This window comes from Pongo pygmaeus, chromosome X (genome assembly GCF_028885625.2).
Source record: "Pongo pygmaeus isolate AG05252 chromosome X, NHGRI_mPonPyg2-v2.0_pri, whole genome shotgun sequence".
In the NCBI taxonomy this organism is placed as follows: domain Eukaryota; kingdom Metazoa; phylum Chordata; class Mammalia; order Primates; family Hominidae; genus Pongo; species Pongo pygmaeus.
In genome coordinates this window covers 71,772,513-71,915,875 of record NC_072396.2, presented here as the reverse complement: position 1 = coordinate 71,915,875, position 143,363 = coordinate 71,772,513, and the positions used below count along the sequence as shown (strand labels likewise).

Sequence of the window (143,363 nt, the reverse complement as noted above, 5' to 3'; positions counted from 1 at the left end):
GTAGCGGTTGTTCCTTTCCATGTTTAGTGCTTCCTTCAGGAGCTCTTGTAAGGTAGGCCTGGTGGTGACAAAATCTCTCAGCATTTGCTTGTCTGTAAAGGATTTTATTTGTCCTTCACTTATGAAGCTTAGTTTGCCTGGATATGAGATTTTTGGTTGAAAATTCTTTTCTTTAAGAATGTTGAATATTGGTCCCCACTCTCTTCTGGCTTGTAGGGTTTCTGCCAAGAGATCCTCTGTTCGTCTGATGGGCTTCCCTTTGAGGGTAACCCGACCTTTCTCACTGGCTGGCCTTAATGTTTTTTCCTTCATTTCAAACTTGGTGAATGTGACAATTATGTGTCTTGGGGTTGCTCTTCTCGAGGAGTATCTTTGTGGTGTTCTCTGTATTTCCTAAATTTGAATGTTGGCTTGCCTTGGTAGCTTAAGGAAGTTCTCCTGGATAGTATCCTGAAGAGCGTTTTCTAAGTTGGTTCCATTCTCCCCATCACTTTCCGGTACGTCAATCAATTGTGTATTTGGTCTTTTCACACAGTCTCATATTTCTTGGAGGCTTTGTTTGTTTCTTTTCACTCTTTTTTCTCTAGTCTTGTCTTCTTGCTTTATTTCATTAATTTGATCTTCAATCACTGATATTCTTTCTTCCACTTGATTGAATCGGCTATTGAAGCTTGTGCATGTGTCATGATGTTCTTGTGTTGTGGTTCTCAGCTCCGTCAGGTCATTTAAAGTCTTCTCTACACTGTTTATTCAAGTTAGCCATTCGTCTAACCTTTTTTCAAGGTTTTTAGCTTCCTTGTGATGGGTTAGAACATGCTCCTTTAGCTCAGAGATATTTGTTATTATTGACCTTCTGAAGCCTACTTCTGTCAACTTGTCAAACTCACTCTCCAGCCAGTTTTGTTCCCTTGCTGGCGAGGAGCTCTGATCCTTTGGAGGAGAAGAGGTTCTCTGGTTTTTGGAATTTTCTGCTTTTCTGCTCTGGTTTCTCCCCATCTTTTTGGTTTTATCTACCTTTGTTCTTTGTTGTTGGTGACATACAGATGGGGTTTTGGTGTGGATGTCCTTTTCGTTGATGTTGATGCTATTCCTTTCTGTTTGTTAGTTTTCCTTCTAACAATCAGGCCCTTCAGCTGCAGGTCTGTTGGAGTTTGCTGGAGGTCCACTCCAGACCCTCTTTGCCTGGGTATCACCATCGGAGGCTGCAGAACAGCAAATATTGCTGCCTGATCCTTCCTCTGGAAGCTTCGTCCCAGAGGGGCACCCACCTGTCTGAGGTGTCTATCGGCCCCTACTGGGAGGTGTCTCCCAGGCAGGCTACACGGGGCTCAGGGACCTGCTTGAGGAGGCAGTCTGTCCTTTCTCGAAGCTTGAATGCCATGCTGAGAGAATCACTGCTCTCTTCGGAGCTCAGTTGGAAATGCAGAAATCACCCATCTTCTGCATCGATATCATTAGGAGCTGCAGACCGGAGCTGTTCCTATTTGGCCATCTTGGAAGTGACCTCCTGTTTTTTTTTTTTCAGGGTTTTTCTCTATTTTCTAGGCTGGAGTGTAGTGGCATGATTATGGCTCACTGCAACTTCCACCTCCCGGGCTCAGGTGATCTTCCCACCTCAGCCTCTCAGGCAGCTGGAACTACAGGCACATACCACCACACCTTGCTAATTTTTTGTAGAGACAGGATCTCACTATGTTGCCCAGGCTGGTCTCAAACTCCTGGGCTCAAGCAATCTGCCTGCTTCGACCTCCCAAAGTGCTGGGAATACAAGCATGAGCTACCGCACCTGGCCCCGTGAGTTTTTAGTGAACTTTCTGAGGGCAAAGGGGACAAGCCTTCCTACATGGGCATACAGCATTTTAGAGAAAGAGGAGATGCTGCCAGCATCAAGGGAAACCAGGAGTTTAACGCACCTTCATATGAACAGAGGGCGCAGTCAATGCCTGATGTATGTGCTTTAGAAGTAATCATTGTGAACAGCCTTCTACACAACACACCCTTCCCTTTCAGAGGGTTGAGGGACCAATGAGGCCTTCTCTGAAGTGGGTTTGGGGAGGAGCACAGGGAGCAGAGTGCAGGCATGAGTCCCAGGCCATCTGAGCCAGTAGCTCCATCTGAGGGCACTGGTGGTGTGCAGCTCCTTGATCTGGGCTGCAGTAAGGTAGGAACTGAGATTTTGTCCATACTGAAGATGGGGAGACTGAGACACAGCAAGGTGAAGAAACTTGCCAGAGGCCCATCAGCTGCTAGGCAATGGAAGTGGAACCAGAACCCAGGCGGTGTGGTTCCAGAGCTCATGTGCTTGCTGCTGTACCTTTTAATGTCACACTCCCAGAATGCAATACAGCGTGGTGGGGGCTCCTCAACCAAGAAGGAGCAAGCTCTTACCATGTGCTAGGTAGAGTTCCTGCCCTGGTGGGCTTAGAGTCTAGCGCAGGGAGACAGAAGATAAACCAATAAATAAATAAACAGTACATTAGGTTGCAAGAAGCAGTTGGGCACAGTAGCTCCTGCCTATAATCCCAGCTACTCAGGAGGCTGAGGCAGGAAGATTGTTTGAGTCAAAAAGGTCGAGATCAATCTGGGGAACAAAGTGAGCTCCCCCCATCTCTAAAAAACTTTTTTTTTAGGTTGCAATAAATGCTTTGAAGAAAAACAAAGCAGGGTAGTGTGCTGAGAGTGGTAAGGGTTTATTTATTTATTTTGCATTTATTTATTTGTACTTAATTTGCATCTATTTATTTTGCTTTTATTAATTGCATTTATTTATTTTAAAAATTGGGCTGGGCCGGGTAGCTGATGCCTGTAATCTCAGTACTTTCAAAGGCTGAGGCAAGAGGATCACTTGAGTCCAAGAGTTGAGGACCAGCCTCTGCAACATAGTGAGATCCCATTTCTACAGAAAATACAAAAATTAGGCTGAGGCAAGAGAATGGATTGAGACTGGGAGGTCAAGGCTGCAGTGAGCCATGATCATGCCACTGCACTCCAGCCTGGGCAACAGAGCAAGACTTTGTCTCTATACATTTTTATTGTATATATTTATATATTTATGGTGTACAGCATGATGTTTAGATTGGGCTGCTATTTTTAACAGAATGGTCAGAGACAGCCTCATGAAGAGCTGCTTTTTTTTTTTTTCCAGACAGGTCTTGCTCTGTCTCCCTGGCTGGAGTGAAGTGGCGTGATCACGGCTCATTGCAGCCTGGACTTCCTGGACTCAGATGATCCTCCTGCCTCAGCCTTCTGAGTAGCAGGGACTACAGGCATGTACTACTACTCCCAGCTATTTTGTTTTATTTTTATTTTTGTAGAGACAAGGTCTTGCTATGTTGCTTGTGCTGGTCTTGAACTCCTGGGGCACAAGCAATCCTCCTGCCTCAGCCTCCCGAAGTGCTGTGATTACAGGTGTAAGCCACTGTGCCTAGTCTATCCTTTTTATTTTTGAGGTATGATTTACATACAATAAAGTACACTAATATGAAGAGTACAGCTCAATTACTTGTTACATTTATAGACAGCATATAAGCACCAGCCAAATTACAATTTAGAACATTTTCAGCACCAGGAAATTTCCTCTTTCCCAGTCTCTACCCGAGAGGTCACCACTATACTTATTGCTCCACCCTCAATTAGTTTTGCCATTATCTGGCTTTTTTTTCACTAAACAGAATGTCAGTGAGATTCAAACATGTGGTTGTGCATGTCAGTTCATTATTATTGCTGTGTATTTCTACATGGATATTGCATGTTTGTTTATTCATTCTCCTTTTGATGGATATGAGGGTCATTACCATTTTTGGCTATTATGAATAAAGCTGCTGTAAACATTGATTTGTAGGAGTTCTTTATCTATACTGGATATGAGTTCCTTTTTCAGTTTTAATTTATTTTTATCACTCTTTCTTCATGATCCAGATATTTTAAAATGCAAAGAAAATCAACTTTCAGGCCGGGTGTAGTGGCTCACACCTGTAATCCCAGCACTTTGGGAGGCCAAGACGGGCGGATCACTTGAGGTCAGCAGTTCAAGACCAGCCTGGCCAACATGGAGAAACCTCGTCTCTACTAAAAATACAAAAATTAGCCAGGCATAGGTGGCGGATGCCTGTAATCTCAGCTACTTGAGAGGCTGAGGCAGGAGAGCCACTTGAACCCACGAGGCGGAGGCTGTGATTTTAAAGAACTATTGCAGAGGTCTGAAAAAAATAGATTTATTAGTTAACTTATAAGGAGATTAAAGAGCTTGAAACAAGCATTAAAAAGAAATTTGTGCCTTTATTAGAATGTTGTTAGGCTTTAAATATGCCAATTTTGGTAATCAAATTATTGTTGTTGTTGTTGTTTTATAAGAAATGACACTACAGAACTGCAATACTGGTCCAACACTCTTGTCTTTACTGTTTTTTTAAAAGCAAGAAACAGAATGTGAGTAATCAGAAAGCAGCAGCAGGCATCAGTTAATCCAAGATATCAGCTCTTAGTTTCAAAAGCACTTGCAAAGAAAACCTTTTGGGGAGAAGGAGTGGAGGGGTATGGAAGCACTCCATAATAACTGGAATCCCATTAGTGTGTATGCCAAGTCTCATGGGGCTATTTGTTAAATTTATCCTTTACTTGTTCATGATTTTTCTCTCAAACACAATTTTTTTTGACTTTTTAATCCTCAAAGTATAAAAAGTGTGAAATATAAACAAGCTCTTGCATTGCATACTTGGAAGTGTACAATTAAATAATTATAGAGCTATCTACACACTGATAAATCCATCAAATCTTAGATAATTCGTTAACATACAAAATACCAGGGCACAGAAGGAACTAAAACCCACTTCTTTTGTTACACATACGATTCAAATATTCAATCTAAAAATAATACAATCACTTTCTTTCTCTTCTACATTTGCATGTTGATACACTTATTAAAATATTCCTGTATAATCATGTTTGGTCTTACTATTTCAAGTCAGGTTTAAAACCTCAAAACCAGCCATCCAGACAAAACATAATGAAAAAGATTATCTCTTCTCCACCTCCCTAAACCCAATAACTATGAAGTCATTTTTATGACGTGACTCCAAACACCGGATTGTGACGGCAAATGCTAGGTCCAATTTCTTCATAATCATTTTTAGTGTGGCATACTTGGTAGAACTCTGGCATGGAAGCTAGCATTGATCCTCCAAACCAAACTGCATATGGCTGCATATGGTGTGTAATGACATGTACATCAATAGATTTTGGCTTCAATCTACTGCCACTCAATTCCTTACTTAATTTCAGCCAGGCATCTACATACAGTTATTTTCAAATCTCTTTGCAAGTGATATCCAAAGTCACTGAACGTGGTTGAACCTACAGAGAGGACCGTATTCTTATAGAGAGGCCATCTGACATCAATAGGACAATTCTGAATTACTTCATCTACAGTTTCTGAGATAGGTTATGTAAAGTCTGGATTGGCAAACTCTAGATGAAAAATAAGATTCCAAATCCCAAAAATCTCTCAGAAATAACACCAATGGAAAATTCTTTCTTTGAGATAGCATTGATTCTGGTATACTGCTTAATCCATTTTGACCCATCTGCGTCATACTTGTTAAATTCTTTTACTAAATCTGGGAAGACATAACTATAGTGCTCCTTTATTGTCTTAGCAGTTTCCAGGGATTGTTTTCGAGGGATTCCTATTTCTCAGTCTCTCAGCAGTTGCGGAATAAAATATGTTATATCTCATCCTGGGATTGGAATGTGTTTAATACAGTTGCCAATCAAATACCCTTCAGCCATAACAATGACATGAGTGACACCATCTCCACTGTCTATTACTGTACCTGTAAACGTCCGTCCTCCTACTTGTCTGGAGGTCCAAGATGCAGCTAAGGCAAGAACAGGCTGCACAGCAATGTACAAGCCTGGAACACTGAGGGACTCAAACATTACTTCAGCAGTATATTCCCTGTTTTCTGGAGTATTAAGTCGAGGTTCAGACAAAATAAAATAATGGTCTTCAGTTTCTGCCCTTAAATATTTAGGATGACTTGCTCCATAAACCCTTTTGTCAGGTCCAACTTCAACTATACCATGGTGGATTGGCCACTTTGTTGCATATGTAGGTTTTTTCTACTGCTTCATCACCAGTGAAGAAGTCTCGGTCATCAATACCTTTCATCACCCTCTTTTGAGATTGATCACCCACTTTTGGTGACTCCTTAGTAGCAATACGGGAAAGGATGATCAAATGTGGTTCTATATTTCTGGCATATCCTAGTTTTGTATACCCCATGCTACAGTCCACCACACAGGCCTGCAGCCCTCCCACCATTTCCCTCCTTGCCTGCTTCTGTTGCCGCCGCCGTCTGCTCCATGCTGCTGGGGGACAGAGATTGGTGGTGGGAGACAGGGGCTATCTGACTGACCATACACAGCCTGGCCGCCCTCACCATTCGATAGGCAGCCAGGAAGCCTAAGCAGTAGCAAGAAAGCAGCAAGCTCAGTCGGCAGCCATCACTTCTGCAACCCAGGCAGGCAGGTAGTCCTTTTATTTGGGTATCTATATCTCAAATATTTTTTCTCTGAATGCAGTTGCCTTTTTTATTCTCTTAACTCATTTTGATAAGGAGAAATTCTTAAATTTAATGGAGTCTAATTTATCAATCTTTTCCTTTATGGTTAGTGCTTTTTATATCCTGTTTAAAAAATCTTTGCTCACCTCAAGGTCATGAATGCATCCTCCTGGCTTTTCATTTCCTAGAAGGTGCTTTACCTTTCATATTTAGGTCTATGATCCAACTGAAATTAATGTTTGTATGTGATGCAAGGCAGGAGATAAGAGTCATTGTTTTTCCCATGCAGGCAGCCAATTGCTCCTACCACTTGCTGAAAAGATCGCCCTTTTCTCTACTAAATCACAGCAGCAGCCTTTGCTGTAGTTAGCTGACCTGTGAGTCTGTTTCTGGGTTGCAGTGATGTTTGAGCTGAAACGTGAATGAAGTAAGTGAAGGAGGCAGCCATGGTGCTAAGGGAGACAGAATATTACAGGGCCTAGACTAGGGTGAGGCCTTTTCCTTGGGCAAAAATTTAAGGGGGCACCAAAAACCTCAGGAATTAAGGTAAAGAATATTTTAATGCAATATTAAAACTTCAGAATAAATGTAGAAAATCCATTATAAACAATATATCAAAATTGTACATAAAGGCAGGATGGGTATTACTGAGTTTTCCTTTTGTCTTGGGGAGGTCCCATATGGCTTCACAAGGCACTGATGCATAGAGTGCTGAAGGTGGGATTGGGGAAGCAGCCAGGAAGAAGTGCCTAATCAGCTCTGCCTGAAGTAAGGGAGGTGGACATCAGAAAAAGCTGCCCAGAGGAGGTGACATTTGTCCTGGTCTCAAAAGAAGAGTAGGTGATTTCCAGGCAGTGCCTGGGTTAGGAGGGCATCCCAGGCAGAATACACTGTGAGCTTTGCCAACAGTGGGGAGGGAGAGATGGTGAGAGAAGAGGCTGGAAAGATGAGCAGAAACCAGATGACGAAGGGCCTGTCATTCCAGCCTGAGAAGTACAGGCTTTGTTTTGAAGGTGAAGGGAAGCTATGGATGCTTTTGGTAGTGGAATTAGTACATGTGGTGTTTAGGAAGAGGTTAACCTCAGCAGGCCTCCTCCCTCTGCCGTATCCCTGTCTGCTTGAGAAGTGGAATGGGAATTATTGTCAGAGTGCGACTTCCATGAAGGGGTGAGAGCTCCAGGGGAAGGAGCCCAGAGCCAAGGACCGTGAGGTTTCTACACCAGCCTTTAGTTCCCATGGGGACCTTATCCAGGTCATTGGCTCCTTTAGCTCTTGGCTTTCCAGCTGGATGTGGGACTTCTTCTCCATCCTCTTGGCAGGTGGGCAAACACTTCCATGCTTTCTCTACTTCCATGCCACCTTCCCTGAGAAGTGGGCTCTTCTCACCCCCTGTTGTCCTCTCCCTGCCTACGTGCCGCCTTAGCAGTCATAGTCTTTATGCCATGGAAATTTAAGGCTGAAAGGAGGTTTGTTCACAGACCATCTACGGTAGTGACTCTCAACTCTGCCTATCGATTAGAATCAGTTGGAAAACTTTATAAGTACTGATGCCTGGGTCCCACACCCTGAGACTCTGATGTCTGAGGGATCTGGGCTGCGGCCTGGACATCTGGGGATTTCAAAGCTCCCCAGGAGATTCTAATGTGCAACCAAGGTCAAGGGCCTCTGATCCAGTGTTTCCCAAACATCACCAATAATGCCAATCCCCTGGGATACGTGTTAAACCTACCCATTTTTGGACTCCACCTCAGAAGGGCCAGGAACAGGCTTCTTTCTGACTGGACTTAGGAGTAGAGTTCACAGCAGCTGGGTAACTCCCTTTTCCTTTTCTTCCTCTTCCTCCTCCTCCTTCTCCCACTCCTCTTACTCCCAGCCATGAGCCTCTGAACAAGTTTTGTGTGTTTGTGTGTGTGTGTGGTGCATGCTATGGGTGGAGGAGGTATGGCTAGAGGCCCCTCACAGAGCAGTTTGCCCTGGATTCCATGCTGGCAAGTTTATTGGGCAACAGGCAGATACTCAAAGCTTCAACAAACAAGTGTAGATTAAGCCTCAGCCCTGGGTGACACTGTCCCTTCCCCCTTTTTTAGCAACTGAAACCCTCCCCCCCATGACCTGAGCCAAAACGTAGGAGAAGAGGGTTGAGATAGGGGTTTGCCCCCTCCCGCAATCTAGCTTTTTCCTTCCTGCCTTGGAAAAGACAGTATTGGGCAGATAAGCAAAAGATTGGGTGTGGAGGTGGGTTGGGAATCAGGGACAAGGATGAAGGAAGAGAAGGGGGCCAGGCTAAAGGTGCTGGGTGGGTACTGGGGTGTGGCCCCATAGGGAGACATCAGAGACACAGAGCCAGAGGTACAAGTCCCAGTGACTGAAGCTATAACACATCCCTTTAATATCCTCTGCCACAGAGAACTGCCAAGCATCAACTTGAAGGCTAGCCATAGAAGTCTTTCAAAAATTTTTTGAGTAAATGAATATGTGGAGCTCCAGGGTTAGAAGGACATACTTCAGGGGCAGCTGTTGAGGGGCAGGCTGGTAGAGCTGACACCCCACCCTTTCACCAGAGCTGGTCTGCTTTTTGTTTCGGATATTTTTTTCTGTTAGCTTTCAGTTGAACGTAGGATTTTTATTATTTTTTTTTAGGTATAGAAACCACAGATGTGTTCCAATGTTTTCATGTTACAGATGAAAGGAAACTGAGGCTCAGAAGAGAGAAGAGACTTGCCTTGGTCTCACACAGTCAGTGACAGAACAGGAGCTGGGGCTATGTTTGTCTGAGGCCTAGAATTCAGGCTTCCTGAAACTAAGCATCATTTTCACCAGATCGGGCCTCTCTCACCCAAAACTTCTACTTCTCTATTTCCAGTCTACTTAGATGGCCTGGAGGGGTGGGAAGAAAAAAGGAAGGAGGGAAGAGAAGGAGGGAAGGAGAAGAAAGAAAGGAAAGAAGGAGGGAGGAAGAGAAAAGATGAAAGAAAGAGTTCACTGCTGTGAGGAGAAATAAGCCATTTGTATGTCCTGAAGAAGGGGGAATTTGGTGAGGGTATTAGAGAACCAGGATTTCCTTGAAGACCAGTGTTTCTCTGGGAGAAACTTGGCTAGACTAGAGACCGAAGCAAGGCAAGAGTTAGGGAAAAAATCAAACTTTGTCCTGAAGCACCCCAGGCTGAACTCCATAAGGATTCAGGGTGCGTGGAGATGCCTCTCCTGTGATGTGTTGCAGTCAAGTTCTGACTCTGGCTACAGTATTCACTGGGCATCTGTGAACAAATTGCTAAGCTTCCAGAGCCTCAGTTGTCAAGTGGAGCTGGTACACTGTTCCCTGTTCCCTCCCAGGGCTATTGTGAAACTGACAGAAAATGCAGATTAGGAAAGCCCTTTGATTCTCAAACATCTCTGAGGGTGCTGTGAAATGCACAGCATCCCAGGCCTGTCCCTGGAGCTTCTGAAATGGAATCCAGAAGCAGGTATGTTTAACAGGTATCTCAGGGGATCCATATCATCAGCAATGTTTGGGAAATGCTGGATCAAAAGTCCACAACCCTAGCTGCATATTAGAATTACCTGTGGAGCTTTGAAATCCCTAGAAGCCCAGGCCACAGCCCAGACCAATGACATCAGAGTCTCTGGGGGTGGGACCCAGACATCGGCATTTTTAAAGTTTTCCAGGTGATTCCAATGCATAGGCAGAGTTGGGAGCCACTACCCTAGATGGTCTGTGAACAAACCCCCTTTCAGCCCTAAATTCCATGGCATAGGGACTGTGGCTGCTAAGCCTATGAGTAGGCAGGAGAGGACCCTGGGGCAGGGAGAGGATCTGGCTTCTTTTTGAAGTGCAGAGAGCACTAGGCTTGGAGTCAAGAGGTCCTCAGTCTTATTCCCCCACTTACTAGCACTGTGAGCTTGGGTAAGACACTTCCCTTTTCCAGAGCCGTGGAGTCTTGAGCAGTCAGATTGTGTGTGGTTGAAGGGAGGGGAATTGCCCTATAGAGCTCCAAAGCTTATTATGAGAAACACCTGAGATAAGTCTTAGCAAAGTACTTTACAAAAGTCCAAGAGAAACACTCAAACGTTACTTAGCCCAAAGAAAAGAAGAAAAGAGTAGGGGAGAGAAAAGAGGAAAGAAAGCAAGAGCTCATTGCTCTGTGTGGGCCAATGGAGTTGCTTGTGTGTCCTAAAAGATGGAGAATTTGGGGGCTTTGGGGGCAGGGAGTATTAGAGAAGCAGGGTTTCTTAGACCAACCGTAAGGGCTTATCTTTATCAGGATGCAATTAATTATCTCCATTATTAATAATTCCTCCAACATGGTGGGGGGCGGGGAGCAGGTGGCCTTTTAGATCAATGCATCTAATTTGCCTCCCTAACTCCAGGAAGGAGTGAGACATAAACAGAATACAAAAAATGACCATGATAATGTTCCCTTAAGTTTGTTTTTGGGCTTTGCATAAGCTAAGAGGAGATACTACTTGTGGCTAACTGAAAAGAGGGAAGACAACCCTTCTGTGTCCAGCTAGCCCCCCATAATCCTCACAACAACCCTGCCAGATACACTGTTATCTCCATCTTGCAGATGAGGCAACTGCGACTCAAAGAGGTAAAGGGCTTTATCTGAGATCACACAGCTAAAACGTGAGCAGCACAGAAAATCAGACCAAGACCAATGAGTCTCTAAACCATCAAAACAAATCATAGGAATCTCTTCAACAAATGGTACCAGGAAAACTGGATAACCACATGCAAAACATAAACTTGGCCTCCTACTTCACTGCAGATGCAAATATTAACTCAAAATGGTTCAACGGCCCAAATATAAGATCTATATTGCTTGGTGGCTCACACCTGTAATCCCAACATTTTGGAAGGCCAAGGCAGGAGGAACACTTGAGGCCAGCAGTTTGAGGCCAGCCTGGGCAACATAGTGAGACCCCATCTCTAAAAAAAACCCAGAAACATTACCAGGCATGGTGGCACGCACCTGTAGTCCCAGCTACTCAGGAGGCTGAGCCCAGGAGGTCGAGGCTGTAGTGAGCTGAAATTGCACCACTGCACTCCAGCCTGGGTGACAGAGCAAGACTCTGTTTCAATTAAAAAAAAAAAAAAGAGCTAAAACTATTAGGCGAACACATAGGAGCATATTTTCATGAGCTCAGATTTGGCAAACAATTCTTAGATTTGGCACAAGAAAGCATGAGCAACAAAAGAAAACTATAGGCCAGGCACAGTGGCTCATGCCTGTAATCCCAGCACTTTGAGAGGCTGAGGCAGGCGGATCACAAAGTCAAGAGTTCAAGATCAGCCTGACCAACATAGTGAAACTCCATCTCTAGTAAAAATACAAAAATTAGCCAGGCGTGGTGGCGCACTCCTGTAATCCCAGCTACTCAGGAGGCTGAGGCAGGAGAATCCCTTGAACCTCGGAGGCAGAGGTTGCTGTGAGCCAAGATCACGCCACTGCACTCCAGCCTGGGGGACAGAGCAAGACTCCATCTCAAAAAGAAAAATATATAAATTGCACTTCATCAAAATTAACTTTTGTACATCAAAGGGCACCATTGTGTAAGTGAACAGACAACCTACAGAATGAGAAAATATTTGTGAGTCATACATCTGATAAACATTTAGTATCCAGAACATATATAAAGAACTCTTAAAATTCAACAACAAAAAGTCAAACCAATTCAAAACTACGCAAAGGACTTCAATAGACATTTCTCTAAAGAAGCTATACAAATTCCCAATAAGCACATGAAAAGATGTTCAACATAATAGATCATTAAGGAAATGCAATTCAAAGCCACAGTGAGAGATACAACTCCACACCCACTAGGATGGCTATAATAATAAAAAAGGAAAATAACAAGTGTTGACAAGAGGGAGGAGCCAAGATGGCTGAATAGGAAGAGCTCCGGTCTACAGCTCCCAGCGTGAGCGACGCAGAAAACGGGTGATTTCTGCATTTCCATCTGAGGTACTGGGTTCATCTCACTAGGGAGTGCCAGACAGTGGGCGCAGGTCAGTGGGTGCGCGGCGCACACAATGCACTAGCTGAAGAAGGGCGAGGCATTGCCTCACTCGGGAAGCACAAGGGGTCAGGGAGTTCCCTTTCCTGGTCAAAGAAAGGGGTGACAGATGGCACCTGGAAAATCGGGTCACTCCCACCTGAATACTGCGCTTTTCCGACGGGCTTAAAAAACGGCGCACCAGGAGATTATATCCCGCACCTGGCTCAGAGGGTCCTATGCCCACGGAGTCTCGCTGATTGCTAGCACGGCAGTCTGAGATCAAACCGCAAGGCGGCAGCGAGGCTGGGGGAGGGGCGCCCGCCATTGCCCAGGCTTGCTTAGGTAAACAAAGCAGACAGGAAGCTCGAACTGGGTGGAGCCCACCACAGCTCAAGGGCCTGCCTTCCTCTGTAGGCTCCACCTCTGTGGGCAGGGCACAGACAAGCAAAAATACAGCAGTAACCTCTGCAGACTTAAATGTCCCTGTCTGACAGCTTTGAAGAGAGAAGTGGTTCTCCCAGCACACAGCTGGAGATCTGAGAACGGGCAGACTGCTTCCTCAAGTGGGTCCCTGACCCCTGACCCCCGAGCAGCCTAACTGGGAGGCACCCCCAAGCAGGGGCAGACTGACACCTCACACGGCCAGGTACTCCAACAGACCTGCAGCTGAGGGTCCTGTCTGTTAGAAGGAAAACTAACAAACAGAAAGGACATCCACACCAAAAACCCATCTGTACATCACTATCATCAAAGACGAAAAGTAGATAAAACCACAAAGATGGGGAAAAAACAGAGCAGAAAAACTGGAAACTCTGAAAAGCAGAGCACCTCTCCTCCTCCAAAGGAACACAGTTCCTCACCAGCAACAGAGCAAAGCTGGATGGAGAATGACTTTGACGAGCTGAGAGAAGAAGGCTTCAGATGATCAAATTACTCCGAGCTATGGGAGGATATTCAAACCAAAGGCAAAGAAGTTGAAAACTTTGAAAAAAATTTAGAAGAATGTATAACTAGAATAACCAATACAGAGGAGTGCTTAAAGGAGCTGATGGAGCTGAAAACCAAGGCTCAAGAACTACGTGAAGAATGCAGAAGCCTCAGAAGCCAATGCGATCAACTGGAAGAAAGGGTATCAGTGATGGAAGATGAAATGAATGAAATGAAGCAAGAAGGGAAGTTTAGAGAAAAAAGAATAAAAAGAAATGAGCAAAGCCTCCAAGAAATATGGGACTATGTGAAAAGACCAAATCTACGTCTAATTGGTGTACCTGAAAGTGACGGGGAGAATGGAACCAAGTTGGAAAACACTCTGCAGGATATTATCCAGGAGAACTTCCCCAATCTAGCAAGGCAGGCCAACATTCAGATTCAGGAAACACAGAGAACGCCACAAAGATACTCCTCGAGAAGAGCAACTCCAAGACACATAATTGTCAGATTCACCAAAGTTGAAATGAAGGAAAAAATGTTAAGGGCAGCCAGAGAGGAAGGTCGGGTTACCCTCAAAAGGAAGCCCATCAGACTAACAGCAGATCTCTCGGCAGAAACTCTACAAGCCAGAAGAGAGTGGGGGCCAATATTCAACATTCTTAAAGAAAAGAATTTTCAACCCAGAATTTCATATCCAGCCAAACTAAGCTTCATAAGTGAAGGAGAAATAAAATCCTTTACAGACAAGCAAATGCTGAGAGATTTTGTCACCACCAAGCCTGCCCTAAAAGAGCTCCTGAAGGAAGCACTAAACATGGAAAGGCACAACCGGTATCAGCCACTGCAAAATCACGCCAAAATGTAAAGACCATCGAGACTAGGAAGAAACTGCATCAACTAACGAGCAAGATAACCAGCTAACATCATAATGACAGGATCAAATTCACACATAACAATATTAACTTTAAATGTAAATGGACTAAATGCTCCAATTAAAAGACACAGACTGGCAAATTGGATAAAGAGTCATGACCTATCAGTGTGCTGTATTCAGGAAACCCATCTCACGTGCAGAGACACACATAGGCTCAAAATAAAAGGATGGAGGAAGATCTAGCAAGCAAATGGAAAGCAAAAAAAAGGCAGGGGTTGCAATCCTAGTCTCTGATAAAATAGACTTTAAACCAACAAAGATCAAAAGAGACAAAGAAGGCCATTAAATAATGGTAAAGGGATCAATTCAACAAGAAGAGCTAACTATCTAAATATATATGCACCCAATACAGGAACACCCAGATTCGTAAAGCAAGTCCTGAGTGACCTACACAGAGACTTAGACTCCCACACAATAATAATGGGAGACTTTAACACCCCACTGTCAACATTAGACAGATCAACAAGACAGAAAGTCAACAAGGATACCCAGGAATTGAACTCAGCTCTGCACCAAGCGGACCTAATAGACATCTACAGAACTCTCCACCCCAAATCAACAGAATATACATTTTTTTCAGCACCACACCACACCTATTCCAAAATTGACCACATACTTGGAAGTAAAGCTCTCCTCAGCAAATGTAAAAGAACAGAAATTATAACAAACTATCTCTCAGATCACAGGGCAATCAAGATAGAACTCAGGATTAAGAATCTCACTTAAAACCGCTCAACTACATGGAAACTGAACAACCTGCTCCTGAATAACCACTGGGTACAAATGAAATGAAGGCAGAAATAAAGATGTTCTTTGAAACCAACGAGAACCAAGACACAACATACCAGAATCTCTGGGATGCATTCAAAGCAGTGTGTAGAGGGAAATTTATAGCACTAAATGCCCACAAGAGAAAGCAGGAAAGATCCAAAATTGACACCCTAACATCACAATTAAAAGAACTAGAAAAGCAAGAGCAAACACATTTAAAAGCTAGCAGAAGGCAAGAAATAACTAAAATCAGAGCAGAACTGAAGGAAATAAAGACACAAAAAACCCTTCAAAAAATTAATGAATCCAGGAGCTGGTTTTTTGAAAGGATCAACAAAATTGATAGACCGCTAGCAAGAATAATAAAGAAAAAAAGAGAGAATAATCAAATAGATTCAATAAAAAATGATAAAGGGGATATCACCACTGATCCCACAGAAATACAAACTACCATCAGAGAATATTACAAACACCTCTATGCAAATAAACTAGAAAATCTAGAAGAAATGGATAAATTCCTCGACACATACACTCTCCCAAGACTAAACCAGGAAGAAGTTGAATCTCTGAATAGACCAATAAAAGGAGCTGAAATTGTGGCAATAATCAATAGCTTACCAACCAAAAAGAGTCCAGGACCAGATGGATTCACAGCCGAATTCTACCAGAAGTACAAGGAGGAACTGGTACCATTCCTTCTGAAACTATTCCAATCAATAGAAAAAGAGGGTATCCTCCCTAACTTATTTTATGAGGCCAGCATCATCCTGATACCAAAGCCGGGCAGAGACACAACCAAAAAAGAGAATTTTAGACCAATATCCTTGATGAACATTGATGCAAAAATCCTCAATAAAATACTGGCAAACCGAATCCAGCAGCACATCAAAAAGCTTATCCACCATGATCAAGTGGGCTTCATCCCTGGGATGCAAGGCTGGTTCAATATACGCAAATCAATGAATGTAATCCAGCATATAAACAGAACCAAAGACAAAAACCACATGATTATCTCAATAGATGCAGAAAAGACCTTTGACAAAATTCAACAACCTTCATGCTAAAAACTCTCAATAAATTAGGTATTGATGGGACATATCTCCAAATAATAAGAGCTATCTATGACAAACCCACAGCCAATATCATACTGAATGGGCAAAAACTGGAAGCATTCCCTTTGAAAACTGGCACAAGACAGGGATGCCCTCTCTCACCACTCCTATTCAACATAGTGTTGGAAGTTCTGGCCAGGGCAATTAGGCAGGAGAAGGAAATAATGGGTATTCAATTAGGAAAAGAGGAAGTCAAATTGTCCCTGTTTTCAGATGACATGATTGTATATCTAGAAAACCCCATTGTCTCAGCCCAAAATCTCCTTAAGCTGATAAGCAACTTCAGCAAAGTCTCAGGATACAAAATCAATGTACAAAAATCACAAGCATTCTTATACACCAATAACAGACAAACAGAGAGCCAAATCATGAGTGAACTCCCATTCACAATTGCTTCAAAGAGAATAAAATACCTAGGAATCCAACTTACAAGGGATGTGAAGGACCTCTTCAAGGAGAACTACAAACCACTGCTCAAGGAAATAAAAGAGGATACAAACAAATGGAAGAACATTCCATGCTCATGGGTAGGAAGAATCAATATCGTGAAAATGGCCATACTGCCCAAGGAAATTTACAGATTCAATGCCATCCCCATCAAGCTACCAATGACTTTCTTCACAGAATTGGAAAAAACTACTTTAAAGTTCATATGGAACCAAAAAAGAGCCCACATCGCCAAGTCAATCCTAAGCCAAAAGAACAAAGCTGGAGTTATCACACTACCTGACTTCAAACTATACTACAAGGCTACAATAACCAAAACAGCATGGTACTGGTACCAAAACAGAGATATAGATCAATGGAACAGAACAGAGCCCTCAGAAACAACGCTGCATATCTACAACTATCTGATCTTTGACAAACCTGACAAAAACAAGCAATGGGGAAAGGATTCCCTATTTAATAAATGGTGCTGGGAAAACTGGCTAGCCATATGGAGAAAGCTGAAACTGGATCCCTTCCTTACACCTTATACAAAAATCAGTTCAAGATGGATTAAAGACTTACATGTTAGACCTAAAACCATAAAAACCTTAGAAGAAAACCTAGGCATTGCCATTCAGGACATAGGCATGGGCAAGGAGTTCATGTCTAAAACACCAAAAGCAATGGCAACAAAAGCCAAAATTGACAAATGGGATCTAATTAAACTCAAGAGCTTCTGCACAGCAAAAGAAACTACCATCAGAGTGAACAGGCAACCTACAAAATGGGAGAAAATTTTTGCAACCTACTCATCTGACAAAGGGCTAATATCCAGAATCTACAATGAACTCCAACAAATTTACAAGAAAAAAACAAACAACCCCATCAAAAAGTGGGCAAAGGACGTGAACAGACACTTCTCAAAAGAAGACATTTATGCAGCCAGAAAACACATGAAAAAATGCTCACCATCACTGGCCATCCGAGAAATGCAAATCAAAACCACAATGAGATACTATCTCACACCAGTTAGAATGGCAATCATTAAAAAATCAGGAAACAACAGGTGCTGGAGAGGATGTGGAGAAATAGGAACACTTTTACACTGTTGGTGGGACTGTAAACTAGTTCAACCATTGTGGAAGTCAGTGTGGCGATTCCTCAGGGATCTAGAACTAGAAATACCATTTGACCCAGCCATCCCATTACTGGGTATATACCCAAAGGAGTGTAAATCATGCTGCTATAAAGATACATGCACATGTATGTTTATTGTGGCACTATTCACAATAGCAAAGACTTGGAACCAACCCAAATGTCCAACAATGATAGACTGGATTAAGAAAATGTGGCACATATACACCATGGAATACTATGCAGCCATAAAAAATGATGAGTTCATGTCCTTTGTAGGGACATGGATGAAATTGGAAATCATCATTCTCAGTAAACTATCGCAAGAACAAAAAACCAAACACCGCATGTTCTCACTCATAGGTGGGAAGTGAACAATGAGAACACATGGACACAGGAAGGGGAACATCACACTCTGGGGACTGTTGTGGGGTGGGGGGAGGGGGGAGGGATAGCATTGGGAGATACACCTAAAGTATAATAATAATAAATAAATAAAAATAAATAAATAAAAAATAAAGACAAAAACAAAACAAAAACAAAACAAACCAAAAAAAAAAACAAGTGTTGACAAGGATGTGGAGAAACAGGAACGCTTATACGTGGCTTGTGGGAATGTAAAATGGTACAGCCACTGTGGAAAACACTTCGGTGGGTCCTCAAAAAGTTAAACAAGGCCAGGTGAGGTGGCTCAGACCTGTAAACCCACCACTTTGGGAGGCCAAGGCAGGGAGATCACCTGAGGTCAGGAGTTTGAGACCAGCCTGGCCAACATGGTGAAACTCCATCTCTATTAAAAATACAAAAATTATCCAGGCATGGTGGCGGGTGCCTGTAATCCCAGCTAGTCGGGAGGCTGAGGCAGTAAAATTGCTTGAACCTGGGAGGCAGAGGTTGCAGTGAGCTGAGATCATGCCAATGCACTCCAGCTTGGGTGACAGAGTGAGATTCTGTCTCAAAAAAAAAAAAAAAGTTAAACATAGAATTAGCATATAAGCCAGCAATTTTATTCCTAGGTATACGCACTAAAGAATTAAAACAGGTACTCAAACAAGTACTTGTTCACAAATCTTCATAGCAGCACCATTTACAATAACCAAAAGGTAGAAACAACTCAAATGTCTATCAATGGATGAATGAATAAACTAGTTGTGGTATAACCATACAATGAAATATTATTGAATCATAAAATGGACATGAAGTATTGATACACACTAGAACCTGAATGAACCTCAAAAACATTAAGTGAAAGTAACCAAACACAAAGAGCCATATATTATATGATTCCGTTTATATAAAATATTCAGAAAAGGCAAATCCTAGGGACAGAAAACAGATCAGTGTTTTCCAGGGAACTGGGGGAGAAGGGAATGGGGAATGACTGCTTAATGGACCTAGAGTGTTCTTCTGGGGTGATGGAAAAATTTTGAAACTGGAGAAAGGTGGTGGTTGTACAACATTGTGAATGCACTAAATGCCACTCAATTATACACTTGAAAATGGTTAATTGTATGTTATGTGAATTTCACCTTTAAAAAAATCATGAGAGATCACAGCTGCCCATCTCTACACGAGACATGCCACCTGAGTAGCCAACTGCTAGATCTAGTATCATGTGACCTCTGCTGCATGAGAACACATTTTCTATACATTCAGAGCTTAGCTTGATAACCAATAGCAGCACAAAGTGCAAATAGTGTCCTTTAGTTAATCAACTGGCTTATATTCAATTCACAGTAGGAAAACTAGGGAATCCCTCACTTCATGACTTTCACTTTCCTATTGAACCCCAATTTTGTTGAGGTACCCACCCTCCTCTGTGTGGTCATGTGTTTCAAAGGTAGGTTCTGATTGTTCTAAGCCTACTGCAGAGGAGTAGGCTTAGAACAACCCCTGGCCTGTGATTGGCTTCAGATTGGGCATGCGACACATTTTAGGCTAATGAGCCAACAAAATGCTGATCCTTCTGCAGTAACAGCAGCCAGTCTTGAGTGGTGACAATATTATTCTGCTTTGGGACTTGAACAGAAACCTCAGCTCTTCTCGGGTCTCGTGTCTACTGGCTTTTAGACTGGAGCTTACACCATGGGCTCTTCTATTTCTCAGGCCTTTGTGCTTGGACTAGAACTACATATTAGCTCTCCTGGGCCTCCAGCTTGCTAACTGCAGATCTTGAGACTTCTCAGCCTCCATAATCATATGAACCAATTTCTTATAATAAATCTCTTTCTTTCCATATGTACATCCTGTTGGTTCAGTTTTTCTGAAGAATCCTGACTAATACACTTGGAGGACACTTATTTCCTCCAAGACATAGAGTTCCTTTCACCTTCGCAGTCTCAGAATTTAGAATTAGGAGACTTGGATTCAGATCCTGGCTCTGCCACCCTTCTGAGGTCTGGGCAAGTCATTTACCGTACACACGAGCTTCAGTAGTTTGGTCCGTCCGTAAAGAAATAAATAACAATACCTGCCCTGAAATCTTGCTGGGTTGTCAATGCAGCCAACCGTAAGATAATGGTAGACTCATAATAAAGGAAAGTTTCCACCTCTCTATACCCACCTTTTAATCAAGGGAGAAATTGTTTTTTCCTAGTAGAACAAAAAAAGCCTTGAAGCCTTGAAGCCAGATGCTGGAATCTGGCTCTTCCTCTATTACTACCTCAGTGGGTGGCCTTGGGCTGGGACATTCCCCACTCAGGGGTTGTCTTGTGGATATAGTTAAGAGGGCGATCAAGAAGAATTGGACCATTCTGGGAACCTAAGAGACATTGAATCACAGAAAGGGCAGAGCCATTTCCACAGTAGATTCCAAGATTCCTTTCATAGAACCATCTCCCAGGGACTTGGGCCCAGAACTCTTTAAGCTTCAGCTGCCAGAAGATTGTTTAGCTTTGGGTTTGGCAAGCAAGCAGCTCTGATCCTGTTTTCCACATCTCTCTCTCTCTCTCTCTTCAGAGAGCACATTTGCTCAGCCCTGCTATTCAGAATGAGCCAGGCAGTCCCGTCTTTTGACTTGCAAACCTGTGAATGCAGAATATTTCAGGCAGCCTATTTGTTAATAGTCCTTTGTGCAAGGTTGTTCTTAGCTTCTAATTGCCAAGATTTCTTATCTGGCTATTTCTTATTAAAGAGACAGGTTGTTTGACACCCAGCAAGATCTGGCTCCCATGAGCCTTGAAGGTATTTCTAACACTCTGTTCTTCTCCTTCTCTTCCCTTCTATCTCTCTCCCTTTTTCTCTTCTTTCCTGGATCCTCTCTTCTATCCCTTGTAAAAGATGTCCTTGGCATCCTTAAAACAAGAAAGTCAAGCTGCCCCAGAGTAGCAAGTGGAAGGAGACTCCCCACATGAAGAGAAGTGGCCACATCTTCTTTGCTGAGACTCACTTTCTCCTTGGGGACCTCTCACTAATTTCTGTTGCCTCCACTCTCCCCAGACTCCATATCACATTGGCACTACCCATTTAATGCTTTGGACTATCAGGGGGACCTAGGGCCTTTTGCTTAATTTTCTGCCCTTCATTTGGAATGTATAACTAAGATGTTCCTATGGGCACATGAATAAATCAAAGGGAAACAAACACAGAATAACATGAAATTACATCTTCTGGCTTACAAAAGAAAACATCCTCAAGGTCCATGTCAGTCCTATCCCAGCTTCTAGCCTACCTCCACCGTGCAGTTGCCACCCAGAAATCCATGTCTACATATCTGGCCTTTGCCAAGTCTAGACCCCAAGAGCCCAGGGCTCCAACAGAGATAAAGAGGTTATTTCCTACCAAAGGGCAACCTCTCTCAGTTTATGTTTCTGTGTGAGGTCCTGCCTCTTCCCTAGGGAAGGGCACACCCACACGCAGAGTGCCTGAATGCAACTCAATAATCCCACCACTCATACCCACAGTGTATGTATTCAGTAGCAGAGAGAGATGTCCTTGCATTTCTTTCCTTTCTTTCTCTCCTCTGTCCCTCTCTTCCCTGCCACCTCTTTCCCCAATCTTCATTCTTCTTTCCTTTCACAGCACAAGATCTTTTCTGCTTCTGGTTTCTGATGGCCTTCCCAATGCCAGGGTGCCAAAGTCTTCCCTAATGTTCTCTTCTGCCCTCAGTGGATGGCCCAGGTGGGATGGTTGCGTGCACCCCTTTTTCCAGGGCCACATTTCTGCCCTGCTTAGCTGATATTCCCAGTCATTCACTCAACAAGCATGGGCTGAACCCCTCTCGGGCCAGCCCCTGGCTAAATACTGGAGACTCTGGGAGAAAGAAGTTGTGGTTCCTACCTCCCAATGATACATAGTTAGTTGAGAAGACAGCCACAAAAGTCAGTGATGAAAATGCAGTGGTGTCAGTGCTATGTGAGGAAAGCACAGGGGCACCGACCACAGACTGAGATTGAGGAGGAAGATCAAGGAAAGTTTCCTGGAGGAATTGAGGTCTGACTTGAGATCTGAAGGAGGATAAGAGCTAACCAACCAAAAAGGAAAGGGAAAGACATTCCGGGCAGAGGGACCTGCACATTCAGAGTCTAGGAAGACAATGACATCATGGCACATTCCAGGAACTGCAAGAAATCAAATCTGGCTGCAACAAATGATGTAAGGGAGTGTAGTGATAGACAATGCAGCACAGGGGCAGGGGCAGGTGAATGTGAGATTTTATTCCTAAGGCCTGAGGCAGCCTTTGAAGGGCCAACTTTGACCTTGGTCCCAAGACAGAGAGAGGAAATGGCCCTTGAGAGTTGCACAGCCATCTCACATGGCAGCATGACCTAGAGATTAAATATTGGGGCTCTGCAGCCAGACTGCCTGCACCTGAAACCCTGTTCTGCCAGTTCGTACATGAGTGATCTTGGACAAATTCTTGAACCTCTCTAGGCCTCAGCTCCTTTGTCTATAAAATAGGGATAAGTATAGTACCAACCTCAGAGGGCAGTTATATTAAATGAAATAATATATGCAAAGCACCAGGTGCCTAGTAAATACTTGATACAAAATAGCTATTCTTTTTTATTTATTAAACACAGAAAGTGGGCCAGGTGCAGTAGCTCACGCCTATAATCCCAGCACTTTGGGACACCAAGGCAAGGAGGATCACTTGAGGTCAGAGGTTCAAGACCAACCTGGGCCAGAGAGCAAGACTTTGTCTCTACAAAAAAGTTTTTTTTAAAACTTAGCCAAGCATAGTGGCCTACTTGTAGTCCTAGCTACTTGGGAGGCTGAGGTGGAAGGATGGCTTGAGCCCACGAGCTCAAGGCTACAGGGAACTATGATGGCACCACTGCACTCCAGCCTGGTCAATAGAGCTTAGACCCAGCCTGAAAAAAAAAAAGAACACAATAAAACCAACACACACACACACACACACACACACAGAGAGAGGGAGAGAGAGAGAGAGAAAGCTCTCACTATGTGCCAGGCAGTGTTCTAGTTGTTAACTAAATATTAACTCATTTAATCATCACAATTTCCCTATGATATGGATGTTATTATTGCCATCCCCATTTTACAGATGAGGAAATCGAGGCATGAGAGGTTAGGTAATTTGCCCCAAATCATGCACTAAGTGACAGAGACAGGATTAAAACCCAAAGAACTGGCCTCTAGAGGCTGAACCCGTATCTACTAGATGATACAACCTGGTGTCATTATAATCATTATTATTTTTCTCCCTTGCTGCATCTTACTTTAAAGCCGTTCTCAGTGCCATCTAGGGAGCTCCATAGAGATATTCACTTTTAGTTCTGTGTTTACCTAGCAGCCTGAAATACCATCTCCCTTCAGGAAGCAGAGCCTCCCAAGAAGAGCTAGACTTAGTTTGCACTGGAGTATGGGTGAAGGCAGATCCAGTGCTGAGCAATACTTCATAAATGTTCAATTGATAACATGAGCAATCTGGGTAAGACATCAGGAAGAACTTCCTGACAGAGTTTGTGAAAGACAAATGACAGAAGCTCATCTGCCTGGAGACAGAAGGAGGTTTGGGGTTTTTTTTTGAGCCCAACCATCGGCGGAGACACTAAATGGCCCCCAGAGGTAGCTTACTGGTCATTGGCAGTCGGGGGGCAGAATCTGGGAGCCTTCCTCTCTGACCTTAGGGTCTGTGCTCTCCTGCAACCTCTCAGGGCTGCATCTCTCCCACCCCAGCAGCAGCACTGGGGAGATCCTCTTGGCTGCTCTGCCCAGAGCCTCAGAAAGGTCCCTTGGGTCTCAGGCAGCGTGACAGTTCTGAGAGTACCCGGACCCTGCAGAAGCTCCTGGGAAGTGGCAGATGGCTGGGTAGAAAAAGCTACCAAAGCCTCTGAGAAAAGAGGACTGCGAAGCACAGTGGTCAGCCTCCCTCAGCAGAGCTCCCACAGGCATGGGAGGCTGAGGGTAGTGACACACTCCCTTGAGAATAGGAGAAGGTTCTGGTTGAATCAGTGGTGTGCGTGTGTGTGTGTGTGTGTGTGTGTGTGTGTGTGTGTGTGTGTTGGGGGAAATGGGGTGTAAATGAGAGACAGTGTCCTGTGCCAGGCCAATCCTCTCCAGCTGCAGAGCCATCCTGGCTTGTGGGAGCCCATGACCCAGGAAAAATGAGAGGAGCTGTGGAAGGGTCTTGTGTGAAGACTTTTGAGCTCTGGCAAGAAGTCCCCTCTACACATAAACTGGCAGGGCCTGGCCTGAATGAGGGGGGAATGTGCACCCCTAGCCCCGTCCCCTTTCAAAGGGGTTGGTTAAGAAGGCCCAGCCTGGGGAGCTGTCTGGGCCAACACCTCATTTCAGCCTGGAAACCACTGCCCTCCCATCTCCTTCTCCTCTACAGCTGCCAGCAGATGGCATCTTCAGGGTAGGCTGACCACAGAACTGAGCTGGAGGACCAGGCTCCATCCCTTCCCCTCCCAGTCAGGCTGCCTTCTTCCCTTACATGGCAAGTTTCTGAGGACAATGACACTCCCAGGGCCATGCAGAGGACACATAGAGCAGTGCCAGCCTACCATCTAACGCCACATATGCCCGGTTGCCCCTGCCTGTGGGGCTGACTGCCACGTGTGACTCAGCCCTGGGTGGTCAGTGGCTGGGCGCAGGCCCAGGTCTCCAGTACTCTTTCCCGCCCAACTCTAGGAACCTCCTGCATGATCAGCACCCCCAACTCCCAGACAAGCAGTTCATCCCATCTCTTGATTTTGTCTGTTTGTTTGTTTTTGAGATAGGGTCTCACACTGTCACCCAGGCTGGAATGCAGTGGCATGATCACGGCTCACTGCAGCCTCAACCTCCTGGTCTCAAGTGATCTTCTGGGCTTAAGTGATCCTCCCACCTTAGCCTCCCAAGTAGCTGGGATCACATGTGTGTGCCACTGTGCCCAGCTAATTTTTATTTATTTATCTTTTTGTAGAGACAAGGTCTTGCTTTGCTGCCTAGGCTGGTCTTGAACTCCTGGACTCAAGCGATCCTCCCACTTCAGTCTCCCAAAGTGTTGGGATTACAGGATTGAATCTACGCACCCAACCTCATCCTGAATTTTGCAGGGCTGTAAATGCCTGCAGGCCTTTGCTCTTGCTCTGTGACTGGTGGGCCTCCTACATAGCCAGATTCCAGCAGAGGCTGGGTCACCAGGATACCCCAACAGCCAAGGTTACACAGCCACTAAATGAGACAGGGAAGGGATGTATGCTAGAGACTCCTGCATGGCTGTACACGTGCACCTGTGTGTCTTTGTGCCATGGTCTGGATACATGCCTTTATGCCCTGGGTCTCCATGCACAACAGTGAGAACATTTTCAGGACCATTCTGCTGGAGCCATTGCACAAACTATGCCCAGATGGCTGTGCTCCAGTGTAAAATCATCATGTTCTTATTATCAGATGATGGGCTCCTATGACAGCCCTGAACAGCCCCCCTCACTCCTAAACTCCTCCATCAATCTCCATCACATCCAGGGTCACCAATAGAGTGAGGTTAAGTGGGGAAGTGAAGCTGTCCTTTTCAAATAGCCCTAGATAGTAATACTCATTTTTTTCAAAGCTGAAAGTTTAATGGTTTAATTTTAGGCCAATAAAAATTTCTTTGTGTCAAAACCACCCCATTAAAGCAATCAGAACAAAATGTTCCTGGTGTCCAAATGGATGCATCAAAGTTGCCAGGTCAAAATGTCATGTACTTGTGTGTGTGAGCACACCTCTAATTGAATATACAAGGGCCACTAGCTACATGTTCCCTTTTATGAGCATTTTGGCCAGCCCAGGTCTCTGTAGGCCTGTGGCCTTTGTTCAGTCTACATTGTATGTGCCTACATGAGAAAAGGTGCCCACCAGCATTGCCCACAGAAATGGCTTGGCAGGGGGGTTCCACCTGTGACCTTGACCCCACACTTTACCTGGGTGAGGAAATGAGGCTGATACATGGGAGAAGAGCTGCTGTTTGCACCTTCCTCTAGCCCAGACGTCTCTCTATTCCATTTCACTGCTTCCATCAGTCTAGCTAGCTTTTCCAATGAAGTCTCTCTAGTGAGAAATCATAAAATGCTTCATAAAAGAAGAGGAAACCTGGGGGCAGGCCCGCCCAGGCTGTACATCCATTAGGGAGAAATGAATTGAGGACTGTGGGCTTCATGGAACCCCAGCCCTTCCAGATTTCAGGGTGGAGAGAGGGCAGGAACCCAGCCTCCTCAAGTGCCAGTACTGGCATCACGGTCAGGTTGGAGAAGCAGGGACCAGGAGGCTGGAACAGATCTGGGCTGGGAGAGTGCAGGGACCAACCTAGGGTGAAATTGGCCTGATCAAGGGGGCTCAGTTCTTGAATATGGGCAGGCTTCAGGGTGCATCGACTGAGCCCAATTCAAAGACGAGACAGGCTCCAATGCCATGGCCACCCATGCTGCACCCTTGCTATGGGCAGGACTCTCATTTCTCCTGCCTGGACAATGGCAGTAATCTCTTTCCCCATCTCCCTTCTGCTTCTCTCTCCCTCTCCAGTCCACAACCCACACAGCATCCAGAGGGAGCCTTCCGAAACAGGCCCAATTGCATCAGTCCCTGCCTAAATCCTTCTGCTGGGTCCCTAGTGTTTATAGCAACATTTCTCAAACTATGTGGCCTGGAATGATCACTGGGATCCGGCGACAAAGAGTTCCCAGGGCAAATAAGTTAGGGTAATGCTGGGCTCAACAAAGTAAAACAGGTGTCTTGATTGTAGGACATATTAGCATCTTTACTATGCTAATGTGCACTGGGGTTCACCAAGAAGAAGGTCAATCGTAAGCCTGTTGCCCCACTTCTTTGACACTAGACCCTCCTGCATCCTGTCTTTCTCTTAGAACATTAGCCTTCAGCAAGACCCTGTTTGGGAAACCCTGGCTTGATATGCCATATGCGACTCTTTAGGACCTGGTACCTCCATATAGCTCCAGTTCTTCATCTTCCCTCATGCTGTCCCTTCAACAGGAATGCCTGCCTTGCTTCTCCCCATTGCCTGGCTCATTACTACTGACCTTTCAATACTTTTTTTAAAACTTACATTTCTTTTTTGAGACATAGTCTAACTCTGTTGCCCAGGCTGGAGTGCTGTGGTACGATCATAGCTCACTGCAGCCTTGAACTCCAGGCTCAATTGATCCTTCTACCTCAGTGTCCCTAGTAGCGGGGACCACAGGCATATGCCACCATGCCTGGCTGATTTTTGTATTTTTTGGTAGAGACAGGGTATTGCTCTGTTGCCCACGCTGGTCTCAAAGTCCTGGTCTCAAGCAGTCCTCCTCCCTCAGTCTCCCAAACTGCTGGGATTACAGACATGAGCCACTACCCCCAGCCCCTTTCAGGACTTTTAGACTGTGCCTCCTCCAGGAAGCCTAGCCTGGCTTCCCCCACTCACTATCAATCCCTTACTTTCCAGGGTGGACTCAGGTGTGTGTTCCTCTCACACTCTGTGCCTATCTCTGACTTGTTAGTTAACACCGTGTATTGAAACTATTTCAATATTTGTCTTCTACGTGAGATTTTGGGCTCCTTATAAGCAAAGTTTGGATTTTATTCAGCTTTGGGCCCAGAGCCCAGGACTGGGCCTGTCAGTTCTTAGTGAATGCTAGATGGAGAGATGGAAAAGAGAGGAGTAGGAAAGAAAGAAGGAGAAAAAGAGCTTAAGAAAGAGAGGGATATAGAAAGAAGGAATGAAAGAGAAAAGCAAGTATATGGAGGCTTTTGTCAGGTATCTCTTAGAATGGCCTAGGTTCTAGGTGTCAAGCTATGGACTTGAAATTGAACAGCTGTATATTATGCAAGATACTCTATATAGCTTCAGTAGGAATGGCTGAGCTCTTGGATTATGGCATACAGGCTGTAGCCCACACACAACAGTGAGGCAGGCACACTGGGCCAGGCCAGCCTCCAATTCAGAAGTGCTCCTTAATTTGATAGAAACAATGTGCTAAAAAGCTCAGATGGCCCAACCTGTAAGCCAGGTGGCCCTCCTGTAGCCCTCAGCAGCATGTGAAGTGTCAGGGTTCTATTATACTCCACTGAGCCCTGCCCATGGGGTCAAACTGGGAGGTAAAGGCCTGGGGACTCACCCATGTTCACAAGAGGGTGCTGGGGTGTCCTAGCCCTGGTCGGCCTCCACCTGGATGATGCACCTCTTGTTTCCCTTAGTCTGTTTTCTTCTTCCCTCTGATGCTCAGAGTTTGGAAATCAAGAAAAGAAAGAAGCTAGAGAGAAAGGCCAGGGTTAAGGTTTGGATGGGCTTCCTTGAGGGCAAAATCCTGGCACTCAGCATTGAACCTGGCATATAATAAGTGCTCAATAAATATTTGTTGAATAAAGGAACTTGGGGTAGGGAGGGTGAGCTTGGGGGCTGGAGTGTGACTCAAGTGGTCCCTAAAGCCCTACTTGTTCCGAAAGAGTAGCTCTCGGAGCCTGCTGAACACCCTGAATTTTCATCAACACAGTTTCATCCTTGGGGTTGAAGCCCTGCGTCTTCAGGGGACTCCTTTGAAATGCAAACATTGGACCACTAAGGAGAAATCAGTATTTGGTCAACTTATATGTGTCCACCACCTCGCCCTAGTGTCTGTTCAACAAACACTGACAACTATGAATTGCCAGACCCTGCCTCAGTTGGGGACAGCCCTTGCCCTGTTGGACTCATGGAGTATGTTGGAGATTCTCCCACCTCGGCACCAGCCTAACTGAAGAGGTGGTAGAGTTTCCCAGAATGATTGAAAGGATTTCCCGGCTGACTCATTCAACGTTTATTCACTGAGTGTGTACTAGGTATCACCCACTGTGTTTTAGATGCTGGAGATATGGCAGAGACCAAACTTGTCATGAATCCCTACCCTCGTGGGGCTTCTACTCTAATGCAGGAGATGCAGATAATGATCATAAATACATACATTACATAGTAGGTGAGAGGGTGATAAAGTAGGAAGATGGCATAGGGAATGCAGGGCTAGGGATGGCGGTATATGCTGCCATTCTAAATGGGTGGTCAGGGAAAAAGCCTCACTGACTTTTGAGTAAGAACCTTAAAGAGGTTAGGGAGCAAGCTGTGCAACTATGTGAGGAGACGAGCAGTGCAAAGACCCTGAGTCAGGAGTATGCGTGGCATGTCCCAAGAACAACTAGTGTGGCCAAAGCAGACAGTATGAGGGAGGAGTGTGGTAGGAGATGTAGTCAAAGAGGTGGCAAGGGGCGAAGTTGGGTAGAGCCTTGGAGACAGTCATAAGAACTTAAGTGAAATCAGAAGCTATTGGAAAGTTTTGAGCTGGGGATTTTTCTGCCTCCTATTTTCAGCGTGGATTGCGAGAGGCCAGAATTGGAAGCAGGGAGGTCAGTCAAGAGGCCGCTGCAATCATCCAGGTGAGAGATGATATTAGCAAGGACTAAGATAGGAGCAGTGGAAGTGGAAGGAGTGGTAAGGTTCTGGGTGTATTTTGAAGGGTGAACAGAACCTGGGCAGGATGTGTGGTATGAGGGAAAAATAGAAGTCAAGGATGGCTCCAAGGCTTTTGGCTTGTGCAACTGGAAGGATGGAGTTGCCACTTACTATTAGACACCACAGATGATCAGACCCAAGCTTCACAGCAAGGAAAAAGCTGACCAAGTTCCTTCAAAATTAGTTGACTGCCCCCCTCCTCCTTGCAGGCCCCCAGTGCAGGTCCCACTTAACTTGGAGAAGCCCCATGTGTTTTGCTGGAAAGAAGGAAATGAGGTCTCTGGCGGACCCAGATAGAAAGTCTGGAACTTGGGAGAGTCAGTGGGGCCTAGGACAGCTTTGGGAGACCTGGTTCCTTCCTTGGGTCCTGGGCTTCTCTGGGGCCAGAGAGTATGGGACACTATGAGGTGCCTCAGCACCCTTCTGTGTTCATAGCTTCCTTTAGACAATTCAATCCACTCCATCACTTCCAAGGCTTTAGAGGGCTTGTGGGAACTGAGAAAGCCGTGAGGGCTAGGTTTTCTGGAAGGAGCCTGGGGCTGGTGGTTGGGGCGTAGGGATGAGGCTGAGGGTTTGGAGGATAGATAAACTTGGAAGTGCTCAGCTTTTTGGCTGGGGAGTGGGACAGATGGGGGCCATTTACTAAACCAATAGCCATTGATAGAATGAGCACCCAGCCCAGAAAGAACTAGAGTTTGAGGTGACCTTGGTATTTTCTTTGGAACCCATGCCTGTTTGGCCACTGGGTATAAGCTCTGGTTGGGGGTTGTTCAGCTCCCAGTTGTAAATGACCCTATATCCAAGAGTTACACTTGTGTCCAGTCCCTGAGGTCACTGGTCAGGCCTGGAGTGACGTCTATCACCTCTCTCTACCCCAGATCCTACCAAGTCCTCCCTTAACAAACATGACGAAGGCATTAGTCCCCACTCTTGCTCTAAGGACCATGATTGTGGGTTGTGTCTCCAGCAAGAGAATATGCTGCCAGAACTATCTCCACCCTCTCACCTGCTGGCCTGGCAATCCTGGGCACCAGTGAGTTGGCTGGCCCCTTTGGGGGAGTTGTTCTTGTGAGAAGGCAATAGGACACTGTAGAGGCTAAAGCAACTCCATCTAGGAGTCTCATCCACCATGCTGACTTCTCATTAACCCCAGTTCCAGGAATGCCTCCGATATTTCTATTTTATCTTCTGTTCCTGATGTAAGAGAATGTACTTACCAAATATTCACTTAAGTCAAAACAACCCTGATGTTATTGTACTTACCATAAATCCTGCCCTGAAGCAATTGTCATACATATACATTTGAAGCACGCTTACCATGTAACAGTAACAACATGGAATGTGTGTGGGCGGGGCATCTAGCATCTCAACTCACTGCTGTCTGAGACATGGCTTCTGTTCCTAAGTCCCTATTAAATATTTATTTCTGAAAAACTGGATTTGTCAGCCTCTTTCTTCTGCCTCTTAGCTTCCTTGGCCTTTGGGCTTAGGTTTGCATAGACCTGCTCACCAAGCAGCAGACACTTTAAGGCAAAGGGAACTTTTACAAAAACAAATGTTTCACAGAAGGACTCACCAGAGAAAGAGGTCTGTGCATTTCATGACTAACTGGGAATTTACCGTGTGTTTCTCTCTTAAGTTAAATTCACTCTTCAGAGGTTGCTTTTCCACTCAAGCCAGCCCTCCTGGAGTCTCCAGAACACCCACTGCCCGGGTAAACCCCAGGCCCAGCCCTGTCCATGCCCCTAACTCTGCTCTGTCCTTTGGGCCTTTCTGCTCCCACAGCTTCCACAACTCCATCTGCTCACTGACTTCGCAGCTCTTTCAAGACCTTTCCTGCATGGAGTGGCTGTGAGTGGCTTCTTTCCCTCTGGGTGTGCAGTGGAGACAAAGGGGAGTAAAGAAAGGGACTCTGAGCATCTTAGTCCATTTGTGTTGCCATAACAAAATACTACAGCCTGGGAAATGTATAAATAATAAAAATCTATTTCTCAGTTTTGGAGGCTGAGCAATACAAGATCAAGTGCCAGCAAGACTGGTGTGTGGTGAGGGCTGCTCTCTGCTTCCAAGATGGCACCTCGTTGCTGCATCCTCCCAAGGGGAGGAACTAGCCCATGTCCTCATATGGTAAAAAGGGTGGAAGGGCAAGGGGGCACTCTTTTCAACCTGAAGCCCTTGTATGAGGTGCTAATCCAGAGCCTGGATCTTGTGCACAGTCTCTCTCTCTTGCTGTAAGTAAACACTGTGCCACTAGAGCCTGATGTACATGTTGTCTGTTCTCACGACCTTGACTCATGCACTGGTCTCTTCTGTGGGGGGTACTTATACAACTTTTAACCTTGGTCATACAGCCTGAGTACTCAGTGAATGGTAAAACAATAAGACCAGTTCACACAGCAGTTGCTGGGAGTCAACCTTTGTGTTTGGATAAATGAGAATAATGCAAGGTTGAAGGTCTGGCAAGGCCCAGGTAAAGAGACTTTACCTTGGATGTTCACAAACTTTTTGGCCCCATTGTCGGGGCAACTCTGTGACACCTTCCTGAAGGCTGTCCAGGATGAGGGCAACAGTCTGGGGAAAAGCAGATTGGAGACCATACCTCTGGTCACTCCCCTCCGCAGAGCTATGGTTCTTGCCTGGGTAGTTCCCACCTGCTGTTCCCTCTTTGCTGAGTAGTCTTCTCACAGGGTTCTGGACAACAATAATCTCATCCAGCTGCTGCTGAACCCCTTTCTGGGGCTGAATTCCTTGTACTTTCTGTGAGTTCTTGACCCTGTCCTCTCTTCTCTTCTCCTCACATTTGCTCCATCCAGGCAGCAAAGGATCTGAGCTCTGTGTCTGTCTCAGTATGTGCTCCTCTGTCCACACATGAGCATGCATATATGGTGCACATGTCTGTGGGTATGTGTGTGTATGCATAGGCCTACTTGCACACAGGACAGGGACAGAGGTTTCTTCCCAGACAACAGGGGCCAAGAAGTCCCCAAGTCCACCCCCTGGAACTGATGTGGGATGTGGACAACTGGCCCTAGTTCCACTCCCTAGACCATGTCTCCACTTCCACTGGATGGACTTTGGGGAAGAGCGGGGTGGGGGATTTTTCTCTCAGTTCACAAGCAACAGAGTTGAGACAAGATCCTATGGCTCCTGATTCTCAGATAAGTGTTTTTCCTAGTGCCCTAAAGAAGAGAGAAGAACCTTCATCCTGCCTCTCATGGAGCATTTGGGAAGCCCATGTAAGCCAATAAACAGAGCAATGCTTGGTTGGGTGTAAAGGGCCATGTGGCAGTGAGGAATGATCCTTCAATATTTTGTCTCCTTGGCATGGCTGGCATGATGTTGAGCCCCTGGAAGGAGCTCAGTCCTATCTGCTTGCTTGCCACCCTCTGAGTACCTGCTGAACAATTCTCTCAGCCACATGCCTGCCTTGTCTGTCTGTATCCAGATGCCCAAGCTGAACTGGCCATGAGGGCCTCTCCTTCAGACCTCTGGGAATATGGCTGTAGTGTACGTAGTTCCTTATATTCTTTGTTTCTTCTTCCTTTGCCTTCTCACACTTGATCCCTGGTTTGAGGGACCTTGGTCCTATTGGTCTTGGCCAGTTAACTTCAACTGCAGCTGGAAGGATTTGAGTTAGACCAGGGTTTTTCAACTTGGACACCTCTACCCATGGACTGGTCCCTAGAAGAGGAGCTCAGCACTGCTGTTTGCCAGGGAATTTGAGTCCTTGCATGTTCTCCTCAAATTCTGGCGCTACCTCCTGGCCTTATGGGAGTTATTTTAGATAGCCCTTTGCCTCCAAGCAAGATGCTGCCAGATAAGTTTGTTTTATAGTGATCCATAGAATAAGGAAGTTCTTCCTAATGTTTACGTCAATTTCTCCAGCTGCTCCCTAAACCGACCTTTTCTCTTTCCTCCATGGACATGGAAAACCACTTCTCAACAGCCTCTGAGTGAAGACTAAGTTCAGTCTTTTGTTGCTATGTCTCTGACTATGCTCCATTTTCAGTTCCTCTAACTCTGTTGAGTTTATCCCACTGGTTCGAATGCCCAGCATCCTGCCCAATCCCAATCTTTCTTTGGTGTTTGGAGTCTGCCAGACCAAGCTTCAAATGCAACCTCCCTCATTTGCTAGCTCTGTGAAGGTAGGTCCCCTCATCTCTATGGGTTTCAGTTTTTCTCATCCATAAAATGGAACTACAATCATGTATCACTTAACCACAGGGATATGTTCTGAGAAATGTGTCATTAGGCGATTTTGTCATCGTGTGAACAACAGAGAGTATACTTACACAAACCTAGATAGCTTACTATATACCTAGGCCCTATGGTATAGCCTATTGGTCCTAGGCTACAAACCTATGCAGCATGTGTACTGAATACTACAGGCAACTGTAACACAGTGGTAAGTATTTGTGTATCTAAACATCTAAACATAGAAAAGGTACAGTATAAATATGGTATTATAATCTTATGGGGCCACCATCACATATGAGGTCCATCATTGACTGAAATGTTGTTATGTGGTACATGACTATGTTAATAATTGGGTCGTTGCAAAAGGGAACAAGCTGATGAATAAAAGGCACTCAATCTATGCCTGGCAAAATAAGTGCACAATAAGTGTTAGAGTACTGGTCCCCAACCTTTTTGGTACCAGGGACAAGTGTCGTGGAAGATCATTTTTCCACAGGTGACGCCTGGAGGTGGGAGAAAGAAGGGTGGTTTTGGGATGAAACTGATCCACTTCAGAAGATCATCAGGCATTAGATTCACATAATAAACGTGCAACCTAGATCCGTCGCATGCGTAGTTCACAATAGGGTCCGTGCTCCTATGGGAATCTAATGCCGCCACTGATCTGACAGGAGGCAGAGCTTAGTCGGTAATGCTCACTCGCTGCTCACCTCCTGCTGTGTGGCCTGGTTCCTAACAGGCCATGGTCTGTGGCCTGGGGGTTGGGGACCCCTGCATTAGAGGAGGAAAGGCATGTAAAGTTGGTAAGCAGTGATTGGTATATTGTAGGCACTAAATAAATGTTAGCTACTATGCTGATATCCACCCCAGGGTTATTTGGAAACAAATCAAGTGCACTTTTTTGGAGGCAGTGCAGAGACTGACCTGGCTCCCAAGATGGGTGAAACCATGAGAAAAGGCACTCTTATCTCACTCGCCTCTGACCTCGCCACCATCACCTCACTGACTGGTCTTTTCCCACCCACCTAATACTTTCAAGTCACCCAGACCTAATTTGTTTAAATCTAGCTTCATCACTAACTGGCTGAGTATAACATTAGGCAAGTTCCTTCCTTCACCTCTTGGAGCCTGTTTCTGAACCTCTAAATGGGGAATTCAAAAGTCTACCCACCTGCAAGGTTTTGTGCGTATCTAATGAGAAAACAGGTGGGCGAACTGTATCAACCACTTTGGAGAGTTTTTATTTCTGTGATTCCTCCTCTTTTTCCTGGAGCCAGCGCCCCGCCTCCCTTCTTAGCACCTTGCCCTCTTACCCCCTATCTCATTCCCCATCTCTACCTCCTCTGCTTCCCCTCGTCATAAAGTTGTCACAAGCCAGGACATGGCAATTTCCTGCGCCTACACAAGCAGTGGTTATTTATTCTGGTGTTTTTCTGTGACCTGGACAATGTGTTCCACTCTGTGGACAAGCTGGAGCCACAGATTCAGCTGCCTATCTCTCCACCCCTACCCCAGGGGTGCTGATTGAAAGGAGGCCAGCCTCAGGCTGGGCCCAACTCTTCTTCTTCCCCTGAGAAGAAAGGAGGCTGGGAGCCCTGGGGCTCTCTCTCCTTAGAGCCGCCTCAGGCCTCGCTCCATCCTTTCCCAGTCAGTAGCCCTGTGCCATAAATGGCTCTCATTTGACAGTGATAAGCTTGCCCAAGGTCATAAGAGCCAGTTAGAGGGCCTAGCAGGAACCTGCTTGCCTCTCTGGGCTAGAATATGGCTGTGGTGGAGTTGAGAAATGAGGAGTCTCTATACTCACTCCATCAAAGGAGGCAGCAGGTGTTGCTGTGGTCACAAGTGTGAGCTGCACTGAGTGTAGAGACAGACTTCCAGCTGCCCAGGCCTTAGTGCCTCTCTCCCCTGGGCAGGAATGTTTTCACTCTTTTGCAGTCTCTGTGCTGGCCTCTGCCAGGGCTGATTTATCATCATTAGGCATAGTAGGCCCAACACCTAGGGCTCACAGAAATGTTTTAATTTTAATTTATTTTAATATTGGAAGAAGAAAAAATGAATATATTAATAATATATGATGACTGATACAGCCTGGACAATATTTGTCATTATATCAATGCAGTAATATAATACAATTTTAATATTGTTTATGGAGGAAGGGGCCCACTAAAGCAAAAGTACTTAGGGCTTATGAAAATTCATACGCGAGGTGAGGAGCGCCTCTGCCCGGCCGCCACCCCGTCTGGGAGGAAGTGAGGAGCGCCTCTGCCCGGCCGCCCCGTCTGGGAAGTGAGGAGCGCCTCTGCCTGGCCTCCACCCCGTCTGGGAGGAAGTGAGGAGCGCCTCTGCCCGGTTGCCCCATCTGGGAAGTGAGGAGCGCCTCTGCCTGGCCGCCACCCCGTCTGGGAAGTGAGGAGCGCCTCTGCCCGGCTGCCACCCCATGTGGGAAGTGAGGAGCGCCTCTGCCCAGCCACCCCTTCTGGGAGGTGAGGAGCGCCTCTGCCCGGCCGCCCCGCCTGGGAGGTGAGGAGCGCCTCTGCCCGGCCGCCCCGCCTGGGAGGTGAGGAGCGCCTCTGCCTGGCCACCACCCCGTCTGGGAGGAAGTGAGGAGCACCTCTGCCCAGCTGCCCCATCTGGGAAGTGAGGAGCGCCTCTGCCCGGCTGCCACCCCCTATGGGAAGTGATGAGCGCCTCTGCCCGGCCGCCCACTCTGGGAAGTGAGGAGCGCCTCTGCCCGGCCGCCCACTCTGGGAGGTGAGGAGTGCCTCTGCCCGGCCGCCCCGTCAGGGAGGTGAGGAGCGCCTCTGCCTGGCCGCCACCCCATCTGGGAGGAAGTGAGGAGCATCTCTGCCCAGCTGCCCCATCTGGGAAGTGAGGAGCGCCTCTGCCCGGCTGCCACCCCCTATGGGAAGTGAGGAGCGCCTCTGCCCGGCCGCCCACTCTGGGAGGTGAGGAGTGCCTCTGCCCGGCCGCCCCGTCTGGGAGGTGAGGAGCGCCTCTGCCTGGCCGCCACCCCGTCTGGGAGGAAGTGAGGAGCGCCTCTGCCCGGCCGCCCACTCTGGGAAGTGAGGAGCGCCTCTGCCCGGCCGCCCACTCTGGGAAGTGAGGAGCGCCTCTGCCCGGCCGCCCACTCTGGGAGGTGAGGAGCGCCTCTGCCTGGCCACTCCGTCTGGGAAGGGAGGAGTGCCTCTGCCTGGCCGCCCCGTCTGGGAGGTGAGGAGCACCTCTGCCCGGCCGCCACCCCGTCTGGGAGGAAGTGAGGAGCACCTCTGCCCGGCCGCCCCGTCTGGGAAGTGAGGAGCGCCTCTGCCTGGCTGCCACCCCGTCTGGGAGGAAGTGAGGAGCGCCTCTGCCCGGCTGCCCCATCTGGGAAGTGAGGAGCGCCTCTGCCCGGCCGCCACCCCATATGGGAAGTGAGGAGCGCCTCTGCCTGACCACTCCGTCTGGGAGGTGAGGAGCGCCTCTGCCCGGCCGCCCCGGCTGGGAGGTGAGGAGTGCCTCTGCCCGGCCGTCACCCCGTCTGGGAGGAAGTGTGGAGCACCTCTGCCCGGCTGCCCCGTCTGGGAGATGAGGAGCACCTCTGCCCGGCCGCCCCGTCTGGGAGATGAGGAGCACCTCTGCCCGGCCGCCCCGTCTGGGAGATGAGGAACACCTCTGCCCGGCTGCCCCGTCTGGGAGGTGAGGAGTGCCTCTGCCCGGCTGCCACCCCGTCTGGGAGGAAGTGAGGAGCACCTCTGCCCGGCCGCCCCCTCTGGGAAGTGAGGAGCGCCTCTGCCTGGCCGCCACCCCGTCTGGGAGGAAGTGGGGAGCGCCTCTGCCTGGCTGCCCCATCTGGGAAGGGAGGAGCGCCTCTGCCCAGCCGCCACACCGTCTGGGAAGTGAGGAGCGCCTCTGCCCGGCCGCCCCCTCTGGGAGGTGAGGAGCGCCTCTGCCCGGCCGCCCCGTCTGGGAGGTGAGGAGCACCTCTGCCCGGCTGCCACCCGGTCTGGGAGGAAGTGAGGAGCGCCTCTGCCCGGGCGGCCCCGTCTGGGAAGTGAGGAGCACCTCTGCCCGGGCAGCCCCGTCTGGGAAGCGAGGAGCGCCTCTGCCCGGGCGGCCCCTTCTGGGAAGCGAGGAGCGCCTCTGCCCGGGCGGCCCCGTCGGGGAAGTGAGGAGCGCCTCTGCCCGGCCGCCCCGTCTGGGATGTGAGGAGCGCCTCTACCCGGCTGCCCATCGTCTGGGATGTGAGGAGAGCCTCTGCCCGGCCGCCCCGTCTGGGAGGAGAGGAGCGCCTCTGCCCGGGCGGCCCCGTCTGGGAAGCGAGGAGCGCCTCTGCCCGGCCGCCCTGTCTGGGACGTGAGGAGCGCCTCTGCCTGGCTGCCTTGTCTGGGAGGTGTACCCAACAGCTCCAAAGAGACAGCGACCATCGGGAGCGGGCCATGAGGACGATGGCGGTTTTGTTGAAGAGAAGGGGAGGAAGTGTGGGGAAAGGAAGGAGAGATCAGATTGTTGCTGTGTCTGTGTAGAATGGGGTGGGCATAGGAGACTCCATTTTGTTCTGACTAGGAGAAATTCTTCTGCCTTGGGGTGCTGTTGATCTATGGCCTTTCCCCCAGCCCCATGCTCTCTGAAACATATGCTGTGTCAACTTAGGGTTAAATGGATTAAGGGCGGTGCAAGATGTGCTTTGTTAAACAGATGCTTGAAGGCAGCATGCCCTTTAAGAGTCATCACCACTCCCTAATCTCAAGTACCCAGGGGCACAAACACTGCAGAAGGCCGCAGGGACCTCTGCCTAGGAAAACCAGAGACCTTTGTTCATGTGTTTATCTCCTGACCTTCTCTCCACTATTATCCTATGACCCTCCCATATCCCCCTCTCCGAGAAACACCCAAGAACGATCAATAAATACTTCATAAATTTAAAAAAAAAAAAAAAAAAAAAAAAGAAAATTCATACGCAGCCCTGATTTCTGCTCAATCCCAGGCTCATCACCATTGGCCTGTTTTACAGGTGCTGCAGCAGCCCAGGGCTACCCTAGTGCAATTCCTGACCATGGCCAGAATCCCAGAGGCAGGGCAGAGAAGGCTGACTCCCAGCAGGCCATCAGAGTGGGCTGAGGTGGATGAAAGCATCCTCTATGGACTGCTGTGAATCCTAGCAGCCCTGCCCCACTTCCTCCCTCCGGCTTTCACTTCTCTTCAGCCAGCTTTCCTCCAGCGCCCTTATTCAAAAGCATTTCCTCGTTTGTTCAACAGCTGTCACACCTACCACTCCTGCTTCCCTCTCGACTCTCTCCCCTACTCCTGAAACCACCAGCAGGAGGTGAAAGTCGCCTCTCCCTTTGCATTGGGCTGCCGTGGAAAGAAGACAGGCTTGGGAGTCTGGGTTGAAGTCCCAGTCCTTTGCCTCTTGGGCTCTCAGATCTCTATCCAGGAAAATGGGGTGCTGACACCTTATGGGGGATTTTTGAGGTTCAAATGACATCTTGTCTGGGAAAGTACATGGCATGGTGCCTGGTGTACAATGTACACTCAGTATCTATATGCACTCCCTTCATCCCCAGGGAAAGGAAGGGTTTTTGATGTCATCCTCACCCACTCTTCCCCAGTTTCCTTGGAGTTCCAGTGTCCCCTTCCATCTGCATAACCTCTGCCTCATGTCCTCTCATGTCTCCCTGCTCCTACACAACAAATATTTAACTGCATCCAGTGCATACTCCTTGACCTCCTTAAGCAGTGGCTCTTTTAGACCAGACCCTGTGATGTACACTGGGGCCAAAGAGATGACTCTCACCTGGCCCTGTCGTTAATGTCATAGCTTAGGCCAAGAGACTGGCTTACATATTTGAGGTTAGTTTGATGTGACAAAAATCCAGTTGAAAAAGTACTTCACAAGGCCAGGCACAGTGGCTCAAACATGTAATTTCATTGCTTTGGGAGGCCAAGGTGGGAGGATAGCTTGAGCCCAAGAGTTCAAGACAAATCTGGGCAACATAGTAAGACCCTGTCTCTACACACAATTTTTTGTTTGTTTTTTTTTTTTTAATTAGCCGAGCATGGGTGGTACACACCTATAGTCCTAGCCACTCAGGAGGAACTCTTGAGCCCAGGAGCTTGAGGCTGCAGTGAGCTATGATCTCGCCACTGCACTCCAGCCTGGGCAACAGAGGGAAACTCTGTCTCTTAAAAAAAATGCTTCAGGAGCTTGGGCAGCGGGGGGTGGGGGTTAGTTAGGGAAGGGTGGTTGAGGCTTGAAAGATGTGAATTAACTCAAAGAAAGGAAAGAAGGGCATGCCAAGTGGGGCCCTAGAGAAAATGAGCCAACACGATGAACACTGATTAAACACTCACGTTATGCCTATGACTTTACTGGGCACTGTGATAAGTGCATAACACACATTTTACAGGATCTTCTCAACACTCTAGCAAGGTAGGCACCTGTATGAGTCCGTTCTCATGCTGCTAACAAAGACATACCTGAGACTGGGTAATTTATAAAGGAAAAAGGTTTAATTGACTCACAGTTCAGCATGGCTGGGGAGGCCTCAGGAAATTTACAATTATGGCAGAAGGGGAAGCAAACATGTCCTTCTTCACATGGCAGCAGGGAGAAGAAGAATGAGAACTGAACAAAGGGGGAAGCCCGTTATAAAACCATCAGTTCCCATGAGAACTTATTGACTATCATGAGAATAGCATGGGGGAAACCACCCCCATGATTTAATTACCTCCCACCAGGTTCCTCTCATGACACATGGGGATTATGGAAACTACAATTCAAGATGACATTTGTGTGGGGACACAGCCAAACCATGTCACCAACCCTGCACCCATTTCACAGATGAAAACACTGAGGCTCCAAGATTGAAGTGGCTTGCTCAAGATCATACTGCTAAGAAGTGGCAGAGCCAGGATTTGAACCCACCTCTGTGTGACTCCAGATGCTTTTCATTAGGCCTCCCTACCTCCCTGAGCCGGGCACTAAGAAGGGCTCAGAGATGAACCCTGTGAGGATCGTGACCCCAGATGCTCACAGAGTAATGGAAATGCTGGTAATGTGATTGTTACCCAAAGGACCCTAAGATGAGGCATAAACAAAATGGAGGCCTTGAAAGAGATGCCAAGCAGAATGACAACTCAGAGAGACAAATGATATCTTACTGGAAGCTTTCGGGATGAATGATTTCATGATGGAGGCATATTTGAGTTGAGTGTTGCCAGACCAGTGGGAGCTTAAAATACAGTAAGCCTTAGGTAGGGTGATAGCACTTTGCAATAAATAATCTACATTGCTAAGTAATCCATACATCTCTCTGAGCTTCATTTTATGTACGGGGAAACTGAGGCCCCGAAAGGTTAAATAATTTGCCCACAGCCCCATAGACAAGAACTGGCAGAGATGGGACATGGAACCTGGGTTCTCTGAGCCCAAGAGCAGTCCTACCTCCACTCCTGGAAGAGGGACCTAAAAGAGCATATTCAGGACATGGCTGGAGAAGGAATATGAAGGAGAAGAGAAACTTGGTGGATAGGCCAAGGCCACATAGTGGAGTCCTGAATACCACAATTTAGTAGTCAGTTGGGGGAGGTGGGGGCATTGATGGGCTTTAAGCAGAAAGACACACAATGATACTTATCGTTAGAGAGATTCACCTGGCACCAGTATAGCTGGAAATGAGCAGGAAAAGAGAGAAAGGAGGTGATGGCCTCTCCCTGACATCCAAGTGGAAAGGAATGAAATGGGAACTAGGGTGCTGGAGACACTGGAGCAGAGGCTGGGTACAGGAGATGCTGCAGAGATGGAGTAGACAGGACTTGAACAGTTCCTCATCGGGGCCTACATGATCTGGTCCTACCTACCTCTTCCACCCCGTCTCCTACTGCTCTTCACTTGTTCCCTGTACTTCAAGCACACTGACTGCTCACCCTTGAAAATACTAATCATGTTCCCAACCCAGTGCCATTGCACGTGCTCACTATTTAGATCTTTGCATAGCTGATATTGTCTTCTCATTCAGGCCTTAGCTCAAATGTTACTTCCTCAGAGAAGGCCTCCCTGACTACCCGATTGAATAACCACTCAGCCACTATTACTTCATCCTGCTTTGTTGCCTTCGCAGCTCTGGGAATAGTGTAAGGAAGCTTGTATGTGTGTTTATTTATCATATACCTCCCCCAACTCATCCATCTACTAGAGGGGGCTTGAAAAGAAGGTAGGAGCCTTGTCTGTCTTGTTCACCCCTGTATTCTCAGCACCTCAACAGAGTCCGGCATATACTAAACATTTAATAATTACTTGTGGAATGGAAAAATGGATGGAAACATGCATGCATAGGTTGTAGGGGAAGGCAAGAGGGACTGAGGAGTTATGGTTGATTTGGGGATCTGAGCTGAGCAGCTGGGGAGATAAGGGCACCACCAACAGAGACAGAGCAGGGGAGTAAATTGTGTGTGGGATGAGCTTGGCTTGGGACTGTTGAGCTTGATATGCATGTGGGGCCTCCAGATGGAACTGCCCACTCATGTAGTGGGAAATACTGGCCTGAGCTCAAAGAGATGGAGACTCTGGGTAATGATGTAGGAGGCATCAGCACAGAGATATAAAACCGAAACAATGACTGTCAACAAAGTCTTTAATGAGCAAGGTGAAGCAGGGAGAACAATAAAGAAGAACTTTGAGGAATTCCCGAGGTTGGGGCAAGGCTGAAGGAGAAGAGAAGTGACGGGGGCAAGGAAAGAAGGCCAAGGAGCTGTGATCAAAGAATTGAAACAAGGTCTTGGAGCGTGGAGGAAGGAAGGGTTCAAGAAAGAAGATATGGCCATGGGGCTAAATTCTCAAGGAGGAAGTAAAGTGAAAAACAATTCATTAGTTAGGGTGCAAAGAGGCCACTGGGATGTTTCAGGGCTGGGGAAGAGGTAGGTGTGTCCAGTATGGTGGAGGCTGAGGCTGTGGGGGTCTGGGGGACAAGAGGGTAGATAGAGCCTTGGATGCCAAGCATAAAATGGTATACATAGTTACACACCCAAAGTGGGAGTGCACACCCTAAGCCTTGCTTTTCTTAGAACACCCACTCTTCTTTTTTAAAAAAATACTTTTTATTTCAATAGCTTTAGGAGTACACATTTTTTTTGTTACATGGATGAATTGTATAGTGGTGAAGTCCAGGATTTTAGTGCACTCATCACCCAAGTGGTGTACATTGTACCCAATAGGTGGTTTTTCATTGCTCACCCATCATATTCTCCCTATCTCTGAGTCTCCAATGTCTATTTTACCAATCTGTATGCCTTTGCATACCCATAGCTTAGCTCCCACTTATAAGTGAGAACATGTGGCATGTGGTTTTCCACTCCTGAGTTACTTCACTTAGAATAATGACCTCCAGTTCTATCCAAGTTGCCACAAAAGAATTTATTTCATTCATTTTTATGGTTGCATAGTATTCCATTATTTATATATATATATATAGATAGATATATATAGATATATATACATATACTTTTTCTTTTTCTTTTCTTTATCTATTCATTGGTTGGTAGGCATTTAGGTTGGTTCCATATCTTTGCAATTGTGAATTGTGCTGTGATATACATACATGTGCAGGTGTCTTTTTGATATAATGACTTCTTTTCCTTTGGGTAGATACCCAGTAGTGGAATTGCTGGATTGAATGGTAGACCTACTATTAGCTCTTTGAGAAATCTCCATACTGTTTTCCACAGAAGTCGTACTAATATACCTTCCTACCAGCAGTGTATAAATGCTCCTTTTTCACCACATCCACTCCAACATCTATTTTTTTTGTCTTTTTAATAATGGCCATTCTTGCAGGAGTAAGATGGTATCTCATTGTGGTTTGAACTTGCATTCCCCTGATTATTAGTAACATAGAACTTTTAAAATATGTTTGTTGGTCATTTGTTTATCTTTTTTTGAGAAATCTTTATTTATGTCCTTTGCCCACATTTTAATGGGATTTTTTTTCTTGCTGATTTGGTTGAGTTTCTTGTAGATTCGGGATACTAGTCCTTTGTCAGATACACAGTTTGCAAATATTTTCTCCCATTCTGTGGGTTGTCTGTTTACTCTGATGATTATTTCTTTTGCTGTGCAGAAACTTTGTAGTTTAATAGGTCCCATTTATTTATTTTTGTTTTTGTTACATTTGCATTTGGGGTCTTCGTCACAAATTCTTTGCCTAAGCCAATGTCAAGAAGAGTTTTTCATAGGTTTTCTTCTAGAATATTTATGGTTTCAGGTCAGATTTAAATCCTTGATCCATCTTGAGTTGATTTTTGTATCAGATGGGAGATAAGAATCCAGCTTCATTCTTCTACATGTGGCTTGCCAGGTTTCCCAGCAACATTTATTGAATATGGTGTCCTTTCCCCAATTTATGTTTTTGTATGCTTTGTCAAAGATCAGTTGGTTATAAGTATTTGGCTTTTTTTCTTCTTCCTCTGTTCTATTCCATTGATCTATGTAACTACTTTTATGCCAGTACAATGCTGTTTTTGTTACTATAGCCTTGTAGCATAATTTGAAGTCTAGTACTCTGATACCTCCAGATTTATTATGTTTGTTTAGCATTGCTTTGGCTATTTGGGCTCTTTTCTGATCCGATATGAATTTTAGGATCGTTTTTTCTAATTCTGTGAAAAATGATGTTGGTATCATATTTTGATAGGAATTACAATCTGTAGATTGCTTTGGGCAGTATAGTCATTTTCACTATATTGATTCTTCCAATCCATGAGCATAGGATGTATTTCCATTTGTTTTTGTCATCTATGATTTCTTTCAGCTGTGTTTTGTAGTTCTTGTAGAGATCTTTCACTTCATTAGTTAATATATTTCTAGGTATTTTTTGTAGCTTTAGTTCTTAATTTGACTCTCAGCTTGGTCATTGTTGGTGTATAGCAGGGCTACTGGTTTGTATACATTGATTTTGTGACCTGAGAGTTTACTGAATTCATTTATGAAATCTAGGAGTCTTTTGGAAGAGTCTTTAGGGTTTTCTAGGTATAAGATCATATTATCAGCAAACAGAGATAGTTTGACTTCCTCTTTTCCAATTTGGATGCTCTTTATTTCTTTCTCTTGCCTGATTGCTCTGGCTATGACTTCTACATCCACTCTTCTGCCCCCTAACCTGCCTTCCCTATTTCCATCCTACCCATGGGACCTCAACACACTTCCCAGAAGACCAGGAGCTAGATTAAATATTATTGCAAACTTTGGAGCCAGATAAGCCAATCCATTTGCAGCTCTATTCACATGTTTCACACTGAGTGTGTTGGAAGGACATGAAGGTTTCAACCATGTCGTGCACCTATGTAAATTGCTCCAGTTTTTTTATTAAAAATAGAAACAGGCTAGCCAGGTACAGTGGCTCATGCCTGTAATCCTAGAACTTTGGGAGGCTAAGGAGGGGAATCACCTAAAGTCAAGAGTTCTAGACCAGCCTGGCCAATATGGCAAAACCCCGTCTCTACTAAAAATACAAAAATTAGCCAGGCACAGTGGCTCATGCCTGTAATCCCAGCTACTCAGGAAGCTGAGGCAGAAGAATCGTTTGAAGCCGGGGAGCTGAGGTCGTAGCGAGCCAAGATCATGCCACTGCACTCCAGCCTGGGTGACAGATCGAGACTCTGTCTCAATAAAATAAAATAAAATAAAATAGAGAAACAGACTGGAGTGTAGTGGGACAGTTATAGCTCACTGCATCCTCAAACTCCTGGACTCAAACAATCTCACTTCAGCCTTGCAAGTAGCTAGGACTATGGGTGTGTGCACCACATGTAGCTAATTAAAAAAAAAAATTTTTTTTTTTTTTTAGAGACGAGGTCTCACTATGTTGCCCAGGCTGGTCTCAAACTCCTGGACTCTGGTGATCCTCCTGCCCCAATCTCCCAAATTGTTGTGATTACAGGCATGAACCACCACCCTTGGCCTATGCTGGTTTCATTGAGGCTGACTTCTTCCTGGCAGTTGAGCACTGCCTCCCAGTTTCTGTTCACTAGGATGGTCTTCTTTATATCTGGCCCTCCAAGGCCCGACACACTCTGTCTTCACACAGCTCATGTCTTCACCTACTTCACCTCTGTCAAATGTCACTTTCTCTATAATCACCCTATTAAAATGACAGAGAGCACTCCCAATCCCCCTTCCATGCTTAATTTTTTTCTAAAGCACTTGTCACCTTGAAACATGTATGTCATTGAATTATGTTTGCTCCTCCCTCTAGAATGCCAGCTCAATGAGGGTAAGGATTCTTACTTATTTTGTTCACTGCTCTCTCCCTGGTATCTATAACAGTGCCTAGCACATAATAAACACTCAGTAAATATTGGATCCAACAGACCTGGGTTCCATCCCAGAACTGCCTCTTCCCTCTTAGTGACCTTGGGCAGGTCTCACTGATGGTCTATGTCTCTTTTCTTTTCTTTCTTTCTTTTTTGTCTCTTTTTTTTTTTTTTTTTTTTGAGACAGGGTCTCACTCTGTCACCCAGGCCGGAATACAGTGGTGCAATCATAGCTCACTGCAGCCTTAACCTCAGTAGCTAGGACTACGGGTGCCCACCACCATGCCTGTCTGATTTATTTTATGTTTTGTAGAGATGGGGTCTCGCTTTGTTGCCCAAGCTGGTCTCAAACTCCTAGGCTTAAGTGAGCCTCTTGCCTCCCAAAGCGTTGGGATTACAGGAGTGAGCCACTGTGCCTGGCCACACCGTGTCTTCATTTGTTCAATCAGGAGATGAACTAGATAGTGAATCTCAACTTGGAGAGAAATTCTCCCATCCCAGGGGACCAGTGGGAGGAGGAAAGGAGACAGAATTTTTAGGGCTCTGTAATGGAGAATGGCAAGATCTGAGGGGTGGGGAAGCTGAGGGAACAGGGAAAGGAACAAGATCTGGAAGACCCTGTGAAGGAAAAGGGGCAGAAACTGGGGAACACTGAGAAGACTTGGAGCGGGGGCAGACGCTGGGGTTGAGTCCCAGTAGCTTCCTGTTGCCTGTGGCGTATCTTTCCACACAGAGCAACAGTGCCCCCTTGTGGGCCCTGCCAGGGCCTGGCTGTTTTGGGGTTGACGCTTCCCCTCCACGCTCTAGCACCAACTCTCACAAGGGCTTTCTTTATCCCAACAATTTCTTCTAGTGCTTCCAAAAGTGTGCACAATGGCAAGCCCAACATAGACAGCATCTCTTCCTTTGAGAACCTGCTGCTTCACATCTGGGTCTGCGTTATCGCCTGTGCCACTGATATAGTTAGGCTTTGTGTCCCCACCCAAATTTCATCCTGAATTGTAATCCCCAGGTATTTAGGGAGAGACCTGGTGGGAGGTGATTGGATCATGGAGGCAGTTTCCCCCATGCTGTTCTTGTGATAGTGAGTGAATTCTCATGAGATATGATGGTTTTATAAGACAGTTTTCCCTGCTTTTGCTCGTTCTCTCTCACCTGCCATGTAAGACAGGTGTCTTCCCCTTCTGCCATGATTGTAGATGCGTTTTCCCCTTCTGCCATGATTGTAAGTTTCCTGAGGCCTCTCCAGCCATGAGGAACTGTGAGTCTTTATAAATTACCCAGTCTCAGGTATATCGTTACAGCAGTGTGAAAGCAGACTAATACAGCTACCTACCTGGGAACATTTCTCAGGTGTGCGTGCACACCTGCTTTGTGTCCGAGCACAGCCCACATGCCATGGTCTTCAGTGCCTATGCTGTGATGACAGGGCAGCACTGGGGTGGGGAGGGGCTGGCCTATGCAGGAACTGAGCCCAAAAGTGACAGGATCCCTGGCCATAACCCTGGAGGGAAAGTCACATGTTGTAAACGTTGTTCTAGAGTAAAGGGTGCAAACCAGTGGGCTATTCATGTGTGCATGTTGAGCCTGTTGCATGTTATGTTAAAATTTTTTCACTAACTTTTTTTTTATCTTTATTTTTTTCAGAGACAGGATCTCTCTCTCTTGTCCAGGCTGGAGTGCAGTAATGTGATCCTACTCCCAAGCTCAAGCGATCCTCTCACCTCAGCCTCCTGAGTAGCTGGGACTACAGGTACATGCCACCATACCCAGCTAATTTTTTTTATATTTTGTGGAGATGGAGTCTCACTGTGTTGCCCAGTCTGGTCTTGAACTCCTGGTCTCAAGCAATCCTCCCACTTCAGCCTCCCAAAGTGCTGATATTACAGGCGTGAGCCACCACACCTGGCCACCAATATTTTAAAAGGGTAGATTTCACATAAAAATCTGGATTTGGGCAAACGTGGTCGTTCATGCCTATAGTCCCAGCACTTTGAGAGGCCAAGGTGAGAAGATTGCTTGAGCTTAGGAATTCGAGGCTAGCCTGGGAAACATGGTGAAATCACATTTCCACAAAAAATACAAAAATTAGCTGGGTGTGGGGGTGTGAGCCTGTAGTCCTAGCTACAGGAGGCTGAGGTGGGAGGATCACCTGAACCTAGGAGGCAAAGGCTGCACTGAATCGAGATCATACCACTGCACTCCAGCCTGGGTGACAGGGCCAGACCCTATCTCAAAAACAAAAACAAAAACAAAAAACAAACAAACAAACAAACAAAACAAATCTGGATTTCTGGATTCCCTGGAAAAATCAGAAGATGTAGCTATCCATATCTGGACCCACATTCCCGCCTGTCCATAATAGATGAGAAGGGAATAGCTGCTGCCCTCTTTAGAAGGGGTACGAACTCTGCAATCATTATGGTCTTTACCCAGTATGCTTTGCTTATCTGTGCTAACTGCCTGGTTCCTGTAGGAATTTCAGTTTGAGATTCCTGTAGTTTTCAGGAAAAGAATTGACAGCATTGTTAAAATGAAACACAAGCCATCAGGGTCTGAGCAGTGGAAGATCTTGAAAGGAGAGTCTCAGAGGGGAAGAGCCTTAAAGTCAGAGACCAAGTAGTGATATAGTTTGGAGCCAGAGGAGGGTATGGCAGAACAGGCAACCTTTCTGTCCTCTTCCACAGACCCTCCTTCCCGAGCTCATCTCTGCCTAAACCTAGCAGTGGGCTCTGTACTGCGTAACAAAAGAAGATGTGCAGTATTACTAACAAGAAGAATAGCAGGTGATTTGCCACTTTGAAAGTACCCACCAAATGCTAGAAACAATCAAGTTGACTACTCATAACCTCCTTATAAGGTAGTATCATTCCCATTTTAAAGATAAGAAAACTGAAGTTCAGGGAGTATAAGTAAGCCATGCAGCTATAATAGAAAGTGGTAATGCCTTTGAGCCCTGAGTCCCTGGTCTGCAGGGACTGAGGGGGAGTTCAAACATCTTCTGATTTGAATTCAGTTGAATGAAATTTATGTCATCATAATCAACCTCCTCACTCTATAGATCACTGGTTTTCAAAGTGTGATGCCTGAACCAGCAGCATCACCATCACCTGACATCTTGTCAGAAATGCAAATTCTCAGGCTTCTCCCCAGACCGGTTGAATCAGAAACTCTGGGTGTGGGGCCTAGCAGCCCATATTTTGACAGTCCACCAGGGTGATGCTGATGCTTACTGAAGTTTGAGGCCCACTGGAGGAGTTATGAGCACACACTCTGGTATGAGGCAGACTGGGTAACTAGCTATATGGCCACCTGGGTTACTAGCTACATGACTCCTGAGAAGATGACAGAGTTACAGAGATAGTAAGTGATGGTGCTGAATTTGAATCCAGGCAGTCTGGCTCCAGAGCCCATCCTATACTCTCCTGATGTGATGGATCCTAACCTGGGCTTCCTGATTCCCGACATGTGGCAAAGGTAGTGGTCTGCAAGCTATTTTTTTTTTTTAATTTTCAAATGCCTAAGGGAAAGTAGGTTTTTATGTCCAGTGCCTTCAACTGCCCCAGATAACAAATTCTGGTTGTTTTATGTAATGAATCCCCAAGGGCCCCTTTGAATTTTGCTCTCTCCCCACCAACCCCAGGTTTTAAGTGATCCCATCAATAAAACAAATAAAAACATTCTTTAAATTTTTTTTTAAACTTTTGTAGGTACATAGTAGGTATATATATTTACGGGGTAATTGAGATGTTTTGATACAGGCATGCAATGCATAGTAATTGCATGAGGATAAATGGGGTATCCATCACCTCAAACTTTGATCCTTTGTGTTACAAACAATCCAATTATACTCTTTCAGTTATTTTTAAATGTACAATTTAGTTGTTACTGACTATAGTCACCATGTTATGTTACCAAATAGAGGTCTTATTCACTCTTTCTATTTTTTTTTTGGTACCCACTAGCCATCTCTACCTCCCCCCACCCACCCCCTTACTACCCTTGCCAACCTCTGGTAACAGTAACCATCTTTCTATTCCCTATATCCATGAGTTCAATTGTTTTGATTTTTAGATCCCACAAATAAGTGAGAACATGTGATGTTTGTCTTTCTGTGCCTTGCTTATTTCACTTAACATAATGATCTCCAGTCCCATCCAAGTTGTTGCAAGTGACTGGATCTCATTCTTTTTTTATGGCTGAATAGTACTCCATTGTGTATAGATACCACATTTTCTTTATCTATTCATCTGTTGATGGACACTTAGGTTGCTTCCAAATCTTAGCTGTTGTAAACAGTGTTGCAGCAAATACGGGGGTCCATATATCTCTTCAATATACTGATTTCCTTTCTTTTGGGCATATACCTAGTAGGAGGATTGTGGGATCATATGGTAGCTCTATTTTTAGTTTTTTGAGGAAACTCTGAACTGCTCTCCATAGTGGTTGTACTTAATTACATTCCCACCAACAGTGTACGAGGGTTCCCTTTTCTCCTCATCATCACCAGAATTTGTTATTGCCTTTTATATATAAGCCATTTTAATTGGGGTGAGATGATATCTCATTCTAGTTTTGATCTGCATTTCTCTGATGATCAGTGACGTTGAGCACATTTTCATATGCCTGTTTGCCATTTGTATGTCTTCTTTTGAGAAATGTGTATTCAAATCTTTTGCCCATTTTGATTAGTTTTTCTTCCTATAGATTTGTTTGGGCTCCTTATATACTCTGTTTATTAATCCCTTGTCAGATGGGTAGTTTGCAAATATTTTCTCCCATTCTGTCGGTTGTGTTTTCACTTTGTTGATTGTTTCCTTTGCTGTGCAGAAGCTTTTTAATTTGATTTGATCCCATTTGTCCAGTTTTGCTTTGGTTATTTGCTTTGGTTACCTGGGCTTGTGGGGTATTACTGAAGAAATCTTTGCCCAGACCAATGTCCTGGAGAATTTCCCCAATGTTTTCTTGTAGTAGTTTCACAGTTTGGGACCTTAGATTTCAGTCTTTAATCCATTTTGATCTGACTTTTGTATATGGAGAGAGATAGGGGTCTCATTTCATTCTGCATATGGAGATCCAGTTTTCCCAGCAGCATTTATTGAAGAAACTGTCTTTTCCCCAGTGTATGTGCTTGGCACCTTTGTCAAAAATGAGTTCACTGTAGGTGTGTGGATTTGTTTCTGCATTCTCTATTCTGTTCCATTGGTGCTGTGGCCCCTTGGGCAACTGCCATGGCAACAATGGCATCTGCTTTCCTCTCCAGCTTGATGCATGTGCAAGTTCAGCTGCCCGGGGCTATTCCACTCTACCAGTTTCTTGAGTGAGGATGGGGACTAATGGGCAGGGGCCAAGCTGCCAGCTTCCTGACCAGTTTATCTGGCCCTTGATGAAGGGGAAAGTGTTGTTCTGATTCCTTCCTTGGCACCTGGTGGGTAGCTAATATTCAGACCCTGCTACCAATTGGCTCACGAGTGACTTTCTCCCCAGAAAGCATTGCATTGGTTGCCAGCCCCAAGCCACTTTCTGAGACTTTTTTCCCTATTGGCTGCAGCTTCATGCAATGGAGTACTCATGCCCGTCTCTGAGTTCTACTGTTTGCCTACCCTGTTGATGGCCCTGATTGCTGACTCCTCTCCATCACTGGGTGAGGGCCATAAGCTATTGAAGTTCCCTGGATCTCCATAGCCCCAGCCCTATCCCCTGTGTATCTCCATGCTAGACTACCCTGGGCCTTTTCTCACTACCACCCCCCACCCCCCACCCCCCCAGGCCTTGGGCAAGGAGCTCAGAAGCTTTGTTACGAATAGATGTAAAGCTCCTGGCTGTCATTGCCATCATCTTTGCCTATACTAGTATGTTCTGCTCCATCCACACCACTGGGGCCCACTTGCATGGTGCCATCCCCTCATGAAGTCTCCACTGTAACATGCTTCTTCATTGTCTTCACTGACAACGGGCAGATGCTGGCTGCTCATCTTTGTCCTGATGGGAGAAGAACCCACCCATTCCTCACTACCTTGGAGCTGGAGATCCCAGATGAGGGGACCAAGTTCTCCCTATGGAGTCTCACTGGCAGGAAAGACACAGGGCAGGCGGGGGGCTACCATATTTTGATGTCTGCTATGTGCAAGGCACTGTGCAACCACGTTCACAACTATTGGCTCATTTAACCTTGACAACAACCTTACAAGATATAAATGATTCTTACCCGTATTTTCTGAGAGGGAAATCAGAAATGTTAAATGTACCACTTAAGGTCACACAGCCAGGAAATGATATAGCTAGACTTGAGCCTGGGTCTGACCACCATCTACCCTCAGCCACTCTGGCAACAGGGCACTGGAGACTAGGAAACAATAATCAAAGCTCACAGGCAGATTGTTAGATTTCTATGCAGGATTCCCCTGCGGCCTGGTTTCTTTGAGGTGGTGGGTCAGGGAAAGCACAAGAGTAGACTATGGGCAGCAGGGCTGGGAATTTGAAGGCATGTTCTCTGGCACCAGGGAAATGAAGCCTACTCGGGGTGGGCAGAGGTACAAGACTCGGGGCTAGAAATGGCCAGAGGTGGTGCTTGCTTTGTGGGTGGGAACGAGAGGCCTGGGCAGCCTCACCATGAAACTCATTCCTACATCTAGAGGCACAGTAGAGCAGGCAGAGATGAGGGATGGGAGCCCTGCTTCACACAGGACGATGTTAAAGCCTAACAGAAGCTCTCCTACTTGGAGCTACCTCTTCCATAATGCCAGACACTGGGCTACTGGGTCAGGGTAGCAGAGTCCAGAGCTGCAAGGTTGGGGGAACTCTCTGGCCCTTCCAAGAGCCTCCCTCCTCTTTATCCATCTCCTAGCAACCATCATCTGAATGCTGAGTCCCATCCTCTGTACCCTACCACCAACCTCCTTCCAAGAGAAGGTGGGCCGTGCTTGGGCCAGAAGGCCCCAATGCCTTCCTTAAGAACTACTGGCCAGAAAGTCACACTGGTGTCCCTTAAGCCCAGCACCGCCAGAGTGATCTCCCAGCCCATACTCACACACAAGGCGCCTCCATTTAGTTTTCCCAAAGGCAAGGGGCTGACTGGGTCCTCTGCTCTACCTCACTCACTTCCAGGGCTAGCCAAGACCCCCAGGTGGCAGCAGTGAAGAAAGGCCAAGGCATGTAGGGACAACTGAACACAGGAGAGAATGGAAGGAGGTGACAGAGCAGCAGGACTGGACAGGCACCTCACTGTTCAGGCCAGGTCGGAGTGCAGACTTGGGTGGTGCAACCTGAACACTTACCGAGACAGGCTTGTGGCAAGGTATGACTGGCCTCGTTTGACCCATGAGGAGGTTGAGGTACCCAGAGAGCAGGGCTTGCCTGCCCAGGCTACTGACAGCACTTCAGGGATGCAAACGTCCAAAGCCTGGACTTTCTCTCTAGCTGCTCTTCGGAGCCTGGGAATTTTATGGCCATATAACATGGTAGAGGAAAGCCCCTTCCTTTGGGGAAGTCAAGATGAGAGGGTCTTTCTAGCCCCCTGGGCTTTGCTGGTCACTGGAGCCAGACCAGAGGCTGCCTTAAGGCACTCCCACCTCTTAGGTTGGCTTACAAGTGGCACAGGGCCCTCTAAGCCTCCTGGGGCTGGGACTTCACTCTTCATTCCAGCTGTTTAGAAGGGGAAGGAATGGCCGCTTAGCCAGGCTCATCTCTCCTTAGGATGCCTGAGGTCATGCTTGTGGCCAGGTCATGAGATGGGGTTTGCAGCTTCTGCCCAAGTTCTGGCTAACTTTCCACCCCTTCTCTGCCCCACCCCCCACCACCATGCCTGGCCACAAATCCCTCTCCAAAGAGAAGAGCTGAGGCCCTCCCCATTCCTCTTGTGGACTCACCCAAGTCCTGCTGCCAGTAAGCTAGGACTCAGCAGAGGGTGGGGTGAATGCTCAATGCTCTGAGCCCTAACACTGAAGCCTCAGTCACAACCCCAGTCCCCAGTCCCTAGCCCATTGTCAGCAAAGACAGCCACACAGTTAAAGTGCATCTCTGGTAATGCTTTATTGATCTGAGGGATCCTGCTGCACCTGGCTCCCTACCTCTCCATTCTCATCTGAAGCGCCCCTCAGGCCTTCCAGACACTTGCCCCCACCAGAGATTATAATACACTCATGAGAATTGATATATATGTGTGTCTGTGCAAATGCATGTGTATATATATGTGTGTATATATATGTGTGTGTATATATATGTGTATATATATGTGTGTGTATATATATACATACATATATGTGTGTATCTCTATAAACACACACACATATATGTGTGTGTATATATATATATATATATATATAAGCTGTACAGTATTTACAGGTACAAATAAAATAGGCTTGAAAATTACAGTGGTGGTTGGGACCCATCTCATTTCAGTTTACTCAGCAGATAGAAAAATAAAGCACCAGTGGCCTTTGAATGACATTTGAATTTCCATGTGGGCAAAGATGGCTGGCCGGTGGGACAGAACAGGTTAGGCTTAAGCTCCAGCTGGCTAAGATAGGCCCTTCCATCTGGCTGGCCCAGGGGCCAGGTCTCTGCTTGAGAAAGGGGCTGTTATGTTAGCCCACTACCATAAGCAAAAGGGATGATGACACAGACCCTTGTCTCTTAACCACACTCTGCTTTTGCTTGGCCTGGGCAGTGGCAGTGCATGGCCAAAGGCTACACAGGACCCCATGGGGTGGTAGATAAAGCGTGAAACCCAAGTCAGGGAAAACTGGTTTCATTGGCATCTCGAGACTTGAGAAAGGAAGGTTCTCCACTCTCACATCCCAATCTATGCCAAATCGTCATGTCACATATTAGGGGCCCGTCAGTGCCCACTCTTAACTCAGCCTCATAAAATTCAGCATCGTATTTATACAAATGAAACAGCTCGTGGTGATTGGGGCTGCCCTGCCCTCCGCCCCTGTGCCCATTCACTCCAGTCCAATTCCTCTGAAAAAGACACTTCAGGGCCAGCGTTGGCCCCAAAGGCAGGACCAGAACCTCCTGTCCAACCTCAAAAGCATCCTTGCAGCAAACAAGGCAGCTTGCCCTCTCAGTCTGGCAGAGAGCTGGGATCACACACTGCTGTTGACTTCTTTGCCCCTGCAGGCGGGGAGCTGTGGAGGCTTCAGGCCAAGTGGCGGCCTCACAGGCAGGTGGCTGGTGGCAGCAGTCTTGCTACTCATGCGATTCTCTTCTCTTTTCGGGAGGGTAGAATACAGGGTTGGGGGTGAAGGGGGAATGGAGTTGCCTAAATTCTCTTTTTCTCCCCTCTATGTGCAGAGGAGCTTTAGGAAAGGGGACAGGACAGGCAGCTAGCTGGAGCCACCCGGGCCTGGCTCTGCTCCTGACAGCGGCACCCGGGGGGCTGCCCTGCTCTTATTCCCCCTCGCTCCCTTGGTGCCCAGGGGACCTGGGTGGTGCCACCCTGGGAGCAGCCCAAGGCTCACAGCTTTGTCTCAGGGCCCGCTGCCTGCAGGGTGGGGAAGGAGTCCCGGATCTTTGCCACTTCCATGGCACACAGGTGCCCAAAGACTTTGTTGTACCAGTCAGGAGAGCGGCCTCTAGGGAAGTAGAAGAAACCAGGCATGAGCAATGGGTTTTTCCCCGGAGGCCTCACCAGGGAGAAGGAAGAAAGGACTTGTCCCCAGCCCCAGGGATCAATAGCATGGGGCAGAAAGTAGGGGCAGAGGCAGGGGAGGGGATCAAGGCCAAGGGGGTCGAGGAAGCTGTCCCAGGCCTGGTACCTGAGGTCAGCCCGGCAGATGTGTGTGAGCCGAGAGCGGCCCAAGCCGCAAGGCTCCATGAGGTACTGGGATGTGAGCATGAGGGCCCGCACACCCGACTCTGGCACAGGTTGCTCAGGATCCAGGGACTGGGAGACAAGCAGGCAACCCCCACGAGGCAGGTCAGAGCGCCACATCCTATTGGAGAAGGGACACGTAGGCTCAGATTCCTAGTGCTGGTTTCCACCCCACTTCTCCGGCCCCCCAAGCATAGCAGGGTAGCAGCTGCAGCCCCTCACCGAAGCACCACAAAGTCGCGACAGGGATGGGGTGCCATGCTGTCGGTGACATAGTGGTACAGCTCCACACCCGGCATCAGGGCTTCCAGCACCTGGGCCCGCAGCAGGTCCTCATCCCAGAGGGCCCGCTCCCGGAGAACACGATGCAGCACCACAGCTGGGGGGGCTGCCACCTCTGTGGACGCCTTCCATAGCCGCAGGGGGTGCCCGTCCGGTGCCTGTGAGCCACAGGAGTGGGGATGGGGGCAGCTGTCAGGGCTGGAGAACTCTGACTCCAGCCCTAAGTCCAGGCCTCAAACTGCAGGGCCTGAGGCTTAATAGGGTAGGCTGCAGAGCTCCTCTGCTAACCCTGGCCAGACTGAGACAGTGTTCCCATGCTCCCTGCCCTCTCTCTCTCTTTTCTGGATGTCTGCTTTTAAGTCTGTTAGACAGCATAAAGAGATGACGGGGCACACATTCTCAGAGGCCTCTCAGGCCCTACCATGATGGGCACAGTGCTTGGAGGTGCAGGAAGATGGTGATTGTCAAGGAGCTCGCCATCTAGCACAGGCAGTAAAACACATGCACAACAAAAGCTGCCACCTACAGAACCTTTAGTATGTACCAGGCACTCACACTCACCCTGATCCTACATGGAAGATTTTGTTATGACCGTTTTTTACACAGGACACTTCAGGCTTGCAATCTTACTCAGAATCCACGTCCAAGAAAGAGCATGACCAGTGCCCAGAGGGGAACAGAGAGAAATCCTCTCCATCCTGGGGCACGACAGAAGGTTCTGAATGGAGGAGGAACACATTCCATTGTCGCTAAAGGTGACTCGGGAAACGTAATGCTTGGGGTCAGGGCAGTCCAGGCAGCAGGACCGCATAAAGGTGCAAATGCAAGGATTCAGCTGGACTGCGGGGCAGGGAGAGATGGGAATTGAGGCTATCAAAGCAGCATCGTATCTGGAACGGGGCTTTTGGAAGGTCATTCTGGCAGGTGGTTCCTGAGAGAGTTTCCTTGGTCTCATTTGGTTCTTGATTCCTTAAGGTACTTTCTTGACTCTCTGACATTCTCCAAGGACCAGGCCGAGGCACAGCGAGACTCGGGGGGCAGCTCCTCCCCGGCTCCTTCCTTTGGGTTCCCTGACTCCCCTTGCCTGCACCATGCTCTCCCAGCCCCGTAGCAGCCACCCATGGTATGGCACTCACCTTCCTGCAAGCCAGCTCCGTGTGCTGGGGCCCTGGCACGCTCATCCAGCCCTTGAAGCGCTCAGCAGCATCACGCAGCAGGTCCTGGATACTCTCTTCCATGTAGAGGCTCAGGCTTACCCCCGCAGCTTGGGCCTGACGCAGCTCAGCAAGGGCTGGGCCGGGAGGGCTGAGCTCAGCTGCGCTGTAGGAGCTGCACAGCTGCAGCACCATGTCCTGGGGCACCTGAGAGGGCACACACACAATGGGCTGCAGCTCCAGAGAGCAGGAGACCCCATGGGGTCTGTCAGGTTCACGTTAAGGGCAGTGGAGAGGTGCAGCTACCACAGCAAGGTAGATGAGAAACATTGTGGGGGAAGAGTTGGGGGTATAAGCTTGAGGGGTATGTGTCAAATTGGGTCCTATCCCTGACTTGGGGCACCGAGGTCAGGCCTGATGGTTCCCCCAGGTCTGGTAAGTAGGCGCCATGGCCTGGGGTTACTCACCTGGAAAAGTTTCTTGCAGTCACTGATCATGTGCGACAGGCCCTGGGTGGCTGCCATGTTGTCACTCAGGTCCCTAGGGCCTGGCCTGCCAATGAGGCTGCGTTTATTCTTGATCCTAGATGGAGCAGGAGGTGGTGAGAGGAGAGATGGCACAAGGGCACAAGACAAGATGGCAGACAGGCTGCCTTCTAGCTGCTAGGAAGCCACTTTGCCAAACCTGGCCACAAAACAACCTGCTGCCTTTTGGAAGGCCCTGCTCCATAGCATCCCACCAGCCCAGGGCCCCTGAGGAGTCAGGCTCACTCCTTGTGGTGAGGCCGAGACACAGCAGTGCCAGCCATCAAAAGCCAAAAGTCCAGTGGGGCCCAAATTGTCTGGACCCGGCCCGGCCCTGACATGCCATGCACCATTTCACCTGGGAGAGGGGCTATCCTTCTTAGAGACATTGAGGTGAAAGATGGAGGGCGCCAGGCACACTGCCAGGTTGCCTGCTGTCATCTGGTTTTCCTCGGCAGAGGCAATGTCACTTAAGAAGTAGAGCAGGGTCTGTAGCACCTCTCGGTTCTCATCGGGGAGCAGCAAGGTGGCGGCTTGTGCTGCTGCCAACCACTGATCCTTGGGGAGGACTGTGAGGAAGCAATGGAAGAAGAGCCTTCCTTACTTCCCCAGAGGCCTTAGCAGCCAGCCTCCTGCTTCCAAGGGGGCAAAAGGCACAGCAGTCCCAAGGGGAGCGGTGAGAGGGAAGGGAAAAGGTCAGTTCTGTGAGGTCTCTGGGTGCTTGATCTAGCTTTATTACTAACATACAGTGTAACCTTAGGTAGTTCCCCTTTCTTCCCTCAGGGCCTCAGTCTACCCTTCCATATAATGGGTTTGGGGAAGCAGAATGGTCTCTCTGCAAGGGCCTTTCCAACTCCAGATAGTAACTGTTCCAATCAGCTCACAGGTCCAGCTACATTTGCCTGCACCAGGTTTATCTTCCACAAGGCCTGGGATTCAGGGAGGTTGAGAATGGGGCAGGTTGTTGGGTATAGGAGTGGGCGACTCACGCTGGTAGATCTGGAGGAAAGTGGTGGTGAGCTTGCTGGTGAAGATGGGCTCAGGCAGGTCCCGGAAATACTGCTTTAGCAGGTCAGCCACGTCGTAGGCTGACTGGCCCTCGTAGCAGACGTTGTCAGGCGAGGTCTCATTCATTTGACGCAGGCTCTGGATCCTGGACTTGACCCCAGACTTGCGGAAGATGCCTACCTAGTCCATGCAGGGGAGGGAGGGAGCGAGGAAAACATGCGTGAGTAGGAGTCAGACTGTGAGGCCAGTCCGGGACTGGGTGTCAGGAGCCTAGGCCACCCCAGAGACTTCAAAGCCTATCAGGCCTCCTGAGGGGCAGGGTAGGAGACAAATGGGAAAACCAAAGAGAAGGATTTTTACACCTTCAGGACAAAAGAGAAAAGATGCTTTTGTGGAGATGAGTAGGAAAAGGTGGATCTAGGCAAATTCAGTCTCCCAGAAGATAAGGGCTACAGAGCCTGGGCCAGAAAGAAGGTAGCACAGAGCTGGGCCTAAGGAGTAGAAAGGAGTTTCATCCTTGCTGGTCCTTGCTGAGAACAGCAAAGGCCTCTGGTGGACCAGCCCAAGTGAGGGGGAAGGCCAGAGCAGTTCCTCTCCCCAGCTCCTCAGCCTTCAGCCCAATGCCCACCACCACCCCACCCCTGCACCATCTCCCCACAGGCTGCCCCGCGAGGGCTCACTTGGTCCAGGCACTGGCTGCGCAAGTAGCGCATGGCTTGCTGAATGCTCTGTGGCAGTGGCTGGCCCGTGCGCTGCACGTGGATGAGGGGTGGCACCCCAAATACGTGCTGTCCCCGGTAATCTGGGGTCTTGTTCCTCCTCATGAACTTGGGCATTGACCTGTTTGGGAGAATGACAAGTGATCAGATAGGGGGAACACAGTTTGGAGACTCTGCCTGCAGTCTCAGAGGATCAGGTGGGGTGAGGAGGGTAAGGCACACACCACTGCCCCAGAGTCAACACTCATTGAGCACCTGCTTTGGGCCCAGCCCCAGGGAGTCACAGAGGAACACAGACAGCTCTCAGTCTGGCCAAGGAGATAACTGTGTCAATAGGCAGTAACAACTCATGTGGCCAGTAGGAGGCCAAGAACTTAGGGGAAGACCCATTGAGGGAGGGGAACTGTACCTAGCGAGTTAGGGAAGGCTTCGGAGAGGACGTGATAACTCAGCAGGCTCTTGAGGGATAGGAAGGCATTGTCCCAGAGGAGAAATGGGGAAAATGCATTCCAGGCAGAGAGCACAGCACAAACAAAGGCAAAGAGGCAGGAAAAAGATCATAGCACGTTCACGGAAGGATGACTGGTCCCACTGGTCTATAAGGTGGGGTTGCTTAGGAGCGGGAGGCTAAAGAGCCAGAAGGATGGAGCCGGACCAGAACAGGAAGGAGTCATGGTGGGAGGGAATCTGGACAATGCGGAGCCAGAGAAAAGTGTTTATCTGGAGAGTGACAACCACAGCTGCATTTTAGGATGATCTCACTAGTTGCAGCATGGAGATTGGGATGGAGAAAATACAGCTGGAGGACCTCAGGTCCTCTGCCCCATACCCAGCCTCACCAAGCCCCTCCAGCCTCCTGGCATATCGCACCGCTCCCCTGGCCTGTGGGCCCTGCCTGCCTGCACCCACCTCCTGGGCTGACCCTGCCTGGGGCCGTGGACCTGAATCAGCAGTTCCCCACCCTCCATGGCCCAGGAGCCACTCACCAGACCCAGCCCTGCTTGTGGGGCACAGTGTACTTCTCCATAAAGGCGGTAAGCCGCAGCAGCGAGCCCTTGTGCAGGAGGTTGATCTGGCCTGCAAACTGCCGGTTGATCTCCAGCGACTCTGAGTTGAGGCTGGGCCGATGGGAGTTCTGGAAGCTATGCCAACGGAGCTTCCTGGTGGGGGGCGGTGAGAGGGGTGGAGAAGCCCAGAGGAGCAGGTTTGGCTAAACCTTAGAAAAGGTGTGTGTTATTGTGGTCCCCTTTTTTCTTCCCAAAGAAAAAATGCAGGGAGCTGGGACTACTTTCTAGTGCTGCTGCTGAGGCTCCAGGGTGGAAAAAGCTTGGACTCAGCTTCTTAGGGGCCAAGAAGTTCTTGGGGAGGGTGGCACAGAGCTCAGGCCCATCTAGTGCCAATAAGCAGTGAAGCCCCCTGCCCATTCCAAGACTACCGTGGAGGGGCTGCTCCAAGAAACCCTGAATGGGCAAAGCTGGGGACCAGAGACCATCTCCTCCAGCATCCTCCCTCACTTTACAGATGAAGAAACTGAGGCCCAAAGGGGAGAGCATCATTTCCTCAAGGCCACAGCACAGGCAGGTTCTGGACCTAACTTTCTGGATTCCCAAGTCCTGTAGTCTCTCTCCTAAGCTGGCTGTGAGGGGATAACGCAGCCCCCAAGCACTTAACCCCGGGCCTCCTGACTGAGAAATCAGCTTCAGAGACAGCGAGAGAACAGGAGACCCTGCGTCCGCCCCATCCCAACTCAAACTCTCACCTGCAGGGTCTGGTAAGTGAGGCCCCAACACCTGAATCACGCCGTTCACGGGGCATTGATGCCTGGAGTCCAGCCAGGGGCCCCGCAGCCTCAGCCTCATTCATGGAGTTCCCACTACTGTCAAGTTCGCTGGAGGAGGCCACAGTGTCAGAAATGGAGTGTCCTTCTTCCACAGACAGGCTAGAGGCAAAGGTGGGTTCCCCGCCTGAATGTGCCTCCTGCTCACTGTCCTGGGCTGGGGCCGGGGCCGGGGCTGGGGCCAGGGCTGGGGCCGGGGCCTCAGCCTCTTCCTGTGCCAATGGCTCAGCCTCAGCTGGAGCCTGAGCCGGAGCCAGGACTGCTGGCTGGACTTCAGCCTGGGCCCAGGCTGGGGACTCTCCATGGGCTGGAACCTCCATCTGGCTGAGAGCCTCAGCTTGGCATTTGACCTCAACTGTTGCTATTTCTACTGATGAAGTGGCCTCCTCCTCTTCCTCATCTCCAGGCCCCAGGTCTGGGTACATGGCCCGAGACCACAGCTCTACTCGTTGCTGTAGCCCCCACACGTGCTGGAGGATGTCGTCTAGGTGAGCATAGCTGCCCCCACTCTCCTCATCATCTTCATCTTCAGCCTCAGCCCCAACCATTACAGGCTCAGCTGGGTACAGCTCAGGCAAGTTGTCATAGGTGCTGGCATGGCTGCCCGTTGAGCCACAGGAGCCCCGGCGCCCCTCACAGCCCCACCGCCTACCTGGCTGCCAGTCTGCCAGGCGGTGTCCGTCCTCAGGACACAGGCTCTCAATGGACAGGGAGCGAGGGAATGTGCCTGGTTTGTGGTCCCCAGGCACATGCACCAGGCAATCACCCCGGTGTGTCCGCTGAGGATGCCGGAACAAGGCCACAGGCCAGGCCTCCCAGGCCTTCTGAGTGTTAGCACCACTGCCACTGGCTGAGGTGGCGGCCCAGTTCTTGGCCCTGTAAAATCCAGCTGAGAGGAAGCCACGACAACTGCGGAAAGATGAGGCTTTGGAGACCTTCTCTGAGGTGGCTGGACTATGCTCGGGCTCTGCTTGCAGGCTGCCACTCTTTTCCTTCCGCCTCAGAGACTCAAGGTGCTTGAGGAAGCTACGGTTACGATGGCGCTTCTTGGCTTTGTCCTGGGGACCCTCCTGGCCCTGGGTGGAGCTGAGGAGGGGCCGGTCACTCGAGCTGGGGGCACAGCCTGGCAAGGGCAAGTCTGCTGGCTCGGGTGGTAGGCTCACGGTGATGACTGGCAGAGAGGTGGCGCTAAGCTCGGTGAGGACGCTCTCACAGCTTGAGGTCGCTGGCAGGCCAGGGCTCGGTGGGGCCAACAGATCAGAGGACCCCATAGGAGACCAGCACTTACTTTCCTGCTGGAAGGCCCAGTGGCTACTGATGGTACACTGCTCTTCCTCTTCTGAGTCTTCATTCTGGGAAAGGCACTGCAGGATCAGGTCAGAGAAGCCCAGGCCACAAGTCCTTGCTTGTACTCCACTCTCTGCTTCCAAACTCTTGGGGGACTCTGAGGTGAAGGGCCCTGCTTTCTGGCTGAGAACATGGCCTAGGTGGGGAGAGCTAGCTCTGGGAGTGCCAGAGGAAGCCAGCAGTCATAGACAGAGCCCAGATGTATGGTAATGGTAATGGTCAACTAGTTAATCTAACCCCCCTTCCAATTTTACAGATAGGGAAACAAACCTACAAACCAGAAGCCACTTGCCCAAGGTCAATGACATACATTAAGTCAGTGACAGACCTTCGCAAGCTCTAGGCTGTAGTCTTAGATTAGAATCACAACAGAGCTGGACAGAATTGGAGATTTTCTAGTCCATCTCCTTCTTTGCAAAATGGGGAAACTGAGGCCCAGAAGGGAAGAGGTTTCCCTGAGGTCCCTCAGTAATCAGTGGCAGAGCTGAGACCAGGCCCCATGGGCCTCCTATCTCACAGCCCAGGGCTTTGGTCACTTGGCTGCCCCACCTGACTAGAGGCCTCTGGTATAGAAAGCTCCAGAGAAAAAAAGCAAGAAAATGAGTTCCCAGGAAAGAATGGGGTCATAGATCTCCTCCATCTCTACCCCTAGCTGGAGAAAGGCACTGCTCTGGACATCTCAGACTCCTGGGATACTGGAGCTAGTTTTACAAATGGCTTATGTATGCTCTGGGTTTCCTTATGGCACCACAAGACCACAGACCCACCCTTTGCCATGACTCACCTGCTTGCTTTGAAAATGAACCTCCAGTTTCATCGAGGCACAATTATTCAAGGTCATCAGCCTCCTGTAACAAAATGGAAGTGTCCAACCAAGGGTCCCCATCCCCAAAGCCTGCCAGAGCTTACCAAGATGCACCTGCCACTTCACATGCCCAAGCCATCAAAACTTCTCGCAAGCTCCAATATTCATGGAGGTTTAAGAACCAGACACAGTGCTGGGAAGATTATGGCCTCTGCCCTCCAGGAGCTTACACAGAGAGTGGAAATAAACCCTACAGAAATGGGACATGTTCAAAGACAGAGCAGACAGAAGGCACAGCAGACAAACACAGGGAGAGACAAGCAACTTCCATGAAGGAGGGATGCAGTCAGAGAAGGCTTCCTGGAGGATGCAAATGGGATTTTGAGGGTGAGAGAAACAGGGACTCTTACCCAAGCTTACACAGGACACTGTAGGTATACAGTCAGCAAACAGACCAGTGTGGGCATGAGACCAATGGGGCTAAGGCTAATGAGCCAGCTTGCAAAGGGCTTTGGGTGGTATGCCAAAAAGTCTTTGCATTTTTATCCTTAGGCAGTGACACATTTTAAGCAGAAAGAACAACCATTTGGAGCTGTTACAATGCTGACGCTGGTGGATCTAGATGGATCTGGGAGTGGGGTGAGGGAAGGCGGAGAGGGGAGGGGAGAGATGGGCTATCAAGACTAAAGCCAGTTAGGCTGAAGCCTTGTGATCGATCCAAGGAGAAGCCATGGTTTGGCTTCTAACAAGGGCCAAGCTGGTGTAAGTAGAGAGGGACTGAAGCAGAGGAATATTTGGGGGCTATAACTTTAGGAGAAAAGAAACAAGGCCAGATCTTGGCTTTCTAGCTAGAGTGACTGGGTGGTTGAGGGTGTCACAAATACAAAGAACAGAATGAGCAATGTGACCACAGAAGATGAGCTTTGTTAGTAAGCTGGGCTCCTCCTCTGTTAGAGGGTACAAGGGATGTTTTTTTCCACGAGGAAGCTTCAAGCCGGGCCTTTGGCTTCCCAGGCCTGGCCCTCAGCCCACCTACCTACACAGGGCCCCCAAAGAGTCCTCGTCCAGAAAACCGTGGTTTTTCTTCACAGAGCCAATATCCAGGGGAAACGAACCTTCTGTATGGCACAGAGAAGCAAAGATGAATGCAGTGGTATATCACAAACTCAGCCTCAGCAGCCCTTGAGCTGGAAGGGAATGGCCAGGAGGGAGGGGGAGCAGGAAGACAAGAGGCAAAGCAGAAGGAAAAAAAGTCAGGAATAAAGGAGGGTGCCCAGGGAGTTCAGGGAAAGGTCTGGGAGAGGCCTAGAGGGCTGAGCTGGACCCAAGAACTCTGTCAGTCAGTGAGGCAGGTCCATGGGAGATAGCAGGCCCAAGACCCCGGGTGGCTGCCAAGAACCCAATATGGGCTCCCCCATTCCCCTTTGAATCCTGAGCTGCTCAGGCAGGGAAACTTCTCCTTGGCCCAAGGTGAACTTGGGGGAGTAGGGTGGGAGCAAGGACAGAAAGGACAGGACAGCACAGTAGCCAAACAATACCTTGCATCCCCCTGTGGCCCAGAGCAGTAGGAGCCCACTCCCTGGTACTTAGGGAGGGGAGAGGGGAAAGAAAGGAGTTGGGGGAATGGAAGAGAGAATCTGAGAAGTCTCACAGCTCTCTACCTTACTGCTGAAGCAAGCCCATTTGTTCCTTTACTCATTCAACTAATGAATATCCAACTGAGCATTTACTTTGTGCCAGACACTTGAGCAAACCATACAGCATGCAACAGTGAACACAACAAAAATGGTTCCTGCCTTCTTGGAGTTTACACTCTTAAAGGAAACAGATAAGCAACAGTACTTAAAACCAAGATGGTGCAGTCATGGAAGACATTAGCCAGCATGATAGTGTAAAGGGAGGCTGGTAGGGGTGGGGGCTGCTTGTAGAGAGGTGGTCAGCAGAGAGCTTGTCAGCAGAGAGCTTTCTGAAGCAGTGACATCCAATCTGAGTCCTGAAAGATGAGAAGCAGCCAGCTGTGCAAGGAAACTGCAGAGAGAGTTCCAGGCAGGAGGAACATCAGCATCAAGTCTCTGAAGAGGGAAAGAGCTTGGTGTGAGCAAGTGTAGAGAGGAGCCCTGTGAACAAAGCTAAGAGTAATCAATGGAAGTTGGAGAATGCAGTCGGACAGGCCAGAGCAGAGAGTCTGTGTGTATTTCATTCTGAGTGTGCTGGGAGGCCATCGGAGGGTTTGGAGCAGGAGTGACAGTCAGACCTATGGCCAAAAAGAGCTCTCCAGTTGCAGTGTAGAGACGAGAGGGCAAGAGCACAGGAAGCTGCTGCACTAGCCCAGGTGAGCCGTGACACTGGGTCACAAACCAGGCTGTGGCAGTGGAGGTAGTAAGAAGTGGATTGATTCAAGATACGTTCTGGAGGGAAAAAGGTCTTGCTGAAGGGTTAGAGATAGGAGATGGGAACAAGGAGGAATTAAATTAAGGACGACTCCTGGGTATGGGGCTTGAGCAAGTGGGTAAATGGTGGTACCATCAGGAGTTGGTTTCAGACCTGTTTAATCCGAGACACCCATCAGACATCTGAGTAGAGAGATTGAATTGGCAGCTGTGAATATATGAATCTGGAGCTTGGGGATGAGGTCTGGACATTTGGAAGTCATCAGAATATGGATAGTACTTAGACAAAGATCTCATGAGAAAGAAATGTTGAGAGAGAAGAGGGCCCCGGACAGAGCCCTGGGATATCCTAAACTTTAGATATCAGTTAGAGGAAGCAGAGTCAGCTAAGGAGACAGAACCCAGCCAGAGAGGCAGCCAGGAAAGGGGGGCGTTCCAGAAGCCGAAGGAAGGAGTGGCCAGTGGCACTGAATGCTGCTGAGAGATGGAGCAAGATGAGGACTGGGAAGTGACCACTGAGTGTGACCACATGGAGGTCCCTGGTGAATTGACCAGGCAAATTGACCAGGCGAGGTGGAGGTGAAGCCAGGGTGCAGTAGGGGTGTGGGGAGAAAAGGGGAAGGGAAACAGCAAGTGTGAAGAACTCTAGAAAAACACGAAAGAGAAATGAAGGAAAACAGAGAAATGAGGCCATCACTGTGGGGCAAGTGAGGCCAAGGCTGGGCCACCAGGGTGTACAACTCCAGGTGGCATTCTTCACACCGTGTGTACCTACATGGCCTCCTCAGGATTGGTACCACATGATGACCCTGGTCAAGACAAGGTACTTTAAAGGCATGGGCAACAGCAGAGCCTGTGGCCGTTGTGAGAGCAATCCCTTAGAGATGATGCGGGAGAGAAAGGTGCAACTGCAGGAGCAAAGTCCCTGAAAAAAATCGGAGCAGGGCCAGGAGACACTGCTTGTGTGTAGTTGGAGAGAGAATCTGACTTGCCCCATTTAACAAATGAAAAACTGAGGGCTAGGGGAAGTATGGAACAGGGGAGGGTAAACAATTGAGCGGCCTTACCTTCAAAAAGCTGCACATACTGAGGGAATCCTGTTGCTCGAAGCCACTCACATGCTCTTTTGGCCTCGGCTTCTAAAACAGAACAAGGGAAAGAAACAGGCAAAGAAATGGGGTTAGGAGAGTGCTGACACCAGGGCCCTAGGTACATGCTGCCCAAACCCAGCAGGCAGGCATGTCTCATTCTGGTGATCCAGCAATGGCAAGAGAAGGCCAGAGGTCCTAGTACATTTGCTCCAAGTCATAGCCAGCCAGGAGGCCCTCTGCTCCCCAAGCCCTACAGTCTGGGCATCCTGGCCCTGGCTTTCTTGAGTCTCATTCCTTGCCTGTTCCAAACCCCTCCCACTCTCCCACTCCCTGCCCAGGAACCAGGATCATCTGGGGTCAAGGAGGCCTGCTGGGATAAGAAGCCACAGCTGTGTCCACCCCCGAGCCTTTCTGACGGACTCACCCCCTTCCAAGGCCCTGGGTAGACCACCCTAGTCCAGGCAGGAAGTAGGAACGTTCACCCATTCCTATCATTCTCTTTCTCATCGTCGCATCTAACATTCTTCAGCATTTTGACAGCCAAGTCTCATTTCACACACACAATAACCGGTGATGGCTTTGCTATCCCCATTTTACAGACATACAAACAGGCTCAGCCTACGGTCTCACAGTGGACAAAGCAGCAGTGCCAGGGTCGGAATCCCAGCTGAGTCTGACAGCAGCACCCCCATGCTCATTTCAGTCCTCCCTCCTCAGGGAGCTTCCCAGTACTGCCCCAGCTCTCTCGGCCTATTAGTGTCATAGTGCAGTGCTGAGTGTCATGAAGACACAGTACTGGCCTGTCGGGGTCTTGGGGGGCCATGGCTAGGTCAACCTGTAGCCTCTGCTCTGGGAGTTCTGGCACAGAGCTGAGCACCCCTGCCAGCGCCAGCAGAGATGTGCAGCTGGACTGAAGCCACAGAGGCGGCGCTCCTAGTCAGGGTAGGCCAAATACCAGCAGTAAAGCCCTGTACCTGCCTGGGCAGTTATTTGCTTCCCACCCAGGTGATGCCAAGATGAGTGGGGCTGGGACCATGGGACCCGGCATCACCAGGTTGGTGGGGAAAGTCAGCTGGCTTTAGCAGAGCTGATCCTGCCATGGAGTCCTGCCCTCAACACGTCCTCCATTTCCTCAGCACCTGTGGCCACAGTCTCGCCTGGCCCCCCTGACCAGAGGACTCTAAGGAGGCTGGTGAGGTTTTTCCAAGACAGGAAGAGCTCTCTCTTCCCAGTGCTCACTCACAAGGAAACCCAGGATGAAATCCTAGTGGCTGGGACAGATAAGATGAAGGACAAAACAGTATTTCAGAGATGCTAGGTGAGTAGACAGTGGAGGGAAGGGTGGGAGAAGTCAGAAGTCAGTCAGAAAAAGTAATGGGCTCCTCAAGAGTCACACACTGATGAGGATTTGAGGGAAAGAAGAGAGGGCTCTGCAGCCCCTGGAGCCCCTGCAGGTTTTGGGGGCAAATGGGGGTAAGGGCAAGGATGAACATCTGTGCATTTCTGTGAGTGCATGCAACAGGTCAGTGCCCACTACAGCATCTGTCTCTACATGTAGCTGTAGCCAAATCTGCTCATGTCCATGACTCATGAGGATCACTGTGGGACCATGCACCTGTATATACCCACAGGCACCTCAGTCTGTGCATGCATCTGCCTCTCTTTCTCTCTCTGTCTCTCTCTCTGTCTCTCTCTCTCTCATCTGTTTCTCTCCGTGTGTGTGTGTGTGTGCAAGCATACATGTATGTTTTATGTTACTGCAACTTCCTAACCTAAGATAGAGATCTAGGAATCACCAGGACCTATGATGGGTCCCTGGAAAGTGTCTGACAGAGCCCTGCTAGCAGTACCTCCACCTGTCTGGCAGGGGGCAATGCAAGCCCGAAAAAGGATCCTGTGCTCCAGGCCAGTGGTAGTCTAGGTGATGTAAGACCAGTCTAAAGGGAGCTGCCCAGGGAGCCTTTGAGGAACATGGTTCTGCTGCTAGGACAGCTGAGCTGGCTGCCACAGCCACTTCCCTGTCCCTGTTCCTGTCATGCCCCTGGGATGAGACCCTTTCCCCATCTCAGCACCCATCCTGGCAGCCAGCTCTGCTTTCCTGTTATTAGGACAAAAGGGAGGTGCCAGAAAATGGACCAGGTTAGGACTTCCAGAGAGGCGGGCACAGGAGCAGACAGTGGCCCCTAAAGGGTCACAAGTATGGCCACCCCAGGAAAGGGAGCAAATCTCTAGGGTAGGCCTGCATGCCAGGAACACACCCTTAAAATCCCACTGCAGCCCTCAGTTACTCATGGCTAATGGAGAGGGTAGGAGAGGCACCTCCCTCCCCTGATGCTAGGCATTGGCCCTAGCTGGGGGTTGGCAGAAGGGGACCATCTCACTCAGGTCAATGCCAAGTTATTTCATGACTACCTAGAGCCCTGTAGCCCCTTGCTACTCAAAGTGTAGTCCCAGACTAGCAGCATCAACATCACCTGGGAGCTTGTTAGAAATGCAGAATCCCAAGCCCCACACCCAGAACCACTATATTTAAGAAAACCCTTGGGCAAACACATTAAAGTTTGAAAAGTGTTGGTCTAAATCACATTGCTCAGTGATTCTAACCCCTGGATGCACATAAGAATCAGCTAGGAAGTGTTATTTTAAAAAATACCAGTGCCCAGGGCCCCTTCCCCAGAAGGCTGGCTTAATTGATCTGTGGTAAGACTCTCCACATTGGTATTTTTTAAAAGTTACAGTATAAGGCCTACTGAGGCCCAAGAGACTTTTCCAAGGTCATACAGGGTAAAGTGTCACAGCTGAGACTATAACCCTGATCTTTTCACTCCATGTTCAGTGCTCTTTGCCATTGCATTATGCCACCTGCCCTCATGCCAGCCAAGCAAGGAGCTCAGACTCAAAGGAACCAACCCCAGCCCCCCAGGCTGTTTTCCTGCTCCTTCTGGTCCAGTGGAGTCACAACCCAGGGTTCAAATCCTGATGCTGTCAGACACTAGCTCTTTGACTTTGGGCAAGTTGTATAACCTCTCCAGGTTTCTGTTTCCTTCTCTGTAAAATAAGAGCCATGGCATCCACATCTTTTTTCTATTTTTATTTTATTTATTTTTCATGTTTATGGGTTTTTTTTTTCTTTTTGAGACAGGGTCTCACTTTATCAACCAAGCTGGAGTGCAGTGGCGCTATCACAGCTCACTGCAGGCTCAAACTCCTGGGTTTGTGGGATCCGCCCATCTCAGCCTCCTGAGTAGCTAGGACTACAATAGCATCCACCACACCACACCTGGCTAATTTTCTTTTTATTTTTTGTAGAGACAGGGTCTTACTATATTGCCCAGGCTGGTCTCCATCTCCTGGCCTCCAGTGATCCTCCTGTCTCCCTGTCTCAGCCTCCCAAAGTGCTAGGATTACAGGTGTGAGCCACCACACCCAGCCAGCATCCACATCTTATAGCTACTGAGAGCATTAAATAAAATACTGCAGAAAGTAAAAGCCCCTGGCACATAATACCAAGCACTCAACAAATGTGTTCCACCCCAACTCTGACTCTGAAGGGTCCCAAAGAAAAAGAGGAAATTAGAGAAAGAAGCCCAGCTGCTGCGTTCCCCTGTGGGTCTGGACAATGGCTTTGCCCAGACCACTGTCAGAATTGCAGCCAAATGGCTAGGGCAAGTGAGGTAAGGAGCCTTCAAAGAGGCTGCAATTGCTCCAAATACAAAGGAGCAAAGGAGTTTGGAGTAGCGCTACAGACTGAATTCCCCACCAGCCCTCCTTAACAGGAATCTAGAGAATGTAATGGGTTATTACCAAACAGGATGTCAGGGACATTGGCTCCCCACAATACACCATCTCATGGAGGGCTGGGAGGCCCCGAGGCTCCCTCCCAGATGGATCAGTCAGGGACATATGTCTTGGTGATTAAAGGCTGAACTGAGGTGCTCTGCCTTGTCCCTCCCACTCGTCTCAGCCTGCCCAGGCTGAGGCTAGGAGCGACCCCACCCCCACCCCCAATAGACTTGATTCACCTGGGGCTGAAGCCCAGGTGGCCCGGACTGAGGATGGGCTTATGTATCTGGTGGGGAGAGTGACAACCGGCAGGCTGAGGTGAGTGAGGTAGGAATGTCTGTGGCCCCTTGCCCTACCTCTGTATCCAGATATGCAGATTCCAAGGCATGGCTGCCAGCAGTTTTAAAGGCTATATTCTGTAGGTGGTGCATGCTCTGGCCAAAGCTTAGGTGATGTGCCAGGATAGGTCAGTAACAGCAGTCAGCTGGCACAAACTGGATTCCACTGAGACTTAAGCCCCTGGGGGAGGGGCCCAGATGATCCAGGCTGGGAGAGTCAGGGGAGAGGGCATACTAGAAAGCTCCAGAGTCCAATCAGGCCTCAGAGCCAAACCCACAGGTCTCCTGGAGGGAGCATCAAAGAAGGAAAGGCTGAGCAGCAGCACATGCTTTCTGAGGTCAATGACAGTATCTGCACCTACATTTACACAGGCCACGTCCCAGAGACAGCACAGAGCAGTTTTCTATGCTGAGAAGGATGCAACCAGGAAAAAAGCAGGTCTTCTGGTCTTGAGAAACACTCAAGCATAGGGCTTATGCACCCAGGAAAGTGGCAGCAACATTTCTCACTGGGAGATGCAATAATGCCCAAAGATGATCACTAAGTTGGAAAAAAAGCTTTTTTCCAATCAAGCCAGCTTCCATGCTTGCCACTAAGTCATCTGAGACAACTCGTGTCATTCTCTAAGCTTTGGTTTCCAAATTTATACAGCGGAGACTAACAACTTTCCTGTCTACCGCTGTGGTTACCTTATAGATTTGATCGGGCTTTTGCTGGTTTTGAAAGTGGCTATATAAAAGTTATCATTAACAAAGGCTATTTTTGTTAAGATGAGCTGAACTTTGTACCCATCTAGTCTTTAAGACACAGTTCAGATCGTGTACCGGTTGAAAAGAGGTGAGAGAAAAGAGCCAGGAGGAAGAGAGAAGGCACCAGGCATCTAATCTAGACTACAGGAAGTAAGGCCTCAGCCAGCCAGTGTCACCAACCCCACTCTTGGGCTGGGTACCCCCTCTTCACACCACTACTAGGCAACCCTAGTCCTTGTACCTTCTGGTCACTCAGTGGGTTATAAGAGAGCTGCCCCGGTCCTGGGTTCAGCCTGCTTATGCCTAACCATAAAGACAGTATCAGGCATGGGGACCAGGCGGGAAGATACAGGACTCAAGACAAGCAATGGATGGATGTCACAGGGACATAGATGAAAGCATCCTTTATTACTGCTGGAGCTCTTGGGTGTCCCGTCCCATTCCTCCCTCACCTCTCAAATCTGGCTGCACATTAAAATCTCCTGGGGAGCTTTTACTAATGGGCCCCACCCATGACTAGTTAAATTAAACTCTCTGGGGATAGGATTCATTTTTTTGTTTGTTTGTTTTTGAGAGTTCTCCCGGTGCTTCTAAAGTACAGCCCGAGATAAAGAACACCGCCCTAAACAGAAAAGGCCTGCTAGAAAGCCACAGATATAGGTCCCTGGAAAATTCTACCCATAGACCAGTCACAGGCCTGTTCTATTCAGAGGCCCACTTTCTCTCTAGACCTGAGTGCAGGAGCAGGGAGAGTGACCAGCATCAGTGTGAATGTCTATGATGGCTGAGGGAAGGCAGGCAGTGGGTGTTTGTGAAGGTCATTCAGTTAGCTGACCTGCTCCTTAAGGTGACTTTAAACATGTGGTGGCCTCCTTTACCTGACTTAGCTTCCTATTTGGAAAAGCATTTCCTCCATGGCCCTCGCCAGAGGATGGGGGCCTCCAAAACAGGGTCTGGTCTCCATGTTGGTCTCTCCCACCTTCAGTGAGTGCAGGAGGAAAAGCCAGTGTCCTGAGCAGCGGAGAAAGACCTGTGATGCCACTATCTATGTGACAACCCCAGTTCCCAAGGCAGGCTCTGTGAGGCTGGTCCCTCAAGGCAGGGCTAGGAGGCAGGCAGGGAGTCGCCTACCACTGCAGGCCCTGCTACTGCTGCTCAGAAATGCTAGGCCCCGGCAAACCTCTTCTCAGATCATTTCTTTTGGTTGCTACAAGGCCCATTTCCTTTGCCCGCTCTCCAACCCTAGAGAGGGACCCCTCTCAAGGAGAAGTTGCTGGCCTTTTGGCAGAGGGCTTGTATCTCAGAAGCTACCATCCTCAGCATGTGGCCCCAACTGCTCTGAGCAGCTCCTTTTACCCTCCCCTAAGGAAACACTAAGAGACCCAGGCCAAAATAAGCTTGCCCACCAAGGCTTGAGCCCTGGCACAGGGCTGCATCCCTCAGGGGCGCTGTTTCATTTGAATTTGCACAAAGCTACCCTCTAGGTTGGCAGTGCCCCTAGAAGAAGTGCTGTAATGGGTGGCTGACTGGCTATGCCACCTCTCTCCCTGGGGGACAGTGGGAGAGGGACCTTCATAAGGACCTGTACTAAGAGCTGTCAGGGATTACAGGGCCGCCAAGACTTTCCCTCCTGACCTTGAAGCAGACATGCAAGGGGGTCTGCAATGCCCTATCTATGGGGCGGTCCAGTTCACTGGCGCCTCTCTCTGCTCCTGCTGCTCTTCACTGGAATCACAACTCTAACTTGATTCTTACAGAGGGAGGCACAGGGAGGAAAGGAGACAGGACCAAAATAGCTCTCAACCCACATTCCAAACCTCACAGGAGGGGCACCACAGGAAGGGCCTCTGTATTTCACCCAGCCTAGGTTGGCAGTGCTGGACCCTGGCTGGCCTCTGGCTTGTTAGGTCACCGGGCAGAACTCAGGGCCCTGCTGCACCTGTTCAGATGCCAGCCTCGGTCTCAGCCGGGGCTACAGCTGGATGCCAAGTTCCAGGCCCATGCGAGCAACACTTCTGGAGCCTCCCTGTCACAAATGAGGCACCACCAAAGCAAACAGCCCAGGAGGGGCCCCTAGGACAGGGTGGCAGGAAAAACAAGCCACTGAATCTTTTAGCTGGCCAGTGGTAGGTTCAGGTATGTGGTTCTACCTTCTACATAACATCCCTCTCTCAACACTGCACACCCCAGAAAAAACTTCTAGTCTCTACCACAGGGATTCTCAGCCAGGGACAATTTCTCCCCCAGGGGACATTTGGCAATGTCTGGAGATATTTTTGGTCATCTCAACTGGTGGGCGTCAAGGAGTAAATGCTGCTAGCATCTATTCAGTAGAGGCCAGGGATGCTGCTAAACATCATACACCACACCAGGCAGCCCCAGACAAAGAAAGGTTGACTCCAGATCTGAAGCACGAGACCCTGAGGGTTGGCCTCTGCCTTATCTGGGGCCTCGGGCCCCTCTGGGCAACCCACGCTCCCCACAGGATGTCCTGGGGGCTGAAGTGAAGAATGGGTGCAACATTCAGTGGTGGTCCCTAGCCTTTGCACACTGTGGACACTTTGCAGGATCGGCCAGGAAGAGGTGGCAATTCTGGTTTGGCATTTTATTTAAAAATGGAAGTTACACAAGAAACCCCAACTGTGGTTCCCCACTCCTCTCGGTGAAGCAGTGGCCTGAGCTCCTGTGTGCAGCTGTAAATGAGGGAGAGTCACGAGCACCCTGAGGTTAAACCAGACCTCAGGCCCACTGAGGCTGCTGGAGAATTTGGGTCCAGAGGCAGCCCAGCCTGTGGGCTCCTGGGCTTGCGCTTAGTATGGCAAGACCAAAGTAGACAGCTGACATTCCTGCCCAGCACTGGATTTCCCTATGACAGGGAAGGTCAAAGCTGCCACCCGCTCTGCTACAGTTGCTCCGTTAGTTTTCTTGCCCCCAAGGGGCTCCTGCCCCCAACCCAGTCCCAGGTGCTCTGACAAGGTCATGGTGCCTAGGAAAGAGAGAGTTGTTTTAATGAGCCATGTGCTACTCCACCATCTCCAGTCCCTGGCCTAGAGATAAATGATGCCAGCCAAACCGGTCTGGGGCAGATATTAGGCCAGCGGTGACTGCTCTCCACTGTGGTTTGAGTGGAAAGTATTGGACTAACAGTCAGGTGAACTACCTTCTGGCCTTAGCTCCATTAGCAACTTGCATAACCTCTGGCAAGCCATTACCTCTGTCTGAACCTCAGTTTCCACATCTCCTAATGGCCGTTCCCCAAAATCTAGAGCTGCAGCAGAGGTGTGTGTGATGCGTAGTGGCTGTCTCAGTGAGGGGAGCTTTCTTCCTTCACATTCTCTTCTGAGGACCCAAGCGAAGATCCTCAGTGGGAATGCAAACCAAACCCATCTTTCCCCACAAACCAGCTCTCTATATGCTCCTGCCTCCCAGTACGCCCACTGCCTAGGCTTAAACCTCAAGTCATCCTTGCTCTCTTCTGGCCACATATATTTAGGCACCAAATTCTACCAACTTTTCCATCAAATGGTTGGGTTATTTCCTGCCCAACTGTGCCCTAGGTTCTCCTGCCTGGATTACTTCAGCCCTCCAAGTTCCCAGCCTCCAGCCTCTCCTTTCAAGGGGCCATCCTGCCAGCTGCTTCTTCCAAGAGCCCAGCTCTAACCTGGCCGCTCCCCTACTCTACAACCGAAAGAGCTCCCACAGCCTGGGGCAGATAGCCTTGACTGCTCCCTGGCATTCAAGGCTCTGCACAATCTAGACATGGCCTGATTTGAAGCTTCAAACTGCTATTTATTCATCAAGCTGGAGGTCAAACACCCCCTCCCGCGAAGCCTCCCCTGACCTCTCAGCAACCCCCTAACACCCAGTGGCTCAGTTCAATGAAGCAGTCCCCTAACACATTTCCATGATCATCTTGGTAGCATGTGAGTCTATCCCCCATTCAACTGGGGGCTTCTCTGCACTGGGTACTTTTGGTCTTTGTGTTGCCACTGCAGTGTGTTAAGGGCTACCAAATGTTCCGGCAACACACAGACAGGAAGCCCTACTTCCCACTACACAGTATAGAGGCCTCTGACTCTGCTCCCTTGTCTGGTATCACCACAGCACTAGAAATGGAATTGAGTACATGTCTTCACCTCAAAGCCTTGCCCTAGGACATAAACCACATAGCCAGGAACCAAGGCTCAGAGATGTGAGAACAGAAAATGAACTCTGTTTGATGGTGGAGGCATTATGACCTGAAGGAGCACTTCACTCTGCCAAGCTCAGGAGAGGGCACCCACATTCACTTGAGAGAAGGGGCATGCCTACCTCCTGCCTCCCTCTCTTGGCCTGGAAAGTCTTGGCGCTTGTCTGTTTTGACCCTGTGCCACCACGTCTGCATCCCACCCCCTTGCCTACTTCCCTTTCCTTTTGCTCAGGCCAAATATAAACTCCTGGGCAGGAAATGCCTTGAAGGAGCCTGCCCCACCCTGAGATCCAGAGAAAATTGTCTCTGATAGAAAGGAAATGGGCCTGAGAGAAGTGGCCTCCCTGGGAAGGGAGCAGACACAACCCCTCCCCCAGCCCCAAGGAGAGCCAGAGGGAGGGCTGTGATGCTGAGCACATAGCAAGGGACGGAGCCTAGGGCTCTTGGGGCAAGGGTGATGACGTGCATGCTCAGGCCATGGTAGGGCCAAGGGAAGGAGAACCCCAAATGGTGGTCTTACAGCTCTGTAGGGCCTATGGGCGTAGAGGTTACGGGGTACAGTGGGAAGAGTTAACAGGCTAGCCACCTGAAGACGTAGCCTATTAGTCATGGCTCTGTACCTCTTCCTTTTCTTTTTTTAAAATGAGGCCTGACTCTGTCACCAGTGCTGGAGTGTAGTAGCACGATCACAGCTCACTGCAGCCTCGACTTCCCGGACTCAAGCAATCCTCCCACCTCAGCCTCCAGAGTAGCTGGGACTACAGGCACACACCACCACGCCCAGCTAATTTTTGTATTTTTTATATTTTGTAGAGATAGGTGTCTCCCTATATTGCCCAGGCTGGTCTCAAACTCCTTGGCTCAGGCAATCCTTCTGCCTCAGCCTTCCAAATTGCTGGATTATAGGTGTGAGCCACCACCGCCCCTGGTCCTGGCTCTATACTTCTTACTCATTAATTACAGCAATATTTAAGATACTGAATGTAATTATTAATAAAATATAGCAGACACTAATAGTTATACAGTACTTACTACGTGCCCTGAGCCACAGACTTTGTACTGAGCCATTATTATATCCCACACATTTCTTTAAGTTTTTTTTTAATGTGTATTATGTCATTTAATCTTCACAACAAACCTGTGAGCTAAGTGCTCCAATAATATCTCTATTTTACAGAGGAGGAAACTGAGGCCCAGAAATATGGAGTAACTTGCCCAAGGTCAGCAGCTAAGAAGTGGTGAGCCAAGATGCAAATCCAGGCAGTTTGGCTCTAGAGTCAGAGCTACCAAATTAGAATCTTCCTCATTAAAGAAAAGAAATTGTCTAGGCTGGGGCCTGGCACACAGCAGACACAAAATCATCTACCAGGGTTTTTGTAGTAAGAGTGGTTAGCCTGAATTTAACTTCCTATCAGCCGGGAAAGCACTTGATCATCCTGTATGTCATTTGGTCCCCACAAGAACTCCTCCAAAGCAGGTAATGCCTCTGGTACAAATGAGAAAACTGAGCCTACAATAGATCATGTAGCTTCTGGTGGACTACAGATTGGGCCAGAAGCCTACCTAAATACCCACAGCCCTCCTGTTGACCTGTTCCCATTTCAGCCTCCCTCGGCTCTCCCCTTAGAATCCGCTCCCCATGGACTGTGAATTTATTCAACTAACAATACCCAAGCACCTACTTGGTGCCAAGCCCTGTGCTGGGTACTAAGGTCTGAAAACAGAACAAAAACTGAACTCTCCTGCAGCACTTGGCCAGAGCTGCTGCCAGGCCCATCCTTCTCAGGGAGACAGAGGCTAACATGGACTGGCCTTCGTAGCACTCCCTGGAGCTTGCTTCGGAGGCGAGATAAAGGGGAATAAGCCCTGAAGCAATGGAGCTGGCAGCTAGTACAGCCTGAGGGAAGGAAGCTTGCAGCCCCCAAGACCCTGAGATGGAAGCACTTCGGGGAGGGCTGGAGCTTCTGGACAACCTCCTCCCACCCAATTCTAGCATGGGACATGCCAGCTAGTGATCATAAGAGCTAATCCAGCCAGCCTCCTGCCTGCCCCTAACCACCCATGCCTTCTAAATAATGCAACCTGGTTGTCAAGAGAGCATATTCAAATGTCTCTTCCTCCCTGATGCCACCCAGCACCCTGTTCTCCACCCCCAGTACTAGAAGGTGCTAATCAGGCAGGCCTGGTGCTGATGTCAGAACCACACTGCCACCCCCACTGCCCAACTCCCTCCTGCACTCCCTCCCCACCCCAATGCAGCTCTGTTTTAGAGCATAAATACCCACTCCTCCATGTCTTCCCTCCTATCCATCTGTCCACCTTGGTGATGGAGGGTGAGAGCAAGTGCATAGAGCAGACAGGCAAGGACCTGGGGACTGCCTGTCCAGAAGTGACTGATCACTGGTGGGTGTGATGAGCACTCAGGCGGGGAAGGAGACCCGAACCTCAGCTCTTGCCTCCTGGCCAGGCATCTGGAGAGAGGCATGGCCCAGTCATTAAAGATGTCAGGAGGTGGAGTCAGACCACCTGGGTCCTGATCCCAGCTCCATCACTCCCCGGATATGTGACCTTGGGCAAGTTTATTAAATAAAATAGAGACAAAGATAGCAGTACCTACCTTACGGAATTGCCATGAATGCTAAAGAAGTTAAAATTTGCCAAGAATTTAGAAGAGTTCACTATTATTATTGGTGTCACCATCACTACTATAGCCTGTTGAGTGTTGCGAATGCCACTAAAGAAGGCCAGAGGAAGGGAGCCCTGTGGGTGGACATGGCCAAATGGAGCTTTTCTGGGTAAGGTGGACTCTGAAATGACTGCAAAGTCCAGACCGAATGCCCAGGAGGTGGCAGGTTTGAGGACTGCACACCCCCAAGTCAGTGAAAAACAGCAAAATGACAGGACTGCAGAAGGTACTACCAAGCAACAATAATGGCAATAATTTTATTTATGTTGTTGGATTTAATATTCAACAACCCCATGAGGTGGGTACATATCTCCATTTTAGAGCTGACAAAATGAAGGCTCAGAGAAGTTAAGTAATTTGCCCAAAGTCTCCCAGCACTGTGAACACGAGAGCCTGTGTACAGCTCAGGATGTATTTTACTTCTGCTCCACTCTTGACCCCTTTTCCACATTCCCCTCTCTGTTTTTCCCATTTAGAAGGCCCTGCTGGTGTGGGCACTGCTCAGGACAGATGTTTGGGGACAAGCTCTTCCCACAAGCTCACTGCCTCTGCCACAGCCTGACTTGACCTCAGCCTGGAGCAGAAAGGCTGGCTGCAGGTGCCTATCTCACACCTCAGACAGGCCAGCCTTTGGCCACCCCAGATAAAGGACAGGAAATCCTAGGCCACCTCCCTTGGAGCTCACTCTCTCACAGGAACAGAGTTGCAACCAGGGCAGGGGTTCCTCTGTGGTGGGGAAGCTGCCGAGTCAGCCCCGGCTGCCATGGCTGCTGGGTGTGGTTTGGGGAAAACAGGGAGCGCTGAGGGTCAGGAGACCTGGGCTCCAAATCCTCCCTCACTGGAGACTGTTCCTCCCTTCCCTGGGCCTCAGGTGGAGACCACCACAGATCATTCTGGGGAAATCATACCATCTACTTTACAGGGCTGCTCTAAGAACACAATGGGATCATGGAAGTGAAAGTGCCTTGGAAACTGAAGAAATGGGAGGACTCATAGTCATCATCATCAACTGCTAGGGGAAGGAATGGCTAAGTTGGTATTTCTCACTGTCTGATTCACTCTTCTAGGCCCCACTGTGGGCATGGCTCATACTCATTTCCGGCTTCAGTACTCCCTAAAATATCCCCTTCCCTCCACCCACCCCCCATCAACTCCAAAGATAAAACCGAGTGGCAGGAAAGCAGGGTACGCTGGAAGCCCCCCACATATTACATTGTATTTAACTCAACAAGGGGAACACCTACTAACACCAGGCTTGTCCTCCACTATGGGGGCACCAATAAGAAGGCCCTACCTTCCAAGGGCTCTCCAATCGTGAGAGCTGGCTGGACCTGAACAATAAACAAATCAGCGTTGTCTAAGGTATTTGCACCCAAGATTCTGGGGGTTAGGAGTCTACCTGTTAGAGTAACCAGAAAAGGATTATGGAAAAGTCATCTGAACAAGTTCAGACTGTAAATAAACTAAGGGGAGTGAGGGGTTTCCAGTGCCCCATTTCCTGCCCCCACATGTTAAGGGGGCCATAAACAGTAGCATGTAGGGAGGACAGAGGACAGTGATAAGGCTGGGAAGGGGGCTGCTCCAGGTCTGAGGAGGAGCACAGACGCTTGAAGGTTGTTTGGCCTAGAGAAGACACAGGTGCACTTGGGTTCCGTCCTCAGACCCCTGAAGGTCAGAGAGAGCAGACAGGGTCCAGGTGGTCCCAGAGGGCACAGTCGGAACCCAGGGTTAGAAGCCTCAGGGAGGCACAGTTAAGTTCAACATGAGAAAAAACTTTCACACATTCCAAAGACGAAAGCAACTTGCTTGAAACATATCACATTCCCAGGTATTGAACATGAGTGAGCAGGAACTGCACAAGTACCTGTCGGGAAGCCCCAAGCTTCAGAAGGAAAGTTGGACCTAATGCCCTCTAAAGGTCCTTCTGCCCTGAGCTCTGCCTTCATACCTACCTCTAGAGGGGTTGTGGGAGAGAGCATAAAGGTGACTGGAGCTGGCTAGGCCCTTGGCTGCTTCCCACAGGGACCTGGGATCCCAGGAGCACCTTGGGCTGGTACGACCCAGGGGGAGCAGTTCACTCATTAACTTGTGGCTGAATGGGCCAGAGAGTGGCTGGCCACTTGGGACAGACACAGGCTTGGGGAGGGGCCAGAGAGCAAACTGCAGAAATGCCCAAGCACAAGGAGAACCCAAGCTGTGGCAATTCAGGGCTTGGCCAGCTCCAACTGACCCAGCCAGCTGAGAACATTCAGTGTCTGGGCCTGGCTGAATTTGAAGCCAGCTCACCATTGCCCGGCAGATAAGAAAAGGGTCTTGAGTGGGGAGGCATACTTGCATAGCTGAAAGGAAGGCTGACAGACCACTGAGTCTGCCTGCCAACTGCCCTACCCACTTTATAGTCGTGGAAATTGAGGCCCAGAGAAAGCAGAAATCACTCATCGAGAGAAAGCTATAAAGGGGGCAGAACCAGAAGCCGTTTCCTAACTCTGTAGTAGGCCCACGGGGTGGTTCCTTCTCTTCCTACTGAAACTGCAGAAAACTGCATGTGGTCTGGAGCTTTCTAAATTGGGTCTGGATCTGGGTCTGGGTCCTGGCCCAACCCTTCCCAAGTGCCACTGCTTGTCCAGATACAGGCTCCCGGAGGAAGGCATCCTCCTCCACTTACAGAGGTCCTCAGCCTCTCAGCAGCAATCATGTGGTTGGCTGTCCCCATTCCCACTGCAGCCTGGTGTGGAGGGACCCACAGCTGTACTGAAAACAGACACACATTCACACAGCCTCACTCCATCCCCAGCATCGGCAGACACTTTGGGTGGGCATTTCTTGCTCTTTTAGACTTTCAAATTGAGATGAGGGGATCAACTACTCCTAGAAACACCCCTACCCCTTTTTAACTCTGATGCTGGACCCCACTGCCCATCCAAATCCCCATCAATTCACTCCGCTCCCCTTCTCAATACCATCCAAGCTGAACCCATGTCCTTCAAACGGTGTGAATAACTGCTTCTGTTTGCCAAGTAAAGGACGGAGGGGCAGACTTTTCACTGGCCCCAGAAGTTCCTGTGAGTGAATGTTTGTCAATGTTCCCTTGGGGGAAGGTTCAGGATGTGGTCTCTTTAAGGCCTGGGGTGGACAGGGAGTTAGTTAATGACCATCCCCTAGAGATGACTTTCCAAGGTGGTTATTATGTGGCTCAATGATTAACCAAGCAGTGGCAGGACCCCAGGCTTGTTGGAAGGAGGCCGCTCTTTTCCCAAGGACAGCCCAAGAGCAGGAGCCTGCAGTCAGGGAGAACATTCCTGGGGTCTTTCTCTCCCTCTCCAACAGGCTGTGGTGAGGTGGGTGGGGGCAGAGGCCTGCACTGAGGGAATCTCTCCCTCAGCCCCGTATGGGGGTAGAGGGCTGGCCCGGATATGGAGGAAGTCAGCACACCCTTACTGGGGCGGAAGGGAAAAGAGAGACAGTGAGGGTTTTTATCATGAATGAGAGAGGAAGCTCCAAGCTGGGCCTTGGTGATTAGATGACAAGCTGGGAAAGACGTTCATCCTGAATGCATCCTGTTTTGCTCTGAACTGGCCTCAGGGGCCAGGCGCAGGGGAGGGGCCTAGGTGGAGAGCAGCCTCCTAAAATTCTCCCAGACCTGCGGACCCCAAACTCCTGGGTGCCCTGGACTGGGGAAGTAAGTGTGAGAGTGAGAACTGTCATTTACTGCTAGAGAAACAAAGGCAGGAAGTCTCCGCAAGAAGCCTCCATGGGTCAGCCTCCAGATCTGGAGCCCTAGAGGCGGCTAACATCTGGGCTGGGACCTTTCCTGGGCCTCTCTTCCAAGGTTCAGCTCAAATGCCACTGCCTCTGTCCGTCACCTTCCCCTCAGTCAAAAGCAATCACTCCCTGGAATGGATTTCCCAGGGCAGAATGGACGTTCAGGGCAAATAAGTCCTTCTCAACAATTGGAAATATGAACGCTTACCGGTTATTTGATAATATTAAGAAACTATTTTAGGTGTGATAATGGTTGTTTTTATGAATCCTTATCTTTTAGAAATACGTATTGAAATATGTATAGATGAACTGATAAGGTTTCTGGGAGTTGTTTCAAAATAACAAGGGCATGATGTAGATAGGAGTGTGGACAGGGCAGGATTGGCCGTGGGCTAATGGCTGTTGAAACTGGGTGATGGGTACATGGGGTCTTAGTACACTAATTATCTCTATTTTTATATATGTTTGAAATTATTCATAATAATTTTTTAAAGTCCTCACCAAGGTATTATTATTTAATACATAAATAATTAGTGGCATGTATTACTTATGCCACTAACCCCCAAACTAGATGGTAGATTCCCTGGAACTGGGGGTTTTAACTCTGTGTCCTCCACAAGACCTAGCACCAAGCCCAAACTTAATGACGAATAATTTATACAGCACGTGGTAGTTTACAAAGCACTTAGCTGTGGATCCCCTAGTTTAATCCAGTGAAGTGGAAAAAATAAGGAGAAACCCAGAGTCGGAGAATTTGAGGGGGGCGGCAGAGCCTGGAGTTAAAGCTCCCCATGTTCAACTCCCAATCCCCTGTTCTTTGCTCCACACCACCCTGGACTCCTAGGGAACTTAACATTCAGTTCTAAAATTCCTGTGTGTGGTCGAGGTAAACAGGAACAGCAACTGTTTAGCATGCAAGCCTGGGGAAAAGGAAACTCCACCCACAAACACAGCACTTCAGACTTGTGACAAGGGCCCAGGCTGTGGCCTCCAGTCCACTGATTCCCATCTACCAGGATCCTTCCCGAATGCACGCCCATGCACACGTGCGCACACACAAACCAAGACCCCTTAATAAACACTTGATACCAGCAACTGTGTGCCCAGCCCAGTGCTCAACTATCCTGTTGTTGGATGGGGAAGAATGTAAAACTCACCTAGATCTCCGGGAGCTCACACTTCCCACCCTAAAGCCCTTGCATCTTTGAAATCTGCTGTCCCTGTTTTATCTGCTGAACAGCTTTCCCAAGGCCCAGGGCCATGACACCTGATCCTAACCAAACCGGGAGCCTAAGGCAAAAGGTCCTTCTCTTCTTTTCAAGGCGGAGGCAACTCTTTCTTCTAGCCAGAAAAGAGGTGAGGGCACAGCCTGCATGTGATAAACCTGCCATCTGTTGAACCTGAACTTTCCATGGCTCAAATAAGGAGCTCCAGGAGTCTCCTAGCAAAGCAGCTGCAGCTGCCACAGCTTCCCAATTGGAGACTCCATCCCCTCCTCCCTTTGGGACCTTCTTGCCTTTGTGTCTCTGTTGCTATCCTCTAAACCTGGACACAGGGGTCTTCTGCTCCCTCTCCCATCTGTAGTCCCAATAATGGAAATTTAAAACTTCAAGAGGACAGAGAGGGACAACATTCGAGTCTTCTTGGTGCCACTTTCTTTGCTTCTCTGCTGGAACTCAGGAGGTATTGTGTTTGAATAAGGAAGGCTCTGCCATCCTCCCCACATGACTTACTGCAAGCCCTGTCTCAAGCAAGCACACAGGGCACACAGCCCCTTTGCTTTGCACACCTTCAGTTCAGCCCTTCTTGCTCTAAACACCTCCAGATATCATCTGTAGGCAGCTTCTCCTCTCCAGGTGGGGGAGGGGAGCTGTAGATGCACAGAGAGGTTTAGCATACTTCTCCAAAAACAGGAGAGGTGGTGTCCAGTGTGGTGTTTCCTAGCACTAAATATAGAGGTCTAGGGAGCAGAAATCCAAAATCTAAAGTCCAACACATTAACAAAAGGCCACGTCTCTAAAATGAAAACCAGCCCAGAATGTCCAGCTAGATGGCAGCTGTACCTTTAGAGTGAAAGAGTTTCACTACCGACCCCTATGCCCTTACAGCAAAACACCACCCTTCCCATCACACTCTTCGCACTGCGAAAGCCACCCAGAAATCACCTGCAGCCTTCTTCTCCATGCCTTTGGGCTGCCCACCTTCCCATCGCATCCGCAGACAAGATTTGTCCCCCTTTCATTCCAGGAGGATGAAAATGAGAGGAAAACTCAGAGGGCAAAAATACAGGTGTGGGGGGGGCGGGGGGGGGTGGGAAAACCCTAGAGTGGGGAGGGAGCAGGTCGCACAGGAGGAGTCAGGGTTTGAAAATAGCCCTGGGTGTGATTCATTAACCCCTCCTCCCCGCTTAGGCTCTGACTGGGAGAGAAGCCAGGGCCCTGGGACTTGGGGGTAAGCATAGGCTCCAAGCCAGCCCAATCTCTGAGGCCCCCAACCTCTGGGGCCCCAGGCTCTGGAAGAAAACTCCCACCTCTCCCTACCTTGGTCTGGCTGCTGTCGCCCACCCCTCCACGCACACTCTAGTTTTCCAGCTGGCTTAGCTGCATAATCACCACAAAGCTCTCCGTGTGCATAGTTGCTGCCACTCCGAGCGTCTCAGAGACAACCTTTTACCTGCCAGTTAGGAGCCTGACCCCAGGTACCAAGTAACCAAATGTCAGGGTGAAAGAGACCGGGCCCTTTAGATACTGAAATCAAGCTGCCATCTGAGGTGTGGCTGAAAACTCTATGGCCCACACAGTAGTATGACTCGCCTAAGGTCACATGGACTGGCTGAACCCCAGTTTCCTGAGTCGTAATTCAGCGCGCAACTTTCACAAGTGTCAGGAGGAACGTGGAGAGAACCCCACACTACCTAATTTGGAAATTCCAAAAACTTCCACTAAAAAGGCTTTCCTCTAATCCAAACCCATTTTGGACTTTATGGGAAAATGAGGCCTATGAAGATGAGACGTGTCCAAACGTTTTCGCTTGGTCCCCGCAGCTACCTTAATACCAAGAAGTCCTGGGCATTTCTCAGAAGAGAAAGCAATGAGGCAGTGGCCGACGGGAAAACCCATACAGCCGGACGGGGGCTTCCTGGAAATGCCCTCGAAAGCAGAGAAAAGAGAGGGCAGGAGATCCGGCGCGACCCGGCAACAGAGCCTGAAGCTCTGCCGCCCCCGGCCAGCTGCAACGCCCCTCCAAAGCCCCAGAGCGACGGCTGCGAGACCCACGGGCCCGGCGGTAACAGGCGGACAGCTGCCTTCCACCGCCTCACTCGCGAGGCTTCGCTGGAAGACGAGCGGCTGGTGCGCTCGGGGGTCCCCCAATTTCGGCGACTCTGACCCCCCAATCCCAGGGGCGGAGGTGGCTCGGCTCGCTTCCTCCCTGTCTCCTGCGTACGCCGCCCGGCGGAACCGCTAGAAGGGCCGAGCCGCAGCGCGCCAGAGAGGCAAGGCGGGGAGAGGGAGCCCAGGCGCCCCCGTTTGTCTGGCTCTCCCCCTGCCGTCGCCCAGACTCCTACCTGGAGGCCGCGTCCACCCCTTTGGGTTCGGGCGCTGACACAGAGCGAGCGGGCAGGAGGCGAGCCCAGGAGGGACTGCTCCGTCCGGGACACACGCGGGGCCTGGGGTCGGGCAGGGGTAACGGTGCCAGCCAGAAGAGCAGCTGCCGCGGCTGCTTAGCCGTTGTCAACCCGAGTCCACTCAGCGCAGGTGGGGAGTGAGCGTCGGCGAGTAAGGCTGTAGGCACGCCCCGCCCACCTCCCCTCGGCCAATGGGGGCGCAGTCTGGCCCACTGGACTCGCCAGAAAGTCACTCAAATCTGGGTGGGCGGGGCACTGCCTGCCGGTCCTCCAAGGCCCTCGCCGCTGCCTTTCCCTCCGGTCACATCGCTGCCAGGGAGGAGGTGCAAGCCCAAGGACTGAGGCTCAAGGAGTGACTTGGCCAGGCACACAGGCTAATATTTATTGAGTTCTGAATGAGTCCGGCACTGTTTGGGGGACTTAAATACATATGCCATGTGCCCGGGAGGGTTCAGTGACTTGCTCAGATAATTTATGGCATGTCCAGAAGACACAACTTCGGTGAAATCTCCAGTTGGTAGGGGAAAACCGGATAATTAGGAATTTGAGCAGGAAGCTGCCATCCCTACCTTGCTCAGGCCCCAGTGGCTCTGCAACTTCCCCAGTACCCCAGGCTTCTGTCCCCTACCCCAAGTCCAAACTCTACCTCCGCAGAGAAGTGCATGGAAAACTTGGGGCACGAACGTTAATCGTGGCAGGGGAGGGCTTCCAGGAGTTCTGATAGTAAGCACCACCAGAAGGTCCATTCAAATTCAGTAAGAAACAAGAGCCTTCGGCTTTGATTTCTCTCTGGCCTTTCATCACAAGGGTCCAACACAAGTTCACAACCTTGATTTCATTGTTGAATTGAGGACTCCTATTAGTCAGGACTGAGAGTATCCAGGACCTCATGCAGTTCAACTGCTATGCCTCACATTTACAAAGACAAAAACTGAGCAGAGGTGACTCACTTAAAGCTACCCAGCCTGGAACTCCTGTGGTCAAGAAAATCTCCTGCCTCAACTTCCTGAGTAGCTAGGATAACAGGTGTGCGCCACCATGCTCAGCTAATTTTTACATTATTTGTAGAGCTGAAGTCTTGCTATGTTGCCCAGGCTGGTCTCACACTCCTGGCCTCAAATGATTTACCCAGCAAATCCATGGCAGGGTCAATACCTGTACACTGGTTATTTTCTCCATACCATTCCTAGAAGGCAGGAACTGCATCCATCTAACTTGCTTGTTAGAGTATCCAATACAGATGAGAGCAAAAATGTCTCTCTCTGAGGGCAGCACCTTTATCAAGGTCACCCAGGGAAAGACAGAGCCAGACCTAACCCAGCCCCAAGTGCCCCTCTCCTGTCTAGCTTTCAGTTCACTAGGCCAAACTGAAATTCTCCCACATTCCTTCCCTGCTGGCCCTGATGAGAGTCAGAAGAGCAATGGTAAAGTGACACTACCACCACTGTGTGTATCCCATGTATCCCTCTTTTCCTCTTGATGGCAGGACTGCCGCTCGTATCCTCTAGCAATTTGTTCAAGGTGAGCCAAGTCTCTTGGGTCTATGGATGAGGCCTGCACACCAGAAGTTACTCCCAGAAGCAAAATCCTTCTGGTGGGTGGGAAGGGATATGACCTCCTTCCTGAGGCTGGGCTTTAACAATTGTAAGCATCCTTAAGGCTCTGAGTTGAAGCCAAAGGCATCTTGCCTGTGCACAGTGCTAAAAAGGACAAAAAGTGGGGTCCTGCAATGATTTTATCATTTCCCTAAGGGCAAGAAACCTTGTCAAAGCCAATTCCATCCACTCCAGGGCACCAAGCACAGTGCTTACAGTACTTTCCTCACTATTGTTTACTAATGAATGAACAAATGTTGAAAGATATTCAAAGCACAACCAAAAATAAATGACAATCATATGACTAATGAGCAAAGCCAACTTATCTTTTAGTAGATACATTTAACTGAATCAGGTATCATGGGTTCTGAGACACCAGCTGTATTTTTTTAAGAGCCATCAAACCAGGAAACAAAAAAGGAGGAGGGTATAGTACGAAAACTACCAAAAAATGGGGCACTGCTATAAATACTTAGAAGGAGAACTTTGCAGTGCCTGGCATAGAGTAGATGTTCAATAAAAATGCTTGTCGAATGACAGTGAACACAATTGTCAGGGTAAGCTACAATCATGATATTTGCCATGCACATTGTGACATTTTGAAATGGCCCAAGCGATATCAGGGCTATTTCTTTTGGTCTTTTTTGCTCTCCCTCTTTTATTCTGGCCAGGAGAGCTCAGCCTGTTCAGCAGGGCAAAGATAGCTCATCCCCTTCAATACCCCTGCCAACCCCTGCTCCCTGACCCTGAGTCTTGCATGGATTAATAGTGCCTGGAATGGATGAGAAAGAGCACCTTTTCACAGGCCCATTTCTAGGTTGCAGCCTGAGTGGCTATGGAGGTAACTGGAGGCTTTAGGTTCTTGACTTCCGCTTTTCCTCAAGCCCTCACTCTTGCCTGTGTGTCCTATAGTACCATTGCTGTTGCTACCTTGGATGCCAGCTCAGTCATCAGGCAGGGGAACGTAGAGTGCTTGAAGCAGGCCAAGGCCTGGCAAAAAAAAAAGTCTCTGTGCGTGTGTGTGTGCGTGTGTGTGTGCGTGTGTGTGTGTGTGTTTCTATGCCCGAGGCATGGGGCTTTCCTCATTCTACCACTCCCACAGACCACGTAAGCCCCACAAGAGGGAGTATAATGGACACTGGAGCAAGATGGCCTGGGTACAAATGGCCTCTGCTACTTACTAGCTGTGTGACTCTGCCTCAGTTTCCTCATCTGGAAAGTGTAGATGATCATCACAACCCTGACCTTCAGTGGCTGCAGAGCAGATCCACTAGGCTAAGTAAACACTTAGAATGATGGCTGTCACATAGTAAGTGCTTATAAGCGTCAGATATGGTGAGAAGCACTGAGCAATAGTAGAATGAGCCCTGGATTAGGAAGTAGTAGAGCTAAATGCTGGCCCCTGTTCTACCACTTTCTTGTTATGCCACCCAGGACAAGTCATTGTGCCACTCCAGCCGTCAGTTTTTTCACCTATAAATAACAAGACTAGAGTATAATACCCACTGGGTAGAGGAGAGACAATAAATGTGAAAGTATACCGTAAAGGACTGTGGCAGGTGGCAGGATGACACTGAAGGTGCTATAGAGCTAACCTTTGGGGGACCTATCAGCCCTTTTCTCCTAGGCTGTGGCAAAGAGCAGTTCCATATACCATTCCCCTGAGCCTCACTCTGAGACCCTTGGGTCCCAATAAGGGCCTACCTGAGGACTCCCAACAGTCCCCACCCCCTCCCTGCCTGGGAATGGGAGTTGCTCAAGCTGCTGCCGGCAGACCCATGCCCCCACTCTGGAATGGCTAGGTTAATATCTAAAAGGAACCAGATAGACTCTTCTACTACTCTTTTCCATAGGAGCTAAAGAAACCGCAGCAAATCACTTCAGGGAATTCAGCTGGGAAGTTTTTAGAAAAGGGGTAGGAGCAGTGAGGGGAAAACGAATTACACTCAGACCAGCCCCACCAAGTACATGAGCACGGGTGGCCTCACACACAGGCTCTGACACTTGTACGCACATTCCTGCATGCCTCAACGAAGCCTGCTCCCTGGTGGCTTGGGGTCCCCCCCAGCCTCATGAAAGGGGGCTATTGATCAGGTCCCACAACAGAGGACAGTCATGGTTCATTAAAACAAACAAACAAACAAAAACAAAACTTCCTGAGGAGCCATGGCCATAGGAGGGAGATTTGCACTAAGAAGACAGCCCAAGCAGGGGCAGATGTGGACAGAGGAAATACAGTGGTGGGGAGGGGTTTGAAAAGGTGAGGGCCACACAGACACCTCACTGTCTATACGTTGCCAAGTGTGGACAGAGGACAGAAAGCTATATCCTGGAAGGAGCACCCCCTCTCAGCCCACAGCCTAGGGGACTATCACAGTTGCCTCTACACTCACCCCAGAGCACCCTGGAAGGCGGAGCTCTGTGCTGACCTCAGAGCCCTGGGCTGGCAGTGAGGGACTCTGGAGCACAGGCCGAGCCAGGCCCAGGCCAGGGGAGATTCAGGGGTCACTTAACCTCTCTGCCCTCGCCCTCCCTAAGCTCAGACATAGAGGTGTGGGGCGGCTCATGACTGCCTCCAGGCACTTGGACTGGGCAGGTGGAGCTGGATAACCCAGGCCTGGCTCTTTCCCAGACACTCGGGGGCCTGTCATCTCTCCTCAACCAACACCAGTCAATGTGCCAGCCTGATGGAAGGCTGGGCCCCAGCATCCACTCAATAGACCCCCCAGGCCATGACAGTGCCACAGGTACCATTTCACACCCAGGATGGGTCTCTGGACTGACCTTACTGGCCCATCTCAAAGGGTCCCCAGAGGTTTTCTGCTGCAGGCAGGTGGAGCACCCCACTAACGCCTCAGGGAGGTCTGCCTGCCCAGCCCTAACAAATAGGTGGGGTCACCCTGGACAGAGCACTTGGTGACCATATTGGCAAAGATACCTAGAGCAGGACGCCCACCCTGGTGCCCCACCCCATTCCTGCCCTCCAGATTCCGAAAGTCACAACATGCAGAGAGGAGATGAGCAAAGGCAAGCCCGCCTCTGACACAGCCCCACACCCCACACACAGCAGGCGAGGACAGGAGTGCTCCCCTCTGCCCAGTTTAGTCTCAGTCCTCAGCCCTGGAGCTTGCTCCTCCCTGGCTAGGCCCACTTTCCTCATCTGGAAAAACAGGCTGGGCCCTGGTTCTAGGGTCCCTTCCTTCCAGAACGCTCTGCTTCTGTGAGCTGCTCTGTGTGTTCCCATGAGGGTGGGGCATCTGCAAGTCCAGCATGCACAGGGCTTCTGCAGAGCACGGGAGTGGGGGTGGCATGATGGTCCTCTGAGGATGAGGGATACCTGGGGCCAGGGGAGGAAAGTAGGAAAAAGGAAGGGTGGGGAGCCTGGAGGAAAGGCAGGGAAGAGGAGGGCTGAGGCTAAGCCGCCCCACTCCTGGAGCCCTGGTCTCTGCCCCCAGCGTTGCTCCCAGCTCACTCTGGGGCTATGGGTACCCAGAGTCCTTGAACAGCCCTCAGGATTCTGACTCCTTGCCTGGGATCCTTTCCAGTGTCCCTCCAGAGCTGCAGCTCCCAAGGAAAAAACCTGGGAAGGGGAGGAGGAGCCAGGGAAGCAGAAAGAGAGGCTCTTCCTTCCCATTCACAGGCTCCATCGTCAGCCGCCACGGCCTGACCCCACACTGCCACCAGACCTGGTGCCCTGGAAGCTGGAGGGCTGCTTGTGGAGAGGCGTGTGGCTTTTATACGCCCTGTCCCAAGCCTGGCCCAACCCAGCCTTGTGAAGAGGGGTCTCTAGGGCTTGACAATGTCAATTCAGGCTGGCTGAGCCTGCCCCTGGCCAACCATCCGCCTGTCTCCTGACCTTGAAGGGCAGCCCTCAGAGGCCCCAGGATGACATCGGAGAGGGCATGGGATGTGTTCGGATGGTTGAGGGCCACTCAGCAAAGGGCTCTGGGCTCAACTTGGCCTTGGAGCTCGTCTACCCTCTCAACAGACCTTTCCTCAAGCACAGCTCCCCCCTTTCCCCTCCATACATACACACTTACTAAGCAGGAGTTCTGATTTGCCCTCAGCCAGGGCTGGAACTTCTCCACACACATGCATCAGCCGTTCCCATAACATGGTTACCCAGACCTTGTCTGTGCCGGGCACTGGGCAAGGGACAGGGTCAGAGAGTGGGGCGGGCAAGCCCACAGCCTGGGTACCTGCCTTCCTGGAGCTCCCATGTCAGTGGGGGAGGCAATGGCAGCCCCTAACAGAGAACGCCCATCCCAGGCAGGTGGGTAGCCAGGTCAGTTCCCAGAGAACAGGGCAGGGGTGGGGGGGATGGGACCTGAGGACTCTATATCAACAGATCCCCAAGGAAATGATCCTGGCCCCCAACACCCAAGACTCCTGGGTCAGGGCCAGGCAGCTGTCACTCTGGCTTCTACTTTGTTTCTACCACGGAGGAACTGTGTGACCTGGCTGAGAGTCTTGCCCTCTCTGGCTCTCAGTGTCCCCATAAGTACAATCAGAGAGTCTGTTCTCAGAATCTCCAAGGATCCTGTGTTTCAGCGTGTTCAATTCCATGTTAAATCTATGGTGAGAAACTCAACCCAGTTTGCTATTTCCTCCCTGCCCTTTGAGTGGAATCAAGAGCGAATTAGAGCTGGCTGCAATAATCCCAGCTACTTTGGAGACTGAGGAGGGAGAGTTGTTTGAGCTCAGAAGTTCGTGTCTCGAGAGAGAGAGTGAGTATGAGAATTACTCAGAAGTAGTAGCCTGGAAATATAAGTACCCCAAAACTTTTTTTTCAATTTTTAAAAAGACAAAATGCCAGAGACTTTGGGAGATCCCTCAGAGACCTATTCCTTGGGATGGAGCTCCCAGGCAATGCGAGTTGATTATAAAGGCGCTGCCAGGGTTGCTGGGCTGTGTCCTGCACCTAGGGTACAGAGTGGGAAGGTAAGGGGCCCTTGGGGTGACAGGGGGATGTAGGGAGCTACTGTGTAGGTGATAACACTTAAGGATCTGGAGACCAAAAATAAATAAATAAATAAATAAAAATAAAAGGATGAAAGGACAGACGGACAACTCAATGACAAGGAAAAAACATAGGTTGACGGTTAGACACATAGTGGGACAGGAAGACAGGAGGGTGAACAGGCAGACACCAAAGGCAGAGACGAAGAAGGTGCTGGAGGAATGGGTGTAAAGGGACATACTGTTTACTAAACGCCTACCATGTGTTAGTAACCAAAGTGGTGTTCTTTTTGAGCGGAGGATGTAGACAGAGGCGGGTGGGGACGAAGCCGGATAGACTGCTGGGATAAGAGGATGGGGCACCCATAGGGCGGCGCAAGAGCTGCCTAAGAATTAGAAGAAAGAAGGCGTGCGGGGTGGAAAGCCTCAAAGAGGGGCACTGCCGGCCAGGGGTGAGGTTTTAAGACAAATGGACATAGGACTCAACGATGAAAACCGGGCTGGAACCAAACAAGGAGGCAGAGGGAGCAGGGAGCTTCGAAGAGCCGGTGCGGGAAGCTCTCCGCGAAGCGCAGCTCAGCCCTGACCTCTCCGCCTGGGGCTGCCTGGCTCTCAGTTCACCTGGATCCCAGCGCGCCGCGTCCCACCGGGTGCCCTTCACACCCCACGGAGTCCACGTCCGTGGCTTCGGGAGCCGCAACGCCGGACCCCAGCCCCGCGCCTGGGCCATGTGTCCGCGGGCGCCGCGCGGTGCCAGGCGGCTCAGCACCCCGAGAGCTAGCTGGCGCCTCGGGTAGTTTTGCCCTGGGACTGAGCGAACCCGCGGGGAGCCCAGGGAGGGAGGGGCTGAGCGGATGATGGCTGTGTTTCCCCGCCCCCTCAGTCGCGATTAGAAATTTCCACGCCCCCACCTTGAGCAGGAACTCCCCCTTCTCTAGCCTCCAGTCATCTACTCAACTATTCCGCCTCGCCATCACCATCGGAAGCCTTCTTCCAGGTTGGAGTCACCTTCTTTCCAGCCTTTTCCAACTTGGCCCCCATTTGAGAGTTTTCTCTCCACTGATTCCTCTCCTTTCTGTTCTCATACCTCAGTGCAAGATAATGGGGGTGTCTTCCTAGTTATGGTGTCAGCCCCTCCACCTCCTGTCTGCCCCCAAATCTCACCAACCATGTGACATGGAGGAAGGCCTTGTGCAACAGCCAGATGGAGAAGGAAACAATGGCTCTGGCCATCTTGGCAGACTGACTCACTCCTCGGCCTCCCTTACCGCCCCCTGCTTTTCACTCCTCCCAGCAACCCCGTTTTCTGACTGGCTGGCCTGAGCAACCGACCAGCTGGGTTCCACCAACGACACTTTGAAATCTTTCTAATACCAGAATATCCTGAAGTGGAATCAGTCCTTATAGACTCCCTTATGTTACAGATGGAAAACTGAGGCCCAATAATGCAAATGACTTGGCCATCATCTAGGCCGGGGCAGTTATCTCTATGTTGCAGGACTGTTGTAAGGATCTGAAGGACTGATCATGGTGCCTGGCACGGAGTATAGACTTCATTAAGAAAGATTAGCTTTTATTTTCAAGGAGTTTAGCCCCTGGCATGTACCACAAAAAAAGCCTGGACCAGGACTCTGAGGTACATAACCTTTTTCTCTAATGCGTAATCCCCACCACAGCAAGCAAACTTGCATTACCTGACTTGGGGATGGTGGGGGGTCCTGGTTAAATTTGTTTTCAATGGATATAAGGCCAAAAGTTACCAACAGCTCTCAGACCAGGTCATTTCCATTCTACTTCTGTTGGTGGCCAGTAAAGGGACCAACATTCTAATAGGGCCTCTGCTCTAACTGCAGCATAACCCGGGTGATTTCTCCTCTCTGAGTCTCAGTTTCCTCATCTGTAAAATGAGGGTAATATTCCTATGACACGAAGCGAATAATGAATGTGCTTTGTGAACGATAAAGGGGTACATGGGTGAAGGTCACAGCCCCTCCCCTCTACTGTCTCCATACCTTGTTCCTGGAATCTAGAGCTAAGCTACTCCATTTGTGAGGGGTAAGCTAGAAAAAGGAAGTGCAGTTTCCAGTTGATATGTGCTTATTTGCATGATATTTGCACCCACTTTTCATGAACTCAGTGTCAGAGCTAGAAGGAAATTAGAGGTTAACATGTTGATCTTCATGCCATGCATCCCTTTTCCCCAGGGCAATGGTGGCACATAGTAGGTGTTCACAAAATATTTACTGACTGAATGAATGCATTCTTCATGTGGGGAAGAGGACTTGTCCAAGGTCACACAGTGAGTTTGTTTCAGAACCAAGGCAGATCTGACTCTGCTCCTCCTTCCACTAGGCCATTTCTACTTCACGGAATTATTTTTCTTTTCCCTTCAAATGACCATAAATCAATGGGAAACCCGTCTCTCCCAGCACCCTCTGGCCTATCAGCAGTCCCCATTTTGGACTAGCCCAGGCAGGACAAACAGCCACTGGGATGCCCCTCTCTGGGCCCAGCTTTCTGCTGCCACCGCGTTGACTCCTGAGTTTCGAGCAGTCCCTGCACTGCCCCTGTCACAGGGGCAGCCCCCTCCCCCGTGCCGCCCGCAGAAAAGGAGGCCTCAGTCAGCTTCCTCCAAGCAGAGGAGTTTCCCTTTTGCTCTCCGGTTGGGCGGGAGTGTGGGACATAGCCCCCAGCAGCGGCAGCGGCCTAGAAGGAAGGGCGGCAGCAGTCACTTCCCACCCTGCTAAGGCATCTCCCGCCCTGTCCAGTCCCACCCCTATTTCCTGAGTTCTGCTGCTTCAGCTCCAGCCAGAACAGTGATATGAAAGAGCTCCGAAGATTCACTTGAATCACAGAGCCCTGGAGCTGGGAAGGACCTTCGAAGTTATTTATTCCCACCACCTCCTCACTCCAGGCAGGAATGCCTGCTGTTAGCAAAGAGGAGGAGACAGGGCACCTTACTGAACCTTCACAGCTTCAAGTTTCTCCTCCAGATAATGGACATAATATGACACATAGCTGACAATGGTGCTGTGAGAGGAGATGCAAGAATGGATCTAATAAAAGCTGATGTGGATTGAGCACAAGCTATACCAGACATTGTTCTAAGTGCTTATTTAATTCTTACCACGATGCTCTGAAGTATATATATCATCATCATTACCCCAGTTTACAGTTGGAGAAACTCAGGAGCAGCAAAGGTAATCCAAATTGCTCATTAGTGGCAGTGGCAGGATTCGGACCTTGAGCCTCCATCTTCACCCATATATAACGGTGGTAATCATCCTTACCCCCAGAGAATGATTGGGCCCCCTTCAGAGTTACTTGAATTCACAAGTGTTTGTGTTACTGTAACTTTTGTATTCAAGTACCCCTAAGGGCTGAGAGGGAAGAATGTGATGAAACCTTGGGGGGCTGATGATGTAAACCTGAAGCGTTGGCTCCAAGTGGGAATGTCTTTGAAGTCCAGCTCTTATCTTAAACATCCACTTGAATTTTCAGTTAACTCTAGTATGCATCCTTGTTTTCTTATTAAAATTCATCTTTTCCTTCCTTAAGCCTTTGAGGAAAACGTACACTCCAGGAAGAAGGGACATACAGGTCTAATACCTTCATATGCCTCCAGGCCATGGCCTTGTACCCCAGGGGTAGCAGGCACCTGGTTCAGTAAAAGATAGGCCCTTAGTCACTGAGAATAGCTAAGGTTTATGGAGTGTTTGTCATGTGAGCCAGCATTCTAAGCACTTTCTATATATGATTTAATCATCATATATAACTCTATGATAAGCTGAATTATTATTGCTACCATTTTCAATGGGAAAACTATAGCATAGAGAGGTTAAATAATTTGCCCAAGGTCATACAGTTTGGACTGTCAGCTTTAGCTAGTAACCACTGTACATACTGCCTCTCAGGCCACATGAGAGTTTCTCTTACCTACCTACCTCCACCACTTCCCACCAGGATGATTGATTTGATTATTGGCAGAAGCAGGCCTTATTCCAATTAGAAGATCAGCTCCTTGAGGGCAGTGACAAGGGGGCTCCCTACTGCCCCTTTCCCTATATCAATGCTAATCCTGGGGCTGGGCCATGCACAGGGCTGGTCCAGCATTCGGATTTGGCAACTGACTGTTTCCTGGCTGGTGGCAGTCTCTTGGGCCTAGCACCTGTTGAGCTGGTGGATACAGCACTAGCATTTCACACAGGAGTCCTCTGCCACCCTCTGTGGCAAAGATCTAGCTTTAGAAATGGCTGCTCATCACCTACAGGGACAAGTCCACACTTCTAAGAGTGGCATTCAAAGCACCACACAAGCCTGCCCGGTTAACGCAGGTGGCATTCCCAGAACACACCTCCTTAACCCACCAAATGTGTTACATGTGCACTTCTCTCTCACAAGAATGATCATCCTTACTTCCTTTACTTATTTCACAAACATTTATATGGTGCTTTCAATGTGCCTGACTCTATTCTCAGCTCTTGGCACATTTTAACTCATAAAGTCCTTACAGAAACCCTGTAGGTACTATTATCCCATTTTACAGATGAGGAAACGAAGACACGAAGAGGTTAAATTATTTGCCCTATCTCCTATACTTGGTAAAGTCCAACATACCCTTTTAGTACAGTATCTCCTATGAATAGCATAAGCTGTTCCCTTTCTGGGTGACTCCACAGCTCAGTTACATCAGCAATCATTCTATATTGAGTTTAATTATCTATGTCTTCCTGCCCAATAAGGGTTTGAATTCTCTCAGCCAGGGGCTGTATGTTATTATTAATGGCATATCCATTGCTCAGGAGGGGATTTGGCACAGCGTTAGTACTTGAGAGGATATTCATTAAAAGATTGAATGCACTGGGCGCAGTGCCTCACGCCTGTAATCCCAGCATTTTGGGAGGCCAAGGTGGGCGGATCACTTGAGGTCAGGAGTTTGAGACCAGCCTGGCCAACATGGTGAAACCCCGTCTCTACTAAAAATACAAAAATTAGCCGGGCGTGGTGGTGCGTGCCTGTAGTCCCAGCTACTCAGGAGTCTGAGGCAGGATAATCACTTGAAACCGGGAGGCGGACGTTGCAGTGAGCCGAGATCATGCCACTGCACTCCAGCCTGGGTGACAGAGCAAGATTCTGTTTGAAAAAAAAAAAAAAAAAAATTGAAGAGTAAGTGAGTAGGTGGGTGGGTGAGTGGAAAGCCCAGGAGCAACCTTGACCAAACCAAATGGTGGCTGAGAGATTTGAGGTTTTCTTTCCCCCATGTTACTGAGGAAAGGAGCATAAAAATGACTCAATGACCAAGCATGAAATGCAACCACAGGTGGTGAGAGGGGAAGAGAGAGAAGACCTTCCCCCAGTCCCACCATTGGTGTGGCTGGACCAACCCTGGCACCCTGACCACAAAGCCATTGGGCCGATGAGGCATCTAGTTAGCCACGAAAGCCAGCAGCTCTTGGGGTCTGCTCTGGAGAACTGAGCTCATTGGCTTCTCTGTTTCCCCCTCAAAGGCTGCAAGCCTGCCTCTGCAATTCAGAGGTTCATATGGAAAAGAGAGAAGGGCTTAGATATCTCCTCAGGGAGTTGGGGTTTGCTGCTTTTGGTTTCAAACATTATGTTTCAGTGAACTTACTCTGTCCTTCCGTTGCTGGCCACATGCACTTGGCAGAAAAGTAAAGGGGAGTTTGGACACAACTCTGGTCTCAAGTCCTGACTCTGCCATTCAGTAGCTGTGTAACCTTTGGCAAGTAACTGATGCTCAGTTTCTTCACCTAGAAAATGGAAGATTTTTTTTTCTGCCCTGTAAACCTCAAGATAACGGATCTGAGAGCACTTCGTAAGTGGAAAATGACCAGACACAGGTGGAACTACAGTGGGAGTGCTACTTCTAGCAGCGTACGGCAGCTTTCCATCAGAAGGCCCCCCAGTCTCAGCCTTTTGCCTGTCTCTACCTTGCTATGGATGACTATGGCCCAATCATTCAACTTTTCTGGGCTTTAGTAAAATGGGAAGGATAATTCCTAGCCCTTTGTGGCCAAGTCTTAGAAGGGTTGCTGGATGGCAGAAACAGTGTATATGTGTGCACATTTTACCAGCTCCAGAGAAGGGGCCCCTAAGAACTGCAACTCTCAAAGCAGCCTTCGATGTGAACATCAGCTTCAACACTTACTAGATGACATGTCATAGAACTCCTCTGAGCCTCAGTTTCCTCACTTGTTAAATGGAGACAGTAACACCTACCTCCCTGAACTATTAGGTGGAAAGAAGTGTTTGTCAACAGAAAAGTCACCACTTACCCCTTCACCCTGCCTCGCTGCTTTCTTCTTGCCCTTGTATCACGTAGGCCTCTCAGATCTGATGCTCACTAATTCCTTCTGCCTTTATCTGAGAAGTAGTCACAGTGCCCACCCACAGCAGCCCCCACCCCCACTTCCTGGCCTTAGTACACACACCTTCCCCTCAGTCAGAGATTGCATAAGCCCCTTTTCCTCTTCCTGTCACCTGGCAGGGCATAGCACCAACACACAGTAACACATGCCTTGCAGTGTGGCTCAGGATTCCAGGGCTCTGTCCATTCATGCAAACTGGCCTTGCCAGAAAGAAAAGCTGCTTTGGTGTAAGAGGAGCGTTTTGCAGCTTGGAGGTCAGTACTCTGCCTCCTGTGTCCTCATCCTTGCCCTCTTGTGACTAGCCAGGGGGCCCTGTTTGTTTCCGTCACTTGGTGTGTCCCCCTCGGATTCTAGGTCAGTGCCTGAGAGAGCATCGAGTGGTCAAGGCTTCCACACAAGCCCAGCCTGGAGCTGGTGGTTCCTCAGAGAGCATCTGATCAATGCCCGCCCCACATGGGACAGATGGAGATCCTGAAGCCCATTCAAACAGAGGCAAGGAACTCAGGGCCTTGCACTTGAGCTTTGTCCTCCGGCATTTGCCCCTCCCCTGCTCAGCCCTGCAGATTGTCTTCCAAGGCTTGCACGGAGCCTGAGTAGCTCACGAGAACAGGTCAGAAGAAGGGATTCCAGGGAAGTCCCGAGTTCCCGAAGAAGTTCTCTGGAAAAATTTATCCTATAATTTCTCCTCAGGGCAGTGTCCCCAGGTAACCCATGCCAAAGTCCTAGAGACAAAAGTTGGCAACGCACAGGTTCTTAGATAAACAGCGTTGGCAGTGGCGTGCCTTGAACAGATAGGGGCGCACATACATGGAAGCTGTGAAAAGGGCGGAGCGTCAAGTCTACCCCCCTTACCTCCCCCACTCCAACAACAATGGGTTAGAAGTCAAGCTGCCATCCCAGAACCCTAGAGGAGAAGGAGAGTTGTGGTAATGCCAGCTCAGGCCAGGAGCCCAATAGAAAGGCCTGGATGGTGGGATTTGGCCCCAGTCAGCTGCATCCCACAGAACGGACACCTAAGGGAGAGGAGGCTACATCCCTTGTCACAACAGAACCCCAAACCCTGTGCAATGAGAGGCCCCATGTGGATAGGGCTTTGTCTTATCTTGACGTCTGGGGTGGCCCCAGCAGCATATGAATAGTCAGTGGGGCTGCTCACATCGGGGACTCCCCTTCCCTCCTGCTCACTCTCCTTTCCTAGCTCTTCTTTGCCCAAGCTTGAGATGTTCTGTGTTCTAGTTTAACCAAGGGGGCTGTTCTCTTTGACTAAGTGATTGTCCCTTCATGCCTGGTACCCCACTCTGCCTTTGACTTGTTGTTTAACCTTGGGCATGTTATTTGCCCCTTCAGAGTTACAATGTCTTTATCTGAGCATAAAAAGTTTAGATGGACTAGATCAGTGGGTGGGGAAGAGCCTCAAAGCCTATCATAGGGAGGCTGGGGGAGGGGAGAACAGGGAACACTGAGCCAGGAGTCTCCAGGTCCCACTCCTACCCCACCTTGCTTCAATCAGAGCCATGCTGTTTTTATTTGTTTTATATATTGGGGTGTCACATAAGATTCAATTTTGGGGGGTAGAAGTCTGCATCTAACGAAGTTTTAAAAGCCAATGAACCAGATATATTCTTCTTGCACTTGAGCCTCAGTTACCTTCTGAGTGATGATTGCATGACATAATACAGGTAAAACACTTAGAACAGCATCTGGCACATACTAATGACAATGGCAAGAATAGTCACCATTTATTGAGCACTGACTATGTGCCAGGCATTGTTCAAAGGTTGTATACTTGGATCAACTCATTTGATCCTTCCAAACTTGCACAGAGAAATCTGGCAACCTGTCCAAGATCACACAACTAATGAGGGGCAAAATGGGGATCTGAATACAGGCCGTTTGTCTCCAGCACTCTCATTCTTAATCAGTATATGTATTGTTTCCCAATATATATTTAGGTTTATTCTTATTGTTGTTGTTTTCATTTGAAAATTATTGTACCTCTCATCTGTAAAATGGGCTGAGTTCAACTCACAGTATGACTGTGTGACTAAAATCAGATCATGACTGTGGAGTGGGGGATCTAGAGCCTGCTCTGGCAGCCAGGCCAGGCTGCACAGTGCCCTTGTGTTGGTATGCCAACTCTACTGAGGTAAAAAGCCTACAGTCTGGAACTGCCTCTCCAAACAGTGGACAGTGGAAAAGGGCTGAGTTTGCTAAGAAAGTAAGGACTGGCTCATGTGCTCGGAGCCTAGAAGAAGAAACCAGGCAGCAGAGTTAGTGGTAACTTATAAGGTAGCTGGATGCCCCACACAGGACAGGACTCTACTGATTTGCTGCGTTTAAGTACTCACTGACCCTATCACTCTCAATCTCCTCCATTCGTCTGGTTTGGCCTTCCTCCTTCCCTTTTTACTCCTCTTTTGGCCCCCTCTACTTTTCTCTTCCTCTCTCTTCCCTCTCTTTGCTCAGCAAGACTCATAATAACTTGCTAAACCACAACCCTCATATTTCTTCTATTTCTACTTTCCAGGGGAATTTTGCAGCTGGTCCCGACTGTTTCTCCTGATTGATCCTCCCTTCTCTGGCCACACTCATCTCTTCTTTGACCCCACCCACCTTCCCCATGCTAGTTTCCTTGACTTTAACCCTTTCAGCGGTGCATTGGTAAATTGCAGAGTCTTGCCCTTTCCCACCTTTACTTGGAGGTCAGAGCCACAAACTCACTGCATAAGTCCCTTCCCTTTTCTGGGTCTCAGTTTCCCATCTGTCAAAGGTTGAAGGGGAGTGATGCAGGTTGGACTAAATGCTATCTGCAGAGCTTTCTAGCTGTAATTTCCAACAGTTTTACATCTGATCAATAGAGAAAATTGAATTTTCTTGGCCACATCTTTCTACTTCCTCTCTCTCTCTATATATGTATTATACATTGGGGGGTGGGTGGGGGGCATGGGGAACTTTGAAATCATTACTTGGAGCCAGAATCTGAGGAGCTAGGAGCTGAAGGAGGTAGAGGTGGTGAAACAAGAGTTGCAGAATTTTCAAAGTAATGAAAGCACACTGGGGCAGTGAGGCTGGGCCAGTGCCCACTTGGTGGAGGAGCAGCATTTTGCAAGCCAAGTAACTTTAGAAAAATGGTCCTCTCAGCTGAGTTTGGCTTCAAAGGAAGGTCAAGTAGCTGTGTGCCCAGAACCAGGGCAGGAGCAGAGCATCAGCACCTTCAGGTGTAGCATGACTCTGGGGATTCAGTTCCATACCCCCGGCATCACCACCTTCCCGTTCTGGACAAACTGGAACAAGAGGCAATGGGGACACAGCCCCCAAGGGGCCAAGTTTCTGTTTCAAAGGTGCTTACAGTCAAGTTGCAGTAACAAGCATGGAGATAAATAGGGCCCCCCTTACAGTTTCCAAGGTGCTTTCAATCTCTTTTCTCATTTGGCCCTTACACCAACCCTGTGGGACAGGAGAAGAGGACATGTTTATCCCATTTACAGAGCAGACAACTGAGGGTCAAAGGGGTGATAGAATTTGCTGAAGCTGATCTGACCAGCAAGCAGAGAGCTGAGACTTAAATCTAAGTGCTTAGACTCCAGAGCCAACGCTCTGTTCAAAACTTTTTTTAAAATTTTTTTGAGACAGGGTCTCATTCTGTCACCCAGGCTGGAGTGCAGTGCCACGATCACGGCCCACTGCAGCCTCAACCTCCCAGGCTCAAGCCATCCTCCCACCTCAGCTTCCTGAGTACCTGGGACTACAGGCATGTACCACCACACCTGGCTAATTATTATTTTTTTTGGTAGGGGCGGGGTCTCCCTATGTTGCCCAGGCTGGTCTCAAACTCCTGGACACAAATGATCCTCCCACCTTGGCCTCCCAAATTGCTGGGATTACAGGCATAAGTCACCACGCCCAACCTCACATTTTCAATAGCTTTGGCAATAGAAGATTTCTGGAAAGCCAAAACAAACAAACAAACAAACAAAAAACAACAACCTTTTCAGAGCGGCTAACTCTGGAAAGTGAGAGTGAAAGATTATAGGTTGGAATTTTCACTCAGAACATGTATTTTATTTTTAATCCATATGTGAAAGGAAATAGCTCAAAATACAAGGCATGATTCATGCTATAAGACAGATACACAGTATGATGGGGATTTGAAAGAGGGAGGGAACAGTATTTGAGCTGAGCTTCAGAGAATGGCAGAGGTCTAAACAGGTTGAGATGGGGTTTGGGGGGAGCCTGAGAATCTCAGAGATTGCACAAGTTAGCCATTCCAACCCAGCAGCTGTTGCTGACTTCTGAGACAACGGGCTTGCCTAGAAGCAATTCTTCCTAAACAATTAGTTGCATATAGTGAGTAGGATTTCCTGTTTTCTTTCCTTTCCTCATTTTATATTGTGAGGTACCTGAGCCAGATCTCGGGGCTTGGGAAACACCTGCTGTATCCACAAGCCATCTACCTGGGCTACAACCTCGGCTTGCTCTGAGATGTCCAGCCGAGCCGGGCCGGTTTGGCCAGACACAGACACGTACAGAAGGAGCCACAGGAACCAGCAGACTTAAAAACAGAAGAGGGCCCCAGCCAGGCCCGTCGTCTCCTGCCCCACAATTGCTTTGAACTTTTTCACCCATCCATGATTCAGTGTCCAACTATCAGATGATCAGACGAATTATATTTTTGGCAAATCACATTGTTCACATTTTTAGAAAATCAAGGCCCAAAAAAGTCTTAAACATAGCGTGTAGGAGCTCAAAGGACCTGAGGGACAACGCGATCCAATCCTTTCATTTTAATGATAGGGAAATTGGGGCCCAGAGAGAAAAAGGGACTTACCCAAGGAGGCAGAGTCTGTTAGCAGCCAAGTCAACACATTATGCCTGGTTGTATTTCAGCCCCAGTGATGAATGACCCTTGCTGCAAACCGGGCCTCAAAGGGGCTCATTGGCAGACGTGAGAAGGAAAGAACATCTGGTCTTTGGAGACCTGAAGTGTATGAGGCACATCTGATCCTTCCATCACTCCACCCCAAGTTCCCCTCTGGCCTGCTACTGCCTTCCTGGAGTGGGGGTGGAGCTGGAGCCAGGATTCAACATCTGCCCTCTCCATCCCAGAGGCCCGGGGGCTCATTCCTGAGGTCTCAGCTCCTGCTTTCTTATTCTCAAATCAGACTTCTGGCTGGAGAAAACATCTTCCCCTCCCCCTCCACTACTGCCTGGGCTAGTCATGGTGGTAATTTGATAGTCATGAAATAACTATAATTTCTGTATTGTCTGGGATCTTATAGAGCACTCCCACTCCCATTATCACACTTAAGGTCCCACAACAACCCAGGAGTTGGGTATTTGGATTCTTATTTTAAAACTGAGAAAACTAGGGCAAGGCATGGTGGCTCATCCCTGCAATCCAAGCACTTTGGGAAGCCGAGACGGGTGGATCACCTGAGGTCAGGAGTTTGAGACCAGCCTGGCCAACATGGCAAAACCCTGTCTCTACTAAAAATACAAAAATTAGGCTGGGAGCGGTGGCTCACGCCTATAATCCCAGCACTTTGGGAGGCCAAGGCAGGTGGATCACCTGAGGTCAGGAGTTCGAGATCAGCCTGACCAACATGGTGAAACCCCGTCTCAACTAAAAACACAAAAATTAGCCAGGCATGGTGGTGCATGTGTGTAATCCTAGCTACTCGGGGAGGCTGAGGCAGGAGAATTGCTTGAACCCGGGAGGCGGAGGTTGCAGTGAGCCGAGATCGCATCTTTGCACTCCAGCCTGGGCAACAAGAGTGAAACTCCATCTCAAAAAAAAAAAAAATTAGCCGGGCATGGTGGTGCGTGCCTGTAATCCCAGCTACTTGGGAGGCTAAAGTGGGAGAATCAACTGAACCCAGGAGGTGGAGGTTGCAGAGAGCCAAGACTGCACCACTGCACTCCAGCCTGGGCAACAGAGCAAGACTCCATCTCAAAAAAAAAAAAAAAAAAAAAAAAAAACCTGAGAAAACTGAGGCTTAGAGATGTGATGACACAGCTAATAACTGACAAAGTCAGAATTCAGACCCAGAGGTTTATGAATTTTCCAGAAACTGTATTCTTTCCACCACTCTAAGGCTACCTTTTTTGCTTGTTTCTTGGTAAGGATGGATAGATGGATGAATGGATAGATGGATGGATGGATGCATGGATGGAGCAAATAGTTCCCAAGCACTCTGTTTGTGGCTGGCTCTGTTTCAGATGTGAGGATACAGAGAAAAATGAGACGTTTCTACCCTCAAGGAGCCTACTGTTTTACTTTGTGGCTCTCAGACTTTTGCATCCCCAAAGTAACTCCAAAGAACAGAAAGAATTTATTCCCCACACAGGCCCGAGGAGCTGGAGGAGAATCTCACACAGCCAACCACAAGTGAGAATTTTTTTTCAAGTCTCCACTTTTATCTTATGAATTCATGGGAATTTTTTTTTTTTTTTTTGAGATGGAGTTTTGCTCTTGTCACCCAGGCTGCAGGGCAATGGTGCGATCTCGGCTCACTGCAACCTCTGCCTCTGTGTTCAAGTGATTCTCCTGCCTCAGCCTCCCAAGTAGCTGGGATTACAGGCATCCGCCACCACACTTAGCTAATTTTTGTATTTTTAGTAAAGACGGGGTTTCACCATGTTGGTCAGGCTGGTCTCGAACTCCTGACTTCAGGTGATCCATCCGCCTTGGCCTCCCAAAGTGCTGGGATTACAAGTGTGAGCCATCATGCCCAGGTAATTCATGTGAATTTTTTATGCTATTCCACAACAATTATATGCTTGTTTTAATATGAAAATTTTGCCCCCAGATCTTTTTGGAAAAAAACAAGCCAATCCAGGCAGATGCTCTTGGAAGCATCTTCTGGGAAGAGGTTCTGCTTACCTATAACCTCAGGGGAGACAATGGTATGTTTTTGTATGGTGAAGGCCTTGTTATTCCATGAAACTAAAATTTTGGTAAATAGACTATGTGTGTTTGCACACTACACATGTGACACATGTACATGTGTACCTGTAGAAGCTCCAGATTGTAGGCAGAGCTGGTTTCCTTGCAGGGCTATGTTTCTTTGGCACCCCAAAATGATCCACACTTTTACCCTGGCAACTATCTGTGAACTAACCATGTTCCTCAGCCCAGAAACTAGAACTGAAAAGAACAGTAGGGGTTCTGGAAGGTTGTTTTGTTGTTGTTGTTATTGTTGTTGTTGTTGTTGTTTTTGGTAAAAGACCTGTTGTATTGCCCTTCTAGCAACAGTGGTAGGGAAACAAGATGGCACCTGCCTCCCAGTGACTCACAGCTGAGAGGGGAGAAAGCCAGGCAAACTTATGACAGCGCATCTGGGGCGATGAAGTAGTTATCCCGAGAGATATTTGGGGACTGACAAAGCACTTCCCTGCTTTTGCTGGGCTTCTTAAAACAAAAAGCACATACTTGGTAAGGCCTGAATGTTGTTCTGCTGTTTGCGCATTGTGTAATTAATTACTGTCTGTTTTTTCTTGGTTTTAATTGAAGGTTCTGAGTGCCAGCCTACTTTGGTCATCCTCAGGGAAACAAGAAAGGAGACTTGGACTCTTTCTTGGGCCATAGGTTAAAGGGAGCAGGACATCTCTGGGGAACAGATGTGCTGATAACGGTAGTGAGATCAAAGTATGACAGCTCCAAGTGGCCAAGGGGATGAAGGGCTGGAGATTATAAAACAATTGCCCCTCCCCTCCTTAAAAGTCTCCTTTTGGCCTTTTTCTTTCTCCAAACCTTGAAGGGTTTTGTGTTTTGTTTTTAATAAGGGAGGCTGTTCCCTTCCCCTGTGGAATGTATTCCCTGAAATATCCTGCTCCAGGGACAAATGAACACAGAGTTGGAAGCCTCTGTTCTCAGGAGCCCTACTTCCTATGTTTTCATTTTTCTTCTCAAAAAGCAAACCAAACTAACTCTTCCTGTTTCTGGGCTTGGGATGTGGAAGGTCACACAGAAGGAACCCTTTAGCAAACAGGTCAGAAGGGGCCTCTGAAAGCTGCCCCTTGGCTGCCCTGCCATGGGGGGAGGGCTGTTTGAATGGAATTTAGTTTTATGGAAAGAAGAGAAGGATGAGCAGAATGACTTTCAGGCTGTGGTGAGGGAAAGGCTCTGCTTCTGACACCAGCTTGTTCTGCTTTGCCTCTGCCCTCTCCCCAGGCAGACCAAGTCTTGGGAGCCATGGAGCTTTCACAAGCTCAGCTGCTGATCTTCAGCCATTGGTCACTGTCAGTCAGGAGTACGTGTAGTGAAGAGTGATCAGGACTGTGAGAAATGATTTTAGGAGCTAGGAAAGGACAGATTCTGGGGAGCACATTATAGATGAGTAGAGACTTAGGTTTTAGTCTCAGTTTTGCTGCCAACTAGCTCTATGCTGTTGTGCAGATCACTTAGTTTCTCTGGGCTTCATTCCCCAGCTGCAATGAAAACACTGGACTGTATGAGCTATAAGATCCCTCCTACCTTAGACTTTGGGAGATTCTAAATGCCAGCAGATTGGCCTTAAGGAAGAAGGAACACACTACTTCCAAGGGGTGAAAATAGGACCACTGGGTGGAAGTTGTTGTAAGGCAGATTCTGGCTCAATATAAAGAACTTTTAACAGTATAGAATGAAAAAGGATGCTTCACCATACCTGAAGAGTTTTGTCAAAGCCCAAGTTGGGCATGTAGCAGGAAAGGTAAAAAAGGGAAAATTGAACACCAGATTCGAGCCATGATCGCCAACATTTAATGCAGCCAACTACAGTCTCCAAATGAAACTTCAACGCCGCCAACTCCAGTCTCCAAATGAAATGTTCATGGAACCTTCGAAAAGTCAAATAGGTTTAGTTGAATGAAGCAGGAATGAGATATCCCATAACTCTGTCTTCCTCTCATGTCCCCTAAGACACTAGGGGACACTAGGGCTCCTCAGTACTCAGCTTCAAAAGCACGGGTTAATATAGTCCTTAAGTGCCCTTCCTGCCTTGAGATGTGGGCGACCTCCAAATTTCAAGAGTTTGGTGAAAATGTGTTTTACATGGATTTGCACCATTGGCTGGAACCACTGGATCCTCAAGGCCCTGTCTCAAGAGGTTTTGTCATCTGGAGCCAGTGGGGCTCTATGTTGATCTGTAATAGCTAGTTCAGAGCTGAAATGATAGGGAAGAAAGTCTGCTGAAAGGAAGAAGTCACCAGTCTGATTACCAGAAGTTCTTTTGCTATGCCATCAAAAATAAAAGCCAGTTCTTGGCAGACTCATTGTTTATGTGAGGCCTTATGCTTAGTTCTGGAATCCAGGGGTCAGTCAGATATAGCCATTGTACACCAAGAGCTCATGGTCTATGGGAGAGACAGGAAAGAAAAGAGGCCAATGCAGAACAGTGTGATGTTTTATAATGTAATAGCTACGGACAAGATGGAAAGGGAGGCCAGAGTGTGGCTTGACAGGCCAAGGAGGGGGCTGGCAACAACACACTCAGTGGAGAGTCCAATATGAGAATTCACTGTCTGTCTAGGAAATAGCGAGTTGTCCCATGGGGCTCAGAAATATAGGAACGAGGTGGGAGAGGAAGCAAGAAAGATAGGCTGTCTAAGCTTGAGAGACCTTGAATGCCAGAGCAAAGAAGTTGGTCTTCGACCAAAGGTGGGAAACAACCAAAGATTTTTGAGGATGCCTAAGATTTTCTTTTAAAGAAAGAACTTTGGCAGCAGTATGGAGGGTGAACTGGAGGGGCGAGCATGGTGGCAGGAAGACCAGTTAGGTAGTGGTTGCAACCATCAAGGCCAGAGCTGCTAGGGCCCAGATGGAGGGCAATGCTAGTGTGAGTTACAAGAAAAGGGGGTAGATTTAGGAAGCCTTATGAAGAGGTCCCATGCACACATCTAAATGGCAGCAAATTAGAAAGATGGAGTCCAGGTAACGTCCGTGATTCTTGCTGGAGTGGCTGGGTGCATAGGGCTGCTTTAACCAAGAAAGCGGATTCTGGAGAAAGAGGAGGTTTCCAGAGAAATGATAAAGACTTATGATCTTTAGTGTTGAGTTTGAAGGAGCCACAGGACCTTCTGGTGGAAGTGTCCAATAGCACTTCCCAGGTCCTTTTCAGACCTGTCTTTCCACCTGAAGTTCCCATGCCCTCTCCAGCTCCTGATTTGGGGTGGCCTACACTGTGAAAATGTTCATCTAGGCTATACCTAGGGAGATGTACCTGACCTGCCTCTCTAAACCTAGACCTAATACTGTCTTGCACTCTTGAAAACAGCAACTGAGACCCTGGGCTTCCCAGCCTCTTAGGCCACAAAAGAAGCCCTTACACTCCTCCACAGGCCTGGAAACCCTTCCCCCCATCCCAAAGAACACCTTGAAATTGCCCTTTCCACTGACCCTATCCCCACCTCCCCTTCCTTTCAACCTGACTTCTGGAGGAGAGGGGGCCAGCGTGCAAAATCAAAATCTTGAGACCCTCTAGTTCAACATTCTCATTTTGCAGACAAGGAAACTGAGGCCCAGGGAGCAGAGGTGACTAACTCAAGGTCACAGAAGGAGTTAATGATGGAGACGAGACTAGATCCTAGGTCTCTCAAGTCACACACAGCCCAGCATTTTTACCTTGGCTGAATTCACTGTGGATCATGGTTAAAAGATTTCCTGTCTCAAATGATAATAAATTCCAGATGCTCCCTAACTAAGTAGATCTTTATACTATTCCAAGTTGCTGGGTAAAATATCTGTCAAATGTTAGATAAGCCATGCCCTGCAAATGTTCTTTGTAAAATAACAAATGTTAAATGACTAGATCTGTCAAGACTTCGTTATAAAAATGATTTGGTCATTTTCAAAAGAAAGGATATGGATTGAATTATTATTATTCTGATGACTTTCATATGCTTAGTATTTTTGTCCATTGCCCTTCTGAGCCTTAGAGGTGACAGACACCCAATAGCATGTTAAATAAATGTATTTGTTTCTATTTTCTACCGTTCAAATCTGTCTCCCCGCCCACTCAGAGCTTGGGGGAGGGGTCTGGGGCAGCTGATGGATGAGTCTGATGCTGAGGCCAAGCCTGCAGCCAGACTGGAGCCAGTTGGGTTGTGAGCAGGGGCTCTTGTTACAGGCAAACTATTACCCCACCAGGCCACCTCAGCCACTTCAGCAGGAGCCTGGAGTGAAGCCCCGAATGGCTCCAGGCAACAAAAGGAGCTTTGTGCACTGGGAGCAGGGGGTCTTGGGGAAGATTTGGTGCAAAGGTGGTGGGAGGGAAGGTCAGCAGCCTCCTCACCTCTGTGGGCTGCTGGTAAGCGAGCTAATGAACTCCGCGGAGTGTGGGGTTTGTAAGTCAAAGAGTCATTGAATTTCAGAGCAGCAAGATACCTTAGAGGTCATTTAAAGCAAGCTATTCATTTTATAGTTAGAGACACTAAGGCCCAGAGAGGGAAAGGGACAGGCCCAAGGACACACAGCTGGCAAAGGTCACAGCCAAAACTGGAACCTAGAGCTTCTGGCCCCAATCAAGTATTCTCACTTCAGCACTTAAGAGGCAGTTTTGAATTGTGGGTTTTATTTGGAGGAAGCAGGTTCCTTTTAGGCTCCAGGACCTTTCCAACTTAGGAGCAATTTGTGCTCAAGCAACAGGATGTGTAGGCCTGGAAGAAATATGAAGTGATGCTGGGAGCCTGAGAGCATGCAGCACGTCTTGGAGTGAGTCCCTAAGGCCTGAACCTCCTCCTGAGCTGCTGGTTTTACTACCACTAGCTCTGTGTTTCTCAGTGTTTGATATATATGTTGGCATAGGATGATTTGGGGTGGTACATTGGCATCTGCATCATGATAGATATATATTTAATTTACTACATATTAGGAAAAATGTAACTAGTGCCTCAAAACCTAATTTCATAGATATTATGGCTTAGGGTGAGGTTATTATTTAAAATCAGGTTGATTTAAAGAAAAATATTAAGTACTTAATGGCATGGATGGTGTGATGGCAAAAATTCTGAAGTTGGTTCACAAATAAGTGACATTTGGGAAACACTGTGCTAGTGGCTTCTTGGACTGTGATAGCAGGGACTTCAAAGGTAATTCAGGTCATTCTCTTGGGCCTGGGCAGCACCACATGTGTTGAAGCCAGTTGGACGTTCCTAATGCTCTCCTATAAGGTGGTACCAAGTGATCCTATGACAGCCCTTACAAGTTTTCCTCTGTCAGTGGGACCACTAGAACAAAAGCAATGATGTATCAGATAAATCTTTGCTTGATTCACCCTAATAGAAGGAAGATGAGCTGAGCGTGGCAATGCACTCCTGTAGTCCCAGCTATTGAGGAAGGAGGCTGAAGTGAGAGGATCCCTTAAGCCCAGAAGATTAAGGCTGCAGTGAGCTATGCTGCACCACTGCACTTCAGCCTGAGTGACAGAGACCATGTCTCACAGAAAAAAAAAGAAGGAATGAAGGAAGGAAGGAAAGAAAGAAAGAGAAGAGAAAAAAGAGAAAGAAGGAGGAGGAGGGAGGGAGGGAAGGAAGGAAGGAAGGAAGGGTAGGAAGGAAGGAGAAAGAGAAGGAGAAAGAAGAAAGACAGAAAAGAAAGAGAGAGAAAAAAAAGAAAGAAAGAAAGAGAAAGAAAGAGGGAAATTATATACAACTGTCAGCCTGGAGTCAGTATTTTGGCTTTTTTGTCACTAAAAAGTCCCTGGCTGGTCCTCTCCTCTACCACTTCTGTTCTGCTCTGGTCGCACTTGGGAGAAATGGCTTAGGAGAATGGGGCAGGCTCAATGTCCAGATGAGAACATTGAGGTTCAGAGAGGGGAAGGTTCTTACTTGGTATCATTCCACCATGAGTGGCACAGTCACGACTGGGTCCCAAAAGAATGCTGATTCTACCACCCCATATTTCCTGCCCGGAGATTCCTGCTCCACGAACCTTTCTGCAGCTCCCCTCAGCCCCACCCCCAGGCCAGTCAGGCAGTGCCAGCCCCCATCGCAGTCTCATCTAGCACAGCTCACTTGATTCAGACCTTCTAAACTCATCGAGGTCCAAGAAGCTGCTAACACTGATCACCTCTAAGAGGACTGCTGGGTGGTTGGGGACTTGGGGTGAGAAGAGACTTTGTATTTTTGTACCTCTTGAATTTTGAAACCTGTGAAGGTATTACCTATTTCTCAAATAATACATAATAAAACAGACAAAGCGTTCTGCTCACTCCCTGACCTAAATTTCAGAAACAATCACATTCGTTCAGTACTTTGACATTTTTAATGCGCTGTCTATTGTGATCCATACAAGAGTCCTATGCAATAAGCTCCATTTTGTAGATGTAGACACCAGCCCAGACAGAGGAAGCTACTTTTCTGGGCTCACACAGTGAATCTATAATGAAATTTGGGCTAAAATCCAGGTGCCTTGATTCCCAGTGCCTTGCTGCTACCATTTCCACATCCACATAAACTCATAATTTATGCCAGATTGTTTTTGAATCAGCCTGAGACAATGTGTTCCCATTTGCCTTTAAATAGACATTTTCAAACTTTAACCTAAGAAATAGCAGAAAGACCAGTCCCATCTCAACTTTGTAGGTGGCAACCTCCTCTGCCTGACCCCACCCCATAAAAGATAGTCCTATCTCCTCTGGAAGCCACAGACCACTCAGCCACTTGGTGCCCACCCTCTCAGAGCTCAGTGCTGGCACCTCTGCCTGGCACAGATATTTTAAAGAGGTAACTTGGCAGCTGTGGGTGCGTTCATCTAAGGGGGTCACTATTTCAGGGCCCGAGGGGTTTCTTTTAGCCTCTGCAGCTGGTGTCTCTGAAATGGAGAAGTGTGTCCTTCCCCTAGTATGGGCAGTGCACAGACCTTGTGCCCCCAGAAGTCTCTGTTGCAAAGCAGAAACTGTGCAGCAAGAAGCCTTGGAATGATGATGAGGGGGAAAGGCAGGGTGGGGAAGTGGAGAAGCAGTGTATGCTGTATGCTGATCAAAGCAGTGTTCCTGTTTCAAAATAAATCCTCTCTTCTCTGCTGTCATGGCAATGCAAATAAACCCCTCACCTATCAGTTCTTGTTTTGTAGCAGCCACCACCCAAAAACTCAGAGTCGTAAGATGGAAACGTCCTTGGGAAGTCACTAGAATCCTCTCTCTGCATCCTGGTGTGATTCGCCCAAACCAGCTCCAACTACTTTGGAAGGTCCTTATTAGTAAGGGTTCTGGTTGTCTCTTCCAACGTCTTCCCAAGATGCCTTGCACAGGCCCTTAGCATGCCACTTGTTAATTGATGCCTTTCTGTTTTGGCAACCCCAATCCTAACTGTCACCTAGAAGCTATGCTCATTCAAGTCATGAGTTCATCCTGATGAAAAATTGGAGCCAATGGGAATGGCTGAAGTCAGGCTAGAGCCAGGAGGATGGCCTCGATGACCTCAGCAAAGCCCAGCTGATACCAGGAGTTCAGGCTCCAGCACCAAACTCTTCCCTGGCCAGTAGCCTTCTTTCTCTTCCTCCACAAAGCTGTTATCCCTCTCTAGACAACTGTATCCTTCTCAACGGAAGGTAGTTGCTCCCAGTATGCCATCCACTTATCCACACCCAAGTAGGACACCAGAGGCACCAGGCAGATGGGAAGTTGGGCTTAAAGAAACTTGTGAGAGAACAAAAGGAAAAGGCTACATATATCCCCTCAGTCTAATGAACTCCAAAGCCTACCTGCTGTTGGAAGCCTTCTAGATAAAGCAAGTGCTGGGAATATAACAGACACTGAACCCCAAATTCCAAGTCTCCTTCCTTTACCCTCCACTTACCTGTTTTCTCTCCTAAGGCATCTCCCACCCCTAATACACTTCCCAGTGGAAAGAAGGCATTTGAGAACAAGAGAAGTATATGGGTGGCTGCCACTTGCTGAAAGCTCTGGAGAGAAGTCCTCCCCTGGCTCTCTGACAAGAGCAAAACCTCCAGCTGAGAAATAAAGAGGCTCTGCACGTGAGGCAAAAAGCAGGGCCCGAGGAGGACAGCAAATGCCCAGTGGAGGGAGACAGAGACGATGTCTCCGGCTTTTGCATCTCGGCCGTTGGCTCTGCTGCCCAGGGACCTGATCAGCTGCCCCATGAGGACTACTGAGAAGCTCAGTCTTTTTGTATGCCACTTGCAATGCCCACCTCGTGTACTTACCAGCATTCTTCTTCACCTGCAGCAATGGGAAGCACTGCAAAAGAAACAGAAAAGAAGTCAAGGCATTGCAGAGATGCAATATCCGAACTGAAAGGGATCTTAAAGTTAGCAAGTTCGATCTACCCATTTTACAGAAAGACACACGGAGGTCCAAAGAAAAGGAAAATGAAGTAAGGAGCAAAGTGGAGCCCAGACCCAGACTCCTGGCTGCCCACTCCATACAACTGTACTTTCTGCTACCCCATGGCTGATCCTGCTGGTTCACTTCACTCTCCCTGAATGGAGAAGGCCCCCAGGTCAGGGGATTGGAGACACTCTGCCACAGCTCACAGTACTGTTCCGAGGCCTGATAAGAAAGATTATTAAAGAATAAGTCAACATTTGCTTGGCACATACCATCCTTGGTATAGCATCAACAAGGCTAGAAACAGGATGTGTTGGTGGCAAGGGCAGTATTCAGAATTGGAGAGCCCAAGTTCAGGGCCACCTTCCCCTGCTTACCGATTATGTGACATTGAACATCACTCATAACCTCTTTAGCTTCAGCGTCTGCATTCATCAGACTAGGAGAGCAATAATCCCGACTTCACAGGCTTTGTGACAAATTAACATACATAAAGGCACTTTTTAAAATGATTAAGCACTCTATAAATTCATGCATTCAACAAATATTTATACAGTACCAGTGCTCTTCAGAGCACTATGCTAGATGCTAAGGATATAGCAGTGATCTAGACAGATGAAATCCTTATGCAGCTGAACTCTTAGTAGGAAGAGACAAACAATAAATAAGTAAACAAAGAAATCAGGAAATTTCAGGCATCACTAAGAACCAAGAAGGAGAAACTTTTCAAGACAGGATGAGGTAGAGAGTGATTGAGTAGGGGGAATAGAGAGGTGGCCCGAGGGGTCTCTCTAAAGAGCTGAACTTTGAGCAGAGACCCAGATGGCAAGAAGTTGTCAGCAATGTGAAGAGCTAGGTGAAGAGCATTTCAGGTGGATGGCGAAGAGAGAAATGAAGGCCAAATTATGAGAGGCTTTGAAGGCCAGGGTAAGGATTTGGACTTTGATTCAAATTACAGTAGGCAGCCATTGGTGGATACAGAGCAGGAGAATGACAAGACCTGATTTCTACCTTCAAAAGGTCACTCTGGCTGCTGGGTAGGAAATGGATTGTAGACCCAGAGTGGAAGTGGGGAGATCTGTTAGGAGGCTTTTGCAGCAGTTCAGGCAAACAATGTCAGTGGCTTGGGCTAAAATGGTAGTTGTAGAGACATTCATTCAATAGTTAAGGAGGAGAGAAAAGAAAGAAGGAAGGAAAGAAGGGGACTTCTCAGAGGTAGAAGGGTCTTCTTGCCTGCTCTCCTTTTACACAGCCAGCCTCTAAACCAACCAAGTGGTTATCAGGAAAATAGTTGCCATAGTATGTGTCTATCTCTTACCCTCTGCACAATGTCTGCCATACCAGGTGCAGACACTTGACCACAATGCTTCCTAATCCTAAGAGATTTGTCTCAGCCTTAGATTACCCTAAAATGACTAAAGGTCTGATCCACCCTCGTAGCCCACAATTGGCCACAGGAGAGAGGAGGGATGGGGGATGTCCTCCCGAGTGTTCACTGGCAGGACCCTCGAGGGATGTTGGTGTGAAGGAGATAAAAAGTTCTAGAATGAGATCGGCATGACCAGAGGAGAAAGACCAATAGCGACAGATATGAAAGTTTGCTACAAAGCTACAAAGTGGAACTGTGATTAAGCAAGTCAATATAATTCTCAGTGTAGACAAAGGGGGAGGAAAGAAGAATGAGAAAGGGTGAGAGAGCAGAAGAGAAGGACAAAGCAGGCCCCTGTGAGGTCTTAAATGTGACAGTTCTTGGAAATTAAGAGATGAACTGATGGGTGGGACAGACTGTACTCTATGCTCTAGTCATATTAAATCTCCTACTCCCCTACCCTACCAGCCCAACCCATCATAGTTTTAACAGAATTACAGATAGTTCAGGAGATAACTAGGCCTTAAATTTAGGGATTTATAGGTTGCAAATGAGTGACCTTCTTTGGCCATTACAACCATCCTGCATGGTAGATTTTATTATCTTCATGTGACACATAAGGCAAATGGGGCACAGAAGTGAGATGATTTGCTCAAGGTCAAGGTAAACGTCAGAACCAAGTCTATGCTTGAGATCAATAGGGCTCCCAATTTTATGGCACTCTATTTTTTTCTCTCTGAGGTCCAGAATAACCTGGATTGGATCAGGCCCATGAGTCCCACTCTGCTTTTGACCTTAATCTTGATGCTATTTTAGTAGCTGAAAGACTTACAGGGGAAGATCCATATGAACTTTTGCATCAAAGATTTCTGCTACAAAGTGAAGGCCTTTTTTGTTTCCTTGTTGTAGAACATATCCCTCTGATTTGGAGGTTCTGAACCCAGAGGCCAAGAATCCAACAGTTATAAAGACAGCCACTCTAGAAGAAGACCAGGATTAGTGGTGACAATCTTCTCATCCAGTGGGTCATTCATTCATATATTCCTTTATTTATTCACTCATTCATTAGGTACCTCCTCAAAGCTAAGTCCTGTGCTAGGTACTCAGGGATTCATATAGATCAGACATATTACCTGCCCTTGATGAACTCTCAGCTCAGAGGGGGAGTCGATTACATGCACAAATCATCACAATTCAATGTGAGTGCTATTGGAAAGTATAAAGCCTTGTGGAACTGAGCAGAAGGAGTAATTTGTTGCTGGGAGTGGGGACACATTGTCATAGGACCCTCATGAAGGAAGTAGTGTTTAGAACAGGTCTTGAAAGCTAATCAGTTGTTCATCAAGAAGACAAGGGGGCAAAGAGCCTGGCAGGTAGAAGGGAGAGACTAGAAAAGGATGAGGATGTACCAAAGCCTGTGGTTTGTCCCACCCGTCAGTTCATCTCATTTCCCAGAACTGTCACATTTAGGACCTTGGTCTAGCTGGAGAGCAGAGTGCCAGACAGAGAGTAGGAAATGAATCTGCAGCAGCAGGTTAGGGGCCAGATCACGAAGAGCCTTACAGGTCATCTGAAGAACTTGAGACTTTATCTAGAGCCCAATGGAGAGCCATTGAAGGGGCCTAAACAGAGAGGTAACGTAGTCAGATTTATGTTTCAGAATGTTACTCTAACTGTTGAGTGAAGGATTGATTGGGAATGGGGGGCTTAGGCAAAACTAGAGAAAGGGAGACCAGAGGCCCAGCACAGTGGCCTCCCAGCACTTTGGGAGGCCAAGGCGGGTGGATCACCTGAGGTTGGGAGTTCGAGACCAGCCTGACCAACATAGAAAAACCCCGTCTCTACTAAAAATACAAAAAATTAGCTGGGCATGGTGGCACATGCCTGCAATCCCAGCTACTCAGGAGGCTGAGGCAGGAGAATCACTTGAACCTGGGAGGCGGAGGTTGCAGTGAGCTGAGATCACACCATGGCACTCCAGCCTGGGCAACAAGAGTGAAACTCCGAAAAAAAAAGGAAGGAAGGAAGGAAGGAAGGAAGGAAGGAAAAGAAAGAAAGAAAGAAAGAAAAAGAAAGAAAGAAAGAAAGAAAGAAAAAGAAAGAAAGAAAGAAAGAAAAGAAGGAAAGAGAAAGAAAGAAAAAGAAAGACGGAAGGAAGGAAGGAAGGGAAAGAGAAAGAAAGAAAGAAAAGGAAAGAAAAAAGGAAAAAGAAAGGGAAACCAGAGTTAGTGGTAAGGTTCTGGGTTGGGCAGTGGTCTTTAGGATAGGAAGAAGGGGACCAATATATAGACAATTTACATGGTAGAACCAAAGTAAATGATAGGATGTGGGAGGATAAGAGAGGAGTCAAGGATAACCCCAATGTTTCTGGCCTGGCAACTGGGTGGATGGTGGTGCTATTAACTGAAGTCAGGAACAGAGGAAAAAGTGATTTGGGGGTATACGGGGGGAAATCTTCCTGTTGTAATGAATTTCCCCTTAGACCTGTTGGATTCAAAAAGGTCTGTGGAGCATCTGCTCTGAGCAGTCCACTAGGCACTGGGGTAGACCTGCAGATGAAAACATGAACAAAAGCAGATGTGATTCCTGCCCTGGAGGAGCTCTCAGTATAGTGGGAGATACAGTTGCCAGGCAAAAATAAAAGGCAGATCATGAGTTTTTTCAGAGAAAAGGGAAACACGTTGAAAGAGTGCAAATGAGAAAGCCAGAGCCAAAAGGAGGATAAAAACAGAAAGATGGTTGCTGGGTGAGAAGTAGGGAGGTCTGAGAGGTGTAGTTTGGAGACAAGCTGCAAAGGCTATGGACAAGCTTTGTCCAGAACCGGGCCATCCTCAGCCACAAGTGGCTGGGATGGAGCTCACTCTCCCCAGCATCCTCTTCGTTCAGCCTCCAGGCTGTAGGACCAGCCCTTGCCCTGGTATCTGAGGAGATGTCTGGCGAGACTTTTTGTCCTTGCCTTGCCTGGTTTCTCTGCCCCACCTCTCCCTTCCTTCCCTAACCACCTCCAACACCCCCACCCCTCACTCCTAGCCAGTCCTGTGCCATAGACCCAGGCCTAGGGCCACAGTCATAAGAGCACGTTCTTCACATTCCAGCCTCCCCCAGCCTTCTCAGCCGGGCCACACAGAGCCCTATTCACAGCTTGGCCCTCCCTTCTTCCAGAGTGGGCTCTCACCGCCCCCAGGCCTATCCTGAGTTTTGCCAGCACAGACCATGGCCACTGTGGAAAGCAGGCTCTCATGAGCCCTCTGGAGCTGACTCCTCTCTCTTGGGGTCTCTCAGCTGGAAGGTGGGTGCAGCGGCTTTGGCCACTTGTACCTGCACGAGAGTGCATGTGTGTTCTATGCACTTGGCAAACTTTCTCTAGGCTAGGCCTAGAATAGGGGCTGTGTTGAGCTAGGTTGTCGCAGGACACAGGGGTCGATTAGACACAGGCTGGTTTCTTAAAGCAGCTCACAGTTCAGAGACAGCTGAGTAGAGATGGAGGATGGTATGTGGGCTGAAGCTCAACTGAGCCTGCCACCAGGTCCTAAGTTGGAGTACTGGTGTCAAGGTGCCACTTTTAAACCCCATGTCAATGACCTGGGGACATATGCTCATGTTCAGGATGTGATGTCTGCTGGGGATGGGGTGCTACAGCCCTGGAGGATGCCAATCTTGTCCCTGAAAAGGGCAGAGGAGAGCTGGTTTCAAGAAGGACTGACTGACACAGGCATTCTGTGCTTGACCCTGTACTTTTGACCAATTCTTTGCTGGGCTTCAGACTTGTTACCTAATGAGAGGTGGGTGCCTGACAATTCTTAGTCTTCTATCACAAAGAAGAGGATGAGGAACAATCCCAGCTGGGAAAGAGCAATGGAAGCAATAAATTCTAGAAGGCTTTTATAGAACTCAGAGTCTGGGACAGCCTCCTGAGGAACCCCCAGAGCACCTACCTCCCCTCTGTCTCCCCCCGAGGGTGCAACTGTCCCACACTGGCTTGGAGTATGTGGGTCTCACAGAAGGCCTCTCAGAAAGCCTGACTTTCCATCTCTACCCACCAGGATGACTGTGATCTAATACCTACTCATCCACCCCCGAAAAGGGCCCCCAATCTATAGCCTCAGGAATGCTGATGGTTTTATAAGTCTCCCCTTGGCAAAAATTCCTACTCCCTTGGATGCTTTTCCCTTAATTCCTTCCTGCCAGTGCTGCCAGGACATCCTTTCCTCCTGCCCCATCCTGACTCCTCACCTGGCCTGCAGGGCTGCTCCAGGCCTGACTCTTTGCCTTTGAGCCTTTCCCCCAATCTTTCTCCTGCCTTGGGCCCTACTGTCCTCACGTCCACAGCAGGCCAAGAGTAGGGCCAGGGAGGAGAGTCAGCAGCAGCTGCAACCCCCAGGGGTTCTCTGGATAATCTCAGGAATGTAATATCCCAAAGACTTGACTTTCTCACCAGCCAACAGGGACCCTCCTTCCTGCCCAGAACTTCGGAGTCTTTCCAGGAAAGGCGCCCTATAAGGGTGAGTGTAGGAAGGGGCTGGAGGAGAGAGACACGGGGATTCCAGTGTGGGATGGAGCTTCTTTTCCAGACTCTAAACTAGTCTGACCAGGGGTGGGAGCAGGGGCGGGAATAGAAGGAATGAGGAAATTGCCTAAACAACCCACTTCCTGACCCTGAGGGTAGTCGCATCTGTGTTTTCTACTGTCCTTTCACTTCCACAGGATGTCCCCAATTCTAGGCTCTCCTCAGCCAGGGAATGAAGGGAATGGCAGGTAAAAATTTTTCCTCATTTTATAGATGAAAAAACGGGGTCCAAGCTATGGGCCCAGGGTCACCTAGAGCAATCAATCAACTATCTTTACATTCAACCCATATTTACTGAGCACCCATTGTGTGGCAGGCCTTTTCACATAGGTCATCATCACAATCAATTATGAAGTGGGGAATATTCTCCCCATGTTGTAGGTAAGGAAACTGAGGCTTAGAGAAGAGGAAGCAGAACCTGGGCTGTTAGATCAGTGTCCTATTTCCATCTATGACATTATACCATCATACTACATTCTTCTCTCCAGCTCCCAGAAGGCAATCAACCCAAGGTAGAGGAAAGGGCCAGGGAAAGTCAGCCTACATCCATTTCCAGGGCCTCAACTCCCATTCCCCAAGTGCAGTACTTCCTTTCCCCTGCCCCTTGGCAGCCTCAGCCTTGGAACTGCTGATTGACCTGGACTCTAAGGGCCCTGAGAGCAGCAGCAGCAGCAAGTCAAGGGCTGCCCAGAGGGATGGAGTTGAGGAGCTCTGTTCCTCCACCCACTGTGAAACCTCTGACCCCAAATCCCAGCAGAGGCTGCCTGGCTGCTGCTCCTTGTTATTGTTACAAGTGACTTGGAAATGCAGGCCAGGCCCTGGCTCCCAGAGTTTCCCAGGTCCCCAGCTGTTCTCAGGCCCTAGAGGCTGCTGGGAAGACCAAGCTCCAGTGTCGGCTCTTTTCCCTGAGCCTGGGCTCCCCACTCTCCTCCCGAGGGACTTTAGTGGAAATCACTGACATTTGGGAGCAGCATTTTTTTTTCATTTGGCCTGGAAGATCATAGAAGTATATGTGAAATATAATGAGACTGTCAGAGCTGGAAAGACTCAGAGAAAAACCAATCCAGCCTCCTCATTTTATAGGTGGAGAAACGAAGCACAGATTACATGAACATAGTGGACTTTGGAACTAGATTACCTGGGTTAAAAATCCCCAATTCACCACTTAATAGCTGTGTAATCTTGGATAAATTTCTAAACCTTTCTGTGTTTCAGTAAAATGAGGATGATGACAATGTTAGCTTGCCTTGCAGGATTATTGTGATGATGAAATGAGTTAATATATGTGGAGGGTTTGGAACAGTGTACACCACATAGTATGTGCGCTACAAATATTAGCTAGTATCACTTCCCGACCTCTTGGCTAAGATCAAGTGCAAATATTAGCTAGTATTAGTTCTAACTTTCTCTAGTCTTTGGGGGTAAAAGAGAAGTCTGGTATTGCCAATCTGCAGCCTCTTCCCCTCATTTTTGCCTCCCCCAACCTCCACCATAGCCATAGGAAGTATATCCTCCACCCCGCCGGGACCTCCCACTTGTACACCTTTTGGCATCAAAGAAGCTAAAAGCAAAGTAAGAATCTGTATCTGAAGAGACTTAAGTCAGAGTTGAAGCCTTGCTTCCTACTCCCCATCTCACCTTCCCAATGCTCGCCCCCATCTCTTCCACCCCCGAGAGCAAATATTATCCAATCTCACATGACTCGAGTAAATCACACCAGTTGTGCTGATGGGGCAAGGGTTAGGAGCTTCAGATCAGGCAAATTTGGCAGAGGGGTCCCCATCCCCATTTCCAGGCTGAGCCTAAGATTGTTCCAGAGTTTGCTGTTGCAGGAATTACTCAGACTTCAGCATGGCTATCCCTTTGCCTTAAGGACTAGGTGGGATCGCCAATCACAGGTTCTAGATTAACTAAAACTGTTAACGCATTGAACAGTTTCATACACTGAAATTTTCTGGACTAAATCAATCATGCCCACCAACAGGGCACTTTGGGGTTGAATGTGAAAAACTCATTTTGTATCCACTAGACAGTAAGCTGCATGAGATGAGGACCTACAGCAGTTTTGATCACCATTACCTATCTCCTCAAGGCCTAACACAGTGTCTGGCACATAGTAGGCCCTGAATAAATATTGCTTGGTTGAACTAGTGAAAGAATGAATTACTTAAGGCTATTCTCAGCCTAAGGAAACCCTCCCACATTTCGTCCAAGATAACAACAAATAAACATCTCAACAGGCTTTGGGATCATTATCTCATTTGATCCTTACTACAGCCCTATAAGGTAGGAGTTATCATTCTCCCCAGTGTACAAATAATAAAAATGAGCAATGCTTACTATGTGCCCCTTTTTTAAGAGCTTTATACATATTAACTCATTTAAGCTTTAGAATAACCATGTAAGGTGGGTACTATTATCTACATTTTATGGAGCAAGAAACTAAGTCTCAGAAAGGTGAAGTAACTTTTTTCTTTTTTAATTATACTTTTAAGTTCTAGGGTACATGTGCACAATGTGCAGGTTTGTTACATATGTATACATGTGCCATGTTGGTGTGCTGCACCCATTAACTCGTCATTTACATTAGATATATCTCCTAATGCTATCCCTCCCACCTACTCCCACCCCACAACAGGCCCCAGTCTGTGATGTTCCCCTTCCTGTGTCCAAGTGTTCTCATTGTTCAATTCCCACCTATGAGTGAGAACATGCGGTGCTTGGTTTTTTGTCCTTGAGATAGTTTGCTATCTCAAGGTTTCCAGCTTCATTCATGTCCCTACAAAGGACATGAACTCATCCTTTTTTATGGCTGCATAATATTCCATGGTGTATATGTGCCACATTGTCTTAATCCAGTCTATCATTGATGGACATTTGGGTTGGTTCCAAGTCTTTGCTATTGTGAATAGTGCCACAATAAACATACGTGTGCATGTGTCTTTATTAGCAGCATGATTTATAATCCTTTGGGTATATACTCAGTAATGGGATGGCTGGGTCAAATGGTATTTCTAGTTCTAGATCCTTGAGGAATCGCCACACTGTCTTCCACAATGGCTGAACTAGTTTACAGTCCCACCAACAGTGTAAAAGTGTTCCTATTTCTCCACATCCTCTCCTGATGTTGTTTCCTGACTTTTTAATGATCGCCATTCTAACTGGTGTGAGATGGTATCTCATTGTGGTTTTGATTTGCATTTCTCTGATGGCCAGTGATGATGAGTATTTTTTCATGTGTCTGTTGACTGCATAAATGTCTTCTTTTGAGAAAGGCGAAGTAACTTTCTCATGGTCAACACAGCTAGCAAGTTGTGGCTCAGATAGGTGAAGGGCTTGACTCCATGTAGATGTTTTGGTCTTTTCACTGCATCAAGAACATGAAGTTCAAACTCCCACACACAAATTTCAAAGTCTCTTGTTCTTCCTCCTCTTCCCATTTCCATTCACTCCGAACACCTCCACTCAGGACAAGTCCCTTGGATCTATGACTCTTCCCTCACATGTCTCCAACCTCACTCTGCCTTGAAAACACTCCTTGCCCTTTTCTTCCAAAGATCATCCCTTCAGATTCAGATTCAATGGAGTATCTACCTTGTAACAGGCTTTTACAGACATCATCTCGCTGACAACTCCATTAAGTCTTATCCACTGAGGAGAGGTGACGGGCCCAGGAGCACTCAGCCTAGATGTGGCAGAGGTGGACGTAATATCCAGGTCAGTCTCACTCTGTGTCCAGTGCTCCTTTGGCAACACTAAGCTGCCTTCTACTCTGGTCCCAAAAACTGCTCCCAGAAAGCTTCCTAGATCACCCAGAAGCCACCTCACAACTCTCTTGAGTTCCATCTATGCCAATAACCTTACCACAACCTATCATTTTGCTCTAGCCCATGGGCCTGTACCTCAAAGATACACAGCATATGTCCAGCATCTAGGCGTCTTACAATTAACCATGTCAGGGACAATCCACAGTCTGAATTTTTCACACACGTAGGGGGCCAATACCTATCACCCAGCTGACACGTTATTTGAGTGGGCTGTGGAACTCTGCAGAGAGGGCCCTGCGAGTGAACCTTCTTTCTGTGGAGTATAGGCCCTTGCCTTTCCCCCCTAAGTGGTTTTACCATGACCTGAAAGTCTTATGTCATAATTTATTTCTTTGGAACAAGTAATTAAGACGTGGCTGGCTGTATATACTGTCTCATATGTGCACGTGTACATTACTACTTCCATTCACAGACAGACACACACACACACACACACACACACACATCAGACTGATGAAGGGATCTGCAATAGTGTCCTGAGATAAAAGAGACTACCTGAGGAAGTGGTGAGCTCCACATCACTGGAGGTGTGCAAGTGTCTGGCCATTCTTTTGGTAAGATGTGATAGAGGCGACTCTGTAGTGATGGCATCGAGGAGTCTCTGAGGTCCCTTTCCAGCCCCAGGAGTTTGTATACATTCATGTGCACCCCTGAATTCTCTATACTCCCCCTGCCCATTCCACAACAAATACACACCGCATGTGGCAAATTGGACTTACTTGGGATGACAAGGGCAAAGGAATGAAAAAGGAGAGACATCCTGGAGGCTGGGAGTGAAATTGCTGAATCACCCTATCATCGTCACACGTTCACCCCATATCCTGCCAGGCTGCTCCTAGGCAGATTGGGAAGCTGAGAGCTGGCCTGGGGGCAGAGAGGGGCTGGGGTGTGGGCAAGCGCACATAAGGAGGATGCATGCTCACCTCACTTGCGAGTGTGTGTGTGTCTGTGTGTGTGTGTGTATGAATGTGAGCCTGCACAGGGGGTGTGAAACCTCACACCCATATGAACAGGTGGCTGGGAAACCAGGTATAAGAGCAGCCACATGGAAGTCTCATGCATACTTGGATGAGAGCATTCACAGGAGATGGTGGTTGAGAATGTGTGCCTGGGCGAGCTCAGGAAAGCCCTTGTGCACATACACACTCATGTGCGTGACCTAAGTATGTGAGTATGGTGCCTAGGGAAAAGCATGGGATCCCATGTTGGCCCACAACTGGGAGGTTCACCTCTATGAGCCTTCCCACTCCACACGACTGTCTGTCCATGATTTGCTTTAACTCCCATAGAAGCCTTGTGGGTAGGTGCGGCAGGGTTGTTAACACATACGTGCATGTATGCATGTGTGTGTGGCATGTGTAGAGACATCCCCCCAGTACTGCTTTTAGATTTTACCAGAGACAAGTTGTGTTTGGATTTTGCCACAGAACAAGTAGGGAGATTATGGTGTATTACACAGACCACATTGGAATCATGCTGTGTCCTGATGCCCTCTGAGATCTTGGCCACATCTCTCCCCTCTCTGGGCCTCAGTTTCCTCACTGGTAGTTTGGAGAGAGGAACAGAGAAAGAGGAATAGATGACCTCCAAGGGCCTTTTCGTCTCTGATATTGTGTGATTATCTACCTATAAGAGGAGGGAACTGAGGGACAGGAGAGAGAATTGACCCTCTCAAGGTCATCCAGAGGTTATGGTTGAGATGGCGCTCCAGGCAGATTTCCCACCTCCCAAGCCAGTGCCCTCTAGGACCTGATATGCCCACCTGAAGCCGAGTAACACGAGGGAGGATTTGTGTTCCAGGCACCCCTTATGTGCATAACACCATGCTAAGTGCTGGAAGGGGGCAAAAGGATACATCAAAGAAATGGTTCTGTATGTATGTGGTGTGTGTGTGTGTATGCGGTGTGTGTGTTTGTGGTATGTGTGGTGTGTGGTGTGTGTGGCGTGTGGTGTGTGTGTGTGGTATGGTGTGTGTGTGGTGTGTGTGGTGTGGTGTGTGTGTGGTGTGTGTGGTGTGTATGGTGTGTGTGTGGGGTGTGGGGGGTGTGTGTGTGTGGGGTGTGGGGTGTGTGTGGGGTGTGGGGTGTGTGTGATGTGGTGTGTGTGGGGGGTGTGTGTGTGTGGTGTGGTGTGTGTTTGGGGGTGTGTGTGTGGGGGTGTGTGTGTGGGGGTGTGTGTGTGGTGTGTATGGTGTGTGTGTGTGGTGTGTGGGGTGTGTGTGTGTGGTGTGGTGTGTGTGTGTGGTGTGGTGTGTGTGTGTGCTGTGTGTTGTGTGTGTGTGCTGTGGTGTGTGTGTGTGGTGTGTGGTGTGGTGTGTTTGTGGTGTGTGTGGGGTGTGTGTGGTGTGTGTTTGTGTGTGATGTGGTGTTTGTGTGGTGTGTGTGTTTGGTGTGGTGTGTGTGTGGTGTGTGGTGTGGTGTGTGTGTGTGTGGTGTATGGTGTGTGTGTGTGGTGTGTGGTGTGTGTGTGGTGTGTGGTGTGTGTGTGGTGTGTGTGGTGTGTGTGTGGTGTGTGGTGTGTGATGTGTGTGTGGTGTGTGTGGTGTGGTGTGTGTGGTGTGTGGGTGGTGTGGTGTGTGTGTGTGGTGTGTGGTGTGTGTGTGGTGTGTGTGTGGTGTGGTGTGTGTGGTGTGTGGTGTGTGGGGGGTGTGTGTGTGTGGTGGTGTGTGTGTGGTGTGTGATGTGTGTGTGGTGTGTGGTGCGTGGTGTGTGTGTGTGGTGTGGTGTGTGTGGTGTGTGTGTGTGTGGTGTGGTGTGTGTGGTGTGTGGGTGGTGTGGTGTGTGTGTGATGTGTGGTGTGTGTGTGGTGTGTGTGTGGTGTGGTGTGTGTGTGGTGTGGTGTGTGTGTGGTGTGTGTGTGGTGTGTGGGATGTGTGTGGGGGGGAGTGTGGTGTGTGTGTGTGGTGTGATGTGTTTGTGGTGTGTGTGTGGTGTGTGTTTCATGTGTGTGTGGAGTGTAGGGTGTGTGGGTGTGTGTTGCGGGGGAGCGGGGGAGAAACTGACTCATATGCATGCTTGGTTGTACCAAGGGGCCATGGATGCCTTCCGGGCCCTGACTGGCCTCCAAGGGAAGACACGGCAAACACGTATTGGACTATTTATACTGGGTTCATCTCACACTTAAACGTCTTGTCCCTTGGCTGCCCCTAACACAAGAGCAGCTCAAAGCAATCCTGAGCCCTGACCTGGCCTCTTGCCACCTTCCCACCATCCCTGGCTTCTGGGGTGTCAGCCTTCATCTCCCAAATGGATCACTTCTGTTCCTAGACCCAGGCAGAGTCAAAGTAGAGGGCTGAGGAGTTGTGACAAAGGAGCAGACGGGACCTGAGACCCTAACCCTGGAATTTTCAAATATGGAATAACCCTCATTCTTTGCTGTGGTGCCTCCAGTACACAGTTTCGGAAGCTGCTTCCAACAAATCATGTGTGTTGACCACCTACTCCATGTCAGGCACTTTAAAGACAACCTTGCCAAGCGTGGTGACTTACACCTGTAATTCCAGCACTTTGGGAAGCCAAGGCGGGCTGATCACTTGGGGTTAGAAGCTCGAGACCAGCCTGGCCAACACGGTGAAACTCCATCTCTACTAAAAATACAAAAAAAAAAAAAAAAAAAAATTAGCTGGGCGTGGTGGCGGGCGCCTGTAATTCCAGCTACTCAGGAGGTTGAGGCAGGAGAATCGCTTGAACCCGGGAGGTGGAGGTTGCAATGAGCAGACACTGCACTCCAGCCTGGGCAACAGAGCGAGACTCGGTAAAAAAAAATACTTAACCCACCCACCAAATGTTCGTGGCATTTCTGTGAGGCAGGCACTGATTAGTGTCATTCTGCAAACAAGGAAATTGAGGCTCGGAGAAGACTTGCTCAAAGGCACACAGCTAGTATGTGTGCCTGTGGGTGTGGGGTGGAATTGAAACCCAAGTTTGTCTGCTTCACCCCACCTCATACCTCTTTAGCTGATGGAGGGCTCCATATGGTGGGGGAGGGAAGGGTCTCGGTTTCCCTATCAGGACCATGAGAAGTTTGAATAAGATGATCTGAGAGGGCCCTTTCAGCTCTGACAGGATCTGTCCCAGCCATTCCCCACCCCTCAAACCCCTCAGTCTCCCGCAGTCAGGGGGCCTGGCTCAGAGAGGGAGGGTGGCTCACAGCAGCCCGTGCCCTTGACTGAGCTCCTGAGCCCAGAGAGCCTGATTTTCTGACTGGGGCCTCGAAGCAGCAGCATTGGAAAAGGGAGCACGCAGTCCAAGTGTGTGGATCTGGCAGGCTGCCTCTTAGCCCTGAGATCCAGCCGTGTGTTGATTCACATCTGCCAAGGACATGCGCAACCACAGACCTGTGTGTATGCATGTGCATGCACGTGGGCCTTCACGCAGTGTGCATGCTTTTGTATGTCTACAGGCTTTTTGGAGATGTGCCTGGCTGTGTCTCTGTGTGTCCCTCATGTTTGTGCGTAGGAGGGTATGTATCTGATGTGCCTGTGTGCTTACCTCTGTATATGCATGCATGCATATGTGTGTGAGTCTACATCATGCTAGGAATGTGCACTGTCTGTGTGTACATGTGCATTTGCCTGTTTGTGCCAGGGTATATGTGTGTTCATCTCTATGTGTGTACGTGTGTATGCACACTTGAATGGTGTGCCTGTGCATATGTGTGTGGGGTTGAATGTGCACAAATGCACGTGTATGTCCTCTGTGGACACACACATAAGTGAATGTGTGCAAACATCTGGGACCCGTGATAGAGATCCTCAACCTTCTCTTGGGGCCTTCCTAGCTCACGAGTTTTGTTTTGTTTTGTTTTGTTTTGTTTGAGACATAGTCTTAGTCTGATGGCCAGGTTGGAGTGCAGTGGTGCGATCATGGCTCACTGCAGCCATCCTCCTGCCTCAGCCCCACAAGTAGCTGAGAAAACAGGCATGCATCACCATGCCTGACTAATTTTAATTTTTTTTTTCTAGAGACACAGTCTTACTATGCTGCCCAGGCTGATCTTGAATTCCTGGACTCAAGTGATCCACCTGCCTCGGCATCCCAAAGTGCTGTGATAACAGGCGTGACATCATACCTATAATTACTATTCCTCTTCCTCCTCCCGCTCCTCCTCCTCCTCCTCCTCCTCCTCCTCCTCCTTTTTCTTCTCCTCCTCCTCCTCCTATAGGATCTCGCTCTGTAGTCCAGGCTGGAGTGGTGCAATCATAGCACACTGCAGCCTTGAACTCCTGGGCTAAAGCAATCCTCCCAATTCAGTCTTCTAAGTAACTGGGACTATAGGTGTCCATCATGCATCACCATGCCCAGCAAATTTTTTTTATTTTTCATAAAGGGTCTCACTATATTGCCCAGGCTGGTCTGGAACTCCTGGCCTCAATCAATCCTCTCGCATTGGCCTCCCAAAATGCTAGAATTATAGGCATGAGCCACCGCGCTTAACCTAGCCCAACAGTTTCTAAGAGGCTGACAGGGATTAGGACATGTTTTCTGAGCATCTGAGAAGTTGGGGTAATGAATGCAAAGAGATTTAAATCCACGCCAAGCACCTAGAACAGTTAACCGGGGTAGGGGACAGAGATGCCTCTCGGGCGTCAAACCTCAAAGGCACTTTAATTTTCCCTTCCCTCGTCGTTATCGTTCCATCCAGCTCTCCATCATTTCTTCCTCTCCCATCCTCATTTCCACTGCAGCTGCCTCCTTCTTGGCCTCTGCATCTCCACTTGGGCCCTTCCACACCATTCCTGCCCACTACTGCTGGAGTGCTTTTTCTAAAACCGTCCACTTAATTATATCCCTATTATACTGAAATCACCCCTTATTCCCCAAAACAGTAGTCACCAGACTTTCAGATTTCGTGGATGAGGAAAACGTTCTTAAATAAATAAATAGGGAAACAATCAGCATGTCGCAAACTTTGTAATTTTGCTGAGGGCAGACATTTAAAAAATTTGTCACTCATATTTTGTAGGAGAAAGATCATTTGAATCCCCACCCCCACAGGAAGGACACAACAGTCTCCAAATAAAGAATAGTCCTTTGAGTTGAATTAATTTAGTTTTATGAACACTGCACGACATTATCCCTACTTTTCTCTCATTCCACCACAGATGGTTGAAAAATCTCATTCAGGACCCCCACTAGGTGAGGACCATGAATCCACAGATCAATTCCAAACCCTTTGGGAAGTAGTCTCTGCTTCCCTTTCTCAAGCTCCTATCCCCTCTAACCCTACATTTGAGCCACATCACAAAAGAAGCCCTTCCCCCAGCCCACTACCATTTGACTGCCTCCAAACTCTAGCTCACGAAGTTCCCTTTGCCAGGCATGCCTGGAATGCCCTTCCCCCACTTTTGGACTGACAAACTCTTCTCTTCCTTTAAGCCTCAGGCTCAGCCCAAATGTGACCTCCTGTGAAACCTCTCCAAGTCCCTCCCGGTGGAATGGATCTTTCCTTCCCAAAGGTCCCAGCATTCTTTCATCCTGTCTTACAGTCAGGCTAGTCGTTTGAAAGTCTTCCTGCTGGGTTGGACTGTGGGAAACCACACAGTGTCAAGAAAGGCATGGACTTAGGAGCTCAGATCCCAGCTCTGCCAGTCATATCTGAGCAACCTTGTAAATATTTCTTAACTATTCACAGTGTCCTTTCCCTATCTATAAAAGCAGGAAAACAACGGGTTGTGCTGAAGATCACTGCCACATGAATGAATTAGAAGTGCCTAAGTCTGGTACATAGTGGATACTAAATAAATATTAGTTTCTTGGTTCTTGAGAGTGGAATCATGCTTTACACACACTTGTGGGTTCGGCTGTGCTCATGTATCCCCCATGGCCAGGATATAGTAGACACTCAACAAATATTTACTGACAAACTGACTATTTAGCACAATGTCTGGCATATAGTAGGTGCCTGGTAAATATTTGTCACTTTTCTTATATTCTCTTTGAGGACTTACTGACAGACTGACTATTTAGCACAATGTCTGGTATATAGTAGGTACCTGGTAAATATTTGTCACTTTTCTTATATTCTCTTTAAGGACAAAAGTCATGTCCTTCTTTGTCTTCTTTTAAAAAATGGAGATGGGGGTCTCCTTATGTTGCCTAAGCTGGTCTTGAACCCCTGGCCTCAAGTGATCCTCCCACCTCGGCCTCCCAGAATGCTGGGATTACAGACGTGAGCCACTGTGTCCAGCCCTTTTTTATCTTTGTGTAGCTCCAATGGTGCCTAGCACAGAGTATGTGCTTTTATATATGTGGATAGAAATTAATAATAATAATAATAATAGACACCATCGTTTGTGTGGATGCTCCACACCAGGCATCCTGCTAGGAAGCTTACACACATTATCTCCTGGATTTGCATACATTTGCTATGTAAACAATGACACCAACCTCATCACCCCGTAAGGTTGGTGTTACTATGGTCCTCATTCTAAAGCTGAGAGGAAACTGAGGTTCAGAGAGGTTAAGTATCTTGCCTTTGTGGAAAGATCCAGGAAGCAACAGAGGCGAGTTTTATGAAAAAGAGCCAACTAGCAGACTTGTTTGTATGGGGATGCAACAGAAGGTCACAGAACTGGTTAAGTGACAAAGGCGAGACTTGAACCCAAGACTTTCTAACTCTGAGAGCCTCAGGTAGTCTCAGAAGCCCGTCTGATCCGTTTTCCCAGCTGATGCGCAGTGGTCCACATTTGCCTCCTTCCCCCCTGAGCAGCGGGATGGGCTGGGGCTGGCCAGTCACTTACCTTCACCTTCCTGAAGCAAGACCAGAAGACGTCCAGCAGAGGCATGGTGGCGCGTGGGGAGCTGCTAGGGCCGGCAGGGCTGTGCCGGGCACCGGCTCCTCCCTCTCTGGGGACAAGGCTAAAAGAGGCCCGGGGCTCGGTGAGAGCCAGCCCGGGCCCTGCGCTCCATGAGCCGGCCCCGCGAGGGGAGAGGCGGAGAGCAGCGGTTGCCAGAGCTCAGCTGCCTCGACAGCGGGCGCCTCCCGCCTCCTGGAGGGCCACCGAGGGAGGGAAAAAGGGAGGGAGGGAGAGAGGTCAGCTAAGGAGGAGGGACCAGGAGGCGGGTCACTGATTCAAACTCGGCACCGTTAGCCAGTTGGCTGGAACGGGACAGCAATGCCAATTGAAATTCCCTGAACATTACAGTTCCCCGGCTCCGGGTGTCTGGCCCGCCTGCCGGCTCCCCTGCCAGCCCCGCCACCTGCATGCTGGCATTGCCTGCCTGCTTGCTTCTTGGCTGACTGACACGCCAGCTCTCCTTGGGGACCTCTCGGTAGAGCCCAGACCACACAGGGCCTGTGGAAAGAGTGCCAAGGAAAAGGAGCAAGGAAGGAGAGCTCCGGCCCCAGCGGGACCGAACAATGTGTGAATGCAGTCCACGGAAGGGGAAAAGCTTGCAGCCTTAGAAGCCCCTCTCAGACAGGCGCCCTGGCCCTGCCTCAGTGGATTATTCTCCAGCCCTCTAAAGTGAGGACTCTTGACTCACTGTGGCATCTCAGAGAGGCCCGCTCCTCCTGGGTCTCAGTTTTCCCAGCTGTACAATGAGATGCCGGGTTAGAGGTCTCTAAGTCTCAAATCTGTTTGGGGTTAGGTACAGGGCAAGTCTCAAAGAAACTCCACTCTGGACAATCACAGTTCCTCTCAGAACTCCCCTGCTGCTCTTGGAAGTCCATAGGAAGTCAGGTCTTGCCCCAAAGAGAATCTGAGCCCTCAAATGCCATTTCATCCACCACCCCCCTGCCTCAGGGCATAACAGCAGCTCTCTCCCAGCTCAGATAGACTGGGTGTATGCCCTTTTCTGAACATCTTCTGAAGAGATGATGACTTCCCTCCTTTATCCAGTTCCATTCTCAGTACCCTCTAAGCCCAGAAGTTTAGCCTGGAATCTAAACTTGAACCCTCTGGATGCCCTGAAAGGAAAGAAAGTTAGGAGCAGGCAGTTCTAAAGGCTTTCTGGGCAGAAAGCCATTAAGAAGCAGTGACCCTCCCCCTCTCTCAGCCCCTCCCCAGACATCAGAAGGCAGGGTGCCTTGGCTGGTGGCCAGAAGGCTCCCAGGGACCCCATGGCAAGAGGCCAGGTTTGGGTCTCTGCAGGCACATGTCATCATGAGGCCCAGAATAACTTTCTCTCTCTGGCTTCACTTCTGTTTCAGAGACCCAAGCTAGTCAGGCAAACAGCCAGGTCCTGGGACCCTGGAAGGTCCTAGGCTGCTTTAAGCAAGCCTCTGCCTGCCTTCGAGGACTTTCTTCATCAGTGGCTTTGTCCGGAGGTTTGTCCAGAGGCTCTGTGAGGGTCCCTCCAGCTCTGTTTACAACTTACTCTGTGACCCTCAGTTTCCTCATTTGTACCAAGGAGGCTGCAATCACTGACCTCACCCTGTCTCTAGCTCTGACCTCAGGGGTGTCTCAGATGTGAGTTCTGTTGGGCTGTGTCGGGAAGATGGTCAGCAAGAGCCAAGGTAAGTGGCTTCCCACCCACCTCCAGCTGAGCACAGGCTTATAAGGGGAAGCCCTCTGCATGTGGGGGAGGAATAACACGAGGAGTCAGAGACCAGAGAGTTTTCTCCTTTGAGCATATGCCCTCCTGCCCTGCAGCCAGAGGCCTGAGGATGGAGAACTGGGAAGCAACTATTACAGGAAAAGCTGCCTGCCCTCCTAGGATGGTCTCATAGTCTTTCACTCTCTGGAGTTCACCTCCTTCTTTCCATTCCAGCCCCTGGGAGGAGATGTGTCAGCCGTGCCTTTGGGCATTCATTCAGGAGGCATTAGTGCGCAGCACACCACATTAAGCTAAGAAACCAGGAGACTTCAGTTTCAGTTCTGAGTCTCTCACACCAGTTTTGTCTTGAGGTGGTTTTAAGCCATGAACTCGGAAGTTGACTGCCTGGATTCAATACTGGTTCTGTTACTCTTTAACTGGTGACCTTGGGCCTGTTACTGCCTTAGTGTCCCCATCCGTAAAATGGGGAATAATAATAGTACCTACTTCCTTTGGGAGGTTTAAACAGAATGAATTAAAGCATGTAGTATAGTGTCTGGCATAAAGTAAGTTCTCAATAAATGTTATTTGTGGCTCATTCTCCATCAGCCAGGAAGGATGTTGGTGTTGAGGTTGACATACCTATCAAGGATAATAACTACCATGGCTTCCAGTGCTTTGATGAAACCTCAGATACATGGGTTTCATATTATTGGAGCATTTGTTGCTTCCCTGAGGGTTGCAGCTCCCTATGTTTGCTCTGACCAAACCAAGGAAGAAGGCATGCGCAGATTTTTACAGAAATTATGATTCCATAAAAGATTTTGAGGAGATGAGGAAGGCTGGTACCTTTCAGAGTACAAAGTGATTTTGGAATATAAAGAATTTCTTTGGGTTGAATTACATAGAAGTTTGTCACTGACCTGTGTTCCTGAACTATGAAATATGAATATGTGGGTTAAGAAATGGTTTCTCTTCATAAATAAACAATTAACAAATAAAAATAAATCTCATTTGGTATTATTGAAGAAGCAGAGGTTTTGGAGCCAGACAGACTTAGATTTGAATCCTGGTTCTGCTACCTCCTAACAGTGTACCGTTACAAAAGCCACTTCCCTTCCCTAAGCCTGTTTCCTCATCTGTAAACTGAGAGTCACTGCTTACATAAGGGGACTGCTGTTGGGAGTTAATGAGATAACATATGCTTGGCACATAGTAAGTGTTCAATAAATGTTAGCTCCCTTCCTCTCTTGTCTTGTCCTGAATGCTCCTGGCTCTCCCTGCTTCTGGTAAAGCAGGAGTATTGATTTGACATTATTAGATATGAATTTAGATCCAAGCCCAGCTACTTTTTTGGTTGTGTAACCACCTTAGACAAGTCACATTACCTCTGGGACCTTCGGTTTCCATGGCTATAATAGGCGAATAAGGATAAAGATCTCTACTCACCTCCCAGGTTTGTCATTAAGAAAGAAGGAACAGGCCCGGCGTGGTGGCTCACGCCTATAATCCCAGCACTTTTGGAGGCTGAGATGGGCAGATCATCTGAGGTCAGGAGTTCGAGACCAGCCTGATTAATATGGTGAAACCTTGTCTCTATTAAAAATACAAAAAATTAGCTGGGCGTGGTGGTGGATGCCTGTAATCCCAGCTACTCAGGAGGCTGAGGCAGGAGAATCACTTGAACCTGGGAGGCGGAGTTTGCAGTGAGCTGAGATCACGCCATTGCACTCCAGCCTGGGCGACAAGAGTGAAACTCCGTCTCAAATGTCTAAAAAAACAAAGAAAAAAGAAACAAAAGAAAAAAAAAAAAAAGAAGGAACATGCAGGACCTGATGTGAAGTGGGTTCTCTCAGTTAACACAAGTCCTCCCTCCTCATATCCCTCTTCCCCACATACCCCATGGGGGCTCTGAATCAGGCAGATTCTCCCTTGCCTCACACTCAAGGCCTGACACAACTGGCGTAGCAGTAATGAAATCTGCTTTCTTTGGGTGGCGGGTATGGAGAGTGTAGCATTCAGGGAAGCTGGAATCCAGAGGGGCTGGGCAACTGTGCACAGGCAAGTGGGGAGGCTAGCACATCAAGCCTCGCCTGATCAGCTGCTTGATTTCTCCACCCGGGAACTGGCACTGCCCACAAGAGGGTGTCTTGTTTAAGGCCCAAGTCACTGGTCTTTGCCAAGGAACCCAGGTGAAGGAGAAGACAGACCTGGTATGGCTGAGGCCCATGAGGAAGGAAGAATGGGCCTCCCTCCCAGAGACACTATGTCCATTCCTGTGCCAGATATTGAGCAGAGCACATCTGTGACCATTGGGGGACCAGAGAGAAAACTAGATGGAATGAGAAAGGAAGTCAGACCTACCAGAACAGGACCGTGGTACACCATTAAAAGTTATGAAGGATTTGATAGAGTTTTTATTTATGTGGGTTACATCTATCCATGTTAACTATATTAGAAATTAAGATGGAAACATTTAAGGAATATTGCTTGATTGATTCGTTCATTGTCAAAGTCAGGCTTAAAGTTTAAACATGTTAATATAAAGAATATATTTTAGAATATATTTTTAATATTTTATGAAATACAACGATATTTTACAAAACAAAAATAAATTTACCGAGAAGAGTGGGGAGATTTTACATTTGATGTTATTCTCTTTGATGTTTGGCTGGATTCAGAATCTAGCTGCTTCTGTTATGTATTGAAGTATGTAAAGAAAATTCTGCCTCCTGCAGATATGTTAGTTTGAAAAGACCTCCTTGACCTTGACCTTTGGAAAGATTCTCAGGGACCTTCAGGGATTCTTTTCTGTCTTTTTGTTTATTTTTTGAGACAGGGTCTCACTCTGTCACCCAAGCTGGAGTGCAGTGGCACGATCATAGCTTATTGTAGCCTCGAACTCTTTTGCCTCAGCCTGTTAAGTAACTGGGACTACAGGCGCACGCCACTACACTTGACTATATATACATATTTAATATATACTATATGTAATTTAATAATTTAATATATATTATACATACTACAGATAGTAAAATATATTCTATATACTATATATAATAAAATATATTCTATATACTATATAGTATATAGAATATATTTTATTATATATAAATATATTTAGAGATGGGGGTCTCACTATGTTGCCCAGGCTTTCCAGGGATTCTTGGACCACAATTTGAGAACGACTGCATTAGAAGATCTGAATTAGACCTCATTAGAGAGTCCTGGAACATCTGAGCTGGAAGAGTCTTGCAGAGCATCCTGTTTGAAACTCCCCTCATTGTGCAAAAAAAGGAAACTGAGGCCCAAATAAGGAAGGAGAATACCCAAATTCACACAGCAAGGCAGTGGCAGAGCTCAGAGTTAGATCCAGGTTTCCTGCTTCCTAGAAAAGTTATTTTCCCACCACCTTTGAATAAAATACAGCTATATATTCTAAGGGTGGCAGCTGTGATACACTGGAGACTACCTGAGTCTGGATGATAGAGAGGCTTGCGTCCTAGCACTAGATCTGTAATTGATGCAGCAGTCAGATATTTTTAGAGCATCCAAGAATCATAGCATGGATGCCAATAAGGTAGTGAGTTTCCTGTCACTAGATGCATACGAGAAAAAGATTGGCTTAGCTAACCACCTGGGTTCCTAATAGCTTCAACAGTCTAAAAGAGGTGACTATAAATGGTACTTACTTACACCACAGTTCAGGCAGGGTTCCCATGGCAGGGCCAAATCAGTCACTTTTCCACATTAAAACAGGGACATTGTAGGCAGGAAATATTAGAAGAATTCTTCCTCATTTATTTTGTTAAAAATGATTTATTTATCTATTTACATTCTACTTTTCATTCAATAATATCCATTCATCCATTCGACAAATATTTATTTGACATCTACTCTATGCCAGGCAATTTGCTGTGTGCCTTGTCCCGATAAAAATCATAAGTGATTTCAGATGAGAATAATACATCTCATTGCACTAGAAAAGTACCTCTCTCATCTTTTATTTCAATCTCTGTTTATTTTATGATCATTTTAGTGAGTTTATTTTATGCTCATTTAAGCTCATTTTATATATATATATGAAGGGATTTATCAGGAGAATTGGCTCATGCAATTATGGAAGCTGAGAAGTCCCACAACAGGCTGTCTGCTAGGTCTGCAAGCTGGAGACCCTAGAATGCTGGCAATGTGCATGGCTCAGTCCAAATCTGAAGGCCTTAGAACAAGGGAAGCTGAGGTGCAACTCTCAGTCTGAGGTTGAAGGGCCTGAGAACCCTGGTGTTGTGGAGGAAGCACTGGTGTAAGTCTAGAGTTCAAAGGCTGGAGAACCTGGAATTGTGATGTCCAAGGACAGAAGAGGAAGACTGTATCCTAGCTCCAGCAGGTAAATCAACATATTTGCCTTTTCTGTTTTTGCCCTCTGCAGGCCTCCAGCAGACTGGCTGGTGCCCGCTCATATTGAGAGTGGATCTTCCCCACCTAGTTCACTCAGACTCGTACCCTGATCTCCTCCAGAAACATCCAAAAATAATGCTTTACTAGGTTTCTAGGTGTTCCATAATCCAGTCAAGTTGACACCTAAAATTAACCATCACAGGAGTAATAGTGAAGAATCAGAAAAGTAAACTTGGACAGAACTTGGTGTTTGTATTTCATCATTTTTTTTCCTGGTTTCTGAGCATATGCCAATCTTTCAATTAATGCATTCCACTATAACAGAGGGAAAGAGCTAAGCTTGGTGGAAAGAAAATAAAGTTTCTAGCATTCCACAGGAAGGCAGGGACTTGTGAAAGGCACAAGTCTTGATTTCCATTTCCAATCATTACTGTAGAGAATAAAAGCATAGAAGTGCTCCTATGAGACAAGCATTTGTGTAACAATCTCCAAACAACAGCTTATTCTCCTAGAGAGAAATATGGTATTTTACACAGCTCCTCAAGGGCAGAAACTTTCTCCTGAGGGAACATGATTTTCCAAGGCATGTGTATTTTCAATGCAGAGCTATACACATTAGCATCTAGGGCCTTCTGCTAATAGGTCACAGGATCTTCTATCCAGGCCTTTTACTTTCACCCATGTGTTCATTCAGTAGACCTTACTGATTACCACTCTGTGCTTGGCGCTGAGGATACAGAGATGATGATGATGATGATGATGATGATGATGATGATGATGATTTATAACAATTGCCAAGATTTATTGGGCATTTTTTGTGTACTCTTTCCATTCTAAGCACTCTCATTTAGTTTTCACAGTAACATTATGAAGAAATTATTCGTATAATTTTCATTTCACGGATGAGAAAACTGAGTCCCAGAGAGGTAAGAAATCTTGCTCAAGGTCACACAGCTGGTAGGTGACAGAGCTGGGGTTCAAGCAAAAGCCATCCAACTCCAGAGCCCATTCTTTTACACTTTGCCATCTGTTCAGATATGACCCCCACCCTGGCAAAGGGCTGACTCATGCTCTACAGGAGAGTTAAGCCAACCAGACAAAGAGCCTTGATCCAAAATATAGCATGAGGGAGTGGAAGCAGAGAGTCAGAGAAGGTGTTATTGGAGGCTAGATGAGGGTCAACTCAAGGAATAAGAAAGCTTGAGGGAAGAGGTGGCATTCGTGTTGATGAGCAGGTTTTGGGGAAGTGATGGGATGAGTATTCTCGACAGAAGAAACAGCATAAGCAAAGGTCTAAAAGTAGGAATTCAGAAATTACATATGAAGAAGTTCATTCAAGATGTCTCCAGTATAGGGTTCATAGAATCGCAATACTGAGAAAATAAAAGTACAAGGTACCCAGTTAAAGTTGGACTTCAGATAAATTTTAATACAAGTGTGTCTGAAACTCACCTTTAACTGGTGTCCTATATTTTATACAGCAATCCCAAGAATGCATAAATGGGAAGCTAGAATGAGAAAGGGCAGATTAGAATCAGATCACACAGGACCCTCAACATCAGGTTAGGTCATTGCCGGATGATCTTGCAAACTTGCCTCTCTGAGCCTCAGTTTCCCCTATCTGTAATGTGAGAGCACTGGACTAGACCAATGGTTCCTAAACCCAGTGCACAACTATATTCCAAAGTGTAGATCCCCAGGCTCTTCCCCAAATTTCCTGAATCTGAACCTTAGGGAGAAGAATCTGGTTCTCTGGTGATTCTGATGAACATCTAAGTTTGAAAACCGATGGGCTATGTGGCTCTAAGTATCCTTCTAGCTTCAGTATTCTTTGTGACTGGTTCAAGAGTGATTATACCAGAGAGATAGGCTATACCTTTATACTATTAAGTCCCTGAGTCCCTTCCTTCCCTCAGCTTTCCTCACCAGTGAGGTCCAACCATTTCTATAAAAGACTTTGGAACTCCCCTTCCATTCCTCTCCCAGCTTCCAGAAGGCTCCATGTCAAATGCCCATACTACAGGGAGTTCTGGCAGATAGGAGGCAGCTGATCATTTTTTGTGTGTGTGCAAAATGTCCCTTGCCTTGTAGGAGTTTCTTGGGATGGGATGGAGACTGGTGTTTGGTGTGTCACAGGACCATCAAGGCCAACGGCCTGAAACTGAGGCAGGCCTAAGCATGATCTCTAGAAAAGATATGAGATACCCCTTGGAGAAGTGAAATTCCTGCTGTTGGAAAGTCTGGTCTTCCACTCAGCAGGGCCTGAGGTGGGAAATATCGACTTCCCAGCTCAGAAACACAAGGCCCCTGCCTCCCGCCACAGTGGCTACTGCCCATAAGTAGGTCAACTCAGCACCTCCTAGCTCTGGTGGCTTCTACTCCAACCAGCTTGGTGTACTGAGAATTAGAGTCAGGGCAGGGGATATGAGATCCCCAAGGACCAGGCTCTGCTATGTTTCCTAGCCAGACCTGGCAGCCTCCACCCCGGGCCAACCCACTTTACCTCTCCAAGAGGCCCACTTGCCAACAGGCCAATCCTGCTGGGCCTCACAGGAAGTGGTGGCAACTGGAGGCTGAATCCCATAAGCATCTGTCAGTAGGATTGTAGGTTATCATCAGCCAAGCACGTGAGCAATTTATGCACAAGGTGGTGGCATCAAATGCTGTGGTATCAGGGCTGTCGTCTTGGTTCTAACGGGTCAGCCAGAACCTGGCAGGGCTGAGAGAGCAGGGTTGGTGGCGGGGGGGAAGGGAGGAGTCAAATATTGGGAGAGGGGGACTGAGAAACGGGGTGGGAGAAAGAAACAGACTGGCTTGGAGCAAGGTCTGGGTCAGTGACACTCTGGGCCTCCTCTTAGGGCCCCTGGATGGCCCAGTGGCATGTCTCAAGGCCTAACAGAGCTCAGGGAGAGCCCGAGTTAGTGTCAGCTAATGCTGGAAGCCTCTGCTAGGCTTGCTGGGTAGTCAGATTTCCTATTATGGGTTATCATGGCCACAGTTTGCTGAAGCAAGCCCAGATGCCCTGAGAGATGGAAGGACATGGGCAGGCTTTGCTATACTTGCAGTCAGGCAGGCAGAAGAGACAGAACAGACAGAACAAGCTCTCTAGAGAGCTGAGGCAATAGCCAGAAGTGGGGATGCCCAAGGGAACAGCAGAAGTCTTCAGTCTCACACAATGTCTTGGGGAGGACACAGCAACTGACGAGGAGTCCAGGGATGGGTGACGCCAAATACTCTAGGGGACAGTTGGGGTGGGCAGGGGGGTGGGGGGGTGGGGGCGGGTGGCAGCGAGACCTTGCTAGGGGAAAAGGGGCCAGATTTAAGTCTGTGAGGGGATCAGCAATAGCAAACCAGAGCTCAGCTATCACTTTACCAAGTATGGAACCCAGGGATCAGAGCTGGCATATGCAAGGTGGGGACTTGGTCTTTATTTCCAGTCAGAGCCCAGTGACTAGAACCAGGCCATAGGGCCAGGGCCAAACCACTGCAAGAGTCTGATGTGGAGGCCAGCAGGTGGGCCCAGGGTTGCCCAAGTGTCATCATGGGGGCCAGAGATGGAGCTGGGCCTGAAGGTGGGGTCAGAAGGTCTCAGCTATGGGGGAAGGAGATGAGCAGCAACTGGGCACCAGGCAAGGTTAGACAGTAGACATCCCACAGGGCAAAGGCCAGTCCAAAAGTGCCTGCCCCCGCCTGTATTTGACACAACGCAGCTTGTACAGCTCGACTCAGACCATGCTATAGTGGCAAGAAGGCTTCCCAAGAGGCCCAGCCTCAGCAAAAGCAAGCCCTGAGCTGTGAAGCTGTGGCCTTCTTGGTGACTTGGTGAACCATGAGGCCCGGAACAAGCAGCCACTGCTGGGCTGATATGCTTCCGTTTCTCTATATACCATCAATCCATAGAGCTGGAGGAAGAAAAATGCACGGAATATGTGGAAGGAGAAAAAAGCAAACTAAGAGTAATAAGAGCAATGATGAGGATGGTGAAAATAAAATAAATAACAACAGAACAATATGACGAAAGTATAATGATGAATTCTAACAAAATAACCACAACGATGGCTAACATGCATTGAGCACTTATTATGTGCCAGACACCACTCTAAACACTTTCCATGGATGACCTCAGTTCCCCAGACTACTGAGTGGCCTTGGGGCCAGGCCCCAAGGGGCTGAGCCAGGCCTAGGGGCTCAGCTTGTGGCCAAAACCAGAGCTTTCCTCTATCAAAGGCACAGTGGCCTTTCTCAAGACTGCAATAATTGCCATCAGCATGTTGGCGCTGGGACCTGACCACCAAGCCTCATGCCCCTCTTCTAGTGTCCTGGCCCCCAAATCGACAGAGAGTAGTTTTAGAGCTAAGTCCTGACCCCATGCGAGCAGGGAAAGCACTGTCCTGGCAATTAGGAGGAAGAAGGACATAGGGTCCAGTCCTGTCTGAAGCAGCACCTGGCCATGGGATTTAGGACAAAGCACTTCTTTGTGGAGTTCAATTCTCGCATGTATACATTTCATTTATTCGTTAAACAAATATTTATCATTATATGCCAGACACTGTTCCACTCACTGAGGACACAATAGTAAATGAGACCAATACAGTCTCTGCCCTCCTGAAGCTTACATTCCAGTGGGGAAGACAAGCTATAAAAAAAAAAGTAAACATGTAGAAAATCAGACCCTTATATTAGAAGGGAAGGAAGACTAGGCTGAGAGGCAGTAGGCATACCTCATAGTCCTGGCCCAGCCCCTTATAGCTGGGAAATCTTGGGCAAATCTCTGCATCACTCCGGGCTGCATCACTCCAGGTCTCCTCTTCTGAAAAATCTGGATAAAAGTCTCTGTCCTGTGCACCTCCTAAGTGGTTATTTTTATGATGAAATGATAAAAAGGATGTCAGAGCAACTGAGGCTCTGTGAGTACTATGCAAATGGAGGGGGGATTTATCATGGTCCCAGTAGCTAAGCTGGCTGTGGGAGAGGTGAACTGAGACAAGGAGAGCATTGTGCTTTTCAACCCATTTATACCTTTTTCAGAAGACTGGAACTCTATGAGAGCAGCTTGGCTTTAACATCAGCCTCTACTAAGTTAAACATTTAAATCAAATGAAACTCACACATGAGTTTTAAATATACAAACACCTGGGTACAATTCA

The 143,363-nt window shown here is 48.4% G+C and overlaps 1 protein-coding gene and 1 pseudogene across 8 annotated transcripts; both read right to left on the bottom strand.

The window, feature by feature from the left end:
* Positions 1-5,061: 5,061 nt before the first annotated feature.
* LOC129024900 (actin-related protein 3-like) lies at positions 5,062-6,322 on the bottom strand (annotated as a pseudogene).
* A 47,944-nt stretch (positions 6,323-54,266) lies between these two features.
* Positions 54,267-132,306, bottom strand: STARD8 (StAR related lipid transfer domain containing 8). 8 transcript variants are annotated; one of them, XM_063659986.1, is made up of 16 exons: positions 132,081-132,306; positions 114,693-114,798; positions 114,453-114,486; positions 67,211-67,282; positions 64,790-64,871; positions 63,733-63,796; positions 61,524-62,965; positions 60,751-60,924; positions 59,726-59,885; positions 59,027-59,225; positions 58,396-58,606; positions 57,981-58,095; positions 57,496-57,720; positions 56,300-56,517; positions 56,022-56,198; positions 54,267-55,838 (listed from the first exon to the last, which is right to left on the bottom strand). In XM_063659986.1, exons 6-16 carry the CDS (start codon positions 63,787-63,789, stop codon positions 55,721-55,723), a joined length of 3,096 nt encoding a protein of 1,031 aa, XP_063516056.1. In that variant the 5' UTR covers positions 63,790-63,796; positions 64,790-64,871; positions 67,211-67,282; positions 114,453-114,486; positions 114,693-114,798; positions 132,081-132,306; the 3' UTR covers positions 54,267-55,720. The 8 variants fall into 8 exon arrangements, with proteins under 8 accessions (XP_063516056.1, XP_063516053.1, XP_054328604.1 ...); XM_063659983.1 differs by lacking the exon at positions 114,693-114,798; XM_054472629.2 differs by lacking the exon at positions 114,693-114,798 and having other exon boundaries at positions 61,524-62,953.
* Positions 132,307-143,363: the final 11,057 nt, after the last annotated feature.

What these genes read in the sequence shown, in the direction of transcription:
- STARD8 (XM_063659983.1), bottom strand. Translation starts at nt 132,125, where the DNA reads ATGCCTCTGCTGGACGTCTTCTGGTCTTGCTTCAGGAAGGTGAAG. An exon ending in AAGGATAGCCCCTCTCCCAG is followed by an intron (nt 58,096 to 58,395) that starts GTGAAATGGTGC and finishes TGCTCCATCTAG; the next exon opens with GATCAAGAATAAACGCAGCC. An exon ending in ACTGCAAGAAACTTTTCCAG is followed by an intron (nt 57,721 to 57,980) that starts GTGAGTAACCCC and finishes GTGCCCTCTCAG; the next exon opens with GTGCCCCAGGACATGGTGCT.